Source organism: Macaca fascicularis, chromosome 1 (genome assembly GCF_037993035.2).
Source record: "Macaca fascicularis isolate 582-1 chromosome 1, T2T-MFA8v1.1".
Taxonomy (NCBI): domain Eukaryota; kingdom Metazoa; phylum Chordata; class Mammalia; order Primates; family Cercopithecidae; genus Macaca; species Macaca fascicularis.
In genome coordinates, this window is record NC_088375.1 from 58,653,854 (window position 1) to 58,770,502 (window position 116,649).

The 116,649-nt window shown below is 50.6% G+C and overlaps 1 protein-coding gene, 1 long non-coding RNA gene, 1 other non-coding gene and 1 pseudogene across 12 annotated transcripts; 1 reads left to right on the top strand and 3 right to left on the bottom strand.

The window, feature by feature from the left end:
- Positions 1–17,696: 17,696 nt before the first annotated feature.
- Positions 17,697–17,799, bottom strand: LOC123570865 (U6 spliceosomal RNA). Its single transcript, XR_006695082.2, has one exon. It is a non-coding gene; the product is annotated as a U6 spliceosomal RNA (small nuclear RNA).
- A 36,473-nt stretch (positions 17,800–54,272) lies between these two features.
- On the bottom strand, positions 54,273–108,832 carry KIF21B (kinesin family member 21B). 9 transcript variants are annotated; one of them, XM_074032253.1, is made up of 37 exons: positions 108,461–108,832; positions 96,037–96,113; positions 94,364–94,586; positions 93,864–94,046; positions 90,917–91,066; positions 90,680–90,814; positions 90,138–90,305; positions 89,712–89,827; positions 88,958–89,153; positions 87,535–87,724; positions 86,131–86,194; positions 85,799–86,017; positions 85,287–85,368; positions 84,756–84,873; positions 83,790–83,981; positions 81,570–81,769; positions 77,723–77,830; positions 77,104–77,172; positions 76,353–76,585; positions 76,012–76,159; positions 75,575–75,769; positions 75,379–75,480; positions 74,171–74,336; positions 73,897–73,948; positions 73,701–73,758; positions 72,413–72,618; positions 72,261–72,335; positions 69,706–69,819; positions 67,903–67,941; positions 65,824–65,960; positions 64,406–64,586; positions 62,099–62,263; positions 61,664–61,781; positions 60,377–60,547; positions 59,611–59,810; positions 58,889–59,095; positions 54,273–58,466 (listed from the first exon to the last, which is right to left on the bottom strand). In XM_074032253.1, exons 4-36 carry the CDS (start codon positions 94,020–94,022, stop codon positions 58,996–58,998), a joined length of 4,626 nt encoding a protein of 1,541 aa, XP_073888354.1. In that variant the 5' UTR covers positions 94,023–94,046; positions 94,364–94,586; positions 96,037–96,113; positions 108,461–108,832; the 3' UTR covers positions 54,273–58,466; positions 58,889–58,995. The 9 variants fall into 9 exon arrangements, with proteins under 9 accessions (XP_073888354.1, XP_073888322.1, XP_073888341.1 ...); XM_074032221.1 differs by having other exon boundaries at positions 95,930–96,113; XM_074032240.1 differs by lacking the exon at positions 96,037–96,113.
- LOC141409683 (uncharacterized) lies at positions 56,370–57,147 on the bottom strand (annotated as a pseudogene).
- A 156-nt stretch (positions 108,833–108,988) lies between the features above and the next one.
- LOC102131292 (uncharacterized) lies at positions 108,989–113,927 on the top strand. Of its 2 annotated transcripts, none has more exons than XR_006698983.3 (2): positions 108,989–109,192; positions 110,534–113,927. It is a non-coding gene; the product is annotated as an uncharacterized lncRNA (long non-coding RNA). The 2 variants fall into 2 exon arrangements; XR_012431190.1 differs by having other exon boundaries at positions 110,616–113,927.
- The last annotated feature ends 2,722 nt before the right edge of the window (positions 113,928–116,649 follow it).

The following is a 116,649-nucleotide window of genomic DNA, read 5'->3' on the forward strand; positions in this document are numbered from 1 at the left end:
CCTCCAAGCCATTCCTGGAGCTTTGACTGCCCGGAGCCCAGGCTCATGAGAAACAGCCCCTTCCCCTTACTTGGAAGACTGGGGCCCCTCCTTGGGGTGGTGATGAGGCGGGGCTCTCAGCCCCCCGCCCGCTGCATGGGGTCTCACTGAGGCATGGTGGGGAGCGCCACCTTGGACACTTCCGTGCCTGCCCTGCAGGGGTCGCTCCAGGGCCCCGGAGCACAGCGCCCCCTGGAGAGGCTGTGCCCGGACCTGAAGCGCCGGCCTGAGGCGCCGGAGTGTCAGGTAAAGGGTTCCCCCTTCCCGCCTGTTCCCTCCACAGCCAAGGAAGGGGCGGGGCAGGGCCCCCGGCCCTCGCTGCAGAAGGGGAGCCTCCAGCCCTGCCTGGATGCAGCCCTCGGGGCCGCGGGGATCTGTGGGCCTCAGGGGTCTGGGGCACTCCATTCTTGGGGAAGGTGTGGGAGGGGAGACGGCTCCAGGGCCTCTGGAGAAGTTGTAGGGTATCCTGATCTCAGACCTGAGCGCTTCGACTTATTATTTGTGGGGAATGGGGCGCTGGATTCTGTATTTTAGACGATGGTGAGTTAGGCCCAGGGAAAACTGAGGGTGAGCAAGTTCCCAGGGGATGGCCTGTCCGAGCGGCAGCTCCCAAAAACAGGACAGACAGAGAGCAGCTAAGAGGAGGGATACAAAAGAGACGCACACAGGGGCAGAGCAAGGCCCTTTAAGGCAGTGAGCGATGGGATGCGCCCGTTCGGGGACCCGAAGTGCAGGGCCGTGAGAGAAGCAGGTTGCGCAGCAGTTTCTTCCTGGTCCAGGAGCAGGCTTCCCTGGGCCATGTCTGGGAGGGGCAGACATGTCGGGGAACTTAGCTCCCCTACCATAGGGCAGAAGGAAGGTTATGAATTAGGGAGTGGGGACAGAAGCCTCTGGGAAGAGGGGACCTCGGGATTTTGGCAGCAAGACTCCTAGAGGCAATTTGGCCTGGAGGCACAGGGATGGCCACTGTGACCTAGGAGCCCACCTGTGAGTCTGAGATTCTGCATGCTGGAAGATCCCAGAATGGAAGACTCCTAGGCAAATCAGGAGGGACCAGGGCCCTTCAGAGGGTCCCGAATCTTCCCATGGGAGGAAATGGGAAGCTGACCCTGGGACCCAGCACTGGCCCTACTCAGCCAATTCCTTTTGTGGTAAAAGGGCAGGTCTGCCTCCTGCAGCTTCCCCCTGGAGTGAGTGCAGAGGGGTGGCATCCCTAGGAAGGACTATCTCACGCCTGGCCTGCCCACTGTTCTCCTCGCAAGCTGCAGGCTGCTGCCCCAAGCATACAGATGAATCCGAGTTCTACCAAGCGAAAATCAAAGAGAGTAACCTTTGAGCCATCGACATTACAAGCCTCTTGGAAGTCCCACTTACAGGGTGAGCAGTTGGTCCTGTATCTCAGCTGCGGGTGCTCAGAAGTGGTGATGATTGCCCAAGCCCTCGCTTGAGGTGTACCTAATGGGCACACATCTGCCCACTTCTGGCTACCCCTGTCACAGCTCTAGTCTCTGCGTGCCTGCCTCCCTGAGAAGTCTGGAGCTGGGCCAGGAACAAGACATTGCCTGATAATTTGAGTGACACCTCCTGTAGCTGACAGCTGTTCAGGACAGCCAGAGCGCTCTCTCTCTCTCTCTCTCTCTAGATAGATAGATAGATAGATAGATAGATAGATAGATAGATAGATAGATTGATTAGATAGATATGTGTATATTTTTCTTTTAAGACATGGTCTCATTCTGTCACCCAGGCTAGGATGCAGTGGCACCATCATACCTCTCTGCAGCCTTGACCTCCTGGGCTCAAGCAGTCCTCCCACCTCAGCCTCCCAAGTAGCTGGGAGTACTGGTGCGTGCCACCGTGTCCAGCTAATTCTTGGTTATTTGTAGAGTTGTGGTCTCACTATGTTGCCCATGCTGTTCTTAAACTCCTGGGCTTAAGGGATTCTCCTACTTTGGCCTACCAAAGTGCTAGGATTACAGGCATGAGCCACTGCACCCAGGCAGAGAAATCTTTGGATAACATCTACATGCCAACAATTCCCAAATTGGTATCTGCAGTCCATATCTGCAATTCTGGAATTCCAGGCTCTTACATCCAACTACCTATTGATATCTCCACTTTGATGCCTAGTAGACATCTCAAAATTAATATATTCCAAACTGAACTCTTAACTTTATTCCCAAAGGCAAATCTGTTCTGTTCTCCCACATCAATTAATGGGAACTCAATCTTTCTAGTGTATCAAGGCCAAAATTCTTGACTTCTGTCTCTCATATGCACATCTAGCCATCAACTATTCCTATTGGTTCTACCTTCAACATGGATACAGAATCTGATCATTCACTTCTAACCACTTCCCTTGGTGTGAACCACCATCTCACCTCTGGATTATTGTCACAACCTCCCAGTTGGTCTCTTGCTTCTGCCCACACCCATGCCATTCTTCACCTCTACTCCTGATCTATTCTCAGCTGAACAGCCAGAGTGCTGTTGTTAATCAAAGTCAGACCACTTTTATTCAAAACCTGCCAGGGCTCCTGTCCCCAAAGCCAATTGTCTTTACAATAAGCTATGAGTCCCTCATGATCTGCCCCATTAGTACTTTACCTTCACTTCCCACCACTCCTCCCTGCTCCTCCCACTCCAGGCACCCAGGCTTCCTTGCTGTTCCTTGAGCTTTCCAGGCATGATCCTGCCTCTGGGCCTTCACATTTACTATTGCCTTGGCTTAGAATGCTCTCTCGCCAGATACATAAATGGCTTGACGTTTACGTCCTTCAAGCCCACTCAAATACAATGAGATTTTCTTTGACTTCTGTGTATATACAAACCTATATGGGCAAATACAAAATAGAAATTATTTTATAAGGGTAATTCCTGTGAAGGAACTCCCTGGTGTGTAAGAAGCTCTATGACAGCAAAGATTATTGTCTCTTTTCTTCCCTGATGGGTCTAGGAGAGTCCTCTTACATAGCAGACTCTCAATAAATGTACACTGAAGAATGCACTTATTGATTTTCTACTATATGCTAGGAAGCATTCTAAATATTTTTTCACATATTAATTTATTTAAATCCACAACAATAATAGATACTATGATGATCATCCCCCAGGTTAAGATGTCAGAACTGAAGCTTGGGGGAATTTAATTTGCTCAAGATCACTTCTTACATATATTAAGACTCATTGTTCATTTAATCCTCAAATAACAACAGATAGTATCATCTTCCCTGTCATACAGATGGGGAAGGTAAAGTTGACAGAGTTTAATTTGCTGGAGATCACAGAGCTGATGAAGCAGAGGAGCTGAGCTTTGAACTCATGCAGTTTGGTGCCAGGGCCATTGTGCGTAGCTCCTGTGCCTTGGGTTCAAGCCCTATTCTGAGTGGCTTTTCTTGCAGGGCAATGTGAGAGGGCAGCAACAACTTGAACTCAGGCCCATGGCCCATGTTGCTTTGGAGCCCAGTGGTGTCACCAGCTCCTTCTTCTTGCTTTACCTTCTTCCGACTCCACTTGGGGCAAACAGGCTCTATTCCTGGCCTCAACCCTCAGGCTCAGGGAGGCACGCCCTGAAGGCTATGCCAGTATAGTTGGCAAAGAAGCCTCCCAGGCTGACTTGGGGTTTCAAGTCCATTCACAACCAAAACTTTCAAAGTCAGTGTAGGACAGCCCTAGAAATTTGTGGCCACTGGGAGTGACTTAAAGGTCTCCTCCCAATTGTTCTTCCATCCCGGGCCATACCTGATGCAGAAAATCTTCCTTCTTTTCTTTTCTTTTTCCTTCCTTCCTGCCTTCCTTCCTTCCTTCCTTCCTTCCTTCCTTCCTTCCTTCCTTCCTTCCTTCATTCCTTCCTCTCTCTCTCTCTCTCCTTCCTTCCTTCTTTCCTTCCTTCCTTCCTTCCTTCCTTCCTTCCTTCCTTCCTTCCTTCCTTCCTTCCTTCCTTCCTTCCTTCCTTCCTTCTTTCTTTCTTTCTGATGGAGTCTCACTCTGCCACCCAGACTGGAGTGTTGTAGTGTGATTTCGGCTCAGTGCAACTTCTGCCTCCTAGGTTCCAGGGATTCTCCTGCCTCAGCCTCTTGGGTAGCTGGGACTACAGGTGCATGCCACCACACCCGGCTAATTTTTTATTTTTAGTAGAGATGGGGTTTCACCATGTTGGCCGGGCTGGTCTCGAACTCCTGACCTCGGGTGATCCACCCACCTCAGCCTCCCAAAGTGCTGGGATTACAGGCATGAGCCACTGCACCCGGCTGAAAATCTCTTAACTAGTCCCACAGGATGGCCTTTCCACTTTGGCTTCCATTGGCCTAGAGAAGCTGGTTCTGGGGACCCTGGTAGCTTCTGAACCTCCTTGGTGGACAGGAAGGGAGGGGGAGGAAGACTCCGCCTTCCTGTTCCATCTGGTGGAATCAGCTAACCTCCCCCCACTACATCCCTTTTCAGGATTGTGCCAATTAGAAAGAGAAGCCTATGCGTTCATACTGGAATTTCTAGAAGAAGAACATATGGTAAGAAAGTTATTTGGACCTTTGTGTGAACTAAGGCAGAAAGTAGAAAAAAAAAAGAGGGCTTATGCCTCCTTGGGTTTTGAGTACTAGCCCTGGCTTGGAAGCCACCAGATACTCAGCCCATTGTTGCCTCCTGACCAGGCAGATCTTTGGTGGCTAGGCCACTGGACAGGGTGTCCAGGGCTCAGATCTTGCAGTTCCCTTCCTGTAGGAAGGATCTTCATCAGAGATCCCTAGCCCCACTGTCCTCCAGAGCCCTACATAGGTGACCAGACATTGGTGAGCAGCAGTCCTGGGGACAGGGATATTGCACTGAGAAAATCAAGTGAGCAATCCATCCTTTGGCCTAGCTGATTGGAACCTGGGCTGGGTGTGAGGAGCAGGGGTCGGGTGCAGGTCTCATGTGCTGCCTGTGGGCAGAGCTAAGGACTGAAGCCCAGCTTATGGGCGGCAGTCTGTGTATTGTGTCCTAGTCTGAGTTCGCCAAGCTGAAGTTCCTGAGTGCTGTGGAAACTTTGAGTAGTGCTGTGCGTGCCCAGGCAGATGGCAATATGGACAATTACTATCCCAAAGCCATCCTGGCCAAGAAAATTGAGGTGAGAAAGACCCAAGCTCTTCTGGGAGTTCATCATTCAGGGATGAGGATGACAAGTCCTGGACCTGAGGGCTGGCATCTCTCTCTGAGGGGGTTCTTGTTGTTGTTTTTGTTGTTTTTTTTCCTGGCCTTTCTAGATACTAATTCTTGAAGAATCCACTGAGATTTTGATGGGCAACATGCGTCAACAAGCCATGCTCTGCATCGTGGCGCTGAGGTGCCTTTCCTGCCCTTACCCCTCAGAGCGCCTGGTCTCTGGTGCTGAGAACATTTGGGTTGGGAGGGAGGGCAAGGTTTGGGGACTTAACTTTTGGCCTGTGGGTGGCAGAGCCCCAGTGGCTGCCACTTTATCTGCCTGCATCCTGGGGTGGAGGGGGGGTTCTCCAATTGTACTTTTGAGAGCCTATTAGGACATCCAGTGATCGAAGCTTCCCCAGAAACCGGGGCCCTCCTTTTCCGGAGGAGAGGCCATTAGAAAGTGTTTGGGGTCTCAGGTCCCCACTGTTTGCCTGCACCTCAGAGAGAGCAGCAGAGCAATTCTCCCAGAGGGTCCTAGAAACATAACCCAGCCTCTCCCAGGGATCCCCAAAGCCCCTTGTCATTCCCTGCCTCCCCCTGAAGTCAGGTGAATCCACCATTCCGCTTGTCCCAGAAACTGGATCTGGTAAATGTGGGCGTCTCCAGCCTGTTCTCTCTGCCGCCCATCATGCCCAGCCTGTACCGAAGAGACAATGCGAGTCTCTACCTCCAGGTAATCCCCACCTCTTCATGGAGCTCCACAGGGAGGGTTTGTCTTTGGAGTCACCTCCTGTCCTTTAACTCCCCGCCCTTCTCCTACTCTGATCTCTCTGCTTAGCCCTTGGCCCTGTGGCCCTCGGGCTGCTAAGAAGCACTCCGGCTGTCATACCCTCACCTGCCTTTCCAGGGATCGGCCCATGTTCCCACCCTATCCACGTCCTTGCTCACTAAGGCTCACAGCAGCTTCAGTCATGGGAGGTGACAGTCTGATAATAAAACCCAGGGATACTATGGAGCAACTGACCGGTAGACTGTCAAATCTTCCCAGGGGCCTGTAGTTTTTTATTTTATTTTTAATTTTTAAATTTTGAGACAGGGTCTCACTCTGTTGCCCAGGCTGGAGTATAGTGATGCAATCATAGCTCACTGCAGCCTCACCCTCTGGAGCTCAAGCTATCTTCCCACCTCAGCCTTTGTAGTTTTAAAAATTGATGTTTCCTGCCGGGTACAGTGGCTCACGCCTGTAATCCCAGCACTTTGGGAGGCCAAGGCAGGCGGATCATGAGGTCAGGAGATCGAGACCATCCTGGCTGACAAGATGAAACCCCATCTCTACTAAAAATACAAAAATTAGCCGGGCGTGGTGGCAGGCGCCTGTAGTCCCAGCTACTCGGGAGGCTGAGGCAGAAGCATGGCGTGAACCCGGGAGGCAGAGCTTGCAGTGAGCCGAGATCACGCCACTGCACTCCAGCCTGGGTGACAGAGTGAGACTCTGTCTCAAAAATAAACAAAAAAATAAATACAAATAGATGTTTCCTGAACCCAGTGGAATGAATCTAATGCGGAGAGTCCCACGGGGTCTGGCTCCTGGGGAGAATGGCCCAATGCCTACATTTTACCACTGGCTCACAATTTGGGCTGGACCTGGTCCAGTCTTCATTGAGGGCAAGAAAGGTCAGCACCAAGGAAGATCAGAGTGTGGCTGGCCATGAGAGAGAGAATGCCGGGGGTGGCAGAGCCAGGCTGGCCCCACTTCCTTCCTCCAGAGGTAGGGGACAAGGAGATAGGGGAGTGCCCCCAGGGAGCTGAGCTGGCACTGTGGCAGTCTGTTCTGGACACTCCCTGTCTCTTCACTTGTCAGACAGTCCAGGCCTTAGATGACATGTTGCAGGCTCTTGTGATGGACGGTATGAACCCCAACATGCTCATACTACAACACTTCCTGGAGGTAAGTGGCTGTGGAAATCAAGGAAACTGAAAGTCCATATTAATTCTAGTATGTTTGGGAGGAAAGGAAAAGAATATCAGGATAGCCTGGGTGTCATTCTAGTCCAAAAACCATTGGTTCTCAAGCCTCAGCGTGCATAAACATCACTTGAAGACAAATTTCTGTGTCTCCCACAAAATATCTTTTTGAGGATCACATTTTTGGAAACATAGCCAGCTAAGCTGAGGACCCATTTCCGCCCAGGACTTGGACATATTGGGGCTTCAATGGTAATAACATTTACATCCCTGCCAGACTTTAATCTTCAAAGTATTTTCCCCTTTTGCAGTGTCTGCCGTTGCTCTGTGATAAAGAAGACCTCAGTGCTTAACCATCAGGCTACTTTTATATCCCTTAATGTAATCCCCACCAGAGACTCAATGTACTCCTTTAACTATCTTTAGAGCTTTAGAGCATTTCAAATACTCTTAGTTATGACAAATTGTTATCTCCTGAGGGTAGTTTGAGTTGGGGAAACAGCCAAGAGTCACTTGAAACTGACTTTCATGAACAGGATGGTAATCAATTAGGGTAATATAATTTTGCATAAAACATTAGGTGTGACTACAAAGAAGGAGACAAGATTGCCCAGGCATCTTAAAAAAAGACCTTGGCAAGGCCAGGCACGGTGGCTTACGCCTGTAATCCCAGCACTTTGGGAGGCCGAGGCGGGTGGATCACTTGAGGTCAGGAGTTTGTGATCAGCCTGGCCAACATGGTGAAACTCTGTCTCCACTAAAAATACAAAAAAATTAGCTGGTCATGGTGGCAGGCACCTGTAATCCCAGCTACTCGGGAGGCTGAGGCAGGAAAATCGCTTGAACCCGGGAGGCGGAGGTTGCAGTGAGCCGAGATCACGCCATTGCACTCCAGCCTGGGCAACAAGAGTGAAACTCTGTCTCAAAAAAACCCCCCCAAAACCCAAAAAAGACTTTGACAAGGACTTTAGCTAGAGGGAAATTTGTCCACATTTGGATGAGTGACATAGTTCTTTTGGAATGTACCATCTCTGGTATGTTTGTTGAGAAGGATTTTTGTGCTTTTTAGGCAACCTTGCTATAAATGTAAGAACAAATGTTCTGTTGTTCTTGGAGTCTGTGGGAAACAGAGATGCAAAACTTTGGTCCTGGTCAGCGTAGAGTCTTCAAGAGATGCATTACTGGGGTTCTCATTATCCAAAGATAAATGGAGCCCTGCAAAAGCACCATCTGAAACAGGTTCCAACATTTTGTATAAAATAGTGGAGAAATCAATTTACCTTGATACATTAAAATTAAAAGTATAAAAATAAGTTATTTTTATGTGTGACAAAATTTATTTTTGCTACTTTGAGGTAATTCTCAGTCAAGTGTGTATATTTTAGACATATTTTTCCTACAAAAGGACATGATGGCATAATACGACATCATTTATTTCACATTTGACTTTGCAGAGCTGGATCAGAAAGGTTGAATTTAAGGGCTATATGGTTTTCTTAAGGGCCCTCCTTTTTCTTTTGTCTTCTTTTTTTCTGTTTTTAAATTAAGGTATAATTTACATATAGTATAATTCAGCTTTTAGTGTGTAGATCTGTGGGTTTTGACAAATGCATGCAGTCCTGTAACTACAGCCACTATCAAGCTATACAGCAGTTCTATCACCCCCCAATTCCCCCATGACTCTATGATCAACCCCTTCCCCATTCCCCATCCCTGGCAATGGCTGATTTGTTTCCTGTCCCTATAGTTTTGCCTTTTCTAAAATGTCCTCTAGGTGCAATGTCATCTAGGTGCTATAGTCCCAGCACTTCGGGAGGGCAAGATAGGGGGATCACCTAAGCTGAGGAGTTTGAGACCAGCCTAGGCAACATATGAGATCCCATCTCTACTAGAAATTACAAAAAATATTATCTGGGCATGTGGTGTGTGCCTGTTGTCTCAGCTACTTGGGAGGCTGAGGTGAGGGGATCGCCTGAAGCCTAGAGGTTGAGGCTGCAGTGAGCTGTGATTGTAATACCACACTCCAGCCTGGGCAACAAAACTAGACCCTGTCTCAAAAATAAATAAATAATTAATTAAATAAGATAATTAAAATGTTGTCTAAGGCTGAGTACTCCAGCCTGGGGAACAAAGCGAGACCCTATCTCAAAAATAAATAAAATAATTAAAATGTTACCTAAGGCTGAGTATAGTGGCTCATGCCTGTAATTCCAGCACTTTGGGAGGATCACTTGAGCCCAGGAGATCAAGACCAGCCTGGGCAACAGTGAGACCCCCATCTCTACAAATAATAAAAAAATTATCCGGGCATGGTGTTGTGTACCTGTGGTCCCAGCTACTTGGGAGGCTAAGGTGGGAGGATCACCTGAGCCCAGGAGGTCGAGGCTACAGTGAGCTGTGACAATGCCACTGCACTCCAGCCTGGGTAATAGAGGGAGACCTTGTCTCAAAAAAAAAAAAAAAAGACATCTAAGTAGCATTATCCAGTAGACAGTCTCTGGAGTCTGTCTTCTTTCATTTAGCATAATGCATTTGAGGTTTATTCGTGTTGCTATGTGTATCAGTACTTTATTTCTTTTTATTTTTTAATTGAGTAGATGGATCACAGTTTGTGCATTAATTTTCCAGTTGAGGAACTTTGGGGTTGTTTCTGGATTGGGATGATCACAAATAAAGCTGCTATAAATCTTTGTGTGCAGGCTTTTGTATGAACATAGGTTTTAATTTCACTTGGATAAATCTCTTGGAGTGGGATTGCTGTGTTGTATGGCATGTGGATGTTTGACTTTATAAGATACTTCCCAGCTGAGCGCAGTGGCTCTTGCCTGTAATCCCAGCACTTTGGGAGGCAGAGGAGGGCGGATCGCCTGAGGTCGGGAGTTTAAGACCAGCCTGACCAACATGGAGAAACCCCATCTCTACTAAAAATACAAAATTAGCCGGGCGTGGTGGCATATGCCTGTAATCCCAGTTATTTAGGAGGCTGAGGCAGGAGAATCGCTGGAACCTAGGAGGTGGAAGTTGCTGTGAGCCGAGATCACACCATCGCACTCCCAGCCTGGGCAACGAGAGTGAAACTCCATCTCAAAAAAAAAAAAAAAAGGAGGGGGGGATACTTCCAAAGTGTTTCCCAAGAGGCCATTTTCCATTCCCACTAGCAATGTGTAAGAGTCCCAGTTGCTCTGCATCCCTGCCAGCATGTGGTATTGTTAGTGTTTCCTTTTAGTCATTCTTATAGATGTGTAGTGGCATCTCTTTGTGGTTTTAACTTGCATTTCCTAGTGACTAATGTTGAGCACCTTTTCATAGACTTGTTTGCCATCTACATATCTGCTTTGAAGAAGCGTCTGTTTTAAGTCTTTTGCCCATTTTTTTATTGGGTTGTTTTCTTATTTGGGGGTTTGAAGTTTCTTTCTTTTATTTTATTTTATTTTATTTTATTTTATTTTATTCGAGATAGCATCTCACTCTATTGCCCAGGCTGGAGAGCATTGACACCATCACTACTGGCTGCAGCCTCGAACCTCCCCGAGAGACCTTCCCACTTCAGCCTCCTGAGTAGCTAGGACCATAGGTGTGCGCCACCATGCTCCACTAATTTTTGAATGTTGTGGGCAGGCACAGTGGCTCACACCTGCAGTCCCAGCATTTTGAGAGGCTGAGGTGGGCAGATCACTTGAGGTCAGAAGTTCGAGACCAGCCTGGACAACGTGGCAGAACCCCATCTCTACTAAAAATACAAAAATTAGCCAGGTGTAGTGGCATATGCCTGTAATCCCAGCTACTGAGGTGACTGAGGCAGGAGAATCTCTTGAACCTGGGGGGAGAAGTTTGCAGTAAGCCAAGATCATGCCACTGTACTCCAGCCTGGGCGACAGAGTGAGACTCTGTCTCAAAAAAAAAAAAAAAAAAAAAAAATTTATGTAGAGCTACGGTCTCCCTATGTTGCCCATACTGGTCTCGAGCTCCTGGGTGCAAGCAGTCCTCCTGCCTTGGCCTCCCAAAGTGCTGGGATTACAAGTGTATGAACCACCACGCCCAGCCTTGAGAGCTCTTTGTATATTCTGGATATAAATCTTTTGCCAGATATGTGATTTGCAGACATTTTCTCCCATTTTGTGGCCTGACTTTATACAGTGTCTTTTTTTTTTTTTTTTTTTTTTGAGACAGAGTCTTACTCTGTCACCCAGGCTGGAGTGCAGTGGCACGATCTCAGCTCACTAAACTTCTGCCTCCCCGGTTCAAGCAATTCTCCTGCCTCAGCCTCCCAAATAACAGGGATTACAGGTGTGTGCCACCATGCCTGGCTAATTTTTATATTTTTAGCAGAGACAGAATTTCGCCATACTGGCCGGGCATTCATTGAATGCCCACATCGTGTTGAACTCCTGCCCTCAGGTGGCCCACTCACCTCAGCCACCCGAAGTGCTGGGATTATAGGTGTGAGCCACGACGGCCATCCCCGGCCACTCTTAACAGTATCTTTTGAAGAGCAGGTAGTTTTTCATTTTGATGAAGTCCAAATTATTATTATTTTTTATGGTTATATTTTGTTTATATTATTTAGGAATTTTTGCCTTCCTTACGTATTTTCTCATTTTCTTCTAGAATGTTATCATTCTAGATTTTAAGTCTGTGGTCAATTCTGAATTAACTTTTGTATTGGACGGTCAGGTGTACGTTGTAGTTCATTTTTCTTTTTTTGGCACATGGCTGTCCATGATGGGGTTCAGTGCTCTGGGAGAAAGGCTACCCTGAAGGACACCTGTCCAGCAGCTGTGATACAGGACACACTTTCCCAAAAGTTTTTAGCAAGCAGGACACAGGCCTCTTTTCCCTGGTGGGATCTCAACCTAGTGTAGTAATAATAACACTTATAGGGTTGCTGGGAGGATAGAGTGGGTTATTCTATTCAGAATACTTACCTGTGTCACTATTATTATTAACCTCCAGAAATTAATGGCTCTGAATCTCATCCTTCAGAGACCACTTTACCCCTTCCGCTGGCCTAGCAGGTAGGGGTTTGCATGGATATGCTGCCAAGAGAGCCCCATCTCCCCACCTTATCCCATTCCTGCTTACCCACTGCTTTGTAATTCTACATCTAAGGCACAGCGCTGTCTTTAAACATTCCTCTCAGAAGAGACCCAGAAGGTAGCAGGTGAAACCCCGGAGACATTTTTTTTTTTTTTTTTTTTTTTTTTTTTGAGACAGAGTCTTGCTCTGTCACCCAGGCTGGAGTGCAAAGGTGTGATCTTAGCTCATTGCAACCTCCGCCTCCCGGGTTCAAGCCATTCTGCTGCCTCAGTCTGCTGAGTAGCTGGGACCACAGGCAGGCACCACCACACCCAGCCAATTTTTTGTATAGCCCCGGTGACTCTTAAACACATCTTTGCTTTGCCAAGTTCATGGGGGCCTGCCACAACTCCCTCCTTTTTGTCTTTTTAGCAGTCAGGGATGTGGAATCAAGAGAAGGAAGGGAGCAGCACTCCCACAGAAGGTGTTCACAAGGTCTCTTTACTCCTTTTCCAGATCATCTTACCTTGGTCATCACTGTCAGACAAAGTGCACGAACAGATGCGGGCCTTGGGCACTATTTCCCGGCTGCTGAGGTTTATTTGCAGTTTCCCAGAACTGTCAGTGAGTGCTTGGAGTCGGGGAAAGGCTGACTCAGTAGGCCCTGCTTCTCTGCACATGGGGTACCTGAGAGCCTATGGCTCTGCAGGGGGTTACTGGGAGGTGGGTGGTCAGAGTGTCCCTCTTTTTTTGCATTAGCGACTTTTCTGTTCCTATGGGGTAAGAGGTTTGACTTGTTTGCTTGGTCTGCCCTTGGCCAAGTGAGTTCCAACTGGCTGGACACATCTCAGACTTGCTGGGGGACCTTGGCCTAAACAGCTGAGTTGGGTCCACAACTTCCCACTGGCTAACATGTTTTGGGGATCTGGCTGCCGCATTTCCCTGGGTGTTGCTTTGAAAGGTTTTTCTTGGCCAGGGAAAGAGTGTGGAGCTGGTGTGGTGAGGGGATACATGCAGGCAAATGATTCAGTGGTGTGGAGGGGTGGGGAGGTTGGAGAGGGTTGGTGGCCACAGTATGGGGAAGCTCCTTTTCGGGTGATGGGGAGTTAACCAGTTTCCTCTTTGGGGCAGCACATGGAGGAATTCTCAATGAGTGGGAAACTGATGAGCATCTTCGGCCTCTTCTGCATGGACTGCAACCACGAGATCAGCAAAGAGGCATCGGAGGCATTGCATTACCTGTTCAAAATCCTTGTGCTTCAGAGAAGTAAGCAACATGAGCCTGGGTAGCCACTGGGCTGCAGCCATGAGAGCCCATGAATAACAGGAGCACATAAGCACTGCTCATTGAATGCCCACTTTGTGTCAGGCGCACGATGAAGGGCAGCTCCTTCTCACGAGGGCAGAGTAAATATGCTATGATATGCCCCAAGATGAGGGATCCTCGTTACAAGTAGATCTGGAAATTTTATCTGGATGAGCTCCAACCCCATTGCTGATGCAATGCCCTCTTGTAAGTGATTCTAAGAGATTCTCAGGGAAAAGGGGAGCTAGGCTTGCAGCCACCTATGGAATCAACTTGGATACTCAATATTTCCCAGTGGTCTCAGCCTTACTGCTAGGCCTAAGACTGGGAAAATGAACATCTTTTCTTAGGGAACAAATTTGGGAGTCCCAGATTGAGCCCCTCTTTGCTCGAGGAAAACAAAAAAATACAAACAGTCACATACACTTCCAGAGGTGTCAGGAGGATTTGCAAATATCCCTAAAAGGAGCTTCAGAAACTCTTACTTCTCATGGTTCAACAGGGCATACTTCTTATGAGGGCATTTGCTCAGCACCCGCGGGTAGAACAGTCCACATTCTGGCACAGCGCAGGAAGAGCTCCAAGGACCAGACTGAGTCCCCAGCCGCATTCTCCCTCCACCCATTGGCCTGGTGCTGGGGAACTCGTCCTACTCTGTTGAGCAAATGTTATTTCACCCATTTCACTCTGTTGATCTTCTCTGAGGTTTGGAGGGCAAATAAAGAAGGGTGTGTTCCTATTTCCCTGTTAAGGCCCTGCCCCTTAATTGTTGTTTTTGGATTGAAGGTGTGAAACAGAAGACAGAGACTATCCTGAAGGATTTGCAGAAGCATTTCCATGGAGCATGGCTTGCCAGCCTGCAGGATCTAACACTGGTAACCATCACTCTCCACAGTGCATGAAATGTCCAGATGGGGAGCCATGACAGGGAATAAGGAGAGCTGGGGTGGGGAGATTGTAGAGGGCCTGGGTGGGGCCACAGAGGAGTAATCCTTCACCCAGAGGAGTGTCTCCAAAGCTCAAGGTCTCATGGATAGCAGGCTGGAGGGGTAAGACCCATTCCCTAGCTGCACTTGAGTTGAATGAGGCTTGAAGTCATTGAGAGAGTTCTTTTTTTTTTTTTTCTTTTTTTAATAGAGTCTTCCTTTGTTGCCCAGACTGGAGTGGTGCGATCTCAGCTTACTGCAACTCTGACTCCTGGGTTCAAGTGATTCTCTAGCCTCAGCCTCCCGAGTAGCTGGGATTACAGGCTCATGCCACCACACCCAGCTAATTTTTGTATTTTTTAGTAGAGATGGGGTTTCACCATGTTGGCCAGGCTGGTCTCGAACTCCTGACTTCAGGTGATCCACCCGCCTTGGCCTCCCAAAGTGCTAGGATTACAGGCGTGAGCCACTGCGCCTGGCCAAAATAGTTCTTTAAAAGAAGTATAGTCAACCCTATTCTCCTCCTACAGATTGTGCCCTTGTACCTTATTTGTAGCCTAGCCTTAATTTTTTTTATTCAGTAAAGATGTATTGGTTGTCTTAGCCAGGCGCTGTGGCTCATGCCTGTAATCCCAGCACTTTGGGAGACTGAGGCAGGTGGATCACAAGGTCAGGAGATCGACACTATCCTGGCTAACACGGTGAAACCCCGTCTCCACTAAAAATACAAAAAAAATTAGCTGGATGTGGTGGTGGGCACCTGTAGTCCCAGCTACTCGGGAGACTGAGGCAGGAGAATGGCGTGAACTCAGGAGGCAGAGCTTGCAGTGAGCCGAGATCGCACCACTGCACTCCAGCCTGGGTGACAGAGCGAGACTCCATCTCAAAAAAAAAAAAGATGTATTGGTTGTCTTAGATACGGTGTCTCCAGGCTCAATCAACTCAAATCACTCCAGTCAGAAATCCAGGAGTCATCCCTTGCTCTTTCCTCTCCCTCACTCTCCACATCCAATTCAACACCAGGTTTGTTCATTCTGCCTCCTGGATAGCTCTTGAATTTGTCCACTCTGCTCCAGCCCCACTGTGGGGCCCCCAGAATCTCTTGCCTGGGTCACTCCAGCAGCCCCTTACTGATCATCCTGTTTCCAACTATGCTTCTTGTCACATCACTTTCTATGCTATAGTCAGAGAACTGCATTTCTAAAATGCAATTGCTGAGATGAATTATTCCCCTTCAGACTTTGCACTGACTCTCCACTGTCCTCATTCTAAAGTCCAAACTTGTTCACTTGACCCACAAGACCCTTCATGATCTGGTTGCTGCTGTAACCTCATCTTGTCTCAGTCTCCCTTTTCCACCTGGCCCAGGTCTCCCTTGCAGGACACAGTAGTTAGGCTGAACTTCCTTCCACTCCAGGCCTTTGCATATTCTGTTCCCTCTGCCTGGAACTCTGTCCTTTTTCCTTGGGTCTGAATCATGGCGGTAGGGGAAACAAACACATCCTTCTTCACATGGCAGTAGGAAGGAGAAGTGCTGAGCAAAGGAGAAAAAGCCCCTTATAAAACCATCAGATCTTGTGAGATCTCACTCACTATCACAAGAACAGCATGAGGGTAACCACCCTGACACATGGGGATTATGGGAACTATAGTTCAAGATGAGATTTGGGTGGGAATACAACCAAACTGTATCACTCACATTGCACTATAACTGCCTGTTTACTTGCCCTGACTTGATGGTAAATTCCTTGAGGGTAAAGGCATTGTATGTTTTAGTTGCAGTTTTCCTGAGCTCCCAGCAATAGGACCAGGCACAGAGCTGAGCCTCAATATTGTTTGAGTGAATGAGCTTCACGTGGATATGCAGGTGCAGGCTCAGAGATAGGAGAGGTGTCTGCTGTACATAATAGCAGTCCTACTTGCTTTGGAATGCTGCAAGCTCACTAAACATCAGAACTCATTTCCAACGGACTCATTTGCTTGCATTCCAAATAGAAGTAGAAATGCCTTTTGCATTGTCCTCTGTGTCAAGTTGTCTGGACCATTGCTCCTTCCTGGAGATTTCAGAGCTGGTGGCACTCTGAAACTTGTTTCACACCATAGAATAGCCAGATGCTGGTCAGGGACTGCCTCCACTGGCCCCTGGTTGATTGGTCTCTTTGGAGGCCAGAGGCTTTGGGGCAGACCCAAGTTGGGATGCTGGCATCGTGGAGACAGCTGTTCTTCTTTCTTCAGTTCTTCAAGAAATACCTGACCCCTGAGGAGAGAGCAGATATGATCATGGTGAGCATGGAGGCCATGACCAACACCAGCAGGCATGACATCTCTGCAGCTTCCAAGATGTTAAAGATGATCCTGAAGTACACGATTCCAGAGATCGGGAAGGTAGCAGCTCTGGGGGACCTAATGGTTCAAGGTCAATTTAAGGATTCTTTCTTTCTGTTCTGTTTTGGGTCTTGTTGTATCTCCTACCGGTTTGAGTTTAAAGAATCACATGCTTCAACCCATGGGGTAAAAGGCTAAATGAGAAATAGTTCGTGATTGTGGAAAAGACTCTTCTTTGGGAAGTGTTGACCATCTGGCCTCTATCTCCAACAGGATGGAAAGAATTGAGTCAAAGCTATAGCAGACTACTAGGGGCTGCTAGGACCAGGAGAGACCTCAGTCTTTCTTCCTGCTTCCAGACAGTATTTGATATGTTAGATCTATAGGTGCCTTCTTCTTTCTTCAGGAGGGATAATTCAGGGGCGTGTGTGTGTATATAAATATATACATATATATATACACACACATCCACAAACTTATGACACACTAACATAAATAGAGATGAAATACAGAGACTCCTTTATGAGAGCTGCGACTAGTTCTCAGTAAAATTAAGACAGCATAGGGCTGGGCGCAGTGGCTTACAGCTATAATCCTAGCACTTTGGGAGGCCGAGGTGGGAGGATCACTTGAGCCTAGGAGTTTGAAACCAGCCTGGGCAACATGGCAAGACCCCATCTCTTAAAAACATTAATAAAAAAATTAAGACAGCACAGTTTAGCGGTCCTTTTTATTATAGTATTTTAAAAGATCTTATGGACTGATGGAGGCCCTCTTATTTTAAGGGCCTAACCCACTTCTCTAACTCACTTATGACCTCTCCACAGTAGGCTCTATGAGCAGTTCCGGGATCTTACACTTTCCACTTCTCTGGCCTGGATTGCCTTTTGATTGAATGCCTCAGAACAGACCGCTGATAAGTTGAAGGGGACCCCAAAGATCAACTACTCTAACTCCCCACTTGATGCTTGTAATCTCTTTTGAAGGTTTTAAATCTATTTTGTATGGAATGCTTCACAAATTTACATGTCATCCTTGTGCAGGGGCCATGCTAATCTTCTCTGTATTATTCTAATTTTCGTATCTGTGAAGCAAGCACAATGCTTGTAATCTCTTTGAGAGCACCCCAGACCACTGGACAGCCAGATGGTGCTGAAAGCAATCTTGAGGCGCTCACTACCTTAAACCATAGCTCATTTGTATTTGTAAACTACTTTCTTTTAAAAAATTTTAATTTACAAAAAGGATATATATTTATGGCATACAACATGATATTTTGAAATATGTATGCATTGTGGAATGGTTAAACCAAGCTAATTAACATATCAATTAACTCACATACTTTTTTTTTGGTAGTGAGAACGTTGAAAACCCACTGTCTTAGCAAATTTCAAGTATAGAATAGTCATCGTGTTGTACAATAGATCTGAACTGATTTCTCCTGTTTAAATGAAATTTTGTATCCTTTGACCAGTATCTCCCCAGTCCTCCTCACCCCCAGCCCCTGGTAACCACTGTTCTACTCTCTGCTTCCATGAGTTTGACTTTTTTAGATTCCATATCTAAATGAGATCACCCAATATTTGTTTTGCTATACCTGGCTTGTTTTGTTTTTCATAATGCCCTCCAGGTTCATGTATGTTGTTACAAATGACAGGGTTTCCTTCATTTTTAAGGGTGAATAGCATTCCATTGTGTATATGCCACATTTTCTTTATCCATTTATCTGTCGTTGGAAGCTTAGGTTCTTTCCCTATCATGGCTATTACAAAAGATTCTGCAGTGAACAGGGGAGTGCAGTTATCTCTTCCAGACACTGGTTTCATTTTCTTTGACTGTATACCCATAAGTGGTATTGGTAGTTTTACTTTTAGTTTTTTGAGTAACCTCCATCATGTTGGAATTTTCCATAATGGTTGTGCTCTTTATAAATGAGAAGGCCAGGTGCAGTGACTCACACCTGTAATCCCAGCACTTTGGGAGGCCCAGGAAGGAGGACCGCTTGAGTTTAGGAGTTCAAGACCAGCCTGGGCAATATAGTGAGACCTCATTTCTACTAAAAATCAAAAGCGTTAGTTGTGCATGGTGGTGCCCACTTGAGTCCCACTAGGGAGGTTGGGTTGAGAGGATCTCTTGAACCCAGGGGATGGAGGCTGCAGGGAGCTATAATTGCGTGACTGCACCCCAGCTGGGACAACAGAGCTAGACCCTGTCTCAAAAGAAAAACAAAATGAGAAAAGGCTCAAAGAGGCTATGAGCCTTAATTACTGAAGTTTCATCACCAGTTATTAGGTGACAGACACTGTTGCAACCAATTCAGATGCATTAACTCAGAACTGTTGATGTGGGTAAAATCGTCCTCATATTTTGTGTGAGGAAACAGAGCACAGAGAGGATGAAAAGCTTTCCCAAGGTCACACAGTTAGTAAGTGAGGAGGTGAAATTCACATCCAGGGAGTGTGACTTTAGAGTTCATGCGGACCACCACCTACTGCCTCCACCCTACATGGCCAGTAAACAGCAAGGACTGACTCTTCCCTCCCTCCCTTATAGTCTTGAGGCCACTTGGAGGCAGCAATCCTATGCCCTCTGCCTTCCTGTCTCTAAGTTACTCATCCTCAGATTCTTCCTTCATTCTTCATGACATGGTTTCCAGACATGGTTCTGGTCTCCCCTGGCTGCTCTCTATTTTGTCCCTCTTAAAATATCGGGGTTGTTCCGTGGTGGGCAGGTGTGTATAAAGCTACCCTTAAAATCCAAGGAAGCTGAGAGGTCAAAGAAAGAGGTTGATGAATCCAGTTTCTGAGAAAGAAACATTTAATACTGACTTAAAAACAAGCCATACTGGGCGCAGTGGCTTACGCCTGTAATTCCAGCACTTTGGGGGGCCGAGGTGAGTGGATCACTTGAGGCCAGGAACTCAAGACCAGCCTGGCCAACATGGTGAAACCCTGTCTTTACTAAAAATACCAAAAAAAAAAAAAAAAAAAAAATTATCCGAGCATGGTGATGTGCAGCGGTAATCCCAGCTACTCTGGAGGCGGAGGCAGGAGAATGACTTGAACCAGGGAGGTGGAGATTTCTGTGAGCCCAGATCACACCACTGTACTCCAGCCTGGGAGGCAGAAGGAGACTGACTCAAAAAAAAAAAAAAAAAAGAGCAGGTGTGGTTACTCACACCTGTTATCCCAGCACTTTGGGAGACTGAGGGAGGTGGATCAGCTGAGGTCAGGAGTTTGAGACCAGCCTGACCAACATGACAAAACCCCATCTCTACTAAAGATACAAAAATTAGCCGGGCATGGTGGCGTGCGCCTGTAGTCCCAGCTACTTGGGAGGCTGAGGCAGGAGAATTGCTTGAACCTAGGGGATGGAGGTTACAGTGAGCTGAGATTGCGTCACTGCACTCCAGCCTGGGCAACCAAGCTAGACTCCATCTAGAGCAAAACAAAACAAAACATAATGGAAGCCATGTCCCAGGAGGCTGCGAGAGGAGATGGTCGACCCCCCAGCTATCAACCGCCATGTCCCAAGGCTTCTATACAATAGGAGTCGGACATGGTGGGTGTGCCTCTAGTCCCAGCTACTGGGAGGCTGAGGTGGGAGAAGCACTGGAGCCCAGGACTTCAAGGCTGCATGCAGTGAGCTATGAACATGCCACTACCTTGTCTCTAAGAAACAAACAAGCAAATATATCTTAGAGAAGGAATGTGTAGGACAATTAAAATCAACCCCTCAGGAAAAAGCAAGAATGCTATGCAAATCTGCCCTAAGGGCAAGATTTATGGTAAGGGTTGTTTTGACCTAAGGACAGGATTTACAGTAACAATAGATAAAGTAAGGCTGGTGTGGTGGCTCATGCCTGTAATCCCAGCGCTTTGGGAGGCCCAGGTGGGCGGATCAGGAGGTCAAGTGATCGAGACCATCCTGGCCAACATAGTGAAACCCCGTCTCTACTACAAATACAAAAATTAGCTGGGCGTGGTGGTGAGCGCCTATAGTCCCAGCTATTCCGGTGGATGAAGCAGGAGAATTGCTTGAACTCGGGAGGTGGAGGTTGCAGTGAGCTGAGACGACACTACTACACTCCGGCCTGGCGATAGAGTGAGACTGTGTCTCAAAAAAAAAAAAAAAAAAAATAGATAAAGTAGAAATCTTAGAGGTATTCTGGGAACAAAGGTTAATCAGAGGTCAATATGGTGGTCAAAACGAAAAGAAAAGGAAAAAATAAAACAACAACAACAAAAAAGAAGTCAATATGCTGGGCCAGGTGCTGTGGCTTATGCCCATGACCCTAGCACTTTGGGAGGCCGAGGCAGGTGGACTGCTTGAGCCCAGGAGTTCGAGACCAGCCTGGGCAACATGGTAAAACCCTGTCTCTAATAAAAATACAAAAAATCAGCTGGGAGTGGTGGTGTGCACTTGTAATCCCAGCTACTCAGGAGGCTGAGGCATGATAAAACCTGGGAGGTGGAGGTTGCAGTGAGCTGAGATCTCGCCACTGCCCTCCAGCTGCATGGGCGACAGAGCAAGACTCTGTCTCAAAAAAAAAAAAAAAGTCAATATGGTGGATTAGCATCCAACATGGGGTTGCTTCAGGCCCCATAGGGTCCAAGACAGTCCGTAGTCCTGAGGGTGTGGCCTGACTAGAGCAGAGTGCGGTGGGACGGTGACTTTTTTGGTCTGGACATGCTGTGTATGCATTATGTGCAGCCCTACAGGTGAAGTGGGTGCCTAGTTATGTGGATGCTGGTGAGCTGCTGTCGAGTATCTGGAAATAACCTCCTTTTCCCTCATTTCAGGTGCCGGAAATCATCCAGTACATTTACTACCACATGAACAGAATTACAGAAACCACAGCCCAAAAAACCATTAAGAAGATCCTGTATTTGCTGTCCCAGTACTACACTGATGAAGTTATCCTGACACTATTGAAAATAGAAGATCAGTCACAAAAGTAGGTGACTTTCGATCCCATAAGTACATGCCCCCAGTAGTCTATTTGCTTCTTCTTAAAACATATTCAGGACGGGCACAGTGGCTCACTTCTGTAATCCCAGCACTTTGGGAGGCCCAGGTGGGCAGATCACCTGGGAGTCAGGAGTTCGAGACTAGCCTGGCCAACATGGTGAAATCCCATCTCTACTAAAAATACAAAAAATTAGCTGGGCGTGGTGGCGGGTGCCTGTAATCCCAGCTGTTTAGGAGGCTGAGTCAAGAGAATCCACTTGAATTTGTGAGGAAGAGGTTGCAGCGAGCCAAGATCGCGCCATTGCACTCCAGCCTGGGCAACAAGAGGGAAACTCTGTCTCAAAAAAAAAAAAAAAAAAAAGTCGCGGCTGGGCACAGTGGCTCACGCCTATAATTTCAGCACTTTGGGAGGCTGAGGCGGGTGGATCATCTAGGGTCAGGAGTTCGAGACCATCCTGGCCAACATGGTGAAACCCCGTCTCTACTAAAAATACAAAAATTAGCTGGGCGTGGTGGCGGGGGCCTGTAATCCCAGTTACTCAGGAGGCTGAGGCGGGAGAATCACTTGAACCTGGGAGGCAGAGGTTGCAATGAGCCGAGATCGTGCCACTGTACTCCAGCCTGGGAGATACAGTGAGACACTGTCTCAAAAAAAAAAGTTTTATACACACACACACACACACATATATATATAGCTGTTCTAACAAGCGTGTGGTAGCCTCTCATTGTGGTTTTAATTTGCATTTCCCTAATTCAGTTGCAACTAATGATGATGGGCATCGTTTCATGTCTTTCTTTGCCATTCACATATCTTCTTTAATCAAGTATCCAAGTCTTTTACCCATTTCAGTTGGATTGTTTTCTTATTGGTGAGTTTGAGAGTTCTTTATATATTCTGTATACAAGTCTTTTATCAGATATACGATTTTCATGTATATCTCCCATTTTGTGGATTGTCTTTTCATTCTCTTAAGAGTTCAAAAGTTTTTAATTTGATGAAATCCAATGTTTTGTTTCTTATGGATCATATTTAGGGTCATAGGTATTTCTTTCCATGTTTTCTTCCAGAAGTTTTAACTTTTGTGTTTTATATTTATATTTCACTTTTACTTAACTTTTTAGAAAGCATGAGGAATGGGACTAGGTTCAGTTTGTTGCATATAGAAGTCTAATTTTTCCAGCACCATTTGTTGCAGAGATTATCATTTCTCCACTGAAGTGTCTTTGCACCTTTATCAAAAATCAGTTGATGGCTGGGCATGGTGGCTCACACCTGTAATCCCAGCACTTTTGGAGGCCAAGGTGGGAGGATCACTTGAGATCAGGAGTTTGAGACCAGTCTGGCCAACATGGCGAAACCCCATCTCTCCTAAAAATACAAAAATTAGCTGGGAATGGTCGTTTGCACCTGTTATCCCAGCTACTTGGGAGGCTGAGGCATGAGAATCACTTGAACCAGGGAGGTGGAGGTTGCAGTGAGCCAAGATTGCACCACTGCACTCCAGCCTGGGTGACACAGCAAGACCCTGTCTCAAAAAAAAAAAAAAAAAAAATCAATTGACAATATTCATGTGCCTCTAATTATGGGCTCTCTTCTGGTCCATTGAGCTATATGTCAATTCTTTCATCAATACCATACTGTCTCTAATAGTGTAGTTTTATTTATTTATTTATTTGAGATAGAATCTCACTCTGTTACCCAGGCTGGAGTGAAGTGGCGCCATCTCGGCTCACTGCAACCTCTGCCTCCTGGTTCGAGGGATTCTCCTGCCTCAGCCTCCTGAGTAATTAGGATTGCAGGCGCCCACCACCATGCCCAGCTAATTTTTTGTATTTTTAGTAGAGACAGGGTTTCACCATGTTGGCCAGGCTGGTCTTGAACTCCTGACCTCAGGTGATCCACCCGCCTCGGCCTCCCAAAGTGCTGGGATTACAGGTGTGAGCCACGGCGCCCAGCCTAATGTAGTTTTATATTAAGTATTAAATCAGGTAGGATGAGTTCTTCAATTTTATTACTATTGTTTTGTTTTGTTTTTGAGACAGAGTCTCACTGTCATCCAGGCTGGAGTGCAGTGGTGCAATCACAGCTCACTGCAGCCTTGATCTTTTGGGCTGAAGCAATCTTCTCATTTCTGCCTCCTGAGTAGCTGGAACCACAGGCACAAGTCACCTCACCCAGGCTTTTTTTTTTTTTTTTGGTAGAAATGGGGTCTCTCCATGTTGCCTGGCTGGTCTCAAACTCCTGAGCTCAAATGATTCTCCCGCCTCAGCCCAAGTGCTGGGATTACAGGTGTGAGCTGTTGTACCTGGCCTATAACTCTTTCTCAAAATTGTTTTGGTTATTTTATTTTCTTTGCTTTTCCATATACATTTTTTTTTTCTTTTTTTTTTTTTGGGACAGAATCTCACTCTGTCACCCAGGCTGGAGAGCAATGGCATGGTCTTGGCTCACTGCAATCTCTACCTCCTGGGTTCAAGTGATTCTCTCACTTCAGCCTCCCAAGTAGCTGGGACTACAGGTGCGTGCCACCATATCCGGCTAATTTTTGTGTTTTTAGTGAAGATGGGGTTTCACTATGTTGGCCAGGCTGGTCTCAAACTCCTGATCTCGTGATCTGCCTGACTTGGCCTCCCAAAGTGCTGGGATTACAGGCATGAGTCACTGCGCCTGGCCTGCTTTTCCATATAAATTTTATAATTTATATAGAATATTTATTTCTTTAAAAGTATTCTGGTGGTATTTTTATTGGGATTATGTTGCATCTATAGAAAGTAAAATGAGAATTGACATCTTCACAATATTGAGTTTCTGGTTCATGAACACAGTGTATCTCTTCATTTATTTAGGTCTTTAATTTCTTTCATCAATCTTTTGTATTTTTCAGCACAAAAATCTTGCAAATATTTTGTTAGTTTTATACCTAAGTATTTTTGTGCAATTGTAAATGGTACATACATAATTTTTTAAAATTTTAGTTGTTTATTACTGCTATATATGAATAATATCAATTTTTGTATATTGACCTTCATTAACCTTATATCCTGCAATAAGTGAGGTTTCACTTATTAGTTCTTGGAGCTTTTTAACAGATTCACTGGGATTTTCTACATAAGCCATCATATCATCTGTAAATAGAGGCGGTTTATAGTGTTTCTTTTTCTTCCAAATTTGTGTTTCTTTTTCTTGCTTTATCACACTGGCTAGGACTCCTAGTACAATGCTGAGTATGGGTGATGAGAATGGACATCTTTGCTTTATTCCCAATCTTAGAGGAAAAGCTTTCAGTCTTTCACCATTAACTATGATGTTAGATGGTAGGGTTTTGTTGTTGTTGATGTTAGATGTCCCTTATCAGGTGAAGAAAATTTCCTTCTATTTCTAGTTTGTTGCAAGTATTTACCACAAATGGAGATTATCACAATGTTTTTACTATACCTATTGAGATAATTGTGTGGTTTTTCTTTTGTATGCTCTTAATATAATAAATTACATTTTTGACTGTGGAGCCAGCCTTGCATTCCCAGGATACACCCCATTTGGTTGTGATGTTTTATCTTTTTAACATATTGCTGGATTTGATTTGCTAATATTTTGTTGAGGACTTTTGTGTCATTTGGTTGAGGATTTTTTTCATGGGAGATACTTGGTCTGTAGTTTTTTCTGTCATTCATTTATTCTTTCTCTCTTTTTTTTTTTGAGACGTAGTCTCACTCTGTCGCCCAGGCTGTAGTGCAGTGGCCGGATCTCAGCTCACTGCAAGCTCCACCTCCCGAGTTCATGCCATTCTCCTACCTCAGCCTCCTGAGTAGCTGGGACTACAGGCACCTGCCACTTCGCCCAGCTAGTTTTTTGTATGTTTTAGTAGAGATGGAGTTTCACTGTGTTAGCCAGGATGGTCTCGATCTCCTGACCTCGTGATCCTCCCATCTCAGCCTCCCAAGGTGCTGGGATTACAGGCTTGAGCCACTGCGCCTGGCCTATTCTTTCTCTTTTTTCTTGTACTATCTTTGGTTTTTGTGCCAAGATAATGCTGAACTCAAAAGATTGTTTTGGGAGTATTTTCTTTTTCTTTCTTTTTTTTTTTTTTAGACAGAGTCTTGCTCTGCCACCCAGACGGGAGTGCAGTGGTGCAATCTTAGCTCACTGCAACCTCCACCTCCCAGGTTCCAGCAATTCTCCTGCCTCAGCCTCCTGAGTAGCTGGGACTACAGGCATGTGCCACCATGCCCAGCTAATTTGTGTATATTTTAGTAGAGATGCGGTTTCACCATATTGGCTAGGCTGGCATCAAACTCCTGACCTCATGATCCGCCTACCTCGGCCTCCCAAAGTGCTGGGATTACTGGCGTGAGCCACCACGTCCAGCCTATTTTCTTATTTTCTATTTTTTGGAGGAGATTGTGTAAAATTGGTGTTACTTTTTTCTAAACATTTAGTGGAATTCAATACTGAAACCATCTGGATCTAGAGTTGTATTTGTTGGAAGTTTTAAAACTATGGATTGAATTTATTTAGTAGTTAGGGTCATTCAGATTATCTATTAATTTGTTCATCTTCTAGTCTCTTAAGGTGGAAATGTAAATTACTAATTTGGGAACTTTCTTCTTTTTTAAAATAAGCATTTTAGTGCTATGAATGTTCCTCTAAGCATAGCTTTATCTGCATCTAACAACTTTTGTTATATTGTATTTTCATTTTCTTTTAGTTCAAAAATCTTTTCTAATTTTCCTTGGGTCTTTTTCTGTCACCCATGAATTACTTAGAAGTATTGTTAATTTCCAAATATTTGTGGATTGTCCAGGTATATTTCTGTTACTGATTTCTAGTTTAAATTTATTATGGCCTGATAACATACTTTATGTGATTTCTATTCTTTAAAATTTGTTCAGGTTTGTTTTGTAGCCCAGAATGTGGTATATTGTGGGGAATGCTCATGTGCACCTACAAAGAATGTGTATTCTGGCCAGGCGCGGTGGCTCATGGCTGTAACCCCAGAACTTTGGGAGGCCAAGGTGGCTGGATCACCTGAGACCAGGAGTTCAAGACCAGTCTGGCCAACATGGTGAAACTCTGTCTCTACTAAACATACTAAAATGAATGAGGGATGGTGGTGCATGCCTGTCCACCCAGCTACTCAGGAGGTTGAGGCAGGAGAATCACTTGAACCTGGGGGGCGGAGGTTGCAGTGAGCTGAGATCCCACCACTGCACTCCAGCCTGGGTGACAAAGTGACAGCCTATCTCAAAAAAAAAAAAAAAAAAAGAATGTGTATTCTGCTGTTGTTGTCTGGAGTGTTCTATAAGTTAAGTTATAGAACAACACAGTGTTGTTCAAGACTTTTATAACCTTGCTGATTTTCTGTCTACATATTCTGTCAATTACTGAGAGAGGAGTGTTGAAGTCTCCCAATTTACTTATGCATTTATCTATTTTTTCCTTTGTTTTTATCATTTTTTGCTTCATGTATTTCATTAGGTGTATATACATTTAAGATTGCTACATCTTCTTGATGAATTGACTGTTTTATCATTAATTAATGTCCCTCTTTGTACCTGGTAATGCTCTTTGTTCTGAAGTTCCCTTTGTCTGATGTTAGTATGGCCATTTTTGCTTTTTAAACAGTCTGTATTTGTGTGGCATATCTTTTTCCATTCTTTGAACTAATATATATAATTATATTTAAATTTTTTAAAAATATAGCATATGGTTGGACTTGTGTTTTTATCTAATCTGACAATCTCTGCCTTTTAGTTTGTGTATTTAAATCATTTATAATTAATGTAATTAATAATATATTTGGATTTAAGTCTACCATCTTATGATTTATTTTGTTTTTCCCCTTTGGTTTTTATTCCTGTGTTCCCCTTTCCTGCATTCTTTCAAATTGTTTGAATTTTTTTTGGCATTCTATTTTAACTTATCTATTAGATTTTGATTCTTTGTACCAATTTTTAGTGGATTCCTGGGCATTTACATACCTAAAGTTTTATAGTCTACTTACATATCTAAACTTCCATAGTCTGTTTAGAGTTAGTATTTTACAATTTTGAGAAAAGGTAGAAGCTTTCACTATACAGCTTGTTTTACCTTACTTACATTTTTTTGAGACAGTCTTGCAGGCTGGAGTGCAGTGGCATGATCTCAGTCACTGCAACCTCCGCCTCCTGGGTTCAAGCGATTCTCTTGCCTCAGCCTCCTGAGTAGCTGGGATTACAGGTGTGCGTCGGCATACCCAGCTAATTTTTGTATTTTTAGTAAAGATGGGATTTCACCATGTTGGCCAGGCTGGTCTCAAACTCCTTGAACCTCAAGTTATCTGCCCGCCTCAGCCTCCCAAAGTGCTGGGATTACAGGTGTGAGCCACCTTGCCCACCTAATTTTGCTTTCAATAGTCATACATATTTTTAAACGTAAGGGGATAAAAACGGTCTGTTACATTTACTCATATATTTGCCATTCCTGTTGCTTTATCTTCATTGTTAAAATTTCAACTTTCACTCTGATAAAATTTCTTTTCTGCTTGAATAACTTCATTAGCGTTTCATTTAGAGCATGTCTTTGAGTGATAAATTCTTAGTTTTCTCCATATGAGAATGTTTCAATTTTACCTTCTTTTTTTTTTTTTTTTTTTTTGAGACAGAGTTTCACTCTTGTCGCCCAGGCTGGAGTGCAATGGTGCGATCTCTGCTCACTACAACCTCTGCCTCCCGGGTTCAAGTAATTCTCCTGTCTCAGCCTCCCGAGTAGCTGGGATTACAGGAGCCTGCCACCACACCCAGCTAATTTTTTTGTATTTTTAGTAGAGATGGAGTTTTGCCATGTTGGCCAGGCTGGTCTCAAACTCCTGGCCTCAAGTGATCTGCCTGCCTCGGCCTCCCAAAGTGCTGGGATTGTAGGCGTGAGCCACTGTGCCCGGCCAGTAAATTTCTGTTCATTATAAATTACCCAGTCTATGAGATTTTGTGATAGCAGCACGATACAAACTGAGACAATGGCAAAGGGGCTTTTTTTCAGCTAAGAATCTTGAGAAGGGGAGATTATTGTGAATTACTCAAGTGGGCTCTTAATGTAATCACAATGTGCCTTGTGATTGATGTATCTTGTTCAAACTTCACTGCACTTCTTGAATCTGTAAATATATGTCTCTCACCAAATTTGGGAAGTTTTAGGTCATTATTTCTTCAGATATTTTTTTCTGTACCAGTCTCTTTTTCTTTTTATAAGATTTCAATGACACGAATATTTGACTTTTAAATGGTGTCCTATAAGTCTCTGAAGCTCTGTTAATTTTTTTCTAATTTCTTAGTTCTTCAAATTGTATAATTTTTATTGATTCATCTGCAAGTTCATGAACTTTTCTCTCTGTAATCTCCATTTTCCTCTTGATCTCATCCAGTGAATTTTTGTTTCAGATATTGTATTTTTCAGTTCTAAAATTTCCATTTGGTTTTTTTTAAAAATAGCTTATTCCTCAGCTGAGAACATGAGAACATCCATCTTTCCACTTCTTTCTTTGTTTCTTTGCTTCTCTCTCTCTCTTTAGTTCTTTTTTGAGACAGAGTCTTGCTCTGTTGCCCAAGGTAGGGTGCAGTGGCATGATCATAGTTTACTGCAGACTCAACCTCCAGGTTAAAGCTATCCTCCCATCTCAGCCTCTGAGTAGCTGGGATCACAGGGGTGTGGCACCATACCCAGCTAATTTTTTAACTTTTTGTAGAGACAGAGTTTCTCTATGTTTCCCAGGTTAATCTTGAACTCCTGGGCTCAAGTGATCTTCTGCCTCAGCCTCGCAAAGTGCTGGGATTACAGGTGTGATCCACCACGCCTGACCTTTCCATTTATTTCTGTTATGTACATCTTTACCTCATGGAGCATGGTTAAAATGTGTACTTAAAGTATTATTATTATTATTTTTAGACAGGGTTGTGCTCTGTTACTCAGGCTAGAGTGCAGTGACGTGATCATAGCTCACTGCAACCTAGAACTCCTGGGCTCAAGTGATCCTCCTGCCTCAGCCCTCAAGTAGCTAGGACAACAGGCATGTGCCACCATGCCCGCTATTTTTTAAAGTAATTTTTTAGAGAATGGATCTCACTATGTTACTCAGACTGGTCTTGAACTCCTGGTCTCAAGGGATCCTCGTGCTTTGGCCTTTCAAAGTGTTGGGATTATGGGTATGAGCCAATGCACCCGGTCGTGTCTTAGAGTTTTAGCTGCCTGTGCTGCTACAGCTGCACAACTGGATCTGGCTTCAGGGTGATGAAATGAGAAAAAAGAGAGAGAGAGAGAAAAAAGAAAAAACAACTAGCGCTTCCCCCATCCCTACACTCACTGGGCCACAGTGCCCTGTGTTAGGTGCTTTTGTTGCTGCCCAAATGCTTCTACTGTGCAGCTCTGCATCTGGAGTCACTCTCAGGACAGAGCTTGGGAGAGGAAAGACACAAAGAAAGAAAGAAACAAGGATCCCACCCATACTTCCCCAACTCACAAGGACCCATTTTCCCAGTCCTCTGACCAGAGAGACAGAGTTTAACTCAGAGATTTTGTTGCCTGTGCCTGCTGCATAGTTCAGCCCTTAGGTCACCTTCGAGTCAAAGCTGGAAGACAATAGAGAAAAAAGAATTCTGGGAAACTCACTCAAATGTTGTTTTTCCAGTGTTGGGAGGTAGTTGCTTTTTGTATTTGTCCAGTGTTTTTAGTTTTAATTGGTGCAAGAGCTAGACTAGAGTGGGCTTGCTCTGTCCTAGCAGATTGCGTAGACTCTCTTACTAGGGAAATTAGGATTGCTTGTTGTTAATCTCCTTTATCATGAGAAGGAAGTGTCTTTCTATTCTGTATCTGCTGAGTATTTTTCTTTTCACTGATGTGGAATTGTTTAACAAAAGGTTGATATCATATAATTAGAGTGTTTGCTTTTGGGTCGGGGGTGGTTTGAGACGGAGTCTTGCTCTGTAGCCCAGGCTGGAGTGCAATGGTGTGATCTCGGCTCACTGCAACCTCTGCCTCCCGGGTTCAAGCGATTTGCCTGCCTCCCGAGGAGCTGGGATTACAAGCGTGTGCCGCCATGCCCAGCTAATTTTTGTATTTTCAGTAGAGATGAGGTTTCATCATGTTGGCCAGGCTGGTCTCAAACTCCTGAACTTAGGTGATCTGCCTGCCTTGGCCTTCCAAAGTGCTGGGATTACAGGCGTGAGCCACTGCACCTGGCTGGACAAAGTTATAATTCGATAGAAGAATAAATTCTGGCATAGTAGAGTGACTGTGGTCAACAGTAAGGTATCATATATTACAAAACAGTCAGAGGAGAGGCTTTTCAATGCTTTCAATGCAAAGAAATGGTAAAATCTGCTGAGTTTTTTGAAAAAATAAAAAATAGACTTTGAAATACCAAATGCCATTGCAACATCTAATGACATATTTATACAAATTTATATAGGTTTCTTTCTTTAATCTTTTAATTTCCAAGTGGTTAGATATTTTGATCATCTTTTTCTAGTTTTATTGGATGATAATTAGAGAACACGATCTAAATGTCTTCTCCTTTTGACAATGTGTTGAGGGATTCTTTTGTGTGTATAGACCAGGAAGATTAATGTTATAAATTTCACTATATGTTTAATGGCTATTTGAAATAAATTTATATTCTCTACTGCATGCAAAGTCATCTATTAGACCAGACTTGTTTATTTATTTATTTATTTTTCTTTTTTGTATATTTTTAAAGTAGAGATGGGTCTCGCCATGTCACCCAGGCTGGTCTTGAACTCCTGGGCTCAAGCAATCCTCCCTCCTTGGCCTCCCAAAGTGCTGGAATTGCAGGTGTGAGCCACCTCACTCAGCCAGACCAAGCTTATTTAATTGTTTTATAGTATCTCATTGTACGATTATTACAAACTTGTTTTATCCATTTTTTTAATGACTGTTTGTTGTTTCCAGCTTCTTGCTATTATTAACAGTGCTGTTATGCACATTCTTACTCTAATATTGTGTTTAGATTTATAGGCATATTTACCATTTTATTTGCTCACCATCCCTTGCATCTCAAACTTTCCTTAGGAAATTATTTTTCTTTTCCCTAAAGGGGAAGGAAAAAACAAAACCTTTAAAGGTATTATTTAGGAGTTTATCCTCTAGGGAGACGCAATTGGTGAAACCATCTATTTTTGTTTATCTCTAAATAAAGCAAATCTGCATTAAATGATAGATTTGCTGGGAACTTGGGGGTTGATGTTTATTTTTGTTCAGCACTTGGAAGGTTTATCCCACTGTCTTCTGCTCTCCACTGTTTCTGTGGGGAAGTTGGCTCTCAGTCTCATTGCCATTCTTTCATTGACAACTCATTTTTTCTCTCTTGTCTTTGTCCCCAGAGCATGCTGTGTATTGTTTACCAGCTGTGAAAGTCTGTCTTCACCTTTTATCTCACCTTCACTTCCTCAATGCTTTGTCCTCCTGTTTCAAAAAGGCCATGACTTCTTGAGGACACTAAGCACATTTTCTTAAAATTTTATGTTATTTGTAGCAAATGCTTTTCAGATATGTACTTTTCTTCTGAGTGTGATTTTTCCAGGTAAAAGTGAGAGGGGAGACACACTAGGCAAAGGGAAAGGCATGTGCCCAATGATAGAGGAGAGAGAGTCCATGCATGGGGTGAGGTTGGGGGTGCTGTGCAGGGCTGGTGATCAGACCTGGCCTGAAGAGAGGTGCGGTCATGCCAGATATTAAGGATGACAGGGGAAAGCCTGGAAGACAGATGCAGTGGTCTGAGGGTGGGTGGGTAGTGAGAGCTTGGACAGGCCAGAGAGAAGGCTCTTCTCACTGATCTGACACATTCAAGTGTGGTCAACAAGCTTTGGCCTCAGATATTTTCTCAAACCAGGTTCACAGACCAAGTGAACATTTCCAGATTTCTGTGAGATGACAGAGAACAGGGAGGTCTGGAGGTGATGGCAAGATGAAAGGAATAGAAGGAGAAAAAGAGAGAGGATAATGAAGAGACAGACAAGAAAGAAGGAAGAAACCAGGGGAACTAGGGGCCTGGGCAAAGGAGCCTAGAGTCCCCTCCCCTGGAAGCACTGTGGGACTTGTGAAGAATGGCTTACCTGGAGTGGGTAGCTACATTCATGGGTTTCTGACTCTGCAGGGGGGTTTGCAGGCCCTGGGAAATCCTGGCATCCTTCCCCAAAGGCTACGAAATGATCATGGACTATCTGCTCCAGAGGCTGACTCCACACCAGAGATCAAAGGACCAGGAGCCCAGGCACAGAACAGAGATCTCACCACTGATTGTATGGAAAGGCCAGCAGAGGGGGGCTGGGGTGGGGAAGGGGACTCCCTGCTCTCCTGTCCTCAGCTGACTTGGGCTCTTTGGCCTTGACCTTTTAGGTATCAGTGTTTGGTAGAACAGTCTAATGGCAGTCTTGGAGTTGGGTTACAGGGAGGGTTTTCCAGTTGACTTAGCTTTGTCAGGGAGATAGAAGAACTGAATCCCCCAGTTCCTCTTTAACTTTCAAAGATGGTAAGAGACTAAAACAACCACCATGATTAGAAGAGTGCTTTAAAACAGTGACATTCTAGAAATTGCCCTTCATTTTTCTGGCTTACACTAATGTAGTCTTCACTTGCTCTAACAGCATGGGTTTTACTGGGGAAATCTGTCATGGTGATGGATTGTGGAAAGAGATTTCCTGGTGACGGGACCTATGAGTTGAAGATATGATAAGGCCTCACTCTTCTCCTCCCTCCCAGGCCACCAGAGCCATCCATGAGCTCCTGCTGGAACCCAGTCGGCGGATGGAGGTGCAGTCCTTCTTCTCCTCCTTGTTCATGGCCTTGCTGTTCCAGATCTCCTTTTTGGTGGTTGAAGTGGACACTGAAATAAGCCAGGATCAGCAACACATAGCTGAATGTGTGGACCCTATAAGGTACCTTTGGTGTTTGCTAGTGATTATGCTCCAGGGACCATCAGCTTAGCACCTTCGCCTGACTTGGTGTCAGCCTCCTAGGCCTGAATACCCTTTGTACACCCTCCTGCCAGGGCACTTAACATGTTCCCCATGCGTCATTTCAAGAAGTCCCCCAGGACTTAAAAAATATATATATTTTATTATTATTATTTTTAGAGACAGGGTCTTGCTATTTTGCCCAAGCTGGTCTTGAACTCCTGGCTCAAGCCATCCTCTTCTCTCAGCCTCCTGTGTTGCTGGGATTACAGGTGCAAGTCCAGCTATCTGGACTTTTTAGAAAAGACTCCTTCTTTAAACTTGGCCTACTAGGCTGATGTAGAGATTCTGCACCAAAATGAGATCAATACCGTGGATAAAACACACATCCGAGTCCACAGACCTGGATTGCATTCCCCACCCTTCTGCTGGCTCCTTGTGTCACCTTGTAGATGCCACATCTCTCTTGGTCTCAGTTGCTTCGCTTGTAAAATATTAGCCTGGGTCTCTGGGGGCTGTCCCACACCAGCAGTTCATGATCCTGAGAAAGTTTTGGGAGTCAGGCAGGTGGCCAGTGAGGGAGAGGAGCGCAGGTGGTGAATGACTTCCTATCTGTTTTTGGCCCTTTCTCCAGTTCTACCGTGGAGGCCCTGAAGACCTTGATGCGAAGTTCTGGGTATGGGGACTATGTGTCTTCTATACAGAGACATGGGGGCTGGTGGCTTCTTGTCAATCCTGAAAGACACTATGACGGAGTCACTGTGCTGGCCAGGTGAGCTGCACCTGGGTCCGCGGCTGGAGGGCCATGCGTTCACTTGGCCTGCTCCTGCGGCCCAGGCCTTACCTGAACACTGTGCTCTTGTTGGTAGGTCCCTGGTCATCAATAACTGTTGGCACAACCGCCCCCTCTTCAGCTCCATCATCAGATTCCTCCAGGACCCAGACTGCAAGAATCACTTAACGGCCCTTGTGTTCCTGACAGAGGTGACTGGCTCTTGGTGGGAGGGGGGCAGGTGAGGGTGATCCCTCTGTGAGACAGCCACACCCAACAGACGCCTCCTGGAAAGGCCACTGACTCACTGCTAGGAAGGGTTGGGGGACATGGCTAACGGTTACCTTGAGCCGGGGGCTTTGGTGCCTTCTTGAATCTCACAGCAGTTTGACTCTGCCCTGACTTTACAGAAAAGCACAGCTCTCTCCTTCAACCACCTCAGCCTTGAGCAGCCTTTTAAAATTAATCCTTGCTTAGCGATTGACTCAGTACAATTCAGCCACCTGACAGAAAAAAAAGAAAATAGGAAATTTAGAAAACATGGAAAAGTATATCAAAAATTATACAACCATTACTAAGCATAATCCCTAGAGGAAACCACATTTATTCAGGTTTTTGCCTATACAGAGGGGTGTGTGTGTGTGTGTGTGTGTGTGATAGTTGAAATCATTTTCTACTAATATTCTGTATCCTGCTGTATTCAAATATCTGTCTATGTCATTACATGTTCTTTGTAACATACATTTTTAAATTTTGTTTTATTTTTTGAGACAGGGTTTCACTCTCTTGGCCAGGCTGGAGAGCAGTGGTGTAATCATGGCTCACTGCAGCCTCCGTCTCCTGTTCTCAAGTGATTCTCCCACCTCAGCCTTCTGAATAGCGATGCCTACAGGCATGTAGCACCACACTTGGCTAATTAAAAAACAAAATTTAATATAGAGAAGGGGTCTCGCTGTACTGCCCAGGCTGGTCTTGAACTCTTGGACTCAAGTGATTCTCCCACCTCAACCTCCCAAAGTGCTGGGATTACAGTTGTGAGCCACCATGCCTGGCCTATAAATGTAAATGTTAATGGTGATTATAATGTTTCATCACAAAGATGATCTATAATTTATTCGACATTCTGTTTCCAATTTTACAAGATTATAAATAACACTTTAATGAACATCTCTGTCAAAAGTTTTTGCCCATATTCCAGATTATTTCCTTAACTATTGAATATAATAAGTGGAACTATTGGTTCAAAAAGTATGAATGTCTTCTATAACTTTTAACAATAATGCCAAATTGCTTTCCAGTAGAGCTGTACCAATTTAGATTTCCACCAACAGTATTTGGGAGAATTTCAGAGTTTCTGACCCACTACAGCTTTAAATGGGATCCTTTTAAAATTCAAGCCACCAGATTTTTTTTTTTTTATAACAGGGGCTGGACTACTTTTGAACATAACCACAGAGATAGAAGATAATACATTACTAATACTAGGATGTAAACAGATATTATCCCAGTGTGTCGTTGTGTGCCCTTATGTGGATTATAGGACATTGGTGTCTTGTTGGAAGGTGTCCACTGCTAGAGGCTGACCTGTACATGTTGGTATGGGGTACTGAGATACACATTCAAGGATATATGTCATGTTGGCAGAACTCCTGCTCAGGGTGTGGGAATGAGACATGTAGGATGCAGAACCCTGACTGGAAGGGGATGGCTTAGTCCAGTGGATCTCAATCATTTATGAATGTCATATCTCGGGGAAGCTGTTTAAAATGCAGATTCCTAGGCCCTGTCCCCAGAGACTTGGATTCAGGAAGTCTGGGGTAAGGCCCAGAAGCCTTTTTTGCTGGTGGGTTTTTTTTTTTTTTTTTTTTTTTTTTTTTTTTTTGAGGTGGAGTCTCTCTGTCGCCCAGGCTGGAGTGCAGTGGCATGATCTTGGCTCACTGCAACCTTTGCTTCCCAGGTCAAGCAATTCTCCTGCCTCAGCCTCCTGAGCAGCTGGGACTACAGGCACGCATCATCCACGCCCAGCTAATTTTTGTATTTTAGTTTCACTACATTGGCCAGGCTGGTCTTGAACTCCTGGCTTCAAGGGATCCACCTGCCTTGGCCTCCCCTCTCAAAGTGCTAGGATTACAGGCATGAGCCATTGTGCCCACCCTCCAGAAGTCTTCATTTTCTTTTTTTCTTTTTCTTTTTTCTTTGAGACAGAGTCTTGCTCTGTTGTCCAGGCTGGAGTGCAATGGCACAATCTTGGCTCGCTGCAGCATCCACCTCCTGGGTTCAAGTGATTCTCCTGCTTCAGCCTCCCGAGTAGCTGGGACTACAGGCATGCACCACCATGCCCAACTAATTTTTGTATTTTTAATAGAGACAGGGTTTCACCATGTTGTCCAGGCTGGTCTCGAACTCCTGACCTCAGCTGATCCACCTGCCTTGGACTCCCAAAGTGCTGGGATTACAGACATGAGTCACCACATCCAGACGAAGTCTTAATTTTCTAAAAGTACTCCAGTGGTTGCTGTGCCACAGGAAGTGCTTGGACCCAGCTTTGGGAAACAGTACAAGGCACAAGCCTGCGTGGGCTGGAGGCCACCATGAGATAGCTGCCACTCTCTTTAGAGCAGTAATTCTGAACCCTGGCTGCATATCAGTATCCTCCCGGGAGGTTTCCAAAATGCTAATGCCAAGCCCCCACCCCACCCCTCACTCTCTGTCAAGTTTTTCTATTTGAATCGATTTGGGACAGGGTCTAGGCATCAGTTTGTTTTAGAAGCTCCCAGGTTTAAAGGGATGTTCTAGAAATACAGCTAGGATTGAGAATCACTCTAGAATTTCCCCAAGTGTCTGATACCCAACTGAAACAAAGGGACAGACGATAGAGCGTTTGCTCATCTGCCACCCTGATTGCGGTTTCAGGCTGACAATGGGGAGGGGAGGTCAGCGTGCTTGGGAAGAGGCTGGAAGGCACACCCCAGTAGCGAGATGGGTGAACCCCATTCTTAGCAATCAGAGAGAGAAGTAGTAGATTCTAAAGTGGAAAGCCAGTGGGGTTTTAGGTACCAGGTAAGTAAGTAGGTCAAGATCTGTTAAGTGAGAGACCATGGCTAAGAAAGCTTTCTAATATTTCCCAGCCTTTGTCACTCCCTGATTGTTGCTTCGTTATCTTTATTCATTTCCTTGAGATGATCACAAGTAGAAATATTTAAAAGAGAAAAAGTTGTGTGCTTTTCTTCAGTGTACTCAAGAAACAGCAGAGCTCTGTTATTTTATTTCTCTCTAATTCTGTGAAAAGGGTGTTATTTAGCTCTATTTTGTAGAGAACGAAAGTGAGGCTCAGAGAATTTAAGAAGTTACTTACTCAGCTAGAGAGTAAATTAGGGTGGATCTGCCTGACTGCCAATCAAAGACAGATGAAACTGCTGAGATGTTAATGAAGACTTCTTTGCCATTAGCAACATGTAAACGTACATTCATATGTGCATGCATACATGCATGCTAAAGCAAGTACATATATTTTAAATGTATCTGATTGACTTTTGGCTTTTAAAATGTTATTTTATTATATAAAAGATATTTTCTATCTCACAAGTCATCAAGCAATAAATGTTATTTAAAATAATCTATATACACATATAATACAAACAAGCAAATTAAACCATGGAAACTGATTATTTATTTTTAAAATTTTATTTATTTTATTTTTTGAGATGGAGTTTCACTCTTGTTGCCCAGGTTGGAGTGTAATGGTGCAATCTCAGCTCACTGCAACCTCTGCCTCCCAGGTTCAAGCAATTCTCCTGCCTCAGCCTCCTGAGTAGCTGGGATTACAGGCGCCCACCACCACACTCAGCTGATTTTTTGTATTTTTAGTAAAGATGGGGTTTCACCATTGGCCAGACTGGTCTCAAATGCCTGACCTCAGGTGATCCACCTGCCTCAGCCTCCCAAAGTGCTGGGATTACAGGTGTCAGCCACTATGCCCGGCCTATTTATTTATTTATTTAGTTTTGAGAAGGAGTATCGCTCTGTTGCCCATGCTGGAGTGCAGTGGCATGATCTTGGCTCACTGCAACCTCTGCCTTCTGGGTTCAAGTGATTCTTCTGCCTCAGCCTCCTGAGTAGCTGGGATTGCAGATGCCTGCCACCACGCCTGGCTAATTTTTGTATTTTTAGTAGAGGCGGGGTTTTGCCATGTTGGCCAGGCTGTTCTCGAACTTTTTCTTCTTTTTTTTTGAGATGGAGTCTTGCTCTGTCACCCAGGCTGGAGTGCAGTGGCTGGATCTCAGCTCACTGCAAGCTCCACCTCCCGGGTTCACACCATTCTCCTGCCTCAGCTTCCCGAGTAGCTGGGACTACAGGCGCCTGCCACCTCGCCCAGCTAGTTTTTTGTATTTTTTAGTAGAGACGGGGTTTCACCGTGTTAGCCAGGATGGTCTCGATCTCCTGACCTCGTGACCCGCCTATCTCGGCCTCCCAAAGTGCTGGGATTACAGGCTTGAGCCACCGCACCTGGCCCTGTTCTCGAACTTCTGACCTTAAGTGGTCTGCAAACTGATTTTTTAAATGCAGTCTTTTTTTCTCTTCTTCTTTTGCCTTCTCCCCTCCTACTACATTCAGTCTATACCTCCACCTCTTCATCTCCCAAGTATCTCAAATGCAAGCAACCAAGTATGTATCCTTCTGCATGCTCAAATAATCACACACACATAATAGATGTTGACAGATTGTTTTCCAAAGAAACACTAACAATTCACATTTATCTCAGGGAAGTGTGAGAGAAGGGTTTCTCTCTCTCTCTTCTAACAACAAAGCTTAACCCTTTTTAGATGTTTGTCCTCCTGGCAGGTATAAAGCAGGGATGTCCAATCTTTTGGCTTCCCTGGGCCACATTGGAAGAAGAATTGTCTTGGGCCACACATAAAATACACTAACACTAACGACAGGTGATGAGCTAAAAAAAAAAAAAAAAAAATCGCAAAAACCTCATAATGTTTTAAGAAAGTTTACAAATTTGTGTTGGACCACATTCAAAGCTGTCCAGGGCAGCGTGGAGCCTTTGGGCTGTGCGTTGGACAGGCTTGGTGTAAAGCAATACCTTATTGCTGCTCTGGTTTGCATCTCCCTGGCTCCTATTGATTTTGAGCATTCTGCATATAATTTTGTGATTTGGATTTGCCCTTCTGTGAATTCCTTCCCATGTCCTTTGCCCATTGTCCTATTGAATTGTTTGGCTTTTTCTTGTCTACAATACTACTTTAACTCCTGATTTTCCATTTGCACGACTACACATGTTTTTCCATCATAATGTTTTCCATCATGTGCATGCTAGTCTATCCTTAAACAGAGTGCGTGCCAGGCTGGTCTATCCAGGTGAATGTACTGATGTATGGAAGTCTGAGCCAGCCTACCTGTGCAGACTCAAGGTGTCCTTCTGGCATGTTTATTCCAAAGCATGTGCACTTAGAGCAGGAGTTCTCAATGCTGGATGCATATTCATATCTCCAGGAGAACCTACCCTAATACTTGGGGGCCAACTCAGTCCAATTAACTCAGAATCTTGGGGGTGATGTGGGGTCCAAGAATCAGCATTTTTAATAGCTCTGCAGGTGACACAAACATGCATCACTTGTTCGATATCACCCAGCAGAGCCTGGAGTCCCCAGCGCTGTTGAATGATCATTACAAGGATTTCTTCCTTTTTCTTTTTCTTTTCTTTTTTTTTTTTTTTGAGGCAGAGTTTCACTCTTGTTGCCCAGGCTGGAGAGCAATGACACAATTTCAGCTCACTGCAACCTCCGCCTCCAGGTTTCAAGCGATTCTTCTGCCTCAGCCTCCTGAGTGGCCAGGATTACAGGCATGTGCCACCACACCCGGCTAATCGTGTATTTTTAGTAGAGATGGGGTTTCTCCATGTTGGTCAGGCTGGTCTCGAACTCCCAACCTCAGGTGATCTGTCTGCCTCGGCCTCCCAAAGTGCTGGGATTACAGGCGTGAGCCACCATGTCTGGCCAACAATGATTTCTTAATAATTCTCCTTTCTCCCCCTCTCTTTTAAAAAATTATTATTCTGGGAGACTGTCTTTGACTTTTCTCTTTTGCCTTTTGAACAGGTCAGTAAATCTGTGTTTTGCAGTGTTCTTCAGGGTCATCCTTTCTCCATTCCCACTACCCTGGCCTAGTCCAGACCCTTATTACCTGTGCTTGAAGCAATTATTTTTACTTTTCTTAGAGACAGCGAGTCTTGCTATGTTGCCCAGGCTGGTCCCCAACTCCTGGCTTTAAGTGATTGTCCTGCCTCAACCTCCAGAGTAGTTGGGATTACAGGTGTGAGCCACCATACCCGACTGGAGCAACTCCAAAAGATAACATGCTGGTCTCTTTCCTCCTAGGATCTTCTGTCAACATAACACATTTCCCAGGTCCAACATTCCTTGCCAATGGAATCCTCCTCTGGAGTCGGATCAGCACCCAGTTGCCCTTCCCTCAACTACATTATGCTTAACTTATCCCTACATTTCGCCCTTGTTTTGCTATACCTACCTTTTCCCATTAAACACACACATGCTTACGTTCCCCTTCCATCTGCTCATTGAAGTTCTTTTATTCAAGTTCAGCTCAAGTTCTACCTCTTTCTTTTTCTTTTTTTTTTTTTAATTTTTTTTGGAGACAAACTTTCGCTGTTGTCCTCCAGGTTGGAGTGCAATGGCATGATCTTGGCTCACTGCAACCTCCGCCTCCTGGATTCCAGCGATTCTCCTGCCTCAGCCTCCTGAGTAGCTGGGATTACAGGTGCCTGCCACCACGCCCAGCTAATTTTTGTATTTTTAGTAGACATGGGGTTTCACCATGTTGGCCACGCTGGTCTCGAACTCCTGACCTCAGGTGATCCGCCCACCTCGGCCTCCCAAAGTGCTGGGATTACAGGCATGAGCCACCACACCTGGCCAAGTTCTACCTCTTTCATAAATTTTCCTAGATGAATCAACACCTGTTTATAGGAATTTTTTACTTGCTTTTAATTTATGTAGTATTGTTATTGCCTTGAGATGTTCACTAGGTGGTTCATGTACCTAAGTCTTGACTCTCCAGCTGAATTGCTAGGATCTTTGAGGGCAGAGTGCATTTCTTACTTGTATCTCCTACAGTTTCCTTTATCAAACATGTTTAATGGGGCTGGATGTGGTGACTCACGCCTGTAATCCCAGCACTTTGGGAGGGTAGGCAGGTGGATCACCTGAGGTTAGGAGTTCGAGACCAGCCTGGGCAACATGGTGAAAACCCCTCTCTACTAAAAATACAAAATTAGCCAGGTGTGGTGGCACATGCCTGTGGTACCAGCTACTCGGGAGGCTGAGGTAGGAGAATCACTTGAACCTGGGAGGTGGAGGTTGCAGTTAGCCGAGATTGTGCCACTGCACTCCAGCCTGGGCGACAGAGTGAGACTCTGTCTGAAAAAAAAAGAAAAAAAAAATGCTTACGGGCCAGTTTTGTGGTGGCTCATGACTGTAATCTCAGCACTTTGGGAGGCTAAGGTGGGTGGATCCCCTGAGGTCAGGAGTTCAAGACCAGCCTGGTTAACATTCTGAAACCCCGTCTGTACTAAAAAATACAAAAATTAGCTGGGCGTGGTGGCACATCCTGTAGTCCCAGCTACTCAGGAGGCTGAGGCAGGAGAATTGCTTGAACCCGGGAGGCAGAGGTTGCAGTAAGCCGACATCACACTACTGCACTCCAGCCTGGGTGACACAGCAAGACTCCATCTCAAAAAAAAAAAAAAAAAAAAAAGCTTAAGGAAAACTTGGAGAATGAATAAATGACTTCTGGAATGACAGGTGCAAATTCACCTTTTATGCTTTGGCCTCTCTACCAATTCTAAACTCTTAAGAGTATTTCCCTACTAGTGAGTAGGAACCTAGTCCAAAGTCATTGATGATTTTTTTTCTCCTTGCCCGCCCATCTTTCTTGGCCTCCCTTCCCCAGCTGCTCCAGTGCCCAGATGTGGCAGCCTTAGTGGATGACTTCACCACCCACATTCTGGCAAACTGGTTCAAGAGTGAGGAGCCAGCCATAGTGAAGCCATTGCTGCAGATGCTAGAGGTCTTTGCGAAGCATGAAAACATGGTAAAATGGGGCAAGGGCTAAGGGTGTGCTCTCAGGCGATGTTGTAACCAGGGGAGGTAACATCTGCTGTGTCCAGTTATAGATAGGGTGGGACACACTCTTGGGATCAAAGAGAGCAAATCCTCATGAGGCCAATGCACCACAGACAGGAGTTGGGGCTTGAGCCATTCATGATTTCTCCCTCCGGGAAAGGTCTCCTGAAGAAGTTTTTTCATACCACTCTGCCATCACTGAGGCCTCTTAGGCACATCTGAGTCCGGCTGGGCAAGCGATTGAATGGGGATATTTGTGTGGAGAGTCCCACCGGTGAACTCAGCTGTGGTATTCCTGACAGAGCCAGCCCTGATTTAGAACAGGGTCATTTCAGAGAATAGATGAAGCTAACCCCAGGATCTCACACATGTCATCCAGGTCCCCTGGAGATTGCTGTCATCATCAGGGATGAGAAGGGCAGTGGCGATGGAAACTTATGGCATGGTGGGAGGAGGGGGCCTCCTCTGTTTTCTCCCCTTTTCTCATGATGGATGCAAGGTACCTTCCCAAATGCTCTCCTGGGCTACTCACTCCGATGGCTCCCCAGATGCTGGGCCAGTCCCAGCTCTGGAATGAAAAAACAGTAGAGTGTGGTTCTCATTTGCGGGGCTGAATTGACTTGAAATGAGAATTCCTTGACTTGGCAGGAGTCATTTCCCCAGCTCCCCGTTCCCTTAGCCACTGTCGCCCGCAGGTGAGGCGGCTCCGAATCCTCCAGCCGTATGTGCTGAACTACTGCTACTCCTCGAACAGCGACATAGTACTGGAGACTTTGCTGGTGCTGAAGAATCTCCTGAGCCACCTCACCTGGCGGCACTCCTCCTCCTTCCTGATCCAGCTCACCTTCACGCTGGTGCCCTTCTTTGAGGAGGTAAAGGCCCCTCTGGGGTCATTTTCTTTCTCTCGGCATCTGTAAAATAAGGGAGTTGGCCAGGCATGGTGGCTCACGCCTGTAATCCCAGCACATTGGGAGGCCGAGGCAGGAGGATCACATGAGGCCAGGAGCTCAAGATCAACCTGGGCAACATAGTGAGACCCCATTCTAACAACAACAACAAATTAGCTGAGTCTGGTGGTGTGCACTTGTGGCCCCAGTTTCTTGGGAGGCTGAGGCAGGAGGATTGCTTGAGCCCAGCAGGTCAAGGCTGCAGTGAGCTGTGATTGTGGCATGCAATCCAACCTGGGCGACAGAGCGATACCCTGTGTCAAACAAAACAAAACAAAACAAAACCCCTCACAGAGTTGGCAGAATGATTCAAGGCCCTTCACCTTGAATATGGTACTGTTCTGTAGGGACTTGATTGCTCCTGCCCTCCTTGTATCTTTCTGAAGGGGTGAGATGGAGCAAGAGAACAGACCACAGCAGGCGGGGATCAGAGCAGATCATTTGAGGGAGGGAATGGACAGGGGAGTGTGGGGTTGGCGGGGGTGGAGCTCAGGGACCTGATTGCTTCTGCTTCCCCACGCATGCGTGTCTTCTCTCCCAGGTGTCAGAGCATCTGCGGTTGGCAGCCTTTGAGATCTATGAGAGTCTCTTGGCCAAGGTCAAGAAGAGAGGCCTTGTCTTCCCCTTGAAGCACCAGATCCTCAACTTGCTAGTCCCCCTGGTGCTCCACCTGAGGGACGTAAATACCGACGTGGCTCTGGTGAGAGGCCAGGCCTTGGAGCCTGGTCTTCAGTCCCCGTTTTCATGGGAGGTAAATGCTAAGCATGTTGAGTGCTTAGGCAGGGCTGTGGCAGTACTGGATGGTGCTGAAGGAGTCAACTAGTCTCTGACCTTGCCGAATGACAGACTAGAGATGAACAGATGCTTGCACTAAAGTTTTCTCCAGCTTCTGGCTCCATCCGGTTGGCCACTGACTCCCAGTGGAATACTGTGGGTGTTTCTCCCAGGAGGAAAATCTCATCGACGGGCAGCAGTCCCTCTCTCTGCCTCCCAGCCTGTGGCTCCAGGAGCCCCCTCTCCATGCTGCTTTCTGCATACTCTCTGCCTGTGAATGGAGACAGAGCTCCCTGGGTCGGGAAGACCCTGTGGGAGGCAGTGTGGTGGGCAGAATAGAGAGAGCCTGGAACTGGCCTTCATTCCGGAATGAATGAGTCCAGCTTTGAGCCCAGGAGACCCAGGAACGTGAACTGCAGCTTGAACACTTGAAGACTGGCTGACTTACTCTGTGACAGGACACCTTGTTTCCACAGAGCAGGCCACTCTGCCATCACTGAGGCCTCTTAGGCACATCTCAGTCCGGCTGGACAAGCGATTGAATGGGGATATTTGTGCGGAGAGTCCCACCGGTGAACTCAGCCGTGGTATTCCTGACAGAGCCAGCCCTGATTTAGAACAGTGACCACCCAGTTGGGGGATTAAGACTTTGGGGAAATTTATTTTCAGAGAGACTGTTTTGTGGGGCAGGGAGGGTTGCGGGGGCGGCAGCGTGGGAAGCCATGCGGCTGGTGAATAAGGCTCTGAGCTAAATAGTTCCAGTGCCCTGGGTCTCAGTGTCACACCACAGCAACTGGGAAAATTGTTAGAACTGTAATTTTTAAACTTCTTATTAGGGGGAATAGGGGGTTGTAAGTAGAGCCAACCTGCCTGGACCCCTGCCTTTTTCCTAAGCCCTGGATCCCTGTCGATTCACCAGCGTTTCCATCCCATCGAGGCTGAGTGTGATGCTGCTTGTCTCTGTTCTTTGCACCCCTCCATTTCCCTGCCCAGTCCCACTCCTCAGCTCCTCATGCTGAGCCTCCTTGTCTCCCAGATCTGCCGGTCTGCCCTCTGCCACACAGCTGCCATGCTGGGCTGGTCAAAGCTGAAAGCAGTATTTGCAGAGAAAGATGTGTGGAACATTCTTGGAGCCCTGGTAAGCCAGCAGCTTGCTCACTGTCTGCTCCTATGCAAGGGAGGGTGGCGTCCCCAGCGGTCTAGGTCGTTTTCCTGCAGCTCTGGGGTTTGCAGCAGTAGTGGCAGCGGCAACAGCAACAGTTCAATGATGAGATACTCATTAAGCACCTACTTTGTGATTGGCACCTAGATATAGTTCCTGCCCTCCCCTTGTTTCCTGTCTGAATTGGGGAGCTAGACACACAAGTAGACAATCTCAGCATACTTCGGGAAAGGCAAAGGAGGGGTACCCAGCACAGTCTGGAAGTTGAAGGAAGGCTTCCTGGAGGAGGTGTCATCTTCAGAAGGAGAACTATAAGGCAGGGTAACACTTAGGCAAAGGGAAGGAATCAAGAGTGCAGGCCAAGGTGATGCTGTACATAGGGGTGTGGAGCAGAGCACACATTATCTGGTATGATTTGATCCTTACGACCATCCTGAGAAATAAGGGCAGAAGGGCCTGGTGTGTAGGGAGCTATTAATGTAAGTGCCTTGGAATCATTAGAGCAGGGGCAGAAAAGGCAAATGCTTACAAGGTCATGCAGGAAACACTAACCAGAGATCAGACTGGATGGGCCCGGAGGAGAGATGTAGGCCCCAAGACCCAGCACAGGCAGCCTCCTCAGCATGGCCAGAAACCACACACCATTGTCACAGCACACATCTGGTAACACCGCCTTTACTCTCCTAAAGTGAAATTCATAAATAATATCCTCTACCTTTGCATATTTCCAAAATAAGTCATATAATGCCCTAACTCCAAAGGAGAAGTGAAAGTAATCTACAACAAAATAATCTGTAGGAATATATGGAACACAATATAGCATAACATGATATAATAATAGAATATAAATACTGTATGTAAATGCTTGGGCCAAGTTACTTTTTATTTATTTATTTATTTATTTTTGAGACAGAGTCTCACTCTGAAGCCCAGGTTGGAGTGCAGTGGCGCGATCTTGGCTCACTGCAACCTCCGCCTCCCAGGTTCAAGCAATTCTCCTGTTTCAGGCTCCCGAGTAGCTGGGATTACAGGCACTTGCCACTGGGCCCAGCTAATTTTTGTATTTTTAGTAGAGACGGGGTTTCTTTTTTCTTTTGTTTTTTCTTTTTTGAGATGGGGTTTCATCATGTTGACCAGGCTGGTCTCAAACTCCTGACCTCAGGTGACCTGCCTGCCTCAGCCTCCCAAAGTGCTGGGATTATAGGTGTGAGCCACTGCACCCTGCCAGGGTCCAGTTACTTTAGTAGACAATGATGTACATGAATCCTTGCCCCTCTCCATAGAATCACTGTGAATGGATCTGCTACAAATGCAGAATGATATGGGAGTCACCACAAGAAGGGTCACCACAAGAAGGGTCACCATTGGTGATGGGAATTCCAAAACGATTGTATTAATAGCTCCCCTGACACCAGGAAAGTCTGATTAGACCAGAAAGTCTGATGACTTTCTGAACAAGATGAAGTATAGTCTTTGATGTCTATTGCAGATGCACTCCTAGAAAATCCAGTATGTAGTTGAACTGTGAAAAACTACTCTGTTATCTAAAAGAGCCAACTTCTAGGCATGGATTAGTATAAGTAGGATTTTGGTAGACATAAATGTGTAATGGGATATTAGAAATTGGTGTACCCTCCTCATCATTTTGAAAACCATAAACATCCCCCAGTTCCATAATTCCCTCCACACAGTATAGTCCCCAGTTGAGAACCCATGAATTGTTTCTAGGAGAGAAAGTGGCTCAGGGTTGTTAAGAGAAGCAGGAAATCCATGCCGGGTGCGGTGGCTCACACCTGTAATCCCAGCACTTTGAGAAGCCAAGGTGGCCGGATCACCTGGGAACAGGAGTTTGAAACAGCCTGGCCAACATGGGAAAACCTTGACTCTACTAAAAATACAAATATTAGCCAGGCGAGATGGCGGACGCCTGTAATCCCAGCTACTGGGGAGGCTGAGGCAGGAGAATCGCTTGAACCCAGGAGGCGGAGGTTGCAGTGATCTGAGATCGAGTCACTGCTCTCCAGCCTGGGTAACAGAGCAAGACTCTGATTGGGGTGAAATTTCCCCCATTGATGTTGGCAAATAATTTAAAATGTAAAATACTGCATAGATCAAACAAAAAAAATATCTGCAGGCTGACTTTTCTCATGGACTGTCAGTGTGCAGTCCGGTCCAGGCAGGAGACATGGAAGCAGGAGGCTGGGCCACAGTGTTCTGTGGAGGTTTGGGCCCAATGAGGAGCAGGACTTGAGGCTGTAGGCAAGGGGAGTTGTTGAAGCATTTTAAGCAAGTGGGTAGCATGGTTAGAGAGCTGTGCATTTCACACAAATCACCCAAGCTACAGATCAGAGAAACGTTCCCAAGGGATGGAATTGGAGCCTGTGCTGTATAGAGTGTCTGGGGAGAGATGATGAAGTCAAGAAGACAAAGGCATGGGCGGGATTAGCTAGTTGAGGAGATTGATTTGATATGAAGTGTGAAAGTAAAAGTTGCCTCTTGGCTTCTGACATGGGTGAATGCTGGTGTCCTGGACTGAGGTCAGAAACACAGAGGGAGGAACAGGTGTGGAGGGGAAGGTGGTGGCTTGATTTTGTGCATGTTAAGCTTCTAAAATCTGTGAGAACACCACAGGTTTGTGCTTCCATTGGAAGTTAGATATGTATCACTGAAGCTTGGAGAACAGGGCTGTGTTTGGTGAACCCTGAGCATACCGTTGGGTAGTAGATGAAGACTGCAACCCTAAGCCCAGATACGCTCTCCTAAGGAAATTGTGTGGTGGAAGGAGCATATGAGTCAACACTGGGATCCCAGGAGACATCAGTTCCAAGGGTCCCACAGAGGAGACTAGAAAGGGAAACCTGGCAGAAAGTCAAAGGAGGACAACAAGAGAGGAGGGTCATGGTCACCTAGGAAGGACCATGACCAGTTTCAGGAAGCAGTCAAGGGTACAAAAACCCAAGGGTTTCTTGGGTAACTTCAAAAGATGGGAGAGATGAGCAGGCAGGCTAGGCTCAGCCTCCCCACCTCCTTCAACCCCAGCAGCCCCACTTCTCCTTCTCCTTCTCTTTCTCCTTCCTCTTTTTTTGTAGAGACAGAGTCTTGCCATGTTGCCCAGGCTGGTCTCCAACTCCCGAGCTCAAGTGATCCTCTTGCCTTGGCTTTCCAAAGTGCTGGGATTACAGGCGAGGGCCACCACACCCGCCCCCCACCCCTTCTATTAGTTTGAGATATTGGGTTTCCAGTTAAGATTTCTTTTTGAAGAAAAGATCCTGCCAAAAGAAGCTGGGAAAAACCATGGATGTAGCCTTCTGTTTTAAGAACTTAGACTGCAGAGTGAAAGAGGAGAGTTAGGATCGGAGCTAGGAAGGAGATGCAGGAGGCGGGGTTTGGGTTAGTGGTTGTTGCAAAGGGAAGGACACATCATCCTTTGAACCTTCAAGGATGGAAGTCTGATGAACGCAGAAGGGGCTGTATTCCTAGGCAGGCGATGGAAGGTATGAAAACACGTAATTACATGCAGCACTGCTAGGCTCTGTTTATTTTTATTTATTTATTTTAAATATTTTATTTCATTTTATTTTATTTATTTACTTTTTTGGAGACAGTCTGGCTTTGTTGCCCAGGCTGGAGTGCGGTGGCGCGATCTCGGCTCACTGCAACCTCCACCTCCTGGGTTCAAGCGATTCTCCTTCCTTAGCCTCCTGAGAAGCTGGATCTACAGGCGCGTGCCACCACACCTGGCTGATTTTTTTGCATTTTGGTACACACGGGTTTCACCGTGTCGCCCAGGCTGGTCTTGAACTCCTGAGTTCAGGCGGATCTGACTGCCTTGGCCCTCCGAAAGTGCTGGGAGTACAGGCGTGAGTCACTGTGCCTGGCCTATTTTAAAAATTTTAGGTTCGGGGGCATGGGTGCTGGTTTGTTACATGGGTATATTGTGTGATGCTGAGGTTTGTGCTTCTAATGTTCCCATCCCCAAGGAGTGAACATAGTCCGTAGGTAGTTTTGCAACCCTTGCCCCACTCCCTCCCTCCTGTTTTTTGGAATTCTCAGTGTTTATTGTTAGCATCTTTGTGTTCGTGTGACTGAGGCTCTGCTTAAACAGAATGCTGTAGGCATGATCTTTTGCAACCTAAAGCATATGACCTTGAGATTGAAGATTTAAACTAAGATAGAAATAAACAGGATTTAAGCAATAGGGTTCACCTTATTGTTGGGAGTAGGAGAAAAAAATGTATGTGCCAAACACTGGGGCCAGTCTCTATGAGCTTCATGCTTAAACTGGGTCAAGGCCAGGGAGTATGATCTCTGTGGCATGGTCAATCCGGGAAGGCTTCATGAAAGAAAGAAGATTTCAGGAGCTGTGGTAGGAGGGGATGGAGATGGAGACGGTTTTGACAGATTTTTGCACTCAGGGGATGGCTCCTGTGTAATCTCAAAACGGTCTGAGGGTCCCTTCCATAATCTGACACCTTTTCTTACAGCTGGAGCAGGAGACAAACAAAGCCCTCTGGTTCCTGAAGCAGTGTGTGGCTCTCTTCAAGAGCCCACAGGTTCCCATCCGCTGGGCAGCTGTGTGGTTTGCAGGTATGGCCTTTCGTCTTGTTGGAGCTACTGTGTCCTTGTTGTAGGGTCCCTTAAACTGACTGGGCACCCAGGACATGAGGACACACAGAACCCATGGGAATTACATTGGGGGGTGGGAGTGGAGGTGGGAGTGCCTGCCTGTGCCTGCCTGCTCCCTCCCCTGCAGGAAGCTTCTGGTCGGGTTGGGTGGTAACCTTCCCATAGCAGAATGTGCCAAGTCCTAGGAGACCAACCAGCAGAGAGACAAAGGGTGGGGCATATGGGGTCTGGGAGCTGCTCAGTGGGGGAAGTTCAGAGGTAGGTGGGGGACTGCCTCAGATCACCCCAGGGAACAGCTGTTCAGGGCAGAGGAGTATCCACTCCTTCACCCAGCCCAATTTGCTTAGAACCCTTCAGAGAAGCAAGGGACACAAGTTTGACTTTACGGGAAAAGTTCAAACCTGAGGCTGGTGGCCAAGGGAGGGAAAGACAGGAAAAAGGAGGGGAATGGTGAGTGTTTTGGGAAGGGGGCCGAGAGTACTTGCAGCCAGGACCCCACTGATTCCTGGTGGGGCCTCTGAGGTGCTTCTCTGCGTCCCTGTAGGCCAGATTATCCAAACCCTAGACTTGGAAGAGATTGATGAAATTGAGGAGGCGTACACAGGTGAGTGGCAGCCCAGTTGCCCCCTCCTTGCATCTTTTAGTGGCACCGGTGTTGGTGGGGAATGCTCAGAAGTTAGGAAAAGTGGGCAGATGGCCTCACAAAAATGATCATCCAGAAGTGTGAAGAGGCAGGCTCATCCCCAAGGTGCTTAGGTTCTGAGGTGCTGGTCAGAGCCCTCCTGCCCCACGTTCACTCACACCCTCACCACCATGGAGCCCATTCATCAGCCAGGAGGGTCCCTTGGGTTTCTTGTAGAAGAGACAGCGCTGGGCTCCCATATGTAGTTGAGTCCCTGGCTGCAGCTCTCTTTGAAGTCAGAGAACTTCACACATAGCTATTCTATGGGAAAGAGAGGACGCAGGGCCAGGGAGGGGCAGAGGAGAGGAGTGAGTGGTTGGTAATGGGTGCAGGGTGAGGAGCAAGTGGGCGTCACATCTCCCTGTGCTCACAGCAACTATGTGGCCTTGCTTGCAACAGAGCGTTGTGGACTCCTAGAAGAAACTCTTGCTCGTAGTTTAAAATCCACCAGTCCTGACCCCATTGCCTGGTACCTCTCTGCCGCAGGGCCTAGGCCCTCCTGCAGCCCACTATCCTTTCTCTGTCTGTGTTTCAGCCCTAAGGCACATGCAGAGAGACTCTGATCCCATGGTCAGCTGCCTCACCACGCAGACTGTCTATATCCTGGAAGCCAAGAAGAAGCTGCTACTGGCCAAGGCCCCGACCTCCTGCTTCTGCAGGAGGAGGCCCCAAAGGCACTACTTCTGAGCTTGCATCCTTGAGTCTCAGATGTAGGCCTGACCATCAGACCCTGTGACAATGGGGCCAGATTCCTGGGTCCTGCGCTAGAAATGGAGGCATATCCCTGCAGAATCTTTGTAATAAAAGGAAAAAGCATGCACCTTTGTGAAAATAGCTATTATGTTGTCTTGCCAGTCAATTCTTGGCCTTCTGGGGTAGAGTCACTTGTGAGCCACCTTCTCTCCTGTGAACATCTGGGTCGGGGAGACCTTTCCCTGCTCTGCCCCTCTGCTCCCTTCTCCCATTCAGCCATGGGTCTGAGGCCAGAGCCAGCCGTTTCTTTTGAACCAACCTCAACTATGAGCCGAGGGGGAAGTAATGTTGGCATACATGAGGTGTTCTAGAATGCAGTTGTGATGGTAAGCAACAGAGTTGCTTAAGCAGGAAAGTGATTTATTAAAGGGTTGTTAGTGAAAAACCTCCTGGAAGATCAGAGAGTTTGGGTACCACAGAGCCAGGGACAGTGCTGCTCTATAGAAACACCACCACGACTGGCCCTTGGCACAGCCCAAACCACACCCCATGTGTCAACACTCAGGCCTGGATACTTGTCCTGCAGTGCCCTGCCTCTGCCAGGGCAGTTTTGCTTTGTTACAAGCGATGATAAAAGATAGATCTTACTAAAAACCTATTAACAGGTCAAGTGCATTGGGATGAGACCCACCTCAAAGACTGCTCTGACACCCCCACAAGTCACCTCCTCACTTTGGTCAGGCATAAAATAACAGATACAAGGTAATGAATAAATGGAAAGCAATGGATTCTAGGGCCATCTCTGTCCCAGGATGATTTTGGCCAACTCTGTTGGCCTCTATGGGCCTCAATTCTGTAAAATGTAAATTTATAAACAGAGAGTTGGGAAACATTATCTTTCTTTGTTTTTAAAACTCAACTTCAGACGCTGAGAAAAAGATACCTTTTAAGATACCACCTAGTTCTGACAATTGAATGGCTCTTACCAAATTCTGAGAGGTGCCATTCCCTTGTGCCTGGGAAAGCTGCCCCATAGCTTATATCCTAAATGGAATTTTTCTTGACACTCTCTTGTTTTCCAAATTTTCTAAAGTAAGCAGATATTATGCATATAATCTGGAAACAAAACACCACCCCACATTAAAAGAATACAAGAAGAGTCTCTTAACCCAGTGTTCCTGTCCCCCCCACATCCCGCAGGAGCCTTGGCATCCTCGAGAGACAGGATGAACTGCATTTGGAAAAATTACCTTGTGTTGCAAACTTTCTGGGGGGTGCAGGGAGGAGCGCAGTGGCAAGGAGGAACCAGATGGCTGGAGTCCACTGCAGGTCTGGCCCGTGACCAGTTCCCCAGTGGCCAGTCTCTGGGTCTTGCCCACACATCCTGTCTAGCCTGCAGCTGGCCATGCACAGGTGTCACTTCCTGCAGTTCACAGTGGGCTCTTCTGTCCCACTGTCAGGCAGGATCCTATGCAAAATACGGGCCTGTGGGGAGCGAGGGTGGGGCGGGGAGTGGCATTGGTGATGCTGGATCAGCCAGCCAAAAACAGCTGTTCACAAGAAGCACCCTGCTCCCGGGCAAGAGGCTCTGTGCCTGCCAGCGGGGCTGGCAAGTCAGGACAACTCCACCCACGTGTGTCTCCTTCCATGGCCCAGGGTCCCTCTCACTCACCAAGGCCTTTCTGTGAGGACCAGAAGCCTCTCTAGAGGAAACCTTCCCCAGGAAGCCTTTGCCCTCCCACCCACGGTGACTTCTGCCACCTACAGACTCCAGGAATTCCCTGGCCGAGCACCTGTCACAGCCAGGTGCTGGACAAGCAGCAGGGGACCTGTGCAGGCTGAGGAAGCAATTTGGTTTTATATTTGGGAAACAAAGCAAAGAGAGACCCCACTATATTCCTGATACAAAAATCAGGAAGTTAAGCTTTTTAATCAGTCGTGGCTGGTGATGAAGATGTGGACTCTCCCTGAGGAGCCTCTCTGCCCAGGGGATGGGCCAGAATCTCCGGGAGCTGGTGAAACAATTCGTGGTTATCAAAAGGGAAATATGGGTTCTTAAAGACTGAAAAGCACTGATCTAGGAAAAAAATTATGGTCACACATGGTGGCTCATGTTTGTAATCCCAGCGCTTTGGGAGACTGAGATGGGAGGTAAGGCTTGAGCCCAGGAGTTCGAGACCAGCCTGGGCAACATAGTGAGATCCCATCTCTACTCAAAAAAAAAAAAAAAAGAAAAAGAAAAAAATTACCTTTGTAGAGCTCTTTTCTTATATGATCTTTTTATAGTCTTGCCTTCTTTCCATAAGTGGCAAGGGACTGAGACACATCTGGCATGCACCACACACAGCGCAGTCCAGGCCCTAGAGAGGCACATGTTACATTATCAAAAGGCAAAGGCTGCTGTGTTCGGGCAGGTTTAGATGCAGATCCTGGCTCTGTCCTTACTAGCTGTGATCCTGGGAAAGTCACTTCCATCCTGAGATCTTTCTCATTTCATAAAACGAGAATGTCACCTGTCACACAGGGCAGTGAAGACACAATGAAAAATGCTCTGAACAGTGCCTAGGATATAGCAGGTGGTCCACAAATGCTGCTGCCCACTCTTCCAGCAACTGCATCTGCCTCCGGAGACAACATATGGAGTCTGGAGGAGAATGTGACACTCTCGAAGCTCTCTGCTTTCTAACTGGTGAAGCCCCAAACCCACAGCTCAGGAAGTTCTCATCAGGCTGGGCCCAGCCCCAGAGGCCTGCTGCACCCATTCACCCACCCACCACCACCACCAACTCCCTCTCCAAAGGTCCCAGCCAAAAGTCAGCAGCCCCCCGGAAGGGGGCAGGGGACACCTCCACAGACATTGGTCATTCAGGTTTTATTTATGACAACTTCTTAGAACACACACATCCAATCTAGGAACAGAAATGTACAACATGAGGCTTAAATAATTTCATACACTATGTACAGCCATCGGCAGAGGTACAAAACATATATACACCTTGTGCTAGTCACATCGTGGAGGACAGCAGGAGTCTAATGAAGCCTGCAGCCTGGGCAGGGCATGATTGCTAGAAAAGAGCTGGTGGGCAGGGCAGGGCCCTGATTCATCTCAGGGGTCTTCTCTGACCCTCGGCTCTTTGTGAAGCAGTTTCTACTTCCTATTTCCCTGCAAGGCCCTCAGGACATGGTTCACGGGACTGAACTGGGGTGTGATGGGGGCTTCAAGATCATGAGTGCTGGGGATGGGGCAGGGGACAGAACAAAGATATCAAAGAAGACACAGAACTTTCCCTGCAAAATCTGTCCTTGCACATAAGACGGCAGGGAAGGATCTGGGAGTCAAGAGAGGAAGGCCAGGCCCAGGAAGGCCTGTGGGGCACTGGCCACTGACCAGGAGGCTATGCCAAGCGAGGAGAGCAGCGAGCAGTTGCCTGTTTGGGATGGCAAAGGGACACATACCACAGGTCCGGGACACACAGTGGGAGGTCACTGCTCCTGCAGGGCAGGTTCTGCCCACACAAACACGATGGTGAACAGACCAGGCACAGGCAACAACCAGGGGATATGCCTGCTCCCAGCCCAGACCACATCGGGGGATGCCCCCCAGAGCTGAGCGTTAGCAGGGCAAAGAAGTGTTATGTTCCCTAACTTCACTGCAGCCGCCTGCCGGTGTCTCCCTCCACCACATCAGGCACATGAGAAAGTCCCCGTGACCTCGTGTTTTCCCCATGTGGTTTTGTGCTTTAAACTGCCCTCTGCCCAGGCCACACAGCCCCAGACAGGCGGCAGGGCTGGACAGCTGAGGATGAAGAGATTCCTAGGCTGAATCCAGGGCGAAGCCATTCCCAGATCCACCGCTGTCCCTTCCCAAGGGGCTGAAGGTGGCACTCTGACCACCTCAAAGGCTTGGGTGTGCCAGCCTCCGCCTGTTAGTCTTTCCTCCTTCCTTGGAAATCTCGCAAGGCAGCTCCAGGCGCTGCCTTTGAGAGTTCCGGCTGCCTCAGAGGAGTCCGCCACTCACATGAAAGCAAATACTGAACTGACTGACAGTGAGGACGGGGCCCCGGCACAGGACTATGCTGAAGAGGCCCAAGGGCAGTGGGGATGGAAGACTCCTTCTATCCAGGGAACCCGCTCATAAGCTTCGAAAGCACAAAGTGGGGCTTGACCCAGGAGACAGGGAATCAGAGCAAGCTCTTCAGGCTCACTAGGGCTAGGACTCAGCCTGAACTCAGGCGTTTAGAGATTTGGGGTGCGGGGTTTAGAGAGCGCTTTACTCCTGGTCCCATGGTATACAGATGTGGCTGGGCCTGACAAGGCTCAGATCTTAAGATGGGCACAGAAGGGTGAGAAGTTAGCTGGCGAGTCCCAGAATTAGCACGAGCCATGGGCCAAGGCCTGGTCTGAGCAAGGGCAGCCCCCTGTCCCAGACACAGGCATCCCCAATCTCACTTTGGACAGAGGCAACCTGGGAGGAACTTCCCGGGCCCGGGTCTATCCAGTCTGCCTGCGGGACCCTGCCATTGTGCTCAAATCACAACCATTTTGTGCTTCCAACACTTAGGGTGCTTGTGCAGTGATTGGAGCTGGGGGCCTGCCCCCTAACGATGGACCCTGGACATCCCTGAAAGAGTGGGCAGAGACTCCAACTCTCATGGAGCACAACTTGGGGTGTCTCAGGGATGCTGGGCTCAGGGCTCCCGAAGGACTTCAAGTTTAGAGAGTCAATGACACTTGCCAGGACAGCAGAGCTGGCCCCGCCGTGAGGTAGCTGACCCATCGGAAACAGCGGAAAATGGGCAATGATGATGAGCACCTCTCGCGGGGCCGTAAGATCACACTTCGTGTGAGAACACGCCTTGCAGCTACAGTGCAGTCACCCCAGGTGGGGCATCCCCCGCCCAGCTGTGGGAGCTCAGGGGACAGAGTCTTATGTGTTTCTATCGCTTGTAAACAGTCATGCGGACGGATTCTTTCTTACAGGTTGCAAGGTCAAAACCTTCTGTTCAGGTGGGGAGGGATGGAGAGGAGTGGGAAGAGATTTGTGGCCACATCTCAGAGCTAAGGGGTTACCCAGCACCCCCAGGGTGGCCAGAGGAAGAAGGATTTCCAGTCATTGCAGACAGACTGTTCAGGTCCTGGGAGACCAGCATCTGAGGCAGTCTCCTTCCTGCCATCAGCAGGCCCAGACTTCAATACCACTTCCAGCAGGGCCAGCACCAGCAGGACAGCCTTCTTAGCCTCTGTGGCAGCTCCGAGGAGGGCACGGGGAAGGAACCAGGCCTCACTTAACCTCCACTGGGGCCTGCCTCCCCACAACACTGGGCGCCACATGGAGAGGGCTCCAAGTGCCCTGGCCCAAGATGGAGAGGAGCCAAGGGCAGAAACACAGAACCACCTCCGGTAAGTCCAAGTCACTGCGTCCTCTGAAGGGAGGTGGGGCTGGCTCTTGGCTCCCAGACTGAAGCCGGGAAGCACAAGACCAGCGAAGCAAGGGAAAAACAGAGTGGGCAACTTTGGGTGGGGGTGGGGCGGGGGAGAGGGATGGAGCTCAGTACCTCCCAAGGTCCACTCCTGTAATTCCAGAGTTTCCCCAACAGGGGGCGCCAGAACACTGATTTAACAACCTCCCCGGAGCTCGGTGTCCTGAGCTCGGTGTCCCCAGCCCCGGGGCAGAGGAACTGCCGACGCCCTCCTCCTTGATAACTTCCTACAAGGGAGGGCCTGCGCTCCATGCCAGTTTTAAGGCTGAAAATGTGTCTCCTGAATAACCAGAGAGAGAGAAGCTGGAGAGACTCCCCGGCCCAGTGCGGGGCTGCAGGGCTGGGGAGGGGCGGGGGCCAGGGTGCCGGGCCGTCTTCCCCATCCGAGCCGCCTCCCAGCAGACACAGCCCCCACGCTGCTTCCTACGTGGCCCACGCAGGACTCTGGGGTGGAACCCCGGGGCCTGGGCTGTGGGGTGAGCGCCCCCGCCTTCCCAGGGGCGCTGGGCACCAGACCTCGCGAGTGAGAAGACACATGTGGTGCCACGGGCATGGCTGGTGTAAGGCTGCCCGGCACGGGTGCCAGGCCCCGGGACGGAGGAAGGCACTGAGCGTCAGGCGGCCTAGAGGCCAGGGGGTACGCTAGAAGGCTCCCTGGGGGCTGTGTCGGGGACAGGTCCAAGCTGCAGCGTGAAAGGAGCAGCTCCCTCCTCCGCAAAGCAAACAGAGGCGGCGGCCCTGGAGGGCCGGGGCAGCGGACTCCCTTTGGAATTTCTGGCCCCCAAGAGCTGAGGGAAAGAATATATGGGAAGAAACTTCAAGTCAGTTTCCAGGAGGCAACAGCAAAAAATAAAAATAACAAAATAAATAACTGAAGTATTTCTGACTGTCTCCCCAAAGGAATCTTTCTAGCAGCTCTATCTTGGCCCCATCTGAAAGGGACCCCAGGGAATTGTTGGGGCCAGCTGGGGCTATCTGCGGGTGGCCAGAGGGTTAAGGGTTAGCTGCAAGGCCCAGCCGCCCACACCTGGTTTCCTTAGCTACCTGAGGACTATCTTTTTGGGCTCAGAGGCAGGTGCAGTGGCTCTAGAGGCTGGGCTGGGAGGCAGGGGGAGGCCAGCTCCTCGGAAGGGTGGGATGGGGCCAGGCTGCTGCACCTCCCCACAGGGCCCCACCACTGGGCCAAAGGCCTGAGAAAGGGGCAGAGCCAGTTCAGCAGGAGACAATGTGGCCAGGACCACTGGGAGTGGAACAAGAAGGGATAATGCCCTTTGGCTTCACAGCTTGATTTCCTCCCCAGCCCCTCTCTCACCCAGAGGCTCCAGAGAGGCAGGAGAGGGACTGAGGGAACAGTGTCCTGTGGGAAGGCCAAGGGAGAGGGAGGAGGACAGGAGAGGGGGCCACGCCCTCTGTCCCCAGGGCAGCTGGCCCCATCGGCTGGGTCACAGCTTCCCTTCCATGCTGTCCAGGCTGCCGGGGTCGAGGGTCCGGGGGCATCCCTCTGACCTCACTCCTAGGGTGGGCCGCTGTGGGGTAACCGCCGGACACTCCAGAACTTCACCGTCAGGTCACTGGGGTGGAGGACAAAGTGGAGGGGCGTGGGTCAGCTCTTACAGTGAGCTCGGCTGGCTGCCCCCAAAAGTAGAGGATGAACTGGATTCCCCAAACTCCCCAAATGCGGTTGGGGCTGGGAGGCAAGCATCGCTTACGGGGAGGTGGACTGCAGGTGGTGGGGTGCTGGGCAGATGGAGAGGCCTGTGCACTCGGAGGCCCCCGGGGGAGCTTTGTCATGGGTTTTTTTTGGGGGGATGTTTTGTTCTGTCCAGGCCTGAAGTCTCCCCCCATCTGCTCCCTGGCACCCATCTCCTGGGGCCTGTCCCACTGTTCATGCTCGGGAGAGGATGATGGGAGCAGGAGGGACAGGCAGGGCACCTCCCTGGGCCAGGCAGGACAGGAAGGGAGAGGAAGAAGGAGGAGTAAAATAATCTCATACCGTTAAGAAGCAGCTCAGATCGAAGTGGGGAAAGAGAGGGAAAAGGAAAGAGGGGGAAAAGGAAAGAGGGGAAGAATGAGAGAGGAGACAGGGAGAGATGGGGAGGGTCAGGGCAGGGTGGTGGCGCGGCCCTTTATGGCCAGGACTCGGCGAGGAAGGCAGGGGGTGAGTCCAGGGACGTAATTCCACAACTTTACCCGGCAGTCACTGTGGGGGGAGAGAGGCGAGGACAGAGAGGAGAGGTGGGAGGAGATGGGAAGGGGAAGGGAGAGAAGGGACAAAGTCGGAACAAGAAAGAAAGCCGTCTGAGTAGCACACCATGGGACAGAGGGCCTGGGGGCTCCCCAAGCAGGGGGCCAGAGCAGGAGGCGTGTGTAAGAGACATGGTCTGGGGACTGGCAGGGCTGCTCTGTGCTCTGAGAGATACCTGGACGGGGGAAGACAGCCAGGGCAGGGGAGGGTAGGAAGGGCTTGGAGACAAGCGGGCAAGGCCTGGCCTGGGGCCCAGTACCTTCCCCCTCCCCTGCCTAGCACAGTGCCCAGCATATGGTGGGCACCCACTGAAGGCTGGCACAGGCTAGGTATGCAAAGGAGGCCACCATGGAATCCGCTCTGTGAACCGAGCCTGTGGGGACAACTGCAGGGCCCTGAGCCTCCCAGCCTCCCCTGCCCATACCAGGAGATGAGGGGAGCAGAGGCAGATCTCTCTGTCCAGCACCCACCTGGAGGCTGTGAAGATGTGCTTGGCATTGGTGCAGATGGCATTGATGGGGCTGTCGTGCCCCTTGATCTCACCGATGGGCGTGAAGTTGTCCACGTTCCAGACCTTGATGACACCCGCACGGCAGGCGCTGAGCAGCATGGGGCGGCCTGGGATGAAGGCCAGGGCGCACACCCAGTCCTTGTGTGCATTGGGGATTTGCTGCGGGAGGATCAGGGCTGGTGAGGGCTGGGGGAGGTGGTGAGGGAGAGAACCTGCCCCAGGGCCCCTCTTGCTAGTAGTGGAGCTACTTCCAGGGTCCCCTGGCCTCTAGACCTGCCACACAGGCAGGTGACACTGGTTCCAGGAGCCATGCTAGGTGGCCTGTGCTGTGGGCTTTAGGAGACCAGAGATGGGTCCCTCTGCTCTTCTTCCCAGGTTCAAGCCTAAGATCCTGCCCTGGCAGAGAACCCTTCAGCCCTCACATGGGTCAGGCTAAAACACAAATGCTCCCAGGAAAGGAAGTGGGTAACTGAGCTTCACATTCAAACGCAAGAGCTGAGAGCAAAGGCTTTGCTGAGGGCAGGTTGCCTAAGGGGGAGGTGTGGCATCAGGAAAGGCCGTGGGTAGGGAAGGGAGGATAGAGACAGTGGAGGAAGAGGGAGAACAGGAGGGCTTGGGCAGCTGTGAAAACCATCCGGCCTGGGGCCCAGGGTCTCCAAGGCTCTGCGTGTGCTATGGGAACCACCCCACCCGAGTCTACCCTCTCCCCTTCCTCCTGACCCCACCTGGATGAGCTCCTGCTGGTCTAGGTCCCACTTCTTGATGCCATTATCTCGGGAGCCACTGAACAGGATGTCTCCCTGGATGGCGAGACACTCGATGCCGTCGTAGTGCGGGGGCTCAAAGTTGTGAGTGGGGCCAATGGTGCCCGTCACACACTCACCCAGCTCGAACATCTGCGGGAGGAGGGGCCAGTAGGGAGAGGCCAAGTGGGAGGAGGGAAGGCAGGGCCTGCAGCACTGTGGACCCAGGGGCATGAAGACACAGGAGTCTGGCTAGGGTGAGAGCCACTGCCCTCTGGGGAGAGGAGCTTCCCAGCAGGTGAAGGTTCCTGGAGGTGGGGCTGCTCCTTCCACGGGCCTGGGAACACTGACGGTTCAGGTCTTGACCCTTCCCGTGGACACTGGGGCAGGGGTGGGGGGAGACCAAGTCAAGTAATGCAGGGGTGAATCAGCTCATCACGCCGAGACCCCACAGCTCAACAGGCAGCTGCTAAGGAGAAAGGCGGGTTTGGGGTGTGAGCCTCCCTCTAGAATTCTTTTGTTTTTTACTAAATATTCACCATAATCCCACCATCCCTGAAAATCCTGCTTCCTTCCAGTTTCTTTTTTGTTAGAGACTGAGTCTCACTCTGTTGCCCAGGCTGGAGTACAGTGGCTCAAACTCAGCTCACTGCAACCTCTGCCACCCAGGTTCAAGCGATTCTCCTGCCTCAACCTCCCGAGTAGCTGGGACTACAGGCACCCGACACCATGCCTGGCTAATGTTTTGTATTTTTAGTACAGACAGGGTTTCACCATGTTGGCCAGGCTGGTCTCAAACTCCTGACCTCAAGTGATCCTCCCACTTCAGCCTCCCAAAGTGCTAGGATTACAGGTGTGAGCCACCACGCCTGGCCTGCTTCCTTTCAGTTTCTGACTGGGTATGGACAGTTTTCAATGGCATAATCAGAGAGCAAACAAACTAGTGTTGTTTGTCTACTTCATGTTTGGTTTGCTATTTATCATTTTAATAGCTGCAATGTATCCCATTTAGTGGATTTTCCATAATTTGATTGTTATTCTATCCTTCAACATATAAGTTATTAATTTTTCACCAGTTACAAAATAATGCTGCAATCTATAACTTTCTGCACATAACTTCTTGCCTTCTTTGGGGTGATTTCTTCAGCAAACATCCCCAGAAGGCTTCTAATTTTTCGTGGGTACTCCCAAGGCAACAGAGGGCAAAGACTGGGGAGAGTGGAAGACCAGCCCTGACCCAGGCCTCAGAGCTGAGGCAGCCCCAGATACCTTAACGTAGTGGTCCTTGGAGCCAGTCACCACAAGGTCGTGCTGGCTGGCTGTCTGGGTGACCGTCAGGCACATCACAGGACCGATGTGGCCAGTCAGCTTGCCAACAGGCTGGAACCTGCAGTGGGAAGAGGCCCAGCCGGGGTAGGTGAATTAGAGGGGACCCTGGCTTGGGGTGGGGTGTCTGCCCCAGAACAAACAGGCCTGGCAGGGTACTCACCCACCCCCGCTTGGTTAAGGCAAGATCAAGAATCTAGACAACAGCTGCCCTGCATCCCAGCAGTCTCACTAGAGAGGGCACAGGCCCAGCAGCATGGGGGGAATAAAGGTGTTGCTGAGGTCCTACCCACCCTGGGGTGGGTCCCCCTGAGCCAAGACCTGGGGACCTTGCCTGGGCATGCCAACGCCCCCTCTCTCCCCAGGTATCACGCTGACCTGCTAAGCTCCCAGATGCGGACGGCATTGCCCGAGGCGGCGTACAGCATGGTGCCCGAAGGGCTGAGGGCGATCTGGTTGATCTGATGCTCACCCTGAGCACTAGTGATGGCACGGGTGGACGTGGCGGCACAGGCATCCCCTGAGATCACCTGGCCTGAGGATCTGCCCATAAGGGAGAAAGGCAAGGCCAGAGGTCAAAACAATCCATGTGCACAGTGCAGGGAACCCATAAAACGTCACTAAGACCAGCCCAAATAACCCACTTCTAGGAAGACTTCCTTGACTGACAGAGAAGAGCAATAGCTTCTCCCATAAGTGAGACCCAGGGGAGAGCTTCACTCCAGTCCCCGGTGAGTCAACTCCCCATGTGGCCTGCCTGTGTGCTTGGTCACTGGCTTGGAAAGATGGTAAGGCTCAGTCATGAGACTGGGTGTGAACCTGGATCTTCCGGAAATCAACCTCTCTGAGTCTCAGTTTCCTCATATGTTAAAAGAAGTGATTATACCCATTCTGTTTACTTTTTTTTTTTTTTTTCCCTGAGATGGAGTTTCGCTCTTGTTGCCCAGGCTGAAGCGCAATGGCGTGATCTTGGCTCACTGCAACCTCTGCCTCCCGGGTTCAAGCGATTCTCCTGCCTCACCCTCCTGAGTAGCTGGGACTGTAGGCATGCACCACCATGCCAGGTTAATTTTTATTTTTAGTAGAGACGGGTTTCTTCATATTGGTCAGGCTGGTCTTGAACTCCTAACCTCAGGTGATCCGCCTGCCTCAGCCTCCCAAAGTGCTAGGATTACAGGCATGAGCCACCACACCCAGCCTGTTTACATTTATTTATTTGTTTGTTTGAGATGGAGTTTCACTCTTGTTGCCCAGGCTGGAGTGCAATGGTGCAATGTCGGCTCACTGCAATCTCCGCCTCCCGGGTTCAAGCAATTCTCCTGCCTCAGCCTCCTGAGTAGCTGGGATTACAGGCATGTGCCACCATGCCTGGCTAATTCTGTATTTTTAGTAGAGATGGGGTTTCACCATGTCGGTTAGGCTTGTCTAGAACTCCCGACCTTAGGTGATCTGCCCGCCTCGGCCTCCCAAAGTGCTGGGATTATAGGCGTGAGCCACCACACCCAGCCTTGTTTACTTTTTTTTTTTTAAAGACTTAATTTTTTTTAAGGCTAGTTTTAGGTTCACAGCAAAACTAAGCACAAGATACAGATATTTCTCACATGCCCCTGCCCCCACACAGGCACAGTCTCCCCTGTTATCAACCAGAAAGCTGCCTGGGTTTTCATTATGAACCCATGTTGACATGTTGTATTGCCCAAGTCCACAGTTCACGTTCAGGTTCACTCTTGGTGTTGTACTTTCTAAGGGTTTGAACGAATGTATAATGGCATGCATCTACCATTATAGCATCATACAGAATAATTTCACTGCCCTAAAAACCCTCTGTTTATTTATTCATTATTATTATTTTTTGAGACAAGGTTTGCTCTATTGGCCAGATTGGAGTGCAATGGCACAAACATGGCTCACTGCAGCCTTGACCTCCTGGGCTCAAGCAACGTTCCACCTCAGCCTGCTGAGTAGCTGGGACTACAGGCACGCACCACCATGCTCAGCTAATTAAAATATTTTTTTTTGTAGAGACAGAGTTTCCCTTTGTTGCCCAGGCTGGTCTTGAACTCGTGGTCTCAAGTGATCCTCCTGCTTCAGCCTCCAAAATACCTGGGATTATAGGCATGAGCCACTGTGCCCAGCCTGTTTACTTTTTAAGGATCAAATTAATAGATTGTATTACAGTGTTAATGTAAGGATGTAGTATGACTTCTGGTAAAAAAAAAACCACAATCTTTATTTTGCAAGGCTCTTGGTCTCAGTTCTGCCTCCCCTGCCCTATGCCTGTGTGTCTGAGACTGTCGGGGCAGGGCTCAGGGCCATGACTGGGTGGTCACCTACACAGGCAGTGTCCAGCATGGCTTTGGGGGCTCGCCCTGTTTCCTAGCTCCTCTTTCAGACTCATAGGATGATATCTAACACACCTCAAGGGTCAGGGTTTGGGGGACTGCGCCATGGGTAGAGGCCAGGCAGGCCAAAAATTCCTCTAGTGGTGCTACCCCAGACACTGTCTCCCAAACCAAGAGATCTCACCTTGTATCCCAGGGTCAAGCAAGTTCATAGGCTGGTAATGGTCTTTGTGCCCATGTAGCTGGGCTGTGCTGTGCTGAGTGGGTCACTTGGGCTGGGAGCATTTGCACCCAACCCAGCCTGCTGTAGCCCACCACTGCGAGGCAGGTGAGGGGTACTCACGTGAGAGTCCGAATGCACTTGGCTGAGTCCCGGATGTCCCACACCTTGATGTAGGAGGTGGACACGGAGAACACAAGCCCCGAGTGGCTGCAGTACTTGATGGAGACCACATTGTTGGGGTGGCCCTTTAGAGCTGCGATCTCCTGTCCCGTAACCAAGTTCCACATCTTGCAGCTTCGGTCTGTGAGAGATGGGAGGAAGCCACAGGGAGGGGAGGGATGTCAGCCACTAGGGGGCGTAGCTCTGCCTCTGCAGGGGCTGCCCAGGGTAGGGGAAAGGGATCCAGAGAGCTCCAGAGGATGGAGCTCCAGTTCTGAGAGAGAGAAACACACACACACGTGTGCTCACTGGCATGTGTGTGTGCTAGTAAAAACTCAGGGGAGAGAGAATTCCCTCAGAACTTCAGACCAGGGTTCCTCAAGCAAACTTTCCACTAACACCAGAGTTCTGTGAGCCACACTGCTAAGGTGTCCAGGGCTAAAATAAAATTCTTAAGCTTTTATGATGCCTGTTCCTCCAAACGCTAATTGCTGACAAAGTAAATGAACCAGTGCAAGCAAATGTTATGGGAAAACTTGGAATCAATCAATCACACCTAGATTGACAGCTATCCCCCTACTGCCGTGGAGAGCTATATTTATGCTTGTGTTTTAGTATGCGTGTCTATTACAGACTAGTTCTGTTGGTAAAATGAATGAATGAATGAATGAGTAAATAAATAATTCTGTATTTACTTATTGAGATACGGTCTTGCCCTGTTGCCCAGGCTGGAGTGTAATTGCACAAACACAGCTCATTGCAGCCTTCACCTCCTGGACTCAAACAATCCTCCCACCTCAGCCTCCTGAGTAGCTGGGACTACAGGCACATGTCATTGTGACTAATTTTTTATTTTTTGTAGAGACAGGGTCTCACTATGTTGCCCGCCCAGATAGTCTCAGACTCCTGGGCTCAAGCGATTCTCCCGCCTCATGCTTCCAAAGTGCTGCAATTATAGGTATGAGCCATTGTGCCCAGCCTGGTAAGATGTTTGACTTTGTTGCTGTAATTAGGTAAGCGTGACTTTGTAAAGTGCTGCTGCGATCATAGGGAGTGCCTAGATGTATGAGCTGGGGTGATGTCGGGCAGTGCAAGTACAGGTGGGGCACCTGAGAAGCTTCCTGAAGTTTCCCTGGGAGCTCTGGAAGGAAGTGCTAGATGGAGCCACCAGGTCAGGTATGAAGGAAGGCTTGGCCAAGGATGCATGGGATGGAGGCCTTGAGCCAAGGTAAGAAACAAGGGTAGTAAGTAAATAGACCACCATATCCTCAACTCCTGGAGTCTCTATGTTCTCATCTCCTTTATAGACCACTCTGACAGAGGAAGCATGTGTGAGTAGGAGACCCCAACCCTACCTGGCTAGTTGGGGTTCCACGTACCTTTGGACCCTGTGAATAGCAACTCATCCGTGGCATCCAGGCAGAGGATGGGCTTGGTGTGGCCTTCGGCCATGGAGACGCACTGCAGTGGGGCTGTCCGTGCACCCTTGGCTCCTCCAACCGGGGAGATGATGCCCCTTCCCAGGAGAGAGGGAGAGAGGGCATGCTCATCAGCCAGTGAGACTGTGGCCAGGCTGATCAAGGCACGTGTGTGGGACGGGGACAGGGCGGGGAGGGGATGAGGACCTCATAACAGAGACTTTAAGGACTTCAGCCAAATTCCACCAAGGTCTGAGAGCCAAGAATGGGCTACAGAGTGGAGATGGCCTGTCTTAATCAGCAATCTGTCAGTTGCCATCCTGAGCACTTCTGGGCAAGCAAACCCTGTGCTAGGCACAGCTAGAAGGTGCAGGAGGTGGGGGCTCTGTCCACAGAGAGTTCCCGTCTGACAACGTCTGACCCAGATCCTGAGACGTGAATGCACCTGGGTCCAGTAGGGCAGGGCACAGGCCCGGGGGCTGGAACTGGGCCCTACAGCTTCCACCAGAAGCTGCACGCTGCTTCAGTTAACCAAGTGTGAGGGAGGGGTGCTGAGAGGGAGGGGTGCTCAGGCCGCCACTCCCATGCACCCTGATCCCAGTAAACCCTTCTGCCAGTGACTGCCTCTGGGGCTGGCATCTTCCGAGCAGAGAGCCATGTGCACACATACACACCCCTTCCGGACCAACGGGGCCAAACCTGTGACTGGCATTTACAAAGGGCCAAATCCCTTAGGGGCCGGCTTGGCTTTGGGGTAGGAGGTTTGGGGCTCTCTGGAATGGGGCTGTATGAACCCGGAATGACACCTCCTCGCTCCCACGATGCTGGGGCAGCGAGAACGAGGCCAGCCCAAGTGAGTGTGAGGATTTTGACACATCCAGCTTCCTGAGGTTCTGAGGATGATTTATTTTCTCAGTGAGCGTCTTCTGGGATGAGACCCTGGCTGAGTTATGTCTGAAAATATATCCTAGCTTTGTTTCTTTTCCCAAGAGAACGCTGCTCCTGACAGTGACTCTGTGGCCAAGGGTCTACTGAAATGATCAAGGTTTTGCCTGTGGTGCTTCTGGCACAGCTCCCCCCAGACTCTGCCAGGCCCACCCTTGAAGATGGTGGTCCGATATGTCCAGCTGCCAGCCGGGTGCCACACATGCACAAATAGCCCCCAAGCTGCCCCAGCGCTCCGCTTCTGACAATGGTTTGGCTTCGCTGCATGGCCATAGAACTATGTCAAAGGGATCACGCTCCCCCCGATGACAGCCTGGCCAGCTGGCTAACATCTTGTGGTGGCAAAGCCTCATGACCCGCAGTAAACCAGACGTCGACACCCAGGGCTGGAGGCTCAAGGAGCTGAGACAGCCTGCCAGGAGAGCCCAGGAAGCTCTCAGCCCATGAGGGGCCCTTGGCTGCCAAGGGCTTGGGCCCCCAGGGCCTGAGTCTTACTCCTCATTGTGGGGTGTGGTGCTGGGTTGGCAGGGAGAGCCAGCCTCCAGCCATCCCACAGGCTAAGGGAAGGAGAGGTACCTGCACATGTATGTGCCAAGAGGTGTAGGCAAGGGGTGCTGCCCCCATGGTGCCCCTCCCAGAGCCAGCGTCTGAAGGGCTCAACCCCAGCACAAGCTGAGGGAATCAGAGGACCCAGAGCACACCACCGGCACCCCCAAAAGGAGCAGCCCTCAGCACTTCCCCTGCCTTCCAGTTGTGGAGAACTCAGCCCCAGCCCAGCATCCCCTAGGCCTCCATGCTGCGCCCCTCCCTGCCCAGGTGAGGAGGGAGAAGAGAACAGGGCCTGCGACAAGCAACTGTGCACCCTCCCCAAGCCCCCAGCTCTGGCCGGCGCAGTCCAAGGCCTTGTGGCCACCCTGAGAGGGAGGAACCATGAGGGTGGGAACAAGTCTGGAGAGAGGGCAGCAGGGAGGGTAGTGGAGGGGCCGCATGCGGAGGACACGGGTGTCAGGCAGGAGGGATGCAGCGAGAGAGAGAGAGAAGAGGGTGCCGAGAGTGAGAGTGGGGAACCAAACACGAGAGACATTCTGTGTGTACCTCAGGACCTCCGACAAAGAGGAGTCGCTGTCATCAGACCTGGGGAGGGCAGAAAATTAGCTGGATTAGGGGGTGAGAGGAGACACACACAGAGGGACGCAGAGGCGGCAGCAGCATGTGGGGTGGTCAGAGGGCAGGTTATTCTCTTCCAGGGGAGCAGAGACAGGCAGAGGAATGAGGGCCTCAGGAGAGCAGGGGAGGAGGTGGGTGGGCTGGTCTGGGAGCTGGGACTCTCCCCCAGGAGTGGGCCGCCAGGGTCTCTCGGCTTGTAGGGGAGGAGCAAGGACAGGGCCACGGGGAGACATGGGAGCACCAGCCCCACCCGTGGGGAGACGTTTCCGGGGCTGTTTGCTGGTTCCAAGCTCTCTGGCTGCCCCATCACACAAGCTGAGGGCACCTGCCCCACCCCAGCAATGCTTGTACCTGCCCAAGGCTGAAGGAAGCCATGCCTGATCCTACCCCTCCCTGGGAGCTGGCTTCTTCCAGCAATTCCTCAGGTGCTCACTTATTTACAAAGCCCACTATCCCCAGGGGGCCCCCTGGGACAGTGCCTAGAAGCTGGCTCTGCACCATGCACAGGCTCCAAGACCGGGACCACTGGACAAGACCAAGGCCTCCAGAAGACCACCAGGCTGGGATGGGCAGAGACCTGCCCCAATCCTTCCAAAAAGGGGACCTACTGATTGTGACAACATGGAGATGGGCTAGAAGTGATCCACGGCTCTCCGCATAGCAGTCTGGGCCAAGATAGGTTTGGGGAAGGTGGTGTCTGGGGTGCCAGGTCTGCAGGGCTCTGACTCCTGGGCTCAGCATTCATCGAGTAGTATTTTGACCCAGGAAGGGGCATTTCTGTGGGGAGGTGGGTAGGGTGGACATCAGGTACTAGATACAAGGACAAGTATTTTCTAGCATGAGACTCCCCTGAAGGACACAGCAGTGTCGTCCCTGGGGCAGGGAAGCATTCAGGGAGCTAAGAGAGGAGCCCTCTTGAGGGCTGCAGAGAGCAAAACAGGACCAGGGTGGGCCCAGCAATGCTGGGGAGCCCAGAGCAGCACATGGAGGATAGGGTCCTTCCCGTTCCTGAGGCACAGCAGGCAGGGGCTGGAAGTCCCAGGCTCTGAGTGCAATTCTGCCACTTTCTAGGTGAACATCCCTGGCTCCCTCTCTGAGTTTCATTTCCTCTTATGTGAAACAGGGAAGACAGTTCTCGTGGTTGTTTTACTGCCTAATGAAATCACATATATGAAAGCAGGTTGTAAAGCACAGGGAGAAAGCCTTCTGAATGCAGGGGAGGCTGTTAACATAAACCACACCGTTAGTCATTACAGTCTTGCATCAGGAGCTGTGCATATAGGTGGACCTGAACCTGCCTAAGGAAGGCAATTTGGGGGTCTGGTCTCTTTCTGCTGGGAGAATACACAGAGTGGAGTGGCTGAAGCTGAAGGAAGGGGCTTCAAGCAGACCCAAAGCAGCAGCAGAGGTGGATTAAAGGGCAGCTCTGGAGAGCCCTCGGGCACCTGCCCCATGCGACCAGCCCGCCTGACTGCCCGGCCCCAATTCCTGTGGCCTCCTTCTTGCCCTCTCCTGAGGGCCTGGCATGCTCAGGGGAGAAGAAGGGCCCATGGTCAGTACAGGAAGGAGAGAAATGCCAGGAGAGGGCATCAGGGCGTCAGCTCTTGGCGGGGCTGGAACTTCAGGCTGGGGTTGGCTTGGCCGCCTGAGCCCTCCTCCAGCAAGGATCGTCCACAGGCTCCCCATTGCCACCTCGGTGCCCTCCCCGCCTTGCTCCTCAGCCCTGCTTACTTGTCCAGCGCTGACCCCTGGCTCTGATTACTGGTGAGACGAGAGAAGACATTTCGGTCATTGCGGGGCCGAGTGGGAGGGGATGATGGGGGTGTGAATCCCACATCTGTGGACCTGGTGAGTCGGGACAGAGGGCAGCCTGTTAGTGACCACCCCTGCCCACAGGCCCCCACTTGGTGCTGGGCTTCCACCTTCTGCCTTGGCTGTGAGGCCCGCAGGGCAGGGCCTGCTGTGCAGTATTCTCAGAGCTTAACACCCAATTAAACTCCTGGATGCTGTCTTTAAACATCAGTCCTCATCATTCGCAGATTCCATATTTGGGAATTCACCTATTTATTAAAATGTATTTGTGGTCAGGTGCGGTGGCTCATGCCTGTAATCCCAGTAAATTGAAAGGCCGAGGTGGGAGGATTGCTTGAACTTAGGAGTTTGAGACCACCCTGGGCAACATGGAGAGACCTCAACTCTACAAAAAGTAAAAAAATTAGACGGGCATGGTGGTGCCTGCCTGTAGTTCCAGCTGCTTGAGAGGCTAAGGCAGGAGGATCGCCTGAGCCTGGGAGGTGGAGACTGCAGTGAGCCCTGATCGTGCCACTGTACTCCAGCCTGGGTGATAGAGTAAGACCCTATCTCTAAAAAGAAAAAAATCCTCCTGCCTCCCACCAAGGCAGGTGGCAAGAGGCCATCTTGAGCCCCTGCTTTCCCACTATTTAGCTGTGTGCCACCAAACCTCTTAATTAAGTGCATGGACGAGAAAACCCTGAAAGTCGTCCTTCGATCTACAGAAGCTCTGTGGGCCTGGCCCACATGTGGGTGACCAGCTGGGTCCCTCCCTGCCATTCTGCATTGATCTCTTTTTCCTTTGAATTTCCTTCCTTCCTTCCTTCCTTCCTTCCTTCCTTCCTTCCTTCCTTCCTTCCTTCCTTCCTTCCTTCCTTCCTCCCTCCCTCCCTTCTTCCTTCCTTCCTCCCTCCCTCCTTTCCTCCCCACCTTTCTTCCTTCCTTCCTCCCTCCCTCCTTCCCTCCCCCTTCTTCCTTCCTTCCTTCCTCCCTCCTTCCCTCTCCCCTTCTTCCTTCCTTCCTCCCTCCCTCCTTCCCTCCCCCCTTCTTCCTTCCTTCCTTCTTCCCTCCCCCCTTCTTCCTTCCTTCCTCCCTCCCTCCTTTCCTCCCCACCTTTCTTCCTTCCTTCCTTCCTTCTTCCCTCCCCCCTTCTTCCTTCCTTCCTCCCTCCCTCCTTTCCTCCCCACCTTTCTTCCTTCCTTCCTTCCTTCCTCCCTCCCTCCTTCCCTCCCCCCTTCTTCCTTCCTTCCTTCCTCCCTCCTTCCCTCCCCCCTTCTTCCTTCCTTCCTCCCTCCTTCCCTCCCCTTCTTCCTTCCTTCCTCCCTCCCTCCTTCCCTCCCCCTTCTTCCTTCCTTCCTTCTTTTCTTCCTCCTTCCCTCCCCCCTTCTTCCTTCCTTCCTTCCTCCCTTCCTCCCTCCCTCCTTTCTTCCCCTCCTTTCTTCCTTCCTTCCTCCCTTCTTTTCTTCTTTCCTTCCTTTTCTTTTTTCTGAGATGGAGTCTTGCACTGTCACCCAGGCTGGAGTGCAATGGCGTGATCTCAGCCCACTGCAACCTCTGCCTCCCAGGTTCATGCAATTCTCCTGCCTCAGCCTCCCAAGTAAGTGGGATTACAGGTGCATGCTGCCACACCCAGCCAAATTTTTTGTATTTTAGTAGAGACTGGGTTTCACCGTGTTGCCCAGGCTGGTCTTGAACTCCTGAGCTCAGGAAATCCACCCGCCTCAGCCTCCCAAAGTGCTAGGATTACTGGCGTAAGCCACGGCATCTGGCCTTTCCTTTGAATTTCTAATCTCCTCTCACACGATAAGGCCTTAAAAAGACCTGAAAGCTCCCCAGAACCCATGGTCACGAAAAGGGGCTGAAGCACCTCACTGCAATGACTAATCCCAGCCACTATAAAGCCACTTGTATTGGATGCACATCAGCAAACAGTTTCCAGCACCTGGCTCGGCTATTCACTTTAAAGTGCATTATAGAGATTACATTTCTTTTTCTTTTTCTTTTCTTTTCTTTTTTTTTTTGTAGACAGAGTCTCGCTCTGTCACCCAGGCAGCAGTGCAGTGGCATGATCTCAGCTCACTGCAACCTCTGCCTCCCAGGATCAAACCATTCTTATGCCTCGGCCTCCCGAGTAGCTGGGATTACAGGCATGCACCACTATGTGGTGGCTGGCTAATTTTTATATTTTTAGTAGAGATGATGTTTCACCATATTGGCCAGGCTGGTCTCAAACTCCTGGGCTCAAGTGATCTGGCCATCTCCGCCTCCCAAAGTGCTGAGATTACAGGTGTGAGCCATCACGCCTGGCCCATTTCTTGAGTCCACACCTGACAGGGTGGGGAAGGGACCATTGGGTGAAGCTGAATGGCTCAGTCAAGCTGGCCCAGGTTATACTGTGCACAAGATGATCAACAGAGCAGAACATCACAGCCACTCATGAACCCAAGGACTAGACTGGTGGTGACTCTGGAGCAGATTCTAGAACACGATCTCACCTAATGGACTGCCCTCGGTCATAGGACTTCCTTCTCGTCAGCGGGGACGTCTCTGCGGCTCGAGACTGCCTGGGGCTGGAACAGAAGAGTCCAGTGAGGCCCAGACCCATCTCCATCCCTGCCCCAACCCACATTCCTGTTCCCGTCCTTACAAAGTGCTGCCCCGGGTAGGCAGGCTAACGGTGCGCGAGACCCTGTCCCGGTAATAGGGGTCTCGGACAGATAAGCCCACTCCATCCTCTTTGATCTCAACAAGGGAGGCCAGGGACTTGGTGATGTTCTTGGTGGAGATATCCAGTGGGGGACCCAGGCACTCGGCCGACACAGCTTTCATTTGGGCAGACAGCTTGGGTTCACTCTGGGAAAGGAAGAACAGGGTGGATCAACTTGCCCAAATGGCATGGCACATAAAGGGGAGCCAGGGGAAATTCTATGTTTTTTTTTTTTTTTTTTTGAGACAGTGGTGCAAACCTGGCTCACGGCAGCCTCAACTTCCTAGGCTCATGTGATCCCCCTACCGCAGCCTCCTTGAGCAGCTGAGACTACAGGCACGGACACCATACCCAGATAATTTTTACATTTTTTTTTCTGTAGAGATAGGGTCTCGCCACGTTGTCCAGGCTGGTCTTGAACTCCTGGGCTCACAAAATCCTCTTGCCTCAGACTCCCAAAGTGCTGGGATTACAGGCATGAGCCACTACACCTAGCCCTCCTGGAAATTCTAACAAGAGAAATGATGCTGTCTTGGCCTAAGGTAGAAGACCTGATGGAAGGACCCAGACAGACATCACCTGTGTTCCACAGCTACACTCTCAGGGTTTCTGGAGAATCCAGAGCAACTGAAATGGTTTCACTGCCCTTAGTTGGACTATGTAAACACAGAATGCCCAGCCTGACTTCTTTGCAGGTCACCAGCTAATCAGTTTACCTCAAAACTATGCATAATTTGCTATTCCCAGTCTGAAGCTTTTTCCCTCCTTGTCTCCTTAAAAAACCCTGCATCTTGCTTCAGTCTAATGAAACGGATCCCTCGCTATTAGGTAAATTTCCTTATTATTGACTCTCATATGGTGGAATTGACTGTGTGCATGTAAGATAACCAGACATGTAGAGGTAGGTTTTGACTCAGTGCATGAGGTAGAATCATGGGTGAGGGAAAGGGGATATTTTTGAAAAGCGGAGCCCCTAGTTATGGTGCTGTTGCTAGCAGGGTGGCAGCAGAGGCTAGCGGTCACTCTTCCACCTTCTACCCACCTCAGAAGGCATGGGCTGTAACAGGTTACCTATCTGGATAACCCCCAATTCCAGGCTAAATTTTCTTGGCACCTCCCTCCCAACTGGGGACAATATTGTATTATGGCTGAGGGACAGTAAGCAGGGAACAGGCTGTGGGGAGGCTGGCCCTGCTGCACCCACTGCCTGACTTCCAGCGGGGCTCACCTTGAACTTGAAATCATCATGGCTGGTGGACCCTTTCATGGTGAATGACTGGGAGAAGCTGAAGAAGAAGCAGAGAGAGTTCAGGATCCTGAGGAGCCCCCAAATTCAGGCTCAGCCCTGGGACCTAAGGCAACTCCTCCCACCAGCCCCAGGTACATGCTGAGAGCCAGCCTCTCACTCCAGCTTGCAAACTCACCTCCCCTCAGAGAACTCTGAGATCTCCTCATCGGTGCTGGCATAGCCGTTCTCTGTGGGAGGGCAGGAGGGAGGGAAAGGGGTTGAGAAGCCTCATCCAAGTGTCGGGGGAGGGATGATGGTCTCCCTCCTATATCTCACCCACTGGAATCAGACCAGGGCTCCTGGTGGGGGTTAGGGGTGGTTCTGGGGGAAGTGAGGGCCTCCTGGGGGTCCAAGTTCGAGAGCACTGGAGTGCCAAGGAGCTGGCAGCTTCCACCCGCCCCTACCCGTACCCTGCTGCACATTGTAGATGAGGGCCTGCAGCTCGGGGTGAGCCTCGGCCTTCTCACGCAGGGCGTCCAGGAGCAGATGGTTCTGGGAGGAGCCTGCCATATCTGTCTGCCTCAGTCGGCCCTCCAGCAGCCGGATCTGGGCTTCCTTTTGTGCCACTTGCAGTCCCTGGGGGCAGGGAACAAAGCCTGGAGTTACCTACCCCTCCTGACCTGGGGTTGGGGGTCCCCCATATCACACAACCTGCATCCCTCAAGACACCTTAGAGGGCTCCCTTCCAGCTCCCAACATCACCCTTGTACCTAGCACAGACCTGAGAGCGCTGCCAGCCCCCTTAGCTCCCACATACACACATTAAGTGACGGTCACCTTAGGACACACCCTATTATGGGCCAGGTTACGTCCTCCCAAAACTCATATTCATCTACAGCCAAGGAGAGAGGCCCCAGAAGAAACCAGCCCTGCCAACACCTGGACCTTGGACTTCCCACCCTCCAGAACTGGGAGAAAATAAATCTCTTGTTTGAGGCTCCCAGACTGGTACTTCATTATGGCAGCCCTAGCAAACTCATAAAGTCCCCAGACACAAAGCAGAGCTGAGAGGAGCTCAGTGGGGCCCAGGGCAGGGGTCAGTCGGCAGAGTCTCCTGTCTGCTTCCAGAGTTACACAGATTCACACCATGTAGGGTCTGTCCCCAGAGACCACAGGCCCCAGGAAAGAAGGAGGCGCACATCCTCTGGTTAGCTCTCTGTCAAGGAGAGAGGAGAGGAGCCCAAGAAACGTCAAGGGACACCTGATGTTCTGGTGTAAACCTTCCTGGGTGGAATGTGGTCTGTCTGTCGTTCCCCTACGCCCACATACACACACTTCTCCCTCCACCTCCAACAGACTCAAGCCCAGCACTGCTTTGGATAGGCTTGGGCCAGACACCCAGGGTCAACTTTAACAGAGGCCCTGCTGTGTGCCAGGTGCCAGGCCACATCCCTTACACACAGCATCTCGTTAAAGTCACACAGCAAGCTATAAGCTTGGTACGGTCATCCTCTCAGCTTTATGGCTGTGGCATGGGAGGTGCAGAGGTTAGGTGGCTTATCCTAGCCTGTGAGTGATGCAGGTGAGGAGGAGCCAGTCCCCTGGGCTTCACACTAGGGTATATCACAGAGGCATCTGTGCCCATAGAGACCCCTGCCCAGGTACGCTCCCAGCTTACCTTGTCAATGGATGCCTTGAGGAAGTTGTCTAGCAGGAGGCGGGCTTCAGCCAGGGAGCAGGAGCTGATGACCACGGATGTGTCTGTGGAGTCCAGCTCCTCCTAGGACCGGGAGGCAGAGAGCCCCGTCGCCTGGGGCTGCCCCTGCCACCCACTTCTCCCGCCTCTGCCCCACCAGGCCCAGCCTTGCAGATACCTTGGTCTCTTCTAGCTGCACGATGGTGGCCTGGCAGTCGGTGATGCTATCATTGATGTAGTCAATGTTGGCTGCCAGCACCTCGATCTCCTCGGCCAGCTCCTGTAGCCCCTTCTCTTCCTCGGGGCTCTCAGCCTGCAGCCGCTCCCGCTTCTTCCGCAGTGCCTCCTGCAGGAGGAACAGCTCCTCCCTTTTCTGGGGTCGGAGGGGAGGGTGGTGATTGTGATGAAGGAGAGGCCTCAGGTAGCTGCCCAGCCCTGCCCATAGCTCCCACCACAGGCTGGCCTGTGAGGTCCCCCCAGCACCTCGGGATTCCAGAGCAGGCACAAGGAGTAGAGGGAGGTGGGGCGGGGAAAGTTTGAAGAGCCAGAGAAGTTGGAGGTGACAGAGGATAGGCAGAGGGGTGGGATGGGAGAGAAGGGGGAGGCAGGGTTCACCTTGATGAGTCGCTCCATGTCAGCCTCCAGGTTGACAATGGTCATTCTCTGCATGACGATGTCGATGATCCGTCGCTCCAGGGACTGCCACTTGAGCCTTGCTGCCTTACTGAAGCTCTGGCTGGCCCCCTTCTTCTGGAACTTCTTTCTAGGAGACATAGGCAAAGGGGATTGGATGGGACTCCTTTTAACCTCTACAGCTCCACTGAACCCCCTACCTGGAGCTGACAGCCACGGGGACCCAGAGCACTCCCAAGAGCTTCCCTCTTCCTCACCCTGGTCCTGCCCCATATTCCCACCCCCTCTGCCCGCCAGGCCAGAGGACTGCCAGTCCACCTTACCGGGCAGGCCGGGTGCCATTGACAGTGGGCGCAGGGTGGTCCCCCAAGAAGTGGTTGATTTTGCGGTTCCACTGGCGCACGATGCTGGAGACGGAGCGGGCCCCTGATTCAGCCTCAGATGAGGTAGTGCTGGCCGACACCTCGGCCCCAGAGTCCAGCATGGGTGGCTTTAGTCCTGCACGCCCTGCCACCCGCTCAGACATGGGCTTGGCCAGGCGCCTCAGTGCAGAAACCTGGGGCAGCAGGGAGAAAAGAGGGAGCCGGTGAGCTGGGTGGCCTGGAGCCACACAGAAGGGCCCAGGTTGGGGTGCCAGGCAGCAGGAACACAGAGGCTGCTCTGTGCTGGACTGGGCTTGGGCTGCAAAAGGGCCAAGGGATCTCTGTTTGATGTGACATGAACACAAAAGAGGCTGTCACCTTCTTTTTTTTTTAATGCACAGCTCAGGCATCTGGGAATAGGCCTACAGTCTGCCCTGCAGCCTGAGCTCTTGTTGAGAAAGGCCCTTCTAATAGGTTGGACACAATTTGGACACCAACTACACTTGCTGAATGGAAGTAGGGAGAGCCAGGGCCATAAGCAGGGCTTGCTTCCCCTCCCTGCCAGCTCTGGCAGAACTGGGAAATGCTTCCTTTACTCCACCACGAGGAAGTTGGAGGTCCAAAAGAGAAGGCAAGCAACGCACGCATGCACACTTGCACACACACATGTGCAGCAGGGCCAAGGCCTCGTCAGCCCCTCCAGTGAGCTCACCTCCTGGGTCTTCCTCCTCAGGACCATCTCCTGCTGCCGCTTCTGGGACTCCAGAGCTCGGATCTGAAACTGTGGGAGACAGAAGAGGGCTGGGCTCCACACTCAGACACCTCAGCCCTCTCTGTGCACAGGCTGGCTAGCTCTGTAGTTGAAAGCCTGGGCTTCAGGGTGATTCTCATGCAGCCAAACTCTTGATAAAGTGGGACCCAGAGTTGAGCTCCCCTCCCCAGAGGTTGCAGTGAAGTCTGCTTTCTCCACAAGGGCAATTTCCTTAGCCTCTTCTTCCCTCCAGTGAGGAGGAATCCTGGAGCAGAGGGCTCAGCCCTACTGGGGCTTCTCTGCAGGGCCTGAAGCTGCACATTTCCGGCTTGTTGGTCACCTTGAGCAAGTTCTTTCCCCTCTCCAGGGCTCAAGTCCCTCCTCTTAACTAAATATGGGGGCTGGACCAGAAGCCACAGGGTCTCATCTTTCTCTGACAGGCTGCACTGTCCTCCAAGCACGACCACTACCACTTAGGACAGTGGAGATTAAGGCCTGCTTGGTCAGGAGGGGCAGCCAGGTGCACCAGGAGGCTGGCTAGGGCCAAAGGCTCCTTGGAGGCTCAAGGGCCCCCCCTCACCTCCTGTCGCCGCTGCTCCTTCTTGAGCTGTGCGATCTCCCGGTTCCTCTTGGTCTCCACTAGCCGCCGCCGCTGCTGCTCCTCACGCATCTGCTTCATCAGGGCCACCTGGGATGGGCAGAGGTGATGGTGGTGAGACAGGACTGGGAGGCAGGTGGCCCACACTCTCCAGGGAGGGGCCAGCTCTGAGGGCATGGAGCAGGGACAGTGGCAAGCCAGGCAACCCTGGCTTAGGGCCTCAGGGTCTGAAGTGAGGGGTTCTACCTCCCACTCCTCCATAGGAGCTGAAGCCATCTGGGCAACCTGCCAAAAGGAGTGGTCTCACAGCCAGCCCAGCAGTGCAGGTGCCCCACTCTGCAGGGCCCAACTGTGGCCCTCGCTGCTTGGAATGCCACAGCCCCTGGTGGCCCTCACCCACAGCCACTGTCCTGTGGCCATTCCAGAAACAGTCTGGGTTGCTGGAGGCAGCTAATCCTCTTCCCTACTGAAGGCTGAGCTGCAGACAGGGCTGAGGTGAAGGTCAGGGCCCTCATGGCCAGGCTCATGGTGACAGCAATAAAAACCACCATTATTTACTGAGATCCGGCTATATGCCAGGCACCCTCCTCATGACAATCATGAGAGAGACATTATCGTTCCTGTTTTATAAACAAGGAAATGAGCCTCAGAGAGACAAAAGGACTTAAAGTCATAAAACTAGTAATAGATGGCCTATTCCGAAAACAAATCATTGCCTTCCAGTCGGCTTTTCCTGCAGCCCCAGGGATGACTCCATGGTAAGTCAGCAAAGCTAGGGACCAAGCACAGAGAACCTGGACCCCAGAGTTGTTGGAAATGTAGCCAAAGGCACAGAGAGCACCATTAGTGTGGCCGGACGCAACTCTATGTGCTGGGAGGCCACTGACCTGGGGCCCTGTGGCATCTGCCTCCCTATTCCTGGTGCCCAGAACATACAAGTGTAATGTACACAGGGCTTTGGACACCTTCCAAGTGACAGGGGCATGAGAAACACATGACAGTTGATCCTTCCTCTGCCACTGAAGCCTCGGACATCACCAGGAATGTCATCAATCTGCCCTGCCCTCAGAACAGTCAAGAAAGGAAACAGGCCGAGCGCGGTGGCTCACACCTGTAATCCCAGCACTAGCACTTTGGAGGCTAAGGTGGAAGGAATGCTTGATTCTAGGAGTTCAAGATCAGTCTGGGCAACATAGTGAGACTCTGTCTCCACCAAAAATAATACAAAAACTAGCCTGGTATGGCGGTGTGTGCCCATAGTCCCAGCTACTCAGGAGGCTGAGGTAGGAGGATTGCTTAAGCCCAGGAGGTTGAGGCTGCAATGAGCTGTGTTAGCGCCACTGCACTCCAGCCCAGGCAACAGAGCAAGACTCTGCCTTTAAAACAAAACAAAACAAAAGAGAGAGAAAGAAGAAGGAAATGGCATGAGGGAGTGAGTTAATGGCCAGCAGGGTCAGCTTCTCTCTGGGAGGGTGGGAGGACAGGCAGGCTCTGTTGGGGTGAATCTGCAGAGAATAGGAGGGATTGCTTGCTGTTGGGGCTGTGGGGTCCAGAATGAGTGTTCTCCCAAAGGACTAGAAGAACAAGTCAGACCCTTGGCTAAAAGTGGACCTGAAAACTCCAGCATCCCAGGAGCTGTGTGCAAACCCAAGGTGTCAGGTATCTTCTGGGGTCAGGAGCTTAAGGATTCCTGCGGAGGTGCTATGTCTTCCTGGTCAAAGACCCATCCAGCTGACTTTGCATGTGTGGCCAAACTCCATGGTGGCTACCACAGAGGCAAAGGTCTCAGAACAGGTGAGCACATTCCAGGCACACGACAAGCAGGAACAGGCCATGGTACCCGAGACTAGCATCACTCCACAGGTTTAAGGATAAGGCATTGTGGCCTCTCCCTGGGAGATGCTGTGGCTGCAAGCTCCACCCCAGTTCCATTCTGTGAATCGCTGGGGCCCTGTAGCTGAACAGCCATGGGAGGATTCTGGGGCACTGGCTCTCACAGTGTCTGGTTTGAATCCTTGGCTGCTGCACCCTCTGTCCCTCCAACAGAAAGCCTGGGCCCCTCCTGGGATGACCCAAGGGTGTTCCTCTCAGGTTCTAGCTCTGGGTTCATAAGAGCACGGTCAATGTGGACAGAGCTGGGCACGTGGCTGAAGGAGCTCAGCAATCCAGAGACTGAAACACAGGTCTACACATGAGCCTTCTGTCAGATGCATCTTGGCGTTATATTATTTGCCCGGCTTCAGAGCCATATAAGCATCTTCCCTCATGAGGCTCTCCAGGGCCTCTGCAGCTGAGACGTGAGCTGGCCAGGACAGGATGGGGTGTCCTGCAGAGGCACCAGCCGGGAACCCTCAGGGAGACAAAGTAGGGACGCACATAAGCGCACCGCAGAAGTGCTCCAGAAGCTACTGCAGAATGTGCAGGCCCCTGGTGGGAGCAGGCCTCTGCTCCACCGCAGAGATAATGAAGGCCCACCAGTCCCTCCCTCTAAACCATCAGCAGGTGCTTGGGGCCCTTGGGTGATCTGGGTACTTGAGTCCACACTTGAGTCTCAACATACCACAGGGTGAACACACTGAAGGAGATGGTGCAAACGGGGGCTCCTTGGGGCTAGCCCAGGCCATGCAGGTATGAGCACAGCAAGGCAGGGACTTCTCCACTCTGGTCGGGCTGATGAAGCCTCCGGACCTGCAGCCCAGGCTTGGGGACAGAGCCTGCCCAGGTGAGGTGGTTGGGCCTCAATGACAGCTATGGGTCCACCTCTTCTCAGAGTCTACATCAGCCACCACTGCATTGCCTCTCTCCTCTGCATACTGAGTCGGCCGGGAGGGTATAGCTACCGATGACTCCTAGATGCCCCATCAGCCTCAAGCACTGGGGAGCTCCCCTTCCCTACGTCTCTGTCCCCAAGGCCAGCCCTTCACAGCTTGCTGGGGCTGCCACCCGTGCCCAGGGCTTAGCCCAGGGCTGTGGAGATCTGGGCTCCACTGAGGGCTGAGGGTCAGAGCAGGCAGGAATGTAGGGCTTGGAAGGCACAGAGGGAGGGAGGACTGAAATGGAGCATGGATCTGCTGAGCCCCAGGCGGGAGCCAGAACACACCAGACACCGGAAACACAAGCCTGAGCCCCGAAGTCAGAAGAGCAGGGGCAGACCCCAGGTCCCAGAGACTAGAGCACTCTGAGTGGTGGCAAAGTAGAAAACGGAGGCGTTGTGCCACCCGGAACACACAGTGGCTTGGGAGCCAGAGAACTGAGTTCAAATCCCAGTGCTACCTCTTGGAAGCTGGAATTAACTTCTCTGAGCCTCACTTTCTCATATATAAAAGAATAATAATAGACTTCTTTCATGAGGTTCTTCTAAGGACTGAATGTGATCATGCATGTGAGATGACTAGTTTGGAGCCTGGTCATAGTAAATGTTCAAATGATGACAACTGTTACTATCATCATTCAGAGCCAGGTCGCACCAAATGAGAGGCCTCCTGTGCGCTTTGTGCAGACCCGAAGCAAGTGTGCTGTGGCCTCCCCAACAGGAGGCAGCACCGAGTGGGGTCCCCTGAAATCCTCACCTGCCCTGAACACGACCCTGTGCACCCCAGCATCCCTGCACACTAGCCCCACTACTGGGGCAGGTTGTTTCGCCTTGGATGATGCACTTAGCTAAGAGGACCGTGTCAAGGGTCAAGACAGGGTCAAACTAGGTAATGCTGTGTATGGAGAAGAGAATCCACACTTGACGGCAATTTTTTTTTTTTTTACCATGGTGAGTGGATTCTAAGAAGATGTCACATGCACTCCAGGTCCCACTCCTCACACCCTCGACCCCTACCTTGGCCTTCTTCATCTCAGCCACCTCGGCCTGTAGCTTCTTCAGCTCCCTCTCATAGCGCGACTGGTTCTTGAGCAGCCGGGCGTGCTCCTTCTGGGCGGCCTGCAGCTTCTGCAGGTCCCGGTTCATCTCCCGCAGCCTCTTCTCATAGTCTGCCTTGATCTTGTTGGCCTTCTCCTCCGTGTAGCACTCCATGGTGCCTGAGAGCAACAAGAAGCAGCTGTTGGTGCTGAGTCCCTAAGGGCTCCCACTAAATATAGGGTCATCAAGGGGGAACACAGGAAGCCTCTGTTCCAGTCCCACTGTATGACCTCGGGCAACTCACACCCCTCTCTGAGCCTGTTGCATCATTTGAATGAGGGGGTCAGACTAGTCGATGCCCACGGCCCCTTCCTGCTCTGACATCCTACTGAAATGGGCAAGGGTGTTTTCGTCTTGGATCTCTGAAGCCCTGGTCCCCAGCTTCCCATGAGGGTCCTGTAGCTCACTCATGCTGGCTGGGTTCTGACCCATGATCCAGTGTTGGAGGAAAGAGCTGGGGCCCGTGGGAAGGGGAAGAGTTAGCAAGAGAAGACAGAATGGTGTGGGCCAGGGCAGAAGGAATAAGCTGATTCTCCACTCTTGGCCTCTCCTACCAGAACTACCAACAGACATCTCCAACTTAACAGGTACAAAACCCAACTCCTCATTCCTACCCCTCTCCCATCTCAGTACACAGCATCATGCTCCTTCCAGAAGCTCACACCCTGAGGCATCCTTGGCTCCCCTCTCCCTCACATCCACCTCCCAGCAATCAAAGTCTTCTGCTGGCTCAACCTGCAAAATATATCCAGAATCTGACTTCTCACTACCTCCTAAGCCACCTCTCCTGGGATCTTTAGTAGAACAGTTTCCTAAGTGGTCTCCAGTTTCCACTTTCACTCCCCCATGCAGCAGCCAGAGTAGTCTTTTAAAAATGCTTTTAAATTTGGTATCATGTAGCTCTCTTGAAACGCCACACATCCCGTCTCCTCAGAGTATAAGGCAACCTCTTCTTTATAATGACATTTCTTCTCCAACCTGTCCCCTCTCACTGTGCTCTAGCCATCCTGGTCCCCTCATCATTCTACCAAAATGTCAGGCACATGGCAGCCTTATGGCCTTGGCATCTCCTGTTCCCTCTGCCTGGGATGCTCTTCCCCTGGTTGGTGCTGCTCTAGCACTATCACCTCCTTCGAGTCTTTGGTCAGTAAAGTCTTCACGACCATCCTTTAAAAAACTCCAATTCGGCCAGGTGGAGTGGCTCACGCCTGTAATCCCAGCACTTTGGGAGGCTGACACAGGCAGATCACAAGGTCAGGAGTTCAAGACCAGCCAGGTCAATATAGTGAAACCCTGTTTCCACTAAAAAATACAAAAATTAGCTGGGCATGGTGGTGGGTGCCTGTAGTCCCAGCTACTTGGGAGGCTGAGGCAGGAGAATCGTTTGAACCCGGGAGGCAGAGGTTGCAGTGAGCCAAGATCACGCCACTGCACTCCAGCCTGGGTGACAGAATGAGATTCTGTCTCAAAACAAAAAACAAAAAACAAAACAAAACTCCAACTCACTCTTCAGCAGTTCCTGTTCCCCTTCCTGGCTATACTTATGACCATCTGACACACTACAGATTCTGTTCTTTCTTTTATGTCTGTCTTTCCCCCACTAGAATGTACGCTGCACGAGAGCAGGGATTTTGCCCACTCCAATATCTCTAGCACTAGGACAATGTCTGCTCTATAAGACATATTCAACATGTGTTTGCTGAATAAGCACATCAATGAACGAATAAATAAAAAATGGAATGAATGGGCTGAAGAGTAGCATAATGAAGATAGAATGCAAGAACGTTTACAAACAGGTCCAAAGGAAAAGACCCAAGGAACTGACTGCAGGAGGAAAGGCTGGGAATGTCATGTTCGTGTGCCTGGGTATATAAAGAATTCTAATACGTGACATGATAGCAAACAACGATAACAACAATAACAACAACAACAACAACAAATCAATTTAGAATGTTTCATAGGAACTAGGGTTAGACGTAAGAACCTTTAACCGTGGGTCAAAGGGCCAAGGTCAAAGATTGGGAAGTCCCTTGCCTAGAAGGCCAGGATAACCCCAACACGCCAGCTGCTTTTGACAGAGGAGGGGCTCAAGGGAAAGGGAGGGTCCGGATGGGGTGGGGGGTGTGGCGCTGGCCTCACTGAGGTTCTGCAGCACGCGGTCGCGCTCCAGCTGTGTGTCTCGGATCTTGTTCTGCAGCAGAATCAGCTTTTCCTCATACTGGTGCTTGAGCGTCTGCAGCCGCCGCTGGCTGTTCTCCAGTTCGTCGATCAGCTTCTGCTTGATTTCGATCTCACAAGTCAGGTCGGCCAGGTCCGCCTGGAAGTTCACCTCTATGGGGGCACAGAGAGGCTCAGCCCAGCGTTAGGGTGAGGGGCAAAATGGGGAGCAGATGTGCCAGTCTTGGGGAGCTGGGACCCTCTTTTGGTCAGCCACGACCAATCAGTGACCAGAGAGCAAAAGGATAAATCCCAATGCAGGTAGAATGCGACCAGAAAGAGCGACACATTTAAAGAGTGGTTCCAGAAAGGCAAGGTGGCACTCAGGAGCTGGCAGGGGGGATCTACACGTCCTTCCCAGCCCAGCCATTCCTGAGGCCAGCATCCACCTGTTCCAGATGACGTGGGACCAGCTTTGGTGGAGGAGGGTGAGATGGCTGAGAGCACCTTACAGGGCTAGGGCCAGGGCTGGCAGCAGGCAGGGCTGAAAGGGCAGGCAACTCCATTTAGAGGAGAGGGCTTTGGCACCAGTCAGGCCTACGTTCACATTTGCTCTGCATGGACCACACTGGGAAAGGTCACTAAACCCATATGAGCTTGTTCCTCTGTGGTAATATAGGGAAGCTCACAACACCTATGCATACAGTTGCAGTGAAGACTGAAAGAACCCAGCCGCTTAAAGGGTTAAGGTAAGTACAGTGCCTGGCACCTAATGAACGACCAGGAAGTATTCGCTGTCATTCCCATCATGATGCTGTTGTCATTGGGTTCATGTCTGGGATTGCTGGGGCCTGGACACCATAATCTTTGAGCAGGGCCCAACCCCACGCTTGGGCACTGGCAGCCAGGCACTGCATCCTCCACAGCCCACAGCCCAGGCCCACGCACCCTTCTCCTCGGGGTCTGAGTCTGAGTCCACCAGGCTCTCTTCACTGCCCGAGTCCTCGTCTTCATCCTCTCGCCCTTCTTCCTCCTCACAGCCACTCTCGTCTCGCTCTTCCTCCTCCTGGGCACCAGGCACCATTGGGGTGGGCCTGGCCTCAGAGAGGGGAGCCCAGAAGCAGAGGTGCGTCCCGACACAATGCCTCAGGTGTGTCAGGAGGGTGGGGATTGGGGCAGGCCACAGCTGAGCCCCCCAGCCCACCCCCTACTCCTGGAAGAGCGCTGCCTCCCCCAGCGTCCCCGCAGAACCCCTCTGGGAGGGCCTCCCCACCTGCATCATCCATTTGGGATGAGGTGGGGGCCTAGGGGATGGAGATCACCATGGTAACCAGTCAGAGATATAGGGAAATACAAGGATCAACTGGATGCAGACCCAACCGTCTCCCTCACTCTATACAAGGATGCGATGGGGCCCCCCACCCCCAGCAGGGACACGGGGCACGCATGTGGTGAGGTGGGACAGGCCGTGCTCCTCACCTCCTCGGCCTCGTTCTCATCCGTCTCCTCACTGTTCTCCTGTTGGAGTTTTGCCCTCTTTTTGAAGGCTTCCTTCTCGGGGCTGCTCAGGGAGGACAGGGAGGCTGGATTAGGAAGGCCGCCCCTGCCTTGAGCACACGGGCAGGGTGGCGGCAGCGGCAGCGGCAGGACAGGAGGCCTCTCACCAGAGGGCGGGGAAAGCGCTGGCTCCTACTCTGCAGAGAGCCCCGCTGCTCTTCCCTAGGGCCACCCAGAGCTGACCTTGGCTCAGCTCAGTCCTTCCTCTCCTTGGGGGAAAGCATATGGCGGGAGAAAGTGGGGGAGGGAGGCTGCCCAAAAGGCTGAGCAAATCTGCGCCACGAATTCCCAAGCAATACTGAGGCAGCCCCTGGGGCTGGGGACGTGGAGGTTCCCTCCTAAACAGCTGGTGGGCAGCAGTCCTCCTGGGGGACGGGCAGGGTCCACTGGGGCGATCTGAGGGCTCTCGTGGGCGGGGACGACACTCCACTCACCTCTTCCTGCGCTGCCTGACCTCCTTCTTCTTTAGCCGCTCCAGGTCCTGCTTGGCCCTACGGATCACCTCCGAGGCATCCTCCATGGAGCTGGCCGGGCTGCCCCCGAAGGCTGGGGCGGCTGGAGAGGCACCCAGGGAGTAGGGGCTCCTAGCCGAGGCCCGTGAGAGGCTGCGGCGCAGGGACTCGTTCATGGCTTCACTCTCCAGGAGCTTCGTCCTGCACGGGAAGAGCGAGTGGGCGGGGCCGAGTGAGCTGCCACCCACTTGGCGTCACCTGGCCGAGGTCCCCCATCCCGTGCACACCTGCCGGGGCGGGGCTCACTCACTCACCGCAGCTCTTCGATCTCCCGGATGTAGTTCTGGATCAGCGCGCCAATGGCCTCATTGCCATCACCTGGAATGGGAAGGTGGGAAGGAGAGTGCGATGAAGAAGATAAATAGGCCGGCGCGGTGGCTCAGGCTTATAATCCCAACACTTTGGGAGGCCAAGGCGGGCGGATCACCTGAGGCCAGGAGTTTGAGACCAGCCTGACCAACATGGAGAAACCCCGTCTCTACTAAAAATACAAAATTAGCTGAGCATGATGGCACATGCTTCTAAGCCCAGCTACTCGGGACGCTGAGGCAGGAGAATCACTTGAACCTGGGAGGTGGACATTGCGGTGAGCCAAGATCACACCATTGCACTCCAGCCTGGGCAACAAGAGCAAAACTCCGTCTCAGAAAAAAAAAAAAAAAAAAAGGGTCTTCACCGCTGATACTACGGCTCTTTTATCTGTGCCTCGAATAGGGTAGCTCATATGGGCCTTTTCCAAAAAGAAATCTATAGAAAAAAATACTTTGCACAGAGGTATACAAGCACTGTTGGCCTAAATCCCCATCACTAGAAGGCTATTGTAATAAATTTATTCATCATTGCTACATATGGGACACCATGGCAGAAGATTAAGAGAATTAGGTTTTTTAAAATTTTTATTTTTTGGTTAGAGCCAAGATCTTGCTCTGTCGCCCAGGCTAGAGTCACAGCTGATTGCAGCCTCAACCTCCTGGGCTCAGTCAATTCTTCCGTCTCAGCCTCCCAAGTAACATGAACTACAGGCATGTGCCACCACATCTGGCTAATTTTTGTATTTTTTGTAGAGACTAGGTGTCCCTATGTTGCCCAGGCTGGTCTCAAACTCCTGGGCTGAAGAGATTTTCCTGCCTTGGCCTCCCAAAGTGCTGGGATTACAGGCGTGAACCAGAAGTAGGTTTAATATGGAAAGATTTATAAAACATAATGCTAAATGAAAAAGGGAAGTCTTAGAGCAATATATATAATCTCATACATAGAAAAAGTAGTCTATATCATACACACATTTAAGAATGTATATGAATACACATTCATACTTGAAACAAATACTGTCAAAGGCGTGGGAAAATACACACCAAGCTGCTCACAGAGGTTCCTTCTGAGAAGTAGAGAGGGCTTGGGGTGGAGGGTTCAGGGACAGGTGATTTTAATCTTTCGCTTCATATAGTGATGTATTGTTTGCATGTTGAACAAGAAGGATGTGTTCATGTATTGCTTGTGCCATACAAAAATGTTTTAAAATCAAGTGAAAAAAATGCATAAATGAGTTGAACTGTGAATTGACTGGCTGGCTTAGTCTACCTGATACTCTGGGGTGGGTGTGGAGAGAGGGGTTCCTAGCCTGTTGGTGCTCTGACATGACCTGGCACAGCCCAACTCACCAGCCTTGGCTAGCAGCAGGTTGGCCTCCTGGCTCATGAGCTGGGTGACACGGTTATTGATGGCGTCGATGGCCTCCTGCATGGCTTTCACCCGCAGCCGCAGGGCCGCATTCTCCTTCTGTAGCATGGCATTCTCCCGGAACAGGTCGCTATAGCCCTCAGCGCCATCCTCTCCTATCACTCGCTTGCCCTGGGAGCAGGGGCAAAGGGGAGCAGTCAGGCGGCACAGCTCACAGGTGGGGGAAGGGGTTGATGGTGCCCCTCCCTCTGCCAGTGCCCTGGCATTCCCCTGTATATGGCAGCATCACCAGTCTTCCCTGCCCCAGGTTTCCTAAAACACAGCTACTGGTCCCCAGCACGCAAAAACCTTATGCAGTTCTCCTTGACAATAAAAAGTCCAAATTTTGTAACCAGCCACTCAAGGCCTCTCACAATCTTAGTTGACCTAACTTTCCACAGTGTATTTTCATATCTCCATAAACTCTAGTCCAAGGGTCAAAACCCTCTCTGCCAGGCAGTTGGCATAAATGAGTCAGGCTGGTTGTAAGACAATAGGGAGTGGTAGAGACTGGAGCTAAGAGAGTCCCAGACTTAGTCTAAAAGGGGCAGTCCCTATGCCTCTCCAGTCAACTTAGTACCATAAGTTGTTAGATCTTTAAAATTTATAGCAAAACTGAAACTCCCTGACTTTCAGAAAGGTTGACAACTAAGCTGTATTCTTTTAAAACAAGTACAAGCCAAACCAAAACTCATCTATGTGCCAGATTCAGGCCATGGGCTACCAACTGGTGACTTCTGTCTCAGTCACATGGAATTAGACATTTCCCCCAAAGGACCCATTTTTTCCCATTCTGTTCCTTTGTGCATGGCTTGTTCTTTACCTAGCATGGCTGCCCCATCTCATTTTGCTGTTACCTCATTCATTCTTCAATATCCATATAAAAGACCCCTTTTTCCATGGGTCCTCTCTGACCATCCAAGCAAGTAAGGCCAACTCTCTCCTCTGCCCCTCTGCAGCACACTGGATACTCCTGTGGGCCCCTCTATCAGTGATTCTGTGCCAGTCTAGCAGTCTTATCTGTTCCAACACAACACATTCGGCAGACATGAAAACACCCTGGAGAGTGTCTGCCCTTTGCATAAGATCTATGCAACAAAAGCCGGGGAGCCCTTCTTTCTTGGACTTAGTATTCTAAAATCTTGAGGGCTCAGACTGTGCTTGATTCACCTGGGTGAGTCCCTAACAGTGAGCATCATGCCTGGCACACAACTGATGCTCAACAGTCATGGCCAAAGTGGATGGTGGGTGATAGGGAGGTGGGAGGGATGCTGAGGAAGTTAGGATGAGGCTGCAGGGCAGAGGGTGCCTATGGAGCACCAGCTCCAAGCAGGGGTGCTGGGCAATGCCCAGAAGCATGCTCACCGCCTTATACTCCATCAGCTCCATCTGCAGCCGAGCAATCTCAGCCCGCAGTGCGCTGATTTGCTGGCTGGTCTTGTCCTGGTTCACTACCACCTTGTTCTTGATGTTGCGGGCTCGATTGGCATATTTGAGTGTGTTGAGGGTCTCCATGAAGTCTCGGTCTGAGGGGCTCACACAGGCGATCATGATGGTCTGGCTGGGGGTGCAGAAAGGCTGGTGTGAGGATGAGGGACACGGCCAGCCCCCAGAAGCACTGCCTCAGGGCAGAGGTCCTGCTCCCATCCCTTTCCTCTACTACCTTAATGCCCAAAGCATGTGGGCACTCAGGACAGAACCTGGGATGTGGGGATCTGGACCATCTAGCCAGGAGTTTTCACTGCAACAGCAGATAACCATAGTAAAGGCGGCTACCAAGGCTGGGGAGGTGGTGATGCATAATTGCCAGAGTCCTTTGCTTGGTGATGAGGATGAGTCACAGCCCTGAATTTTCTAGCATTTCTCATCTATCATCTTGCCTGGGTCATATGACTTCCCCGAGAATGTCTCTCCCTGTTTTACTGATAAGGAAACTGAGTCTGACCATAGCTGCCTAAAGGTCATAAAGCACATCAAGGTTCCTACCTCCTAAACCTGCAGCCTAGGATGGGAAGGCCTTCTCCTCCTGGGGCAGGCTTGCGCCATACCCACACGGCACTATTTTCCAGGAACCTCCCTGCCTCCCCTGTCCCTTCCCTGGGTGTTGGTCACCAGATACCTGTTGCCCCCCAGCGAATCCTGGAGGAGCCGAGTGAGCTTGGAGTCCCTGTAGGGGACGTGCACCACCTTCTTGCTCTGGTCCCCTAAGGCGCTGATCACATTGCCCAAGGCCAGCTGTGGGAGACAGACCCTGGCACTCAAGAGTCACTCAAGGAGAGAAGGGTAGGGAGGGACAAGAAAATCCCCAAACCATCTGTACCTGCCTCTCTGGCCCCAGCAGCCCTTTTGCTCCCTGGGTGGGTTTATAGGCAGATGGATAAACTGGTGAAACGGGGAAGTTGGGGGCAGGGCTGAGGCCTGAGAGTGACGGGCTAACTGGCAAGATGTCCAAGGAGGACTCAGCAGGTGTGGGACTGCAGGGCCTTGGAGGGGTCTGAGACTGAGCTGTGCGAGTGCTGGGGCTGATGACCCGCCAGGTGCTTACCAGGCCACAATTGATGGAGATGCCCTCCTTGGCCCGCTCGCCAGTAGCCCCTGTCCGCTTCAGCCGCTCTGAGCCGGCCAGGTCCACAAAGTGAAACTTAGCGGTGAGTGTCTCATACTCATTCGAGGGAGGTGTACCATCAGGAAGCCCGGTCACCGCCTCATTCACCTGCAACAGAAGTCAGCTCTGACTCACCCAGCCCTCGCCTACCTCACTGGCTCCCCTGCTCACAGTACCGCCGTCCAGGAGAGGCAGGGCGGACGGCAAAGTACCTTGCCCTTCGCACATGCAGAGCATCTGACAACATGTAGAGTACTTGCTCAAGCCTGATTTCCATTTAATCCTCACAACACCATGATTGAGAGATCATTAACCGATTTTACAAATCGGGCAACTGAGGCTCAAGAAAAATACGAAAATCAACAAATGGCAGAGGCCAGCCTCAATCTGGTTTGCTGTCTCTGAATCTGTGGCTCCTCATCTTGCCCTTCCTGGGATACCCTTGTAGCAAGCTGGCTCCTGGGCCCCTGCAGGCTCCTCACCAGGTCGGGCTGGGTGCACATGCGCATCTGGCACAGGTGGATGGTAAAGATGGCATGGGAGCGTGAGCTCTGCACGTTCATCTGGGTGCTGGCTGTGGTGCGGGACAGGGCCCCCTGCTTCAGGCACTGGATCAGCTGGAAACAGAAGCAGAAGTGAGGGCTTGGGATTACCGTGGTGCCAGTCCCTGCCCTTTCAGGATGCCCTGGGCCTGCTCCAGACCTCCAGCAGATGCTCACCTCCTCCTGGGAGTGGATGAGGCGAGAAGTGACGCCGGTGGTGTAGATGCCACCGTTCGCGTCCTCATGGATCTTGATGTTGGACCTGCGGTGGCGGGCGTCAGGGTCACGGGTGCTGTCAAACAGGTCAAGGATCTCCTCATTGTAGAGCTGTGCAGGAAGGAAACAGCTGAATTCATAGAACATGCAGTGGGGCCCTAGGTGGCTGCCACATGCCTATAAACCATCTCTGTTTTACAGATGTGGAAACTGAGGCTGTGGGTCCCCTCTGGGTTCTGAATCCCATGGCCTTTCTGCAGGACAGGGGCAGGAGGCAGCTGGGCCCTGGGCAGAACTAGCTGGAGGCTGCACACTGTTCCTCATCCCCAAGGAACCAGCAGCCAGCAGGTCGGTCACAGCAGGGGCTAAGGACCAAAAGAGGACAAAGGCACACGGGTCCCAGATGTAGGAGATGAGGAAGATGTGGCCACAATTTGAGCAGATCCTGTTGTATTCCTGGTCTGGGAAAGAGTAGATGGGGATGTGATTCCAGATGAGGGAGGGCAGAGACAGAGCTCAGTGGAGACCAGGGGAGCCATGCCCTGGCCCTGACTGTCTCTGATGTGACGACAAGCTCTCAAAGGGGAGGAACACACCTGTGTGCCTTGCCCTATGCTTGCCAGCAGGTGGGCATGGAGAGCATGCCACTGTGGCCCAGTGTTCTGGAGAGGGCCTCGTGAGACCATCGTGGGAAGGGGGCCTGGCCAGGAGCAGTCACCCCATTTCAGGTGGTCTCAGCCAAGGAGATTCCTGTGTTTGGAACTGCTGGCAGGGAAAGTGTCACCTGCTGAAGATCTGGGATGTTCAGCAGGCAGGGAGCTAGGGCTGGGGAGTGGAATAAGGGATGGGGGCAGCTAGGGCAGCAGTCAAGAAAATGCTGTGGGACTAAAGGGGAGACTGCAGCCCTCTGACATCCGGGCCTCTGACAGCCCTAAAGGGACAAAAATACACCACATGAATGGGGAAGAGGAGACAGAAAGGATGGTGCAGATGGGGGCCTACGTCTGTCTGTATGTGTTGGGGTAGACACACTCTATCATTTGACATCTTGTGGTTCACCCTATGGAACTGATTTTCTAGGAACCTGCTCTTCAGGGCTTCTCCATGGCAACAGGACAGGGAAGGGACAAAAACAAAGAGATGTGAGAGAGAAGCTTATTGAGATACACAAGCAGCAAGACACAGACATGGACATGAACACAGACACACATACACAGACACCCACACACAGACACAGAGATACACAGATGCAGACACACAGACACACACAGACACACAGACACACAGACACACACACAGACGCACACACACACACAGAGACACACACAGACACAGAGACACACACACAGACACCCACACACAGACACAGAGATACACACACACACACAGACACACACACACACACAGAGACACACACAGAGACACACAGACACACACAGACACAGAGACACACACACAGACACACACACACACACACACACACAGAGACACACAGACACACACAGACACAGAGACACACACACAGACACACACACACACACACACACAGACACACACAGAGACACACACAGAGACACACACAGAGACACACACAGACACACAGACACACACACACACAGACACACACACACACACACACAGACACACACACACACACAGACACACACACACACAGACACACACAGAGACACACACACACACAGAGACACACACAGACACACACACACACACAGACACACAGACACACACACACACACACACACACACAGACGCGCACACATAGAGACACATAGACACACACACAGGCACACACACAGACACAGATGCACATGCACAGAGACACATAGACACACATACACAGACACATACATACACAGATGCACACACACAGACACACATAGACAAACATACACAAAGATGTGCACACAGACACATAGACACACACACACACACAGAGACACACAAGACACAGAGACACACACATACAGACAGATGTCACACACACACAGATACGAACACACAGTCACACACACATAGGCAGTCCATTTATCAGAAGCAAAAGTCCAGAGCGGCAAAGAAAACCTCCGAATTCTAAAATGCAGGATACCCTAGAGGACAAGCCACCACCTGTGTGCCCAAGAGGGAGCAGCTGTGTTGTGGTAGGCAGGGGCTGGCGCTGGGGAAGGCCTGGAGAGGGCCAAGGCCACATGCTTCCCTCAGAAGGCGACCTGGACAATCAGAGCAGCAGGGTTTATGGGATAAGCGCCCTTACTGAGTGGGGGCTCAGCATAGGCCCAATGGTCAAGAGCGCAGAGACCCCCTGCTCCCCACTGAAAGCCCCTCCCTGGCTGCCACAGTCTGAGCCTGACATTCTCCCAGAGACAGGAAAGGCCAGGTGCACAGAAAGACCTTTCCTGGAGGACCTTTCTGCCCTGGGGTAAGAGAAAACTCAGCGGGCCAGGAAACATCTGAGCCACAAAGGGGCAGGACAGGCTGCCCTGAGGCAGAGAGGGAACCCAGAGAAGGCCAGAAGGAAGCGAGAGCACCAGGGTCCTCACAAAACCCTAAGGAAACAGGTATCACCCCATTTTGCAGATGAGGCTCAGTGTGGTCAATGACTAGCCCAAGGTCACAAGGCTAATCAGTGTCAGAGCTAGAACCTGTCAGGGTGTGAAGGGATCATACAGGTCATCGACTCAAGCTCCATCTGATGCAGGAACCTGTTTTGAGTGTCCCACTGAGTAGTCCTCCAGCCCATGCTTGGATTCTTTCAGTAGCAGGAACTTATCACCCGGAGATGCCCCCATGGTTCCCTGGGCTCATTCCACTGCACTGGAGGAAGGCCCGGCTTCCATGGCCCTGTCGTCCACCAAGCCTCCCACCTGCCCGCCCTATGGGGCCACAGTACCTCCAGAAACTGGGCGCTGACTTTGAACTCAGGTCCAGCCATGCCCTGCTCCTGTGCCCGACGCTTGCGCTCCGCAATGCCCCCAAAGAGGTGTGCGATGGCCCTCGGAATGATGCCCTGCTCCTCCTCCGACGTTGCCATGTCAAAGCCAGTGCCCATGGTGTACGTCTTCCCGGCCCCTGTCTGCATTGGCAAAGATAGGAGGGTGTAACCCCACATCCTTTGGGGACACCAGCAAGCCCTGTACCTGGGCCAAATCCCCTTAGCTCATCTACCTCCCAGCCTGGTTCCCCTGCTGCTCTCTTGGTCCTGAAGCCACACTCTGGGGAAATCACTGACTGACAGCCCTCCCTCTGCTAACCAGCGGTGCAGCGGCCTCCTTAGACAATAGACAAAACCTGAGGCTGTGTCTCAGCTGCTCTGAAGGTGGAGCTTTCTCTCCATTGGATGCAGGGAGACCGAGGCTGGAGCGGCCATAGGTGGGCGTGAAGATGGCTTACCTGCCCATAGGCCAGCACCGTGGCATTATAGCCCTCGAAGCAGCCCTCGATGAGCTTGCTCACACAGGTGGAATAGATCTGTTCTTGCCAGGTGTCCAGGTCGAAGACAAAGTCATAGGTGAAGGCCTTGTCCTTCCCCAGCAGGACCTGGGGCTCTCCCGGGGTAACAGAGGTACAGATGTGACAGCCCTCAATCTTCTCCTTTGACAGCTGGGGCCGGATCCTGCCCAGGATGGAGAGAGCCCTGGGTCAGGCCCAGCCGGAAGGGGGCTGCCACAGGCCCCTCCCTCACACTGCCTGCCAAACTGCCACTTCCCCTATGAGCCAGAGGAAAAGGAAGGAAGCTTAGGTGCCCCCAGAGGAAATGGGCAACTTTTGTAATACGATAGTAATAACAATATCAACATCATCAAAACAGCAGTTGTTAACATTTATTGAGCATTCAGTATATATCAGATCTGTGTTCAAAGTACTTTCCATAAATTAATTCACGTACTCTTCACTATAAACTTGTGAGGTACCTATTATTTGCCTAATTTTACAGATGAGAAAACTGAAGCTGAGAGAGTTTAAATGACCCTGCCCAAGGGGGTACAACGGAAAGTGATGGCGCCATGTCCAGGTCTGTGTGACATAAAAGCACATACTCCTGATTGGACCGGAAGCCCTAGAAATTAGCATCTCATCAGGGGAGAGAAGGCAGCTTGTCCACTGCTGGGGAGGCAAAGCACAGGGCCAGGGTGGGGAAGAGAAGGAACTGGATGCTTCCACAGCTCTGGGCCACATTCCCAGAGCCAGGACTAAGTCCTAGAGAAGGCCAGAGCCTCTGCCAATGCCTATCGGGGCTGCAAGCAGGAGGCCAGGAGCTCCCCTCCCTGACACCAGACCAGGAGCACCCTTCCCAGATGCCAGAGCCTGGTAGACATTCTCAGGTCTGAGCTCTGCTTCCTTTCCAGGAGTGGAGGGGCCAGACCTGCAGAGCTGGGGCTGACCAGGTCAAGTCCCAGGTTCCCCTGTGAAGGGCAGGGACCTCTAAAAAGGATACCAGGCTAGCCTGGGGTGTGCTCCCAACCCAGATTCTGGCAGGCTTCCCTGTAAAGAGGAATAAAAGTAGCATCAGGACTGAGTGAGGAGGCAGCCATTGACACAACTGTCTCCATCCAGCCACCCCTTCCTCTCTCTCCCAAGCAGCCATCACCACGACAAGGTTCCCATGGCAACCAAGCAGGAGTCAGCAAGCATGCGTGCACAGGGATTGGCAGAAAGCACCACCCCCACCCCAACTCCCTAAAGTAAAAGGGGCTGGGGGTTAGGCTTTCATGCCCATGGGCTCACACAAGCCAGTCCATCAGCAGGCACTCACAATGAGCTACTTGTCAGGCCTCCTCTCCCTAAGCCAACACTCACCAAGAGAAGAAACAATGCCAGGGGCCAAGCCAGCACCCATCCTGGGCCCAGAGGCGCCTAGCCACAGAGTCTAGGGCCTGCAAGTCGCCATCCTGTCTGTCCCCAGCTACCCCAGCCCCCAAGGCCCACTCAGAGCTGTAGGCTGGGGAAGGTGCTCACCTGAGCCTGTTGCCTGCATTTCCACAGCAAGGGACTGGGGACTGGGGAAGTGGGGAAAGCCCAGCAGGGAGACATCGGGGGTAAGCAACACCAGGCCCGGTTCGTACCCACAGATGGGAGTCTGGGCCTTCTTCAGAAGTGTTTCCAAGGTGTGAACAGGTCCTCATAGGTCAATGGCTCTCCTCTAAAAGGGATGGAAGCCCAAAGGAGGTCACCACATTTATCTAGCTGTCTCACCCAGATTGGAATGGGAGCCCAGCTTCTTCGTCTCCCAGTTGAATTGGCTTTTCTGCCTGGGAAGAGAATGGCTGATTCTTGCTCATCCGTCTGGACCTCCAGACCAGAAACTCCAGTCTCCAGTAAGAGCTCAGGGTCAGCAAGGCTCCCACCTCTACTTCTACCTCTACTGCTAATAATGGCAGTGGACATACACTGAGCACTCACTCTATGCCAGGCAGCATCTAAACACTGCCATAGATTAACTCTTGGTCCTCACAACACTGGGAGGTGAGGATTATGACCCTCATGTATGGATGAGGAAGCTGAGATGGCACACAGCCAGAGTCACAGGTCACAGACAGTCAGGAGCAGATCAAAGGCTTGAACCTATGCAGTCTGCATGCACTGCCCTTTCAGTGTCTTATGCTACACTGTCTCTAAGGACCAGGGTTCAGAGTGCCAGGGGGAAAGAACATCTCACATGTGCAGGGAGAGAGAGCAGGAGCAACCTTAGAAGGAGGAGCATGGCATTGTACACAGGTACTAAACAGGAATCTGGCTCTCAGACCTGGCTCTGCCTGTGGGCTTGTGGGGCCCAAGATGAAGCACTTCCTCTCAGGGCATCCAGGTATTCCTAGGTAAACCAAGGGCCTGGCCTGGGCAGCCTCTGAGGACCCTCCAGCTCTGCTGGCTAGCACCAGCTCCTGAAGACAGCTTCCCTACCACGTGGCTGCCTGAAGTGGGATTTCTGGATTCAGTTCAAATACCATTTAATTACTGTAGGCAGATGGCAATGCTGGCGATTGGAGAAAATCGAATCATCATCCCTGGAGACAGTGGAGCAGGGGAGGGGGAGCAACAGCCCTGCTTGTCAGAGCCCTTCAACGGAGGGGCAGCTTCTGCTTCAGCAATCAGCCCCCTGACCCCCTGGGGAGGCTGCCTGCCAGGATCAAGAGAGTGGGCAGAACAGTCTGGCGGGGAGGATATAGAGGAGGAGACCCAGGGTTTTAGGGTCCAGGAGTTGCGGGGTCAGTTGGGCATTCACCCTGGGACCCTTTTTTGACCCAACACATCCTGAGGTGAGGGTCTTTGTGGTCAGAAAGAGACATCTGCCCAATGCTGGTCAGCTCTTAGCACCAGACTACTTTGCCAGGGTGCAGGTGAGCATGTCTGAGCAGTGTCACCCAGAGAAACTGACACTGGCTGGGAGACAGGGGGCATGGACCCTGGTTGAGTCACCAATTCCCAAAGCAACTTACCTGGAAGAGGGAGAGAGTGTTGGACTGACTGAATGAATAAATGGAAATGGAAGCAAAGGAAAGCTAAGATATCAGGGATGCTCTCCATGTGCTAGCGCTGGGTCAGGCACCTCCACAGGTTACCTCGTTTAAGTGATGCTATGACCTGAGGATTTAAATCCCCATTCTCCAGCAAGGAAGGTTGAGACTTGAAGTGGTTAAGCCACACACACAGTAAATACAGCGAAGTTGGGCATCAACTCCTGATGTGGCTGACTGAATGCCCTTCCACTCCTCAAGCTGCTTTCTGTCAGAAAACTCTATGTATGTATGTATGTATGTATGCATGTATGTATGTATGTATGCATGTATGCATGTATGTATGGTTTTGAGACAGGGTCTCACTTTGTTGCTCCAGGGTGGAATCCAGTGGCGCAATCATGGTTCACTGCAGCCTCAGCCTCCTGGGCTCAGGTTCCTGGGCTCCTCCTCCCACCTCAGCCTCCCAAGTAGCTGGGACTACAGGCATGTACCACCATGCCCATCTAATTTTTCTATTTTTTATAGAGATGTTTTGCCATGTTGCCCAGGTCTGTCTCGAACTCCTGAGCTCAAGCAATTCTCCCACCTCAGCCTCCCAAAGTGGGATTATAGGTGTGCGCTACCATGCCCAGCTGAAAACTCTTAATCCTAAAATCGCTAAATAAACTTCATCCCACACCACCTCCATCAGAGCCAGGGGGCTCTCTAGAAGGAGTCCTGCATGTCTGCTCACATATGTGCAGGGCTGGGCATCAGGCTTGCCCTACCTTTGAGCGCTCCCAGTTTGGCAGTGGCAGACACTGTCTCAGTCATCCTGGGTTCACTCTTCACCACACCCTGCCTAGTGGCAAATTCAAACTGATGCCCCACAAATAGGAGACAAGAGGGCTGGGAAACAAGAGACCAGGGTCCTTGCCAAGCCTCTGCCCTGACTCTCTTGTGGTTTATGAGCCACTGCTTCCTTCTAGGTTATCTAGAAGGTCTGTTCCCACTTTCAACTTTCTAAGAACTCCATTGCCCAGCCCTCCAGCAGCCTCTTCTCCCGACCCCACCCTTGGTGAGGTCACTTCTGTGGGCTGCCCTCAAAGCGACAGTGGCCCACTTGGCCCCAGATAAGCAGAAGGAAGAAGCAGCGTGGCAAGGATGGGTACCACCTAACAGTCCTTTTCCTCCCTGGGGACATGGGAGGGGGGTCAAGGTTCTCTAAGGTCTTCCTTTTTAAAATGTTTTTGCAGAGACAGGGTCTCACTATGTTGCCCTGGCTTGTCTCAAACTCTTGTGCTTAGGTGATCCTCCTGCCTTGGCCTCACAAAGTGCTGGGATTACAGGCATGAGCCACTGCATGTGGCCTTTAGGGTCTTCCAAGTAAAATACAGGCCCTAGAGGCTGTGGACCAGAGCCAGGACTAGGGTGAGGCATTCACCCTCAGTACAGAATTTAAGGAGGCAGGGAAGAACCTCAGTAATCAAGATAAATTACAACTTAGTGCAGTATTTTAAAAATCAAATTAGCAAATTGTGGCCCACGGGCCAGCTGCCTGTTTCTATCAGTAAAAGTTTGCTGCCCAAACATCTAGTGTCATTTCTGTCCAGGGTACCTGGAGGGCATCTCATTCCAGGCCCCACCCCTCCAGTCTTCCTCCCATCCCTTCTCAAGGTTCTGCCAGGAGGGAGGGCCGGCTGGACAGCCCCACTCAGAAAGGCCCCCGGAATCTCCCAGAACAGAGCCGGGCCTATTTGCCACTTGGCAATCCAGAGGCTGAGCGGCGGGTAGAGCGGGCGCCAGAGCGAGGAGAAAGGGCCCGGAGCTTTTCAGGGCAGGATCTGGCACAGGCAGCAAAGTTGCTGAGCTTCCTCTGTTCACAATTGAGCAGGAGCGGGTGTGATGTGGGAAGCTGTCCCCCACCCGGGGAGAAACGCGCACGCGGAGGCCAGGGACGTGCGGGCGGCTGGAGAGCCCCCTCCTCCCAGGCTGACCCCCACCCCCTGCCCCTGACCCGCTGGGTGCCTGCGGTGGAAGCGGGACAAAGGCTGCGAGCCTGGAGCGCAGAGCTGCAGGAAGAGCTGAGCTCAGCGGATCCTCAGCTCTTAGAGGAGCCAGGAGGACGGGGCGGAAGGGGAGGACAGAGGAGACAGGGAGGAGGCAGCTCAGGGGTATGCTGAGAGACTGCCAAGGAGAGAAAACTGCAAAGGGTACCGACTGGGCACATCCGGGCACGTGCCGGGAGCCCCGCACAGTATCCCGCACAGTATCCCGCGGCTTAGGAGGGGGAGGATGGCGCTAGCTGGGCCACATCCCCAACCTCGTCCTTAATGACATCACACAAAGCCCACCAATCAGCCCTCCCAGGAGCTCTGCCCAGTGACCTTAGGCTCCTAGGGGTTGGCTCAGCTTCTTAGGTGAGGTCAGTCCCACCCAATCAGCTGGCTAGGGTGCCTCCCTTGACTCCTAACTAAGCTACCCCCAAATCTTTACACTGAGGTCCCCATTGGTGCAGTCCCAGGTTCTTTCCACTTGAAGGGTCTGTCTTCTCACTGATGCGAGGTCACAGGCTATGGTATTAAAACAGCTAACCAGAATCCAAGAATTTCTTACAACTATGGTGCATGATCTGTGATTCCTGATGCCTTTTCCTTGCTAGTAATGGTAACACCATCACACTTGGCTTACTAAACTTCCTCAATTAGTTACCACCAACACATTTATAGAGCCAAGACTGCCTCTCACAGACACTATCTAAGGTGCTTTGCACATGTTAGGTCATTACATTATATCATTTAGTTCTAAGGTGGGTATTTTTGCCCTTAATTTACAAATGAGGGCTCAGAGAAACTGATAACTCGGCTCAAGGTCACATAGCTAATATGTAAAAAGGTTTTCACCTTTATTAGCCATCAGCCCTGAAGATTCAATCCAGGGGAAATCTGGGGAGAACTGGCATGCTCGCAGCTGCCCACTTGTGTGTAATCTGCACTTCAGGGACTTTTAGGCTGGCAGACACCCTCTTCCCTACCTCAAAGGCTTTGAGAAGAACCAGAGAGCTGGACTAGAATCACCTTTCCAGATGGCCAAAATGTTAGTCCCTTCAGAAAAAGCCCCAGGGGGCTAAAAGCATACCTGCTCTTTTCTCCTATAAGACCCCTGATTCTTTTCTGGAATCTTGAAAAGGAGCTCCTAGAAGCTGGTAAGACAGCCCAGGGAGGGACTGCAAAGTCAGCAAGCCTAAGGGGAAAAGCAATGTTTGCCCTGATTCCATGACCTCTGCTTGTGCCCAGCCTCCAATTGGCATGCCTGGCTCCAGACTGGGCAGCAGGGCAGAGCAGAGCTAAGCTTTTGCATCCTCTGTGGTGGATGTGTGAGTGTATGGAGGCGACACAGAGAGAAGCCCGGTGATGGCTAGTCTGCCTGGCACACAGGGGTCACTTAGCTATGTGGTGACTTACCAGGCACCAGCTCTTCCCCGTCAGTGACAGGGAAAGATCAAAAGGGAACTCAGCAGTAGCAGGAGGGATTTAGATAAGCTAGCAAAAAGAACTTCCTCCTTGCAAAGATGATTAAGGCTGGGAGAGGAGAGGCTGGAGGGGTCTGTGGAGTCTTCTTCCTCAGAAATCATTCGTCATTGATATCCCTCTTGCCTTGTTCTATGTGTTCTTCACCACCTAGGTCTTTTCTGATGAGGACACACACTACCTAATACTTTGTGAGAGCCTATGTGCCAAGCTCCTTTATGTACATGAACACATGTAATGTGTTAAGACAACCCTGTGAAGCGGGGATATGCGCCCCATGTTACTAAAACTCAGCAGGTGAAATTTAGCAAGCTCAAAGTCACACAATTTGTAATGGTGGAGACGAAATTCCAACCAAACCTGCCGGTGCCCAATCCTGAAGCATTCACCAAGCAGCTCTGCACCAGGGCGGGAAAGAGGTTGGCTTGGAGAAAAACGATCCCTTCAGAGAATCTCCCGGACTGATCCTACCGACAGCTGCCAGCAGTACCACAAGCTGTCTGCTGGGAAAGCGTTTTCCCTGTTTCATGCTTAAGAAAGCTGAAGCCTGGAGCAGGGAGAAGGACGGAGTCAGGAACCCAGGAGGCTGCCTCCCTGTCAGAGGAAGGCGGCTTTCCTCTGTGGCAGAAAGAGGACGTCTACACCCCCACTTTAATGAGCCTCCTCTCCTCCTCCCCGTGGCAGCCTGCCAGTTCTGGGGAAGGCAGCTGAAGCAAAATCCCTGCTCTCAGGGGAGTCTGGCTCCCAGACACCCCGGGGGGCTTTTAGCTGACTTAGCCCAGACAAAGCATCTTCCCATAGAGGCCAGTCTTCTATAAAACAGGGTGGCAAGATCCAATTTGGGGTGCTTGCCCTTTTAGCTGCAGGGGTAAGGTGTGGGGAGAGCCCAGCACTATTGGGGGCAGTGCCATCAGAGCTCTGTGACAGCCGAAGGGTCTTGTTGCCCTCCCCTTTGTCCCTCTCCTGGCCTCTCAGACCCTTCCCCAGGTCAGCCCTCCTGAGACTGCCCTCAGGACTCTGAACCCCCAAACAAGAAGGCTTTGTATTATGCGGCCAAAGGGCATGGGTTTAGGAGGCCTTGGTCGGCATGGTGACAGCGGTCTGTCAACCCTCTCTGCCTGATTTCTGCCCCCAATCACATTCCCGTGTGATACTCCAGGAAAACCTACAGGAGGCCTTGGGGTGTCAGCTTGGAATGCTTGGGGTTCAGGACTCTGACCCCACCCCCTCCTCTTGAGTGTCCTTGACGTTACTCTTTCAGTTCTTCCTAGGGTCTTGGCCACTGGCTTCTGAGTAATGCCAAGGGTCAGGCAGGCTAACAGGGGAGGGGGTGCCTGCCATGAGGCACCTTGAGAGTCCTGTTGTCTATGGCCCTCCAGGGCATCAGGATCTCAGCCGTGCGGAGGAATCAGGCCAGCAAGGAGACTGGGGTGAAATATCAGAAGCCAGGGAGCAGGGATATGCAGGAGGGGCTGAGAGAAGGGGAGCCAGACCCTGTCCTGAGTTGGATATATCCCCAGCCTGCCATTGGCCGCACAAGCCTGGCTGTGAGCAGGAGCCAGGAACTTCCTGGGCCAGGGTCAAGCTCCTCCATCTCTGGGGCCTGGGAAGAGGGTGAGCCCAGCCCAGGGAAGTACTGCTCAGCTGTGCTACATCGCCACTCTCCCTGTCCCACCCCCATCTCAGGGCATCTGGCAGGGGTTTCCCATGACCTCCCCAGAGACAGGAGATGCTGCAGAGTCAGGCTTCACCCAGAGCCCAGAGCTGTGACGGCATCGGCATCTGCATCTGGTGGGGGACGGCCAGTGGGGACTGGGCCCTGGGGATGCTTCCCTGCTGAGGAATGCAGAGCAACAGGAGGCTGGCTGTGGAGGGCAGCGAGCCTCTCCCCACCGCACTAGCCCTGGCCCCCTGCCCACACTATATGCAGGATAGCTCTCCTGGGTGCACCTTAAGTCAGCCTCAGGTGGGACCAGACCAGCCTTCATAAAGGACAGGGGGCTTCACCTCAGGAAGGCAGAGGGATAGACACTCGGGCATTTGGGGATGGGATGGCAGCATGATCGTCTTTCCATACCCCAGAGCAGCTGGAGGTGAGAGAAAGTCCTCCAGAAACAGGGCACTGCAGCCAACACTGCTGCCGCCTGCCCTGGAGCTTCACATAGGGATCGAGGGGTGGATCTCTGTGGCCAAGGAAGAGCCATTCCAATCCAGCTTCCCTCATGGCAGGGAAGCAACCTCCAACCACCACCTAGCCCAGGGCCCTCTCAGTGCCCCTCCGGCTGTTCTAAGAGGGAGCGGCACAGATGACATTGCTTTCCTCCTCAATGTTCTCAATACTTTCTAGAGGGTAAAATGAAAGGCTAGGAGACCCCGCACACATTGGGTTCTGCCCTTTGGTGTGTGTGAGGTGGGGGGCCAGCAAAAGACTTGGCTGCCCCCAGAATATCCTTCCTGAGAGAGTGCCAAGGTGGAATTCAGGCAGGAAGACACATGCCAGGGATGGCTGCAGCAATCTAAGAAAGGGAGAGTGTGGCGGGAGAAGCTCCCCAAACACAAATGATGACAGCACGGATTTAGGAGCTAGGACCATGGTGGTGCCAGGCAGTCCCATGCTGCTAAGCAATCCCATACCGGAGAATCTGGACAGCCTCAGCCCTGCCACACATCTGCACAGCACCATGTGCCTTCCCATTTTCACTTTCCCACATTCATGTTTACGGCCACTGCATGTAGTAAAGCATTTGAAGAAACTGAGGCATAGAGACTTCAAGAACACAGCTAATTACCACCTCAATTAGGAGGCAGCCTAGAGCTGCATGAAGAGCATGTGTTCACAACTGAGAATACCGAGTTTAAATCCAGCCTCCTCCATGTACCACCTGTGTTTGCGCATGTATATGATGGGAATAACATCAGTCACCTGGCCAGTTGAATAGGATGCTGCAGGCACTGTAAGTGTTCAATACATTATAGTGCTTAGCTACCTCCCGGTTCATACTCCTCTCCATCACACCGTGCATTCTGCTCTAAATTAATATATTAATCAAAGGATTGGGGGTAAATTCAATTTACTAAATAGTTCACTGAAGCTTAAACTACAGAGACATCTCTTAGGTGCACTTACATTAGGGCCTATTTTATTTTATTTTATCTTTGAGACGGAGTCTTGCTTAGTCACCCAGGCTGGAGTGCAGTGACACAATCTCGGCTCACTGCAACCTCCACCTCCCAGGTTCAAGTGATTCTCCTGTCTCAGCCTCCTGAGTAGCTGGGACTACAGGCGCATGCCACCATGCCCATCTAATTTTTATATTTTTAGCAGAGACGGTGTTTCCCCATATTGGTCAGGCTGGTCTTAAACTCCTGACCTTGTGATCCACCTGCCTCGGCATCCTAAAGTGCTGGAATTACAGTCATGAGCCACTGCGCCTGGCCTAGGGCCTATTTTTTAAAAAACATTTTATTTATATTCAATTCCTCAGGAATCTACTCTGCGTTTTATTCCCTCCAAAGATTTTATGTCTGTCTTTCTCCAAGCCACTGCTCTTCACAAATGAACAAACCAGAACACAGTGGCTGTTCCCATTTTCCAGTGGGTAAAACTGAGGCCCACAAAGACAAACAGGGAAGGCGCCCATGACGCAGCCAGTAGATGAACTGCATCAGCTCCTGCTCTGCCCTTTGCCCCCAGGGTTGCAAAATAAGCATGCCAGGCACATATCACCTCTGCCACCTCCCTGGCCCCGGCCTGGGCCCCGCCCCACCTCCACTTGGAGGTTTTCAAAAGCTGAGATCCAATCAGGCAGTCAGGCTGGGTGGTGGAGGGGGAGGTTTCCGGGGCCTGTGGTTACTACACTCCACTTCCTTATGATGACATAAACCCTATTTCTGCAGCAGGAGGCCAGCACCAAGATTCTCAGGTCTCCACACAGCCCACATGAGGCCCTGTATGGGCCTCAGTTTCCGAGAGCTGTGAACTGGACACAGGTGGCATTGATTGGCACTGACTGGCTTTGGGACTCGGAAGGCACCCCAAATGCCCATTCCCCTACAGTTTTTTCGATCTTCTTTAGTCTTTCTCTCCCAAGCCACCACTGCTCTTGGTTCAAAATTCAGACAGTCATTGACCAAGATTTCAGAGTAACCTAGAACTAGGGAAATAACTGCAGCTAGAGAACCCAAATGGGAGAGGGCAGGGGTACAATCTAACATTGTCCCTTGGGTCCCTTGGGCCACCCCCCCCAAACCCCTCCCTATCCCCTACTTAACCCTGTAGTCTCAACAGATGGATGCTGGGCCGGCCAAGCACTGCCAAGCAGACTAAAGGAAGGAAGCTTAGGGAAGCCAGGCAGAGATAAGAGGGGAGGGGGCTAGGCAACACCGAGGTCTCCTCTCATGGTGGGGGCTCAGAGCTGGGGACTTGAAAGGGTCTTAAACAAACTTCCATGTGACTTGGCTTCCTTCCCCAATTTTAATTTTGCCAACTTGCATTTCTTAACAGCTACCCCTTTCTCCCCACATTTGTCAGGCCTGTATCTCTGTAGCCTGGGGCAGGTCACAGCTCCGCCCCACCTCTCTCTAGCCTTGTTACACACCTCCTCCCCCAGGTAACGGCAAGTTCTAGTCCAGCCCAGGAAGCTGAGAATCTTTACAGTACAAGGGGATTAATGGATAAAGGGATCACAGGGCAGGCTGAAGAGGCCGGCCTGGGAATCCCTTGGTGCAAAGCCGAGTAGCCTGGGTTCAGGGACAGATGGGCCAGATTCCATCTAGCTGGGGAGGCCACGAGGTGGGGCTTTTGGGGTCTGCTCACCCCTGGACCTTCTTCCCTTACCCCAGACCCAGGTCCTGAAAGTTTCCTCCTCCGGCTCTCCAGGAGCCCAGGCCTTCACTGAAGCATTCCACAGCCAGCCAGCTTCGATCTCCTCATCCCAAACAGATTGCAAGGCCAAGAGTCTTGGGCCTGGCACTTCTCACCTCGTCTAATAGTCCTGGGGCCTCTCTCCTCCCCCCCCCGCCCCCCCCCACACACATCAGACCACGCCTGTCTCATTCCTGGTCTTCCTTGTCTGAAGAGTTGGACTCCAGGCTCGCTACAAGTTATTCTCATGGAAATTCAGAAAGCACTTCAGTTGGATACAAGAAAGGACTTCCATAAAGTCAGAAAGACAGCCAGACCTGGCAGGAGGTAGTGAGCCCTGGGGTTGGACTAGACCCTGGACAAGCCTTGCCCTTCCCATAAATGCTCTACTCTAGTGCAGCCCACCACCCAGTCTTTCAGGTGAGAGAAGTGATTTCTGGGGGTGCTGCAGGGGAGGAGGGGTAGAAGAGGATCTAAAAACAAGGAGAACTCCCCCTACAGCCCGTCACTGGCACCATCTGCTCTCCTTCCCAGCCCAGCCCAGCCCCAGCTCAGTCCTAAGCTCTCTGATTAGAAACTGGGTTCTGTCCAGACATCGTCTGCCTTCCACGGCCGGCTGCCCATTGAGGTCTGGCGTGTGCCCGGGCTGGGCACTCATGCTGGGGTGGGAGGGGAGGGGTGGGTGGGGCCCTCACCTTCCCGGAGACCCTGCAAGACTGCTTCTGATGCTCAAATGCCCCACCCCCCATACAGATCAGCAACTTTGCCCCCACTTAGGGCAATCTGACTGGGAACCAGAGATGACACACATCGCCGTGAACTGGGTGCAGAGGGCAGACATGATCCCTTCTCTGCAGAAAGGGTCCCGGGAAGCCTCTAGAGGTGGCAGTGGGAAGAGAACATCAGCTTATCCTCACTGTGCCAATCCCATGAGGCTCCCCGGGTGGGAGACCCACATCTTTTCACCCCAGTCCAGCCTGGAGACCCTGAACAGAGGTGGGGGCCTTTGTTTAGCTCTCTCCAGCAAGATGGAATCTAAAGGAAACCCCCACTGTGGAAAGGGCACCCCCAAGCCCCTTCCTTCCCAGTCCTCGTTCACAATGGGTGGGGGCCAGAGGGGCCAGAGCTTCATTTCCCTTTTATGGTGTTCTTGGACTCTCCCAATCTGCTGCAGATGCCATATTTACATTTCTCACTCCCACCCCCGGCCATGCAACCCTCCCTCGACCTCCACAAGATCCTGCTGCAATGTCAGCCCCAGCAGCAGCCTGGCCCCGCCCCAGCCAGCCCACCAGGCACCTGCAGGGCTCCTCTTTGTCTCTCTGGCTGCTCAGGGCCAGGAAAGCTGTTCTCAAGTGATTCTTGAGTGCTGCCTAGGGTGCATGGGTGGGGGTGCCTCAATCTCCTTCCCTCCAGCTGAGCACTGATCAGTGTCAGCTCCTCTCTGGGCTGCAGAGGGCCAGCCAGGTGGCCGTGGCGAGGGGCATCTGCCCTGGGGCAGGAAGAGGAAAGCTTTTTCCTTGCCATCTCTGACTCCGTCTAGGAGCAACCTCCCCGGGTCCCTGGAATCTGGGTCACATATGACCCAAGGGATCTAGAGACCTGAGAGACCTACCCTAGACCTGGACAATCCCCCGCCCCCTCCATCATACAGGGCTGGGGCAGAGATAGACGTTCTTTCCACACCCCTGCCTTGGTGAGCAGCCCCAGATTGGCACGCTGCTGCCAATACACCCCTCTCAAAGAGAAAAAACCAAAGCAAAAACTGGGAGAGGTGGTGAGGTGTAAAGCGTCTCCACCCAGCACAAAGAACACAGATGGCTCAATTTCACAGCATTTCCTGCTCCTGCACCTTTGTGTACCCCTCCCAATAGAACCCACCCAGCCATGTCCTCTCCCTGTCTCATTTCTGCCGGCTCAAGTCCCAGAGCTGTTGAGAATGGAACCCCAGATAAGTCTAGGCAACCCTCCCCTGCTCAATTTTTGTCTGAGTGTCTGAGGATGGGGCATCCACATCACACCCTCCTGCCCTCTCAGAGGGAAGCACCTCAGATACACCTCTTCCTCCCTTCCTAGCCCCATCTCCTCTTGGGACAGGAGTGGCAGGATTCTCCCAGAAAGCCATTGACTTCCCACAGAAGGCCAAGGCATCATCCCAGGTTTTTCGTTGGTCCCCGCACCGGATCTTTGTCTGCAGATCTGGCTCCCAGGGCGGGTGTGCTGCCTTTGCTAGCTGGACCAAGAGCACATAACTAGCTGACTCTCGTGGATGAGGGGGAAATTTCCCTCTGGTATACCCGTATGAGACAGCAGCCTCGTGGGGAGGCGAAGAGGAAACACACAGACGCTCCGGCCTGGGCCAGGGCTGGGTGTGAAATACCGGATTTCCTTGTTTATTCGATTTTCTGATCATTAAGGGCTCCCAAGAGGGACCCAAAATTACCACCCAAACAAAGCCACCTTGCAGTAGTCCGCGGGGTCGCTGCTCCCCGGCGGCAGCCTGGCCAGCGCGCGGCGCCCTCCATCCCGTCCCACGCCGGCCCCTCCCCCGGGAGTGCAGGCTCCAGCCCGAGCGGTGCCCGCGCCCCCCGCCCAAAGCCCACGCGAGACAAAGCCCGAGCCCTCTCCGCGAGGCCCCTTCCATGCCCCGGGTCCCTACCTGACGGCCACCTTGACGCAGCAGTCCCCCTGGCCGGCCATGGCCCTCTGGCTCTAGGGTCTGGGCGTGGATCAGAGGCGGGGGTCTGGGGGCCAATGCCCAAGGCAGCGGCTGCGGCTGCGGGAGGCGGGGGCGCGGGCGCGGCTGGCGGAGGCTGCGGCGGCGGCGGCTGGAGGTGACATGCTCGCGGGCTGCAGGCCGAGGGGCTCACCCGCGGCCGGCCCCCCGGGGCTGGGCCCGCGCGCCTCCTCGGGCCATCGGGCGGCGGCGCGGAGCTAGCTGACAGCCGGCGGCGCGACCCGCCGCTCCCTACGGCGCGGCACACGCGCACACACCTCCCACCCGGCCGTCACCTCCCGCCGCAGCGCGAACAAAGGGGGCGGGGGCCGATCCGGCACCGAGCCCGCCCCGAGCCCGCCCCGAGCCCGCGCCGGGCCCCGCCCAGCCCGGGAGCCGCCAATCGAAAGCCCTAATGAGCAGCGGGGGCGGGACTCGCGCCTTTAAAGGGACCTCTTGGCTCGCGGCCACGGGTGGCTGGGGGTAGGGGGCGGGATTGGAGGGTGGGGGTGGGATGGGGGGGTGGAGGCGCGGGACGCAGACCACGTTAGAACCTTGGCTCCTGGAGTGGCAGAACCTCAAGCTTCAATGGGACCCTCATTTCATAAATGAAGAAACTGAGATTTAAAGAGGGGAACTACCGAAGGTCACAGAGCGAGTTCGTGGGTAAGCATGGTAAGAACCCTGGTCTCCCGGGGATCTCACAGCGATTGACGGTTTATAGTTCACAAGAGCCAGGAAAGCTTCCCTTCTGCATTTATTCCAGTAAATTCGCCAACCCTTCTTGAAGGGAGTTCTTGCTAGCCCCTAAATAAATTTCCCCCCACCCCCGCCCTGCAGCATTTTAAAGCTCGTGTTTTAGCTGATTCCTGGCCAGGCTCCTAGCCCAAGACTAGCCCCTCCCTACTGCTAGACGACTGTCCCATTGACCTTTATGACCCACAGATGACCCCACTGGGCCTGGCTCACACTCTGCTTGTTGTGGCAGTAGGGCCAGAGGGTCAGTGTGGGAGGCCTGAGCTGCCCTGGGGGAAAGGAAGGAACAAAGGGGGCCCTCAGTTCCGAGCACCTGGGTAGAGAGGCTGGGCGGTGAAGTGGGTGGGGAAGGGAAGAAGGAGGGCAGCTGCCTGCAGGAATGGATATAAAGGACAAGGAGGACCATGGAGACTTTAACACTGGGCCTGGATGGAGGAGGAGACCAATGCTGCAAAGTCACAATTCCCTTCCCAGTCCACCTCCCTCCCTCTGAGCCCAGAGGCCTCTTCCCTGCCCCCTGCCTCCCAACATTGGGGCCATTCACAGGGCCCCTCACCAGCTGCCCTCACTTCACCCAGCTCCCTCCCCTGGAAAGGGCCCAAGAGAAGGACCCAGCTGCAGCTCCAGATGTGGATGGGGCTCTCTGGGGGAGGGGAGCAAGGGGAGTCTGACTCCAGGCCTCTTACATCACCCTCAGATGATGAAACCATGTCAGAGATTTTGGCAAGGGTGTGGACTGGGGTCTGAGGATGCATCTGTTGGTGCCATCTTCCTCCCCTTCCCTCCTCCACTCGCAACCCACTACCCCCCGCAATAACTGCTTCATGCAGTAGCTCAGATCCCTGTTTGGCTTGACCTATTAAGGTCAAATCAAAACCAAAGATAATTTTAAGAGCAAATTTCAAGGGCCAATCAACACACCCTTTTCATCCCCATGGCAAAGAGGAGGAGCACTGCGAGCAGTGCCCCCAGGATGGAGGCTGGAGAGGAGGTCTTGGTGGGATCCTGGACCTTTTATTAGCATTTGAATCTAGAGGAAGCTCTCCCTGGGGCCAGGGGATCGCCTCTCCTGGACCAGGAGGCTAGCAGAATGTTGCAGTCAGATCCTGCAACATTCCTCCCCATCTTCCAACCAAAATAAGACGTGGGGAGGAGACTAACACATATGGACCACCTACACAAGGTATTTTATGCACATATTCTCATTTTATCCCTGTAACCTTGTGAGATAGGCTTTCTTATTCTTTTTAAATTTTGCAGATGGGGAAACTGAGCCTCACATGTATGAATTCCAGCATATAAGCAACAGACTCCGGATTTGAACTTGTATATCTTGTTCCAGACTTCCCAGATGACCACCAAGGTGGAAGCGATGGTGATGCCAAGGCGGAAGGGATGGTGATGCCCAGGCAGAAGGGAGCTAGGCTGGCCCAGGCTTTTCCTGTAGGCATAGCGGGCTCCAGGTTCAGCCTTCCCGGACGGTAATGTTGCTTTCTGAAGAGCTAATTTCCCGCCAACTCATCTCTGGACTTCTCTGGGGCCCAACTCTGATTTCCTGCCTGCAGGAGGTCCCCTCTGACTTCCGATAGTAGATGATCCTTCTGACTCACAGTTCTACTGCTGGGAAATGCCTCCAGAGCTGCTGCCCACCCCCTCTGCATCCCTCCAGGTCACTGGGTGTCAAGTCAGGGGAAGCAGGGATGCACATGGGTGGGAAACTCAGGCCTCCTAAATGTCAGAGCCTCAGGACTTTGGCTACTCAGAAGTAGCTCCCTCCTGGGCCAGGAAGCAGCAGGGCAGCCAGCATCCCGACGTCACTCCTGGACTCTGCTGCTCAGAGGCTAGACAGAGAACCAAGGTGGGAAAGAGGCTTAAACCACAGCGTGGGGAGATTTAGGTTAGGTGGGTCAGAGGAAGTTTAGGACAAGACTTGTCCTTTTCGGGCTCTGTCCAGCTTCAGCACAGCCACTGCTTCCTCTCTTTGGTTTTTCCCATCCGCCTCTCTCCCACCACCTCTATCCCCTTCCAGCTTTTCTTCTTTCTTTCCCCCCTTCCCAGACCCCAAAGTTTCTCAGGATTAGCTGCCCATGTGCATATCTCCCCCACCCCCAAATCTTTCCTCACTGTCTCACAGAAACAGGCAAACACACACACATGCACACAACCATGAGTGGCCCTGAGAGTTCCCTGATTGGACTGAGGTTGGAGCCCCAGCTCTTGTCCTGAGCTGAGGCCCTTCCCCCAGGTATCTTGGGGCTTCTTCCATCATTTCTCTTGACAGGAGCTGTGGGCGTCTGGGCAGATGGGAACCTGGGGGAGGTGTGGGGAGCACTCTCTGAGGCAGGAAGCTCCCACACTACTGTAGTTAAAATACTCCGGCAGCAACTTGGGGCAGCCATCTGGGATGCCCAGATTTCCCAGGACACTCAGCTCTCAACAACAACCCTATAGGAACAAATTAAAAACCTAAGAGATAGTTGTAGGCCCTGGAAATGTCTCCCAAAAGTGGCCTGAACTTGAGTTCTGTTTCCTTTTATCTTCTTCAGGGTTAGCATTGGGCATTGGCATTTACAAAAACTCTCTAAGCATTAAGCAAAAGTTATAGGAGTGGAAGATACAGCATTCTGGATCTCCAGTCCTAATACCCAGCCACACCCCAGCAGCTATGCATGGTTCCATGGGAAAACAGGCATAGCCCATCCTGCTGGCATATAGTCCAGCCACATCTTCCAATGCCCACCTGGAGACTGAGCCCAGTTCTGCCCAGCAACAGGAGCTCAGAGCTCTAGAGAGCCTCTCCTGGGGTGCAGACTCAGGAGATCTTAGCTCAGGAGCAGACTTAGCCTGACTTCCTCTTTTATAGGAGGAGACAGACTTAGTTACAGAGGAAACCAGAGTTGTTATAAATAGCAAGGAAGGGAGAAAACTGCTATGGATTACAAACACACCATCAATCTTAAACTATTTTTAGTTTCAAATAATAATGAGAGTCTAATTAATGCTCTGTATAACTTCAAATGTGGGATCTTTATCTACCTTTCTACTTTGTGATGCTTTCTAATACAGTATGAGGGCCAAAGGCAGGAAGAGCTATGGGCAATTCTCAATGTTACCAAATCCTAGATATGGAAAGAACCTGAGAAATTTAGTCTAGCCCTTTCATTTTCTGTGAAGAAACTGAGGCCCAGAGAGGTCAAAGGACTTGTCCAAAGTTGCACAGTAAGATAGGGACTGAGCAGTGACTAAAAGCCTAGTCCCGGTACTCCAGAAGCAGGGCAGTTCCACAACAGCACAATAGAACCCAAAGGCTAAACATCTATGGTTGGGCTGTTGGTGAGTTTATAGCCTGGATAAAAGTTAGGTCTGGGCCAGGTGTGGAGGCTCACGCCTGTAATCCCAGCACTTTGGGAGGCTGAGGCGGCTGGATTGCTTGAGGCCAGGAGTCCGAGACCAACCTGGCCAACATGGCAAAACCTCACCTCTACTAAAAAATACAAAACTTAGCCAGATGTGATGGCACATGCCTGTAATCCCAGCTACTCAGGAGGCTGAGGCACAAGAATCGGTTGAACCCAGGAGGTGGAGATTTCAGTGAGCTGAGATCGCACCGCTGTACTCCAACCTGGGGAACAAAGCAAGACTCTGTCTCAAACAAACAAAAAAGGTCTGAATGAAATAGCAAAAGACAGCCCAGAAGCTGAAGTGTGGTCTTCTGCGTCCCAGAGTTTTGGGTTCAAATCCCAGCTCTGCAACTGACTAGCTATGTAACCCTGGGCCGGTGTGTAACTACTCCAAGCATCAGCTCCCACATCTCAAAATGAGGATAATCACACTCACTTCATTACAGGACTATTATGAGGTTTAAATGAGGTAACGTGGGTCAAGCATCCAGCACAGTGCTCAGCAAAAAATGGATGTTAATTTCCTTCACATTTCTCTTGGATTCTCTATCCCTTCTTCAATGGACTCCTATCCTCTAACTGGACAGAAGGGCAGATTTGTCATAAAGCAGTCACGTGAGGGATAAGAAGTCTCACATGAGTGTGAATGAAGTTGGGGGTGGGCGGGGGATAGTTTATGGCAATGAAGTTTGCCTGGCGCAAGTGGTCAGTGTCAGATCCAGAGGGTGGGAGAAGACAGATTTGCGGAAAATTATCCATCCTCTGCTAACCACTCAGTGACGGGCCTCGGGGTCCGGGGTCAGTGTTTGCAGGGGAGGAGGGAGGCTGGGCATGCTGGGTCCTCATTGTACACAAATACCCGGGCCTCAACCTCACCCGTGTGCCACACTGTGCCAAGGGTGTTACATAACATTTCTCTTTTAATCCTCACAACAATCTATGAGGCAAATACTCTTCTCGTCCCCATTTTGCAGAAGAGGAAATGAGCTCAAAGGTCACTTGGCTAGTGTAGTAGTCATTAGTGCTGTCTCCAAATATTTCCGGCTCTCTGCCTTCTGGCACAAGGTAGGACTGCATGTTCTCACTCTTCTTTGATGCTAGCTGTGGACATGTGAACAACTTTAACCAATAAAACGTGGCGGAACTGATGTGCGTTAGCTCTAGCGGAAGCATTAAGACTCTGGCACCCTCACACCTATGTTGTTCATAGAGTGTAAATGAGAAATAAACTTTCATTGTGTTAAACCACTGAACTTACAAGTTGTGTGTTGCCATGGCAAGCCTGGCCTACCCTGACACAGTTAGGAAGGGGCAGAGCCAGAGTTCGGAGGCCTGGTCTGTAAAGATGCCAGATGGCGTGAGTACCTTCCAGAGATCGACCTGCTTGCCTAAGACACACAGAAGCCCCTTTCTGGGCTACTTAGAGCCCTGTGGGGCAGGGGAGGAGGGTAGGCAGCCTCCCTACCCTTATCTCTTTCCCTCCTGATTTGACTGTGATTTTATGGGGTTTCCAGGTTGCTGAGCCCGGGGGAACTGACTAAATGAGTGTGGTTTTGTAGGAACACTTAGGGGCTCATAGTTTTCTGGTTAGCTACTACTCATAGTCTTCTGGTTAGAAGTGCTGAGCTACTTCTCAGGGCTCTCCAGGAGACACTCTGAGAAGTAATTGGAAAATTCCGACTTCCTCCCTGCCCATCACCCAAATAGGAAATAGCTGGGTATCAGGACATGCCTGCATTCACTCCCAAATTAAAGATCAACCCTACTCAAGTCACTCTTTGCTTTGGGACTCAGTTACTCCTCTCTGAAATGGAGCCACTTCAAAGGGTTAGGGTAACTGCTCAGAGATTCTAGAGGAAGCCCATTCCAGATTGTATAGATCTTCTCAGAGGTGCCTGCAAAATGAGAACAGCTACTATTTCTGAACATTGTGCTGGGCATTGCACCAAATGCTTCAGATTCATACGGTCATGGAATGCTCACACAACCCATGGAGGTAGGAACATAAAGAAAGCCAGGATACCAAGAGGTGCACAAGGTCACATTGCAAGTGGTGGGCAGGGTTCAGACTCAAGCATGCTGCCTGCCCGTTTCATCCTCGGCTGAATTACAGGGAGGGAAAAGGATGAATCTGGTCTTGGCAGCTGCTGAGCTGCCAAGAAAGTGAGCACAGCCCCCTAAGGAGTTATGAGCTTCACTTGTCTACATAAATACTTGCCCATGAAGGACCCCAGCAGCTTTGTCATAGGCCCAAACTGGAAACACCACAAATGTCCATCAACAGGGGAGTGGATTAAGAATCTGTGGTATATCATATGGTGGGATATTATTTAGCAATAAAAAGGAATGAACTATTGATACATGATAGAATGTGGATGAATCCCCAAATTCATTATGCTCAGTGAAAGAAGCTAGACGAAAAAGAGCACATACTGTACAATTCCACTGATGTACAAATTCTAGAAAATGTAAACTATAGTGTCAGAAAGCAGATCAGTGGTTGCCTGGCAAGGGGAGGGACCTGGGAGGGGTAGGAGGACATGAGGGCATGAGCAACGTTTTGAGGTGGTGGGTATATTTATTTATTTATTTATTTAATTTTAGATTTTTTGAGACAAGGCCTTGCTCTGTCACCCAGGCTGGAGTACAGTGGTGCAATTGTGGCTCACTGCAGCCTCAAGCTTCCCAAGCTCAAGGGATGCCCCCCATCTCAGCCTCCTCACAGGCGCACACCGCACCACCACACCTGACTCATTTTTGTATGTTTGTAGAGACGGTTTCACCATGTTGCCCAGACTGGTCTCAAACTCTTTGGCTCAAGCAATCTGTCAGCCTCAGCCTCCCAAAGTGCTGGGATTACAGGTGTGAGCCACTGCACCTGGCAAATTTATTGTCTCAATGGTGGTGATGCTTCCGTGGGTGTATGGTAATACATCTGTCAGACTAATCAGATTATACACTTTGAATATGTGCAGATTATTATACATTAATTACATACCTCAATAAAGCTGTTGAAAAGTAACTTGTCCCAACTTCTTTGTTCAAACAGAGGTGCAGAGTGATTGGTGACTTCTCCTGGGCCATGAGGACAGTCAGTTAAAGTCCTGGCTACCTCTTCCTGAGACCACATGGCCTATGGCTTCATGGAAGGTGCCACCTCCCAAGAAGGGGCTAGTGGCAGGGAAGTCGAGAACCAGAGAGACGGAAAGGTGGCATAAAACAGGAGAGGGAGACACTGGAGAGGGGCCGGCAAGAGGCCAGGCTGGGGACGTCAGAGAAGAGGAAAACAGAGATGAAGCCACAGGCCTGAGGACAAGGGAAGAGGAGAGACAGGAGATGGGACCCCTTCCCAGACCTGGTGATGAGGAGGAGGCTCTGAGCAGTCCTAGCCAGGCCCCAGAGGAGCCATTCCCTTCCTTTGACAGATGCCACCCGTGTACGCCCCTGCCCCCGATGAAGTTAACAAATCACCACCACCAGCCTACCCTGGCCTGGTTGCTGTTGACGTTCAGTCCCCAGGATGCATCATTTTCTTGGATTTTAATAGATAATTGCCTTGGCCAGACCCTGCAGAGCAAATTGCCAGCAAATGTTCATTTAACACTTTAAAAATCGAGGGGAAGAGGAGAGGGCTTGGAGGCAGCATGTGGAGAGAGGTCAACCTCTAAAGTGCCAGCTCTCCAGAAATGCAGCCAGACTGAGGGTTTTAAGGGATGGTAGTGAATGCCAGCACTCCAGGCAGTGTGTGTGCTGAATCTCATAGGATGGTTTTAGGACCACTTCAAAGGCCTTTTTGACGGAGATAGTCACGTTGGCCTGAGGTGAAACAACTCTGGAAAAGTTAGTCTGTGTCCTCCCTGCAACCCTTGTATTTCCTGACACTTGTATCAGTAGACAGAGGAGACCCTTGGCCTTAAGGAGAATTTGGGAATTACGATCTAGTGAAGATGCGGAGAAGCAGGAAAAGACCCTTTT

Coding starts and splice junctions, on each gene's coding strand:
- KIF21B (XM_074032221.1), bottom strand. CDS start 96,096: ATGAGGACCTGTTCACACCTTGGAAACACTTCTGAAGAAGGCCCAGAC. Junction 85,369..85,798: donor GTCAGGCAGCGCAGGAAGAG/GTGAGTGGAGTG, acceptor CTCCCTGAGCAG/CCCCGAGAAGGAAGCCTTCA. Junction 64,587..65,823: donor GCTATTCACAGGGTCCAAAG/GTACGTGGAACC, acceptor CATCTCTCACAG/ACCGAAGCTGCAAGATGTGG.